General features: G+C 36.8%; 1 long non-coding RNA gene across 2 annotated transcripts; it reads left to right on the plus strand.

The window, feature by feature from the left end:
• The first annotated feature begins 7,922 nt into the window (after nt 1–7,922).
• On the plus strand, nt 7,923–114,793 carry LOC141397668 (uncharacterized). 2 transcript variants are annotated; one of them, XR_012411473.1, is made up of 4 exons: nt 7,923–8,165; nt 8,222–8,953; nt 42,238–43,266; nt 111,110–114,793. It is a non-coding gene; the product is annotated as an uncharacterized lncRNA (long non-coding RNA). The 2 variants fall into 2 exon arrangements; XR_012411474.1 differs by having other exon boundaries at nt 110,550–112,272.
• Nucleotides 114,794–144,179: the final 29,386 nt, after the last annotated feature.

Raw genomic sequence — 144,179 nt, forward strand, 5'->3', positions numbered from 1 at the left:
TTACATGTTTCAAAAGGACAATGACCTCAAAAGTATGGGTTTCCTTCAAGAAATTCCCGTTTTTTTCAAACAGGACAAGCCGAAACTCGATCAAAATCACCCCATATTGAAACTTTAGAGCTTTTCTGAGTATTTTATGGCTTTAGAATCCATAAACAGGACATAATACCCGGAATTTGGTCGCTACAGTTGTTGTATTTGTAGATGACCAATTTTTGTGGATTTTACGACCCAGTGTACGTTGGACTTGTCACTATAAGTACTATAACTGCCATTAAAACCAATTAATATACTCTTTATGATCTTAAGTACAGATTTAGTTTCATTTTGTTCAAAAATATCAAGAATTTTTTACACAGTTCCACGAGGATTCTCCATTGTATACTAACTTTTGCGACATACATTTTGGTATTTTTGGTATTCGAACCGTACATTTGCTAATGTATGCAAATATTGCGCACTTTTAATTGTTATTACGGAAGACAACCTTCTTGTCTATCAAATAAAACTAATTGTTTGTTGTTTTCAATAAGTTATAGTGATATTTATCCCTAATACATTTTGGTTTCAACGGTGTATACTAACTTTTGCGACAGACTGTACATTGAAAATATGTCAACATACATATAGACACAAACATAATCATAACATGATTATGATGAAAATAAGTACAGGGAGACTTCTCTCAATGATGATGAAAATATTCAAATAAAAGTGCACACTTTAATGGGAACCGAGGGCAAGGAAAGAATAGTTTGAAATATTTTAAAATATGACCAGAATAAGATATTTGAATTGGTAATGTAATGATATGTACAGCCATCGAGACAAGGTGAGTGCACAAGGTTCAAGATCATTCACAGCATTGCTAATGATCCGCTCAATATATAATAAAGAATATGATTTAAGAAATCAATTACTTAAAAAATCTATTGTTGAATAAGGCCAAATTTAATTCATCGCAGTTAAATTATTCAATTGCGCATTCCATGATTTTTAAAGCTTCATGCTTATTCATTAGGCTCCTTGTGATTGATGTCGACACTTATAGGCCACAAAATCTGAAGTAAAATAAAGCTAAATTCCCTGAGCATGAGCATGGATTTTATTAATAAGATCAAAACAAAAAACCTACCCGATATACTGACATAATTTGCATCAAGGAAGAAGTCAAGAGTTTTGTTTTCGTAATAGATAATATTCCATGTACATACATATGTTTGTATTTGTTTCGTTTTTCTGTGTTGGGAGCAGCATATCCCGGAATGCCTGCTTCGAATCCTTTTGGTCCGTGCCGGGACGGAGGAAAACCCAGGACCAATATATTTGCGCTCGGTTTGTCACATCCGCATCTTCACCCACATCCAGCCTTCGCGAAGCTTCGGTGAGATTCAATTGATGTCAGGAGTGGGTGCATCTAAGGGGTTGCTATGGACTTGTCCACGTGAGGAACTACGACAGGGACTATGTTGCTGCATGCTGTGTGAATACAGTCCCCAGTGAGTGGTCATCGGATTACGAAACTCCCTCGTCGTCTAATTATTAGACTCCCCCGCAGCCCTCTCAACAAAAACCACACATGCAGCCTTAAACACCAGCCGCTGTTGTCCCAATCCCGGAAAATGCATCCTTTTGCAGTTTAATTGCAATGGACTCCGAGATTAGATCGAAGAAATAGTAGATTTAATGAGGCGGAGGAATTTTAAGGGCGCTGCGGTGCAAGAAACCAAGTTCAACAAAAACTGTAGCTTATAACGTTGCGATGGTTCCTATTGCACCCGTCAGTCCAATACAGACCTATCTCGCTTGAGCCTGTCTCTAATGACCCCTACATGGAATGTATGGGGATAGCAGTCAGGTGTGGAACTGCCGAGATAGAGTTGTTGAACGTTTACATCCCGTCGAGAAATAGCTGTATCTCAGATTACGTGAATAACATTAGTCCGCTTTTGGAAGGTCATAATCGTCCGGTCCGGCGGACTTTAATGCGCATCATGAGATGTGGCATTCGGCCCCCGGAAACGACCAGAGAGGTACAGCGCTGGCTGACAGATTGACAGCTCTACGTTTTGCACGGTCAATCAGGACGCCCCTACCAGAATTAGAGGAGAGTTTCACAGCTCGCCAGACATAACCATAGTGTCAGACATGTCATAGTGGTCTGACAAATGACGTTACCTGGCAACCCGTCATTTCCCTTGGATCAGACCATATCCCCATAATTGTCTTTATTAGCAGACCACCCGACTTCATTACCTCTGAACGCCGCACATTCGTTAATCATAAGAAAGCTGATTGACCGGGTTTCAGAGAGTCCACCCATCACCGCTTCAGAGAATTGTCCAATCCTTCTGATGTTCGGGTAGCGGAAAGGACGTTCCGAGACATCATCACTGCTGCAGCCGCTCGCCATATCCCTGCTGGTCGAATACCCGAAGTATGACCAAACTTCCCAGCAGAGGCGACGGGATTAGCAAATAAGCGTGGTGAGCTTCGCCGAACCAACCCCACAGAGTCATGGAGCTGACACTGGAAGTTAACAGGCTGGTCAGCGAGCGTAAGCGGAACAAGTGGTTAAATCATCTGAAGAGTTGCAACATTGGAGCCGGTGTAGGTGAATTGTGGGCACCGGTTAAGTCACTCTCGAACCCTGGAAGAAGGGAAGATATGACCTCAGTCACGTTTGGCGACGTTACGTTGACTGACCCGAAGAGGTGTACAAGTTATTTCAATCGACAGTTTGTCGAGCACCCCGAGAGTGACAGGGCGAAGAGAAGAGTATTACGTCGCATCAGATCTCTTCCTGCCGAGGAGGAACCACCACAGTTTACAATGGATGAAGTTGCCAATGCTATCAGGAACGCTAAATCATCCAACGCGTTGGGCCCTGATGGAATCTCCATGGTAATGCTGAAGCAGCTGGATGAGCCGGGAGTGGAGTATCTCACTAAAGTTCTCAACTTGTCGCTATCCACCCTCATTGTTCCCGATGTCTGGAAAATAGGCAGGGTGGTCCAACTACGGAAGCCCGGCAAGGATGCCAGCAAAAGTGAATCGTACAGACCGATTTCGCTTTTGTCGCCCGTAGCAAAGACCCTTCAGAATTTAGTCCTCCCCAGTATAAGAAATAGCTATCAAGTTGCCGATCATCAGCATGGAATCCGTAAGCAGCACAGCACGACAACTGTGCTGCACGCCATTACCACACATATTTGTCAAGGACTCAACCAGAGACGGCCGTGCGATAGAACAGTGATGGTGGCGCTTGACTTATTAAAAGCCTTTGATACAGTCAGGAACTCCACGCTGTTTGAGGACATTGAGCAGGCAACCCTCCGGCCAAGCTTGAAACGTTGGATAGTCAATTATATGTGTGGACGCCAGTCGTACGTGGAATTCAGGAACAAGAAGTCCAAACCCCGTAGAGTGAAACAGGCAGTTCCCCAAGGTGGGGTGATATCTCCGGAACTGTTTAAACTCTACCTCTCCTGTATTCCGCCGCTTCCAGACGGCATCGAGATCGTAACGTATGCGGATGATTGCACGATCCTGGCGTCGGGTACCTATCCTGATAACATCTGTGAGTGACTGAACAACTATTTAACCGATCTTACCACCTTTTTCTATTCGAGGAATATTCAGACTTCCGCCACAAAATCAATGGGCACTCTGTTCACCACATGGACAGCGCAGTTTGGAAGAGAATTGAATGTCGTGGTTGACGGTAGCAGAATTCCGACCACAAACTGCCCCAAAATCTTAGAGGTCACATTCGACACTACATTTACGTCGTGCGCACACGGCACAGCTATCTGCGACAAGCTGAAAAGTAGGAACAAGGTCCTCAAGACCCTAGCCGGCAGCACTTGGGGTGCAGATAAAGAAACCTTGTTGACTACATATAACGCGATAGGTCGGTCTGTGGTAAGCTATGCGGCGCCAGTCTGGTCCCCGAAATAATGTGATACGAATTGGAAAAAATATTCAAACTTGCCAGAATGGGTGCCTCAAATGTCAACTTAAATCGCGATTTACTTAAAAAGCGCTCCCGCGATTTTTTTTTTTTATTTTTTAATTTTTCTCATCTACGAATATTGTAATTTCAGAATCCACAAAAACTTCCGAGGTGTAAGCACCTTCCATTTAAAATTGTTTCAAGAGCACCGTGATAAGCAAGTAACATGTGATTATTGGTGTAGATTGTGCCACTTCTTTTGACGTTTGCCACTCGTATAGCCTTTTCCAGCAGGATGTTGTAGAGATCACACGAAAGACTTTCTCCTTGTCTGAAACCTCTTTTGGTACCTATTTTAACTGAGGACCTCGTGACAGTTAAAGTCATTTTACAAAGCCGGATGAGCTTTGCGGGGATACCGAATTCAGGCATGGCTTGGAATACCTTTAAACGCAGCGGGCTGTCGAAGGCTGCTTTATAATCGACAAAACGGTGGTAGGTGTCGATCTGCATCTCTTGGGTCTTGTCCAGGACTTGCCGCAGGGTAAATATCTGGTCAATGGTGGACTTGCCAGGTCTAAAGCTGCATTGGTATGGTCCAATTATCTAGTTCACCATAGGCTTTAGTCGTTCGCACAATATCCCTGACACGATCTTGTAGACAATAGGGAGTAGACTTATGCCCCTATAGTTAGAGCATACAGTCTTATCTCCCTTCTTGTGGACGGGGCGCAGTATACTCAGGTTCCAATCGTCGGGTACTCGTTCTTCCTGCCAAATGGTGCTAACAAGCTGATGAATACACCTTATCAGCGTGTCGCCTCCGGTTTTGAACAGCTCGGCTGGTAAGCCATCGGCTCCTGCTGCCTTATTATTCTTCAGCCGATTTATTGCTGTTTTACCTCATCTTGGCTGGGCGGTATACATTCAATACCATCTTCTGGGACTGGGTCTGTGTTAACTTCGTCGTTTTCGCTGCTGTTGGATACCAACAGTTTTGCAAAATTTTCTTTCCATATCCTGAGCACACTATCTGTATTAGTTACCAAATTACCTTGCTGGTCTCTACAAGAGGATGTGCCTGTACCAAAGCCATCAGTTTGATGCTTGACTCTTTGGTAGAATTTTGGGACCTCATTCTGGTTCCTGTACATCTCGATTTTTTCACACTCGCTCTTTTCGATCTCCCTCTTTTCCTGCGGAAAAGACGTTTCTCCTCTCTCCTTTTCTCCCGATATCTCTCTCGTGCGCTACGCGTTGCTACGGATTGTAAAGTAGCCCTATATTTTTCTCTTCGGTAGCAGCACGACACTCCTTGTCACACCATGGATTCCTTGGTGGATATCTCTGGTATCCAAGTACTGATTTTGCGGCTGTTTGCATGGAGTGGGCAATGTTTTGCCATTGTCCTGATATATTATCGGGACGAGGAGTGCTTTGATTAAGCAGTTGGGCCAGTTGAGTGGAATATGCTGCGGCTATCTGTTGTGATTGCAGCTTACCGATGTCCAACTTCCGTGTTGTGTCTGTTCGCACTTTGTTTGCTACGTTTAATCTGGCACGTACCTTTGCTGCAACAAGGTAGTGGTCCGAGTCTATGTTTTCACCTCGGAACGATGGTACATCCAACACGCTTGATGCATGTCTTTCATCTATCTACACGTGATCAATTCGATTTCTTGTTCTTTGATCTGGCGACAGCTAGGTGCCCTTATGAATATCGAGATGCTTAAATCTGGTACTGCTAACTACCATGTTTCCTGCGGCTGCAAAGTCTATCAGCCTCATGCCATTGTCAGATGTTTCACTGTTCAGACTGAATTTCCCGACTGTTGGGCCAAAGATATTCTCCTTTCCAATTTCGACATTAAAATCGGCATTAAAATTTTAATGTCATAGGCAGCGCAACGGTCATAAGTTTCTTCTAAGCGCTCGCAAAATATATCTTTGGTCTGTTCGTCCTTGTCTTCAGTGGGAGCATGAGCGCAAATAAAGCTGATGTTGAAGAATTTTGCTTTTAATCGAATTGCAGCGAGCCTTTCCTTCACTGGGGTGAAGCTGGAGACCAGATGTTTTAACCTCCGACCAACTACAAATCGGCAACCAAACTCATGCTTTGTGTCATGGCAGCTTTAATGCAGTGCGTCACCTTTAGGTGTTGTTGCGACGCCTTTCCCCTTCCATCGTATTTCCTGTATGGCAGTAATGTCGGCCTTGTACATCTGCCAATGCGTATACTGCACCTTCTCTATAAAGAGTGCGAACATTCCAGGTGCAGATTCGCAGATCATGGTCCTTAAAACGTTTGCGGGGGTCGTCAACTTTTGAGGGATTTGTTTTTCTTTTCTTTCGTTTTTTCATAGTAGGCTGTTTTTTCTAGGGGAGGGTTACTAACCCGACGCCCAAACCCAATTTTTTAACGTTCTTATGGGTGAACACGCGGCACATGTTAGCTCACTACCTTTAACGGGTGTTAAAGGCAGTTCCCCAGGTGACACCACGGGGAGGTCAGTGTCCACTTGAGATGAAAGAGGGACCAAGATAAATCCTGGGCTTAGCCATGTTAAAACCGGTCAGTACCGTTCCTTGGTATCTTCCATCCCCTTCGTCACCTGACTCCCATCGATCCGACATCTAAAACCCGATCACCATCGAGCCGATTACAACAACCCGATTGTTAATGGTTATGAACACACACATCTCATCCATATTTCTCACACATATTGTTCGTATATCCAACACCAAGAGTTTTATAATAAATATTGCAATTGTAAGCTCGAGTTTTTACGTGAGGTTTGTGGGTCCTTAGGCCTGGCAGCGACTGAGCTTACCTCAACCCCAGACAAAACCACTCGTTATATATTCTTTTAAAAATGTACATTCCGAGGATTTTTGGTCCATACTTTTTTTCTAACAAATTTCACCAATGTTATTTGTCAAACTCTGCTTCAAATAAAAGTTAAATCTGTTATCTATTGTCTTTCAGCTCATCACTTATTGCCATGGCTTACTGGACCTGCCTTAAAGACCTCAGACAATGAACCATAACATATGCTTAATTGACTTGACTGCAGCATAATTAAAATATTTTCAGGTATTTCGAAGAAGAGCGAATAAAGTCCACACACACTGCATCTCGGGAAAATTTGTACTAATTTTGGAACAGGCTGTGTGTGGATTTTATTCGCTCTTTTTCGAAATGCCTTAAAATTATTTAAAAGATTTTCAAAAACCTACCTTAGCTTAAATACGGCTTTTTACATTTTTCGACAGCCATACACACAAACATTTTTATGTTTCTTCAATTCAATGAGATTGCAGGGCTATGAGAAATTGAGAGAATGGAATACCTATGATATACCTTTCCCATAGAGTTATGTTAGCTCTCTTACACTCCTAGCCTACTCCACTCTTCTCTCCTTGCTCCATTGACATTGATTCGTTTCTCCTTCGAGAGTGCCACAGAGAATTATAACAGCATTTGTTTAGCACACAATTCAGATAAACATACCAGGACTCGTGGATTCGTTGGATTCGTGTTGCTCCAAATTATGTGTTCGGTTTTGTAAGAGACTTCTGCTTTGCTAAAAAAGAAATAAATAACGAGAGAATACATGGTGTTTGTTGTTACGAACCCCGTTAATTGAGAGCATGCTTGCCCTGTATTTCTCTAAGTCCCAAAATTGAGCATAAAAGAGAATTTTTTTATGCTCTCTGCTCTCCACGCATTAGACCATTGGTGTCCAAAATAAATGAGAGAGAACTGATGGGAGAGTAATGTCCTTTTGTTAAACAATGGCTGACATAGCTCTCATTTGAATTCGTTATTCTCTGTTGTTACGACAACGTGCAGGCGTTGACATCAATGCATTAGACCACTGTGTGTGTTTGCCACTGTGTATTGCTTTCTAACCCTCAACGAAAAAAAGAACAAAACAGCGCCCCAATGCGTAGGACACGATGTGTTGTTAGTCTTGAAATGAACGTCGGACATGGTTCACTTGTGAACTTGCGAAACGGATGTGAAAGTGAAAAACAAGTTATAACACATATGAATCGTATAAACAACAATAACAGCAACAACAGAAAAAAATAAGGTGTGTGTAAAATAATTAAAAATCCACGAATAAATGAAAATAAAATTAAAGTGGGAATTAAAAAAATAAAATATTAAAAAAAAATTATAATAAATTAAGAAAAAATACGATATGTATATACTTAAAAAAATAATTAAATAAAAATTTTTATAAAATAAGTTTCCCCAAGGTGTTGGATTTAGGGATATAAATTAAAAAATATATATAAAGCTTTTTAACAACCATACCCACTCTGCATTAAATTGATGTGCCAATGAAAATTCCCCTTTGTGTGTGTGTAACTGGGCCAAGTGTCTTGTGTCATTTGTTAACGGCTAACTGCATACCTTAAAGGTATCTTATCATAAATGCCAGCTAACAGCACACTTTAATATCCGGTCATAGCAACTACAACTACTAAAGTGCTATAGAAAACTACGAAAGAAAAGATGTGTGTGAAGAAGAAATAACGTCTGTAATGAAAAAGTTAAGCCATAACCATAAAGGATAATAATACTACCAACACTTGGATACATGTACACAACTTCAAAAGAAAGCGGGATATTAAAGAAGAGGAAGATAATGTAAATATTGAAAATATAAAAATAAAAAAAAAAATACTTTAATATCCAACAAGAGAATAAAATAACATAAAAAATTGTGAATCTTAAAAAATTGGATTTATTGAAATGTGAAAGTGCTTCAGTGAAGAGAATAATTGTGAAGTTATTTGGAATCTAAAGTTTCAGTTACGAAGTGTTGAAGGAAATTAAAAGCCATAATTTTCTACATTATTAAAAAAAGGCTAGCTGCAAATTTCAAATCTAGTGCGTACTGCAATAGTGATAAAGGCGACTCATAACTCAATCTTTGTGGAGTAATTTGCAGTTAAAAGTTCCAGTTAAAAAATTTCCGAGGAAATGTAAGCCATTCTTTAATCTATTCAAGAAAAATAGCCAAGGCAATATCATCATATTGCATGTCTATTTAATCAATATCTAGGCGTATAAGTTTTGTCAGTAGTTATACGCCACGAAGTGAAATAGTGATAGAGGTGGTCCATGATTTAATAATTATGGAATTTAGTGCAGTTTAAAGTTCTTGAAATAAAATTTCCGAGAAAATACCAAGAAGAATACCAAAGGATGTAGGACATTCAAATTCTATATCTAGTGCGTATAGGACCTATACTATAGGTGTTGTCACTAGTTATACGCCACCATGAGCCACACACTGAAATAGTGATAAGTACGGTTCATAACTGAACCATTACGGAGTTATTTGGAGTGTAAACTTTCGGTTATTTAGTGATCAAGAAAATGCACGTCAATGTCTTCATAGAACATGCAAATTTCATATCTAGTGCGTATACATATTGTCAGTACTTATACGCCGAACTGAAATAGTGATAAATGTGGTCCAAAACTGAAACATGTAGGAGTTTTTTTTTTTTTGAGTCTGAAGATCTAGTTATAAAGTATCTAAGAAATTTTTAGGCACACTTTCATAATTTATTCACGATGAATAGCAAAGGTGTGAATTCTTAAGTTCCCGAGCCTAAGGGTTCTAAACACATATCAGCTACACCAATGTGTTAACAAAAATCTATTTTTCATGACCATGACATTAGAAAAAGAGGGGAGTTTTCCATTACATCATTAGATTTTTAAGCTCAATGAACATATCGCACCTGTTCAACAAAAGGGTAGTAACTCAAAATTTGGAAATTTTCACTTTTTAATAAAAAACGATAGATAATGATCAACTCCACCCACTGTAAAAATGTAACATTGGTTTGTTGACTCTTTCGTTAAAAAATACCGTTATTTCACTCTTCGTGTCCTCAGAGTTACTAGTTAAGTATGAACAGGTTTTTGTCTCTACTGAAAAGTAAGAAATTTTGAGTTGCTTTCCTTTTGTTGATCAAGTGCGATATGATGTTCTCACGACAGAAATACCTAGGAATCTTACGTTCGTTAAGCTGACACAACGTTGAAATGTTTTCTTCGCGCAATATGTGATTTTTCATCCTATGTGCAAGTATGCCACACCGTGAACTAAGGTAGCGGCCGGTGTTACTATGTAAAAACGTGATCAATACAGGTTTTTGTCTTAAAGGGACTTACAGGGCTCAAATATATTGTTAAATGGATCAAATATATTGTTGAATCAAATATATAATATAAACTTCTAAAAATAAAATAAATAAATTTAACTCTTATCGTAAATAACAACGATTTTGAAAAATTAAATCTATAGGATTCGATTTTTAACCGTTTTTCTTATTCAAGTCACTGAAAATAGAAGCTAACAATCAACCACGAACATGTTCCCAACATGAGCTCAGTAAAGAACTTTGTAGAACATTAGCAGTTTTATAGGCTGCGAATGATTGATGTCGACACTTATACGCCAAAGCACAGCTCAAAAATTATTAACAGCTCAAAAAATAAACATCAAAAACTGTCAAATAAATAAAATCAGCTGAGCCAGGCTGGGGCTTGAACCCACGTCCTTAAAAAACACAAGTGTTGTCACAGCGTGTTTGCGTTCAGAGCCAAACTCATTACTTTCAAAGGCAGCGCTAAGCGTTTGTCATGAAAGCACAACTAAATGGTCAAATATCCATTGTAGCTGTAAAAACAAAAAATGCATTTGAAAGAAGAAAAGTTCGATGACAGAGAAGCCGCTCCACAGCCGATATGTCTGAAGAGCCTCCGGCAAAGGCGAAACATGCATGTCACATACTGGTGGTTGTATGGGTTAGAATCTTCGGCTTTTCTTTTTCATTTCCATTACTGGTTATTAAGATCTAGAAATTAATTTAAAAAAATAAACTTCAATCTCAAAATCTTATTCAGTTACGCGATCCACGTTCTCAATAGCTTCGCAGATAATTTATCAGGATGCGTATGATTGATGATACCAAATATACGCCACAATATCTAAGTTTAAATAAAACGAATTCACTGAAGCAAAGTCGAAGCTATTTTTAAACAAGTAAGATAGAGCTATAGCCGGGCGGGGCCGACCATGTGAAACCCTACAAAACTTCCCCTGTGCAATAGTTTTCCACTGAATTAATTTTATATGATTGCGACATATTTTTGCCGTCCTGTCATACATACATAAGTTGATATACACGATTACATGCCAGAGATATAGCACATACATACACCGTCATTACTGGAAACGTTAGGTTTTATTTTCTTTATTTTATAACACTGTGCAACATTTTTAAGGTGATCTTGTGCAAACAATTCGAACTGAAGATTTTTTGGAAGTACAGACCCAAGCGACAAGAAACTCTAGTTGGGTTTTGTTGTGTCAGATCCAGCTCGGATTTTATGGCCCCATCTAAACATGGTTAAATATTGCGTTTTTAAAGAAATTAGGGGCTATATCTCTGAAACCAATGCGAATCTTCTTCTGACCTCTGAAGCAAATTTGTAGATGAGGACAAGAATTAAATATTTGAAGAAATAATGAACTCGAAAAACTACATTTACTGCCTCAAATTTCAAAATATATGCAAAAATTCCACAATATTTATGCATTTCGCACCGTATCTCCAAAACCGTTAATTTTTTCTGAATATTTTCTTTTGGAAAAATATTCCCCGGAATGTAATACACAACTCTTCAGAACATGTTATTGTTGTAAAATGCCTCTATGTCGTTGTTTTCGGTAAATTTTTCAATAATGTAGTGAAATCCAAAATTATAAGCCAGTGGGTGCCTTCACCTTCACCAAAATTAATATTGCAAAAAAAAAACTTTAAATGTAGCCCCCCCATGCTGCAATATATCGCACCTGTTCGAAAAAAGGTAGAAACTCAAACTTTTCTATTTTTCAGTAGAAACAAAAACTCTTAGTACATAACACTGTGAACACAAATTTTGGGGCAGAGATAATTCCTTTTGGGGATAAAAGCCCTTGGTGAGTATATTGAGAATCCCGAAGGACAGATCCGCCGTGAGTCGAACTTCCGCGTTATGGCGTGATGAAGTTTTTCCTAGAGACCCTGTAAGCCATCAAGAATTAGCGTTATATATTTGTTAACTGTTGCTTTAGCCTATTTTTGAGATGACATGTCTGCAGTCAAATCGAATGAGGATTATTTTCGTAGAGCACTTCGACCTTCTAACTCACTTACTTCAATGTCCTTTTCGTTCTTTATTTTAAGAGCCGCTATAAAAGTACCTCAAGATGACGTTTTTCATCTTCAAAATGTTCTGCAAAAATGTCGCTCAGAAAATTTTAGGTACGGCTCTCATTGACAACTAATCGATTTTGTCGCGTTTTCAAAGTATTTTTTTTACAATTACCCCTGTTTGCTCAGAAAAAACTGTGTTTTGTGTTTTTGTATGTAAACAAGTAAGAAAGTATCAGTCAGCTAAGCCGACAGAGATATACCCTCAGCTACGTACCCGAAGAAAAAAAGTTAACACAATACTTCTGTAGGTTTTTTAGCTGTTGGGAAAATTTTCCAGGATGGAAAGGGCCGCAAAAAACTACATGTTGCAACAAAATTCAGAATGATCCAAGACGAGTGCATTTTTTCCAAACAATGGGTGGAGTGTACCCGTAGGGGTGATCCGATATAGTACATATTCGGACCTAATACAAATCTGTAGGAAATATTTTTTTTTTCTTTATTAGTCTATGGATATTTTCCTTACAGAATATATAATTAACAAGTAAGCAAAGGCTATAGTCGGACAGGGCCGACCATACGATACCCTATACCACTACCCTGCGAGTTAGCTTTCAGCAAATCAAAGTTTCTTTTGGACAAACAAGCTCATTGTATGAAATAAATTTTTGGAGTCTGCAACCTTATCACATTAAGTTTAAATAACAATATAATAATTGTTCCACAAACATCACAGAAGGGACAGGGCGTGCACCACGATTCATATTACAGCAATAGTATGGGGCCTACTGTTTATCGCCGAGTCCGAAAGGCATGTCTTAAAACACCACCTGTAGTTGAGTACATGAGGGGTATTTTGCCATCGTTGGAAATTTGATGTTTCCTGCCCGGGAATCGAACGCCCGACCTTCAGCGTGCAAGGCGGGTGTGCAAACAATTGTACTATGGTGGCGCCAATAAGTAATTTTAGAACGGACATTTAGTCTGGAACTAATTTTTTGCATATTTTGACATATTTGCTAAACCATATGCAAGACTCTGTGCCCTAAATATCCCATCGAATTGGCTGAAAGTTTGTATTAAGTATTAGTTCATCACAATTTTCGACCTGATATTTATCGGTGTAGGTCTGGGCGTTCATATAGCTCCCATACAACGAAAGCTCCCCATTTTCGATATTTTGAATATTGTGGCTCTGGTTACAGATTTCTCTATTTTATTGACTTGTCTGAAGTGAATTTCAAACAGAAAAATGTACAAATAAACATTTTAAAAGATATTATTGAAATATATGTAGCATACGAAAATATGTGAAATACAGAAATTTTCCATATGCAAAAATAATATTTGCATATGCATAATTTATACATTTCATATTTTTGCATATGTGATATATTTCGATTGGAATTTAATTAGAAGCCAAAAATATGCAAATTGTACAAAAATAGGTGTTGCATAAAATTCCGCTGTCTACATATCATTGAGCTGATATTAATCGTGGTGCTCTCATTGATATGAGAGAAGGCTCCCTTGTCCCTACTGGGATGTTTGTGGAACAATTATATACAGTACATTTTAAGAAATATTCTTAAATTTTAAAATTGGCGTTGTTTAGCAATTTCTGCTACATCTTCAAATTTTTAACAATTGGACAGGTAATATGATAGGGTTCCACGCAATTTGTAAGAACCGGGAATTTGTCTGTCATGATAGAGCAAATTTGTAGCATGGGAGGAAGATGTGGTTCTCTTCACAAAACTCATTATATCTTAGGTAGTAGGTCCGTTACCAAGCGCACATATTATTGCAATTTTCGTCAGAGAAAAGATCGGTAGTTAATTTTTCATATATAGGCAACTTTGCCGGTATATGGCATCCAGCGATTCAAATATGGACCAAAAATAAAATGTTTTTATTTAGCATACAAAAGTAATGGTCCATTGCACCCGCTAAATAATATCAGATCATCATCAAAAATTGTAGGCATCTTCTTCGACCTAAACCCCTACCTCGTGCAAAATTTCGTGGCTATTGATCTATAATTGCGACCTCTAGTAAGCTTTTGATTACATTACAAGAAAAACACTGGATATATTAGGCTGTTACTCTGTTATCTGACCACATAAATCAACATAATTGGCATTACTTGAAAGGGCAAGAGTTGTCCTTCCAAATATTATTTATGTGGGCGGAATGTGTGGTCCAGGAATAAAGATATTACCGGTATATTAAAATTTTTCACAATTTTCACACAAAAGTTGTGGTCCATTTAACCCTCTAAATATCATCCGATCACCATCTCAAATTGCAAGCTTCTTCTTTGTCATATAATCTTACATTATTTAAAATTTCGAGGCGATCTGACTATAATTGCGACATACAGAGCCGCTACAAAATCGGATAAAAATTTTGTTTTTGGTCCATTTCACCCGCTTAATATTTCTCGATCATCACCAATAAGAATAGGGATCTATTCTGATCTGAACCCGACCTCCATACAAAATTTCGTGACTATCGGTCCATAATTGCGGCCTGGAGCGTGTTTACAATTTATAATGGACAGACGGACGGACGGACGGACGGACAGACACACATCTCAAAATCGCTTTATCTCGTCGAGATATGAAGATTGGTATACCACATTGGGGGTCTCCGACGAATATTTCGCGGTGTTACATGAATTTTTACCAAAACAAACTTATAATACCCTTTTCCACATTGTGGTATAGGGTATAACAAGTAAGCCAAGGATATAGTCGGACGGGGCCAAGCATGTGATACCCTTCACCTTTATCCCTGGGAATTAGCTTTGCACAAATCAAAACGGCTACTTTGCCGAAATATGTCCTCAAAGAATTAAAATATCGACCAAAAATAAAATTTGTATATTTTTCATACAAAAGTAATGGTCCATTTCACCCGCTAAACAATATCAGATTATCATTCAAAATTGTAGGCATCTTCTTTGACCTAAACTCTTACCCGGTGAAAATTTCCGTGACGATTGGGGTAAAATTGCAAACTCTAACAAGTTTATGATTACACTATATACGAATAACTGAAAATATTGGGATGTAACTCTGTAATCTGATCATGCACATCAACACAATTGGCATCAATTGAAAAGTAAAGCGTTCCATTTCCAAGGGTAGCTTACTTGTCCGGAATGCATCTTCCAGGAATAAAGATATAAGTTGAATATTATAAATTTTCTCAATTTTCACACAAAAGTTGTGGTCCATTTAACCCTCTAAATATTATCTGATCGCCATCTCAAATTGCAAGCTTCTTCTCTGTCATATACTCTTACCTTATATAAAATTTAGCGTTGATCGGACTATTATTGCAACCTACAGAGCCGCTAGAACATTTAATAAATATTATGTTTTTGGTTCATTTCACCCGCTAAATGTTTCTCGATCATCACCAATAAGAATAGGGATCTATTCTGGCCTGAACCCGACCTCCATACAAAATTTCGATGTATGCAATTATGGACGATCGGTCCATAATTGCGGCCTGGAGCGTGTTTACAATTTATAATGGACAGACGGGCGGACGGACGGACACACATCTCAAAATCGCTTTATCTCGTCGAGATATGAAGATTGGTATACCACATTGGGGGTCTCCGACGAATATTTCGCGGTGTTACATGAATTTTTACCAAAACAAACTTATAATACCCTTTCCACATTGTGGTGTAGGGTATAAAAATTTTGTACTTTGTTTTCTTAATTTAAATATATTACAAATCTACTTTTCCATTTACAAAGTTTGAGCTAAATCGATTTCTCTTTTTGGTCATTATCTCAGGAAGTATGGACTAACAGGGGCCGCAAGTGCAACCTGCTGCATCACAAATTAATAAGATCAGAGAGGAGTTGTTAAACTATACTTTTTCAAAATGTTTCTGGGAGGTACCCAAATGAGTGGACCGATATAGTCCATATTAGAACCTGATCTATGCCTGAAAGTAATATTACCAATAGCAAAGTTTGGCTCAATTTGGTTACTTCCTCCTAGAGTTATCATGCCCACAATCTTGGCGAAAAATGTTGAACCTTTGTGGGGGAGGTACCGGAAGGAGTGGACCGACATGGTCTATCTTCGAACTTAAACTAAGTTTGGACAAAATAATGAAAAGACCCAAAATTTGAACCAAATATGTTGATCCGTTCGAGAGTTATCGTGCGCTCCAACTACGACACATGGTATTAAATGGGTTGTTTGCAGTTTTTGTGCTGATTTCTGAGGAAGTATGGACTTGCTCCTAAAAAAATTATATCGTCGTAATGGGGGGTAGTGAATACAAGTGGCTGCAACAAAAATCAAAGCGATTCGAGAGCAGGCCTTAAACTGCACATAAGCAAAATTTGTGTGGGAGGTACCCGAAAGAGTGGACCAATAAGGTCCATATTGGAACCTCATCTATGTCTGGTAGAAATGTCACCATGTGCAAAGTATGAACTAATTCGGTTACTCACTTCAAGAGTTATCGTTCGGGACAATTTTCCGAACATTTTTGAGGGAGGTACCTGAAGAAGTGGACCGAACTTAGATCAAATCTGGACAAAATATTTCGATACCCAAAATTTTAACCGAATCGATTGATCCTTTCGAGAGTCATAGTGCGCGCCAGCCAGCCAGACAGGCAGACAGACAGACAGTGCTAGATCGACACAAAATTGTCTGAAACGGATATCGTACAAAACATACTTGCGGTTAAAGCCCATTATTTCGATGAGGCACAATTTTGGTCGTATCAAAATGTATATACCCTCTTTAGCCTAAAGGGCATAAAAACTCATGTTTGGCTATGTCAACGCATGGTCGAACAAATATCTCAGAAACCAAACATCGACATCAACCAATTTCAATGACAATTCAGCAACTTGTCTCTAAACATATCATATTTTGTTTTTGTAATTTATCACGGCCCTAAAGAAAGCAAAACAAAAATTTGACATTTATGTATGATCCCTTAATGACTTTAAAAACATCTTAAAAGGCAAATGAATAAGAATTTGAAAGACGGATGCAAGTTTTAGCTAAAGGTGAATTTTGAATTCTGAAAAATAAGTAAAAAATTATCAACCACTCACAGAATGTTGTGGCCTTTTTGAACGAACAAAATTGCCAATGAAAGCATTGAAACTTTTGGGATATTTATCTTAACGATTGTGGAAGTTCCGAATGCATACGTTTTGCTAATAATTTAATTTAGATTAAGGCGCAAAAGTTTTAAACTGTTGGAAATTTGAAAGTCACTCCAAAAAATCGCAGGTGGAATTTTTAAATAAATGGCGGTGACAGGTCACAATTTTAGGTTTTCAAGATTTTGCTTGGAAACCGCAAGCCCTATCGAAATGGGACTAAAGAAAATGTTATAGAGAATTTTAACTGCTACCATATTATTCCCATTTCTATAGGGCTTGCAGTTTCAAGCAAAATCAAAACCTAAAAAACCTACAAAGGCGACCTTTGACCGTGATTTTTTAAAAATCCCTCCGAAGATTTCTTTTTTTTTGTTTGTTTGTTTTATTTTTCTCATCTAATTTGTATCGTTTCAAAGTGTATATTATCTCGTAACCCTAAAGACTGAGAGTATAATTGTACTTTGCACCCATTCAGGATAAATTTCCCTAACACTCAGAATTTTCTAGTTCTCTTGCACTTTTGCAGTTGTGTGGAAAAATATGAAGTACAAATAGTTAAACTGCAAAAAACGAGCATTTTCCTAATGTCAAAAATCATAATTGAGCCAGAAAGAGGCTGCAGACTTTGGACACACAGGATTCAAGGTCTCCCTAAAAGGACGACTATAACTTCCGAAGGCAACAAAAACTCCAAAATCTCCAATGACCCATCAAAAAACCTATTGGCTTCATACAGACTGCCCATCTATTACGGAAGGAAGGCACTTAAATGTCTTAAGAGAATTTTCCTTTGTGTAATATGATAAAATTTCTCTCTTATTGTAACGTTTTATGTTGTCGCAATGTATACGCTCCTCTCATCCATAAAATATTATTTTTTTAAATGAACATAAAGATTCATTGAATTATTTCTCTCGTAAAAAAATCTTAATTTATCCGTGATGGTCAAAGCCACAAGAGTATTAAGTATCCCAACTACATAAAATTTTTTCATATCATTGAGCTCTGAGGACTTTGCTGCAGGTGGAACTTTGTCTGGATCATTTGTGGAAGTATTGGTTTTGGCTAGGTAACGTAACGTTTGAGGTAATTATCGTCTAAGGTTCAGTGCCATATGCGTGTTGTCGCAACGTGTACGCTCCTCCATTCCTAAAATATTCCGATCCATATTATCTAAATGATATGGAACTTTTTTGTTTATAACCGAGTCCCAACAGAGTGTGTTAAGAGACCACTTGAAGAGAAATTTTGGGGTCCTGATTACCACCATATAATTTTCTTCGTGGACAAGTCCATGCTTTCTAATAAAGAGGGCCAAAATTTCTTAAAAATACTACGGTGATTAAAGCGAATAGCAGGTGCGCACGATATCTATTTAAAGAGTCACTGACATTGCTCCAACACTTGCACACCGTAATATTTCTGTCAAACGTAAATCAAATTCGAAAATGGACAATGTTTCAAAATTTCATTTAAAAGCAATCGTAGTTCTGTTGGAAAAACCTTGAGGAGTTTTTTAGTGACAAGTCCATGATGGCAAACCACGGTGGACCGAAACGCTTAAAAATTTTACGGTGGCCATTACAGTGACCTAAATGAGCTTCAAGGATGGACTAAAGCGGACAACTTCTTCTAGTTTCTCCCACACAAAAGTTGAAATTTAGCTTAAGAGCCTTTAAGGGTTATTCGAGGACTTTTTCATTTTTTGCTGCTTTTACGGTATTGCACAAATGAAAAAGGTTACTTATGAAAGTATTTAGGAATAGACAAGACCAATTTATTCTTTGTTGATCGTTTTATAATCCATCATTGCCATCGCTCTTTTTGTAAGATATGATAAATTCCCCAGTTCAATTCAAGTTAACCTCAGATTTTTTGAAGATTAAGATGAATAATATCCCACATGTAGATGCAGTAAAAACACTTCCATTAAATGCCAATTACTTAAAATTAAGGCCGAAGTAAGGCCCAAAACATATTTTTATAACGCATAGCAGAGATCTTGCATAGTTCTGAAGCCTTAATTTTACGAATATGTGCCACAGTTCCATATCTAAATAAATGTAAATATTTTTTTTAATGCAGCAGGAAATATTTTTTTAGAGGCTCATGAGGGTCTTGCATTAAAAAAATTCTAAAAGTCAATTGGAGTCGTGAAGTCTGGAAAATATTTTCAAAGCTACGGAAATGTCCTGAATATCTAAACAAATGTCTCCGTTCTAAATAAATAGTTTCTAAAGACTTGGAAGTCTTGGCTTAGGCTTTTTAAAAAAAAAATATTAAATTTTTAATTTCTTTCTTAAGTCCACTAGACTTTTGGATTTGAAAGAAAGCTCTTAATAAAGATGTATCAATATCAAGAAGTTCTAAAAAATTATTTCCTAAAGGTGCTCTGCTTATCACCCTAATACACACGAACATTCTATTATATTTTCAACCTGTATTAGAGCCTTAAAAAGTCTGATAGTTTTTATATAACCTCGTTTCTGTGTATCATATTTTGATGGGTTTGTATTGTAGATTAGATAAAATCTTATATATAAGTTCATAAAAACAGGAAGCACTAAATGATTTAAAAATAAGGAAAATGAGTGCAGCGTTATTAAAGGAATATTTTTTTTTAATAAAACATTGAATTAAATTTCTAAACCCAGGCAGTCTGTACTTATAGTCAGATTGTTACTTCAGCTTAAAAATATGCGTGATAACAAAAGACAACACATTACTTCTGTCAAAACTATTTCTGGTTAAATTCGTAAATTGGGTCGACAACAATCCTATGTTTAAATCATAAATATGTTACAATATCAAGCAAAATATCGGCTAGGGGGCGAATACATGTTGCCACAACGTATACGCTCTCGAATATAAATTTTCCTTTAAATAATAATGAAGCTTATAAGGCCCTACGTTATAAAAAAATTGCTTCATGTTTCCTTAAAAAAAAAAAATTCTTCACAAAAATAGTGAAATTATCTTTTAATTAAAAATATTTTTCTTTTCATATACCTTACAGTTAACATTTTTCTTTCGACATGTGAATACTTGTATTCAAAGGCAGCGAGACACCACTTAATTAAGAGCTCCAAAAATGCCGGGCACGAAATGCATTATAAACCGCTTCAACAAACAAGGCACATATGAAACTTTTTATGTGAAAAGAGTTGAAAGAATGTGCTAACAACAAGCAAATTTGTATGTGACGAAAAGTGCAACAGAGATGCAGATAATATTATAAAGTCAGGTGGGGAATAAAAATATAGTGTGTGTGAAACTTTAGTGCAAAGTAAGTTTATTATCCTTACTATGTTGTAGAGTTGTAAACTCCGAAATATCGTTTACTTAAAAACAAAGTAAAAAAATAATATTTTTTTTGTTTCTTAGCAAAAAGCTACAAAGGTAAATGCAACTTTGTTTAATGTAATATAAAGACAGTAATGTGGGACTTTGTGGAGAGAACTTATTTTGATTGTGGTATTATTAAACAATTAAAACACATAAACTCTGTATTCATACATTCTTCAAGTGGGAAGATCGATAAAAAATATTGTTGCAAAATTTAAAAATATTCTAGAGTTTTTATGGCATATTTATTGTGCAGAAAATTTGTGATGGCTTAAAAAAGCCCACCATTGTTAGCGGAGAGAAAATTCACTCTTAATATAACAATATGCTAAAATTAGAACACGTTATTATGCATGTGGTTCGATCTTGCGTATAACTATTGCCGTTATGTATACGCCATACTCCATACAGAAATGATTTATTTTATTCACTGACCTATAGTGAAAGTGAAATTTGATGTACATTTTTTTTCTAATTAATCAATTCTCTTTCGAGTTGAGCCGTTTTGTTATGTTATTTTTTCCTTTGACGCCAAGTTCGTAAATGAAGTTTTGTTGAATATTTCGGTATAGTTTCGCAAAATATAAGGATTTACGGGAATTTTACGCCGAATATTTCCCAAGTAATACATTCGAACTTTTATATTACTTCCCTTTAGCGAACAATCCTCCCAGAAACGAGTTGTCTTATTGACAAAAATATGAGTTTTTAACAAAAAATTACCTATTTATAACGAAGTTTCTCTATAAAGTATTAAATTCTCGTTCCTAAAGAGATCTAAATTATTATTTTGCAATTGGTTGTTTTCATTGAATTTTGAACGGTTTGATATCACTGTGCAACATTTTTAAGGTGATCTCGTGCAAACAATTCGAACTCAGGATTTTTTGAAAGTACAGACCCAAACGACAAGAAACCCTAGTTTGGTTTTGTTGTGTCAGATCCAGCTCGGATTTTATGGCCCCATCTAAACATGGTTAAATATTGAGTTTTTAAAGAAATTCGGGGCTATATCTCTGAAACCAATGCGAATCTTCTTCTGACCTCTGAAGCAAATTTGTAGATAAGGACAAGAATAAAATATTTGGAGAAATAATAAACTCGAAAAACTACATTTATTGCCTCAAATTTCAAAATATATGCAAAAAATACACAATTTTTATACATTTCGCACCGTATCTCCAAAACCGTTAATTTTTTCTGAATATTTTCTTTTGGAAAAATATTCCCTGGAATGTTATACACAACTCTTCAGAACATGTCATTGTAGTAAAATTCCTCTATGCCGTTGTTTTCAGTACATTTTTCAACGACGATTTAATAAAAATGTCAATAATGTAGTGAAAACCGAAATGCGAGAAAAAACTGTTGATGTGAACTGTGTTTGAAATACGTGTTGTAAAAGATATGATGAAAAATACCGCTTAAACAACAGGAAGTAAGCATTTTAGAGTTTCAGAATGTTCTAAAGAAATGTTGAGAACTTTATTTGGAAGATTTTTGCAAAAGGTTACTTGGTTCAACTCCCAATAGTTTAGCCGATACTGACCAGAATTTCAATAATTATGTAAATTTTTCTATATTTTATAGATTTTGATGCCCTAGATGGAGTTTTTCTTATGTGGTTTTCTCAAAAGATAAGTTCTACTAGTTTATGGCTACAATATTGCTAAAGACAACAAGGCCAAATTCCTATTCGTTTCTGAGATAAAGGCCTGATAAATGCAAAAAAGTGTAGATTTAGCCCGGTTTAGATGAGGCCATAAAATCCGAACTGGATCTGACAGGACAAAACCCTACTAGGGTTTTTATAGCCTAAATATGTACTTTCAAAAAATGTATACGAGAAGTTGTTTGCATTTTCAGTGTTGCATAGTGTATCTATAGACCAAAACTCGAAAACAAAATTATTGAAAACTAGCAGACCACGGTCCGCGTTGCTGGCGCGTCGTAATGAGTTTTAATGACAATTTTTTTATGTTCTTTATGCTTCACAATTCAAAAATTGGTATTTTCTGCCTCACTTCTTCGGTCCATTGTCAAACCGAGGAGGATCATAAATTTATCAACAGATTTTGTCTGTAACCTTTCTTTTCTCCTATGGACTTTGTCGAATTTTTTCGCCCATTGATGCTGTTTAGGATTTATTATCGTCCATGTCCCCTGTCTTTTTACTAAGGCGGTCTAATTATTAGAGTTAAATAACGGTTAAGTCGAATTCTCCCGCTTATTGAGACTTATATGATTCAGTTTTTCATGGCTGATGGACCGTTGAACCACACCATTTAAGGAAATTTGTAAATATATCATTTTTCTTGATCGGAGGCGCAACCACCGTTGTCTCGAAAATTAATTTGTAAGCCGATGCACTCATAAGATTAGGAAATATAGCGATTATAAAACAATAAGTCCCCGAATTTCGTCTACAAATATAGAGCATTTTGGACCACGGGACAATACTGAACATTTTCTGAAATTTGCATTAAATTAGGTTCAGTAGTTTTCAAAAAATAATGTATTGAAAAATATTTAAAAGTTGGCGTGGCCCGGTAATTTGGCTCCAAATATGTACCAAGAGTACACACAACCCCATTGCCTCCGGAAATTTATGCTGAAACTGGTATAATCATTAGAGTTGTGTAGTTCCGGAATGAACTAGTTCCAAGGAACTATTCCGGAAAAGGAACTGTTGGAACTATACCCTGCTCTTGCGTTTATATAGTTCCATTAGTTCATATAATTCCTTTCGCTCTTCTCGTTCCTATAATTTAACGCTTACATCGATCTTTCTTCTTTGCTGGTTATTCGCTGCGATTTATTTTTATGTCAATTCATTCACAAAAGGATTAAACATTTCGGTCTTGGGAATACTACTTAGGAGAACTATTTGAAACGAAAAGAACGATGAAAGAGAAAGATTCGTTGAACTATATCGGTCTCGGAACTATGGAACTATATTAAGGAATAAGTTCCTTGTGGGAAAAGGAACTAGAAATATCAATCCGCTCGGGGAACCAAATTGCCCAACACTAATAATCATAGGTGTGGCTTATGTATATAGTGTTCAAAAGAAAGGGGTTGCGAAGGGCCATCCCCTGACAATTTCAAGCAAATCGGTTCAGTAGTTTTTGTAGAGAACATTTAAATTGAAAATAGAAAAAAGTTAGTGTACTAATATTTTCTTTCTATAAAAACCTTAAGGTAAGTTCACATTAGGCATATATTTGCCTCAGCGACCGGAAGTGTGCGCTTACTGAGAGCAAGTGAGCATAAATAATGCATTGATACTTATGCTCACTTGCTCTCAGTAAGCGCACACTGCCGGTCGCTGGAGCAAATTTTTGCCTAATGTTACCTTAGCATTAGTTGGGTTATGACGGCCTTTGATGTTATTCATAAAGATATGGCGTTTTTTTAAAATATGGCAAAAGGAAGTACCCCGCCCTCTTCGAATTCAAGAAAATATGCATCCTATTTTCACAGGCGGCCATCCCTGTATATTCCTCGAAAATTTCGTTATATTCGTTTCAGTCGTTTTGTAGATGTAATAAATTTTAAAAAGTGGGCGTGTTTAAGATTTTGGGTCCAAATAAGTAGGTAAGGTCGGAGACACAACCGCAATTAACTCGCAAATTAATTTCCAAACCGATACATTTGTACTTATTGCAAATATTGCATCTCTTAAAGAAAAAAGGTATAGGGGAAGTTCCCCGCCCCATTCGAAATTCAACAAAATATGTAGCCTATTTTCACCGGGGGCCATCCCTGTACATTCCATGACAACTTCAGGAAACGTATGTATTGAGAAAATTATTCCTAGACAAGACACTAGGGTGACTTGATATAGGAAAAGACTTCAAAAAAAAAATACTTCATATCTACAAATTTGCAAAAATGGTTGTATAAATAGAAGTGATCAAAATCAGCCTTTGTCTTCTAGCCATTTACATTCAAAATATGCCTGATGAGCTGGCTTAAACCACCAGCGAATCGATTGTTTTTCAATACAAACTCCCTAGGCCATGTTAGCTCGATTAATTCAATTAATTAATCAGGATATTTTGTTCAAGAATTTTTGTAGAAAAGATTAAAATTGAAAATTAAAAAAGTGGGAGTAGTTTAATTTTCTTTGGCTTATGACGAAGATTTCAAAAAAAGAATTATCCAAATCGGTGCAGCCGTTTTCAACTGATGCCATTACCAACAAACGACATTTGATTTTTATGTATATAGATTAGGAACTTAAACATGAAATTTAATGGATTTCATGTTTTAAAAATCTTTGTTTTTTATACATTGTCCTAAAATAATTAGCAACTTATCTCAATTCGTTCGGAAGCTAGAGGGTAACCACAAAAGAAATTCGGACATGGCAAAATCGATATTGAATTTGATGCTAATCAAGAATATGTCCCTGTATACTTACGGGGTCTAAAATGATTATTTCGAGATGTTGCAAAACAGAATTGCAGATATAATAATGTCTTCTTCCCATATATCTTCACACTATTCCTTTCAACGTGTGATGAATACATCTTGTCAGAACGTTGTTACAAAATTCTTTAAAACATCTTCCAAAATTACTCCACATAGCAAGTGAAAAAGTTTAAAAAATAAGTTATGTCAAATTAACTTTTAATTAAAAATAAATGTTTCCAAAAAACATCAAAACTCAAAAAACTTGTATTTTTATTGTTTCCATAAACCTTACCGTTAACATTTCACTTTCGACATGCAAAAACTTTTATTCAAAGGCAATGAGACACCACTTAATTAAATGTTGCAACCAAATACCTGGCACGAAATGCATTATAAACTATTTTAAACAAAATAGTTTATGCGACAAGTGCATCATACACATATGTAGATAATATTGCATAGTCAGGTAGGGAATAAAACAATGTGTGTGTAACTTCACTACAAAGAAAGTTTATTATCCTTACGATGTTGTAAGGAACAAAATAAAAAAATAATAATTTTTGTTTTGGTTTCTTAGCAAAAGCTATAAAGGTAAATACAACTTTGTTTGATGCAATATACAAACATGATTTGCGTATAAAATAACGATAAACTCTGTCAGGAATCATAATTTTAAGTGTGGTATTATGAACCAATTAAAAATTAATATACCAGCTGCATGTATGAATGCCTCAAGGGGAGATAGATAAGAAAAATTGTTGTAAAATGTATAAATGGTGTAGAGTTTTTATGGCATATGAGGTAGAACATGTTTGTATGAAATCTGTGCTAAGTTTGTTTATAACTGAGACCCATCGGAGTGTCTTAAGAGACCACTTGAGAAGAAGATTTGGTGTCCTGATTACAACCATATATTTTTCTTCGTGGGCAAGTCCATGTTTACTGAAAATTTCTTAAAAATACTACGGTGATTAAAGCGAATATTAGGTGGGCACGATATCTTTTTAAAGAGTCACTGGACAATGTTTCAAAATTTCATTTAAAAGCAGTAGTAGTTCTGTTGGAAAAACCTTGAGGACGTTTTTAGTGGCAAGTCCATGATTGCAGACACGATGGACCGAAAGCTCTAGAAAACGCTTAAAAATTGTACGGTGACCATTATCGGAATGTCCTTGGTGTAGGGCGTTCGAATCCGGCCAGAAAACATCAAATTTCCAACGATGGCAAAATACCCCTCAGTAAAGTTGGCGAAATTTTCTGAGTATTTTAGCCACGTAAAACTTCTCTACAGGTGGTGTCTTCAGACGTGCTTTTTGGACTCTGCGATTAACAGTAGGACCCATATCATTGATGTAATACGAATCGTGGTGCACTCCCTGTCCCTTCTTGGATGTTTGTGGAACTATTATTATAAATAATAATATAATAATAGTTCCACAAACATCCAAGAAGGAGACTCAAAAAACTTATTTCTTACAATGATTTTGATTGTCCAAAAGGAATTTTGATTTGCTGAAAGCTTATTCGCAGGGTAGTGGTGTAGGGTATCGTATGGTCGGCCCTGTCCGACTACAGCCTTTGCTTACTTGGTTTTTTTTTAATTTTTTTGTATTTTTATTGTTTGTTTATCAAAAACACTCATATTTTGATGCAAAATATAAAAAAACTCGAATTTTAACATTTGACCTTATATTCCTTCGCAACTGCTGACCGGAAAGCAGAAAGTGTTATCTGTCGAAAAAAAAAGAATTATGAAAATAGAGCTTTGACCAGAGTTTTGACTAGGAAAAAAAAAACGATTCTGAACCACTGTACTCCGGAGATTTTTTGTTTTCATTTTTCTCATCTTTGAACATTGTAGTTTCAGAATCTGCAAAAACTTTCCGGGTGTATGCAGCTTCCATTTAGATTAGTTCCGGAGCCCCGTGTTCGGTACAATTTGCCGAAAGCAGTAATAATGCCTTTTATTTTCCTAATGCAAATTTTAATTTTTCGAAGAAAGCGGTCTGCCTATTATAAAATAAAGAAAATAACACATAAAGTTTGGCAATCACATAAAATAAATTTCATGGAAAAATATTGCCCGGAGGAATTGGTGTAGGGTTTTATATGGTCGACCCCGTCGGACTATAGCCTTTTCTTACTTGTTTTCACAAATCTCTGTGAAACGCTGGTGCGAATACGTGGTGACAATACGTATACGCATTAGTTTACCGTGTATTAAATTTCTTGGGTTTTGTGTTTTTTTTTTCTACTTTATTTTCCTTTTTGCCTTTGTCTGTAATTTGTGATTTTTTGAAATTATACTAATTTCTAATTAAAAGAATATCTTTTTTTCGTGGCAAAATTTCCATTAAATCTTTTATGTAAATTTAAACATTTTTAATAATTGTTTTTATATTTCTGTTATTTTTATATTCTATTAAAATACCTTGTGAATCGCTGGTGCTTGTTGGTAAATTTTCTTGGGATACAAAAAAAATAGTTAAAGTCTTACCTTCTGCAATTCTTTGGAATTTGTTACATTGTAATATTTCCCTTTCCATATTGGAATCTTTTTAACATATTTTAATGAAATGAAATTATTACTTCTTTACAAATATTTCTTCAATTTAATTTTCTGAATAAACAAAATAAATAAAATTATTAATTTTTTGTGTTACAGAATTTCCATAAAACCTTTTATGCAAATTTAAACCCTTTTTATAACTCCTTTATACTGTAATTCTTACGTTTTATTTTATGTCTTGTGAATCACTGGTGCGTATACGTTGCGACAATATGTATACGCACTACTGCACCGTGGGTAAAATCTCTTGGATACAAAGAAAATTAGTTAAAGTATTTCCTTCTACTTTTTATAATTTGTAACATCCTTTGTAAAATTTTTTTGGGCTTTACCCACGAAACCAGCACCACATTTTAATTTATGAAATTATGACTGCTAACGAATTTAAAAGAATTTCTTATGGTTTCTTTGCAAAATTTTCCTAAAACCTTTATAACTTCTTTTTTCTGTTTTTCTTATATTTCTAAGTCTTGAACATCACTGGTGTGTATACTTTGCGACAATACGTATACGCACTGGCTTACAAAAGAAAATTACTTAAAATACTTACTTCTGTTTCAAATTTGTTGCATTGTTTCCTGAAATTTTTATGAAATGATGCCTCCTCCACGAATATTTCAATTTTATTTTGTAATTAAAAGGGTTTCGTTCCCAAAAAATCTTTTATGTTAAATTTAAATACCATTTATAACTCCTTATTTCTGTTATTCTTATATTCTTGTTGTAACTTGCTTTGCATTTATCGCCCGAAATCCTATTTGTGGCCAATTTTTATGCATTGTTTCCTGAAATTTTTATGAAATTATGACTCTTCCACGAATATTTCTTCAATTTTATTTTGTAATTAAAAAGGTTTCATTTCCATTAAATCTTTTATGTAAATTTAAATACCATTTATAACTCCTTATTTCTATTATTCTAATATTCTTATTGTAACTTGCTTTGCATTTATCGCCCGAAATCTTATTTGTGGCAAATTTTTTGTAATTATCTTTTTCATTTAATGTGCTACAACATTAAACCATTACATTATGGTTGAAATGAACATTTTGTTGTTTTGTAATACAATTTACATTTTAAGTTTGTAATTTAATGTTCACCCATTTTTGTGTGTTTCTGTGTATAGCAGCTCGTTGTTTACATTATCCTTTCTTTGTCCGATTTTATGTTGGGTTTTTTTGTGTTTTCGTTTTGTTTTTATTTTCATAACAAATTGTATTTCGTTTTTGTTTGCTGTTGTTGTTGTTATCTCTAGTCTTGTCTGGTTCTATCCGGCTTGTGTTTTGAAAACATTAACATTATTTTACCATTAGTTGTGTTTTTGTTTGGGGGTGAGTGGGTGCTCTCCACAACCATTCATTCGTTACTTTATGTCGTTATTAAATATTAAAACTCCATTATCCTTTTGCCGTTCATAGCTCAGTGTTTGTGCGAAGAAATAAATGGTAAATGGAAATTATATTTATACAAGGAGTGCTTTAAATACATTAAGGACATAAGGGACCAGGGATAGATTTTTTTGGTTAAAAGATATAAAGTTTTATCAACAAATAAGTATAGCTTCCAAGATTTCCTTAGAAAGGACAATGTCTCAATAGTTTTAATACTTGTTGGAACCATTGTGGATTTTTGTTTATTCTCAGAAATAACTTAATTGAACTCATTATATTTGTAATTTAATGTATAAATATAGTTGTTAATAAAAAATCAATTGAATAAATGTTTGGAAAACTTTCAAGGACGTCACGTTTTTATGAGTGCTAATGAAATTAGCAAAATTTTATTTGCAAACCACAGTTGCGTATAAGTAACAACAACACGTATACGCCCTTTGTACACCTAATCGTAATATAACCCCGAGAGGGCAATAATTGCAATGTGAAGTGTGATACGCCACACTAACTTTAGGGCCTTAATAAGCATAAACATGTTTAGAACTAAAAGATGATGATTATGTGTCCTTCCCAAAGTACCTTATATTTTATAGGGAGAGCAATGTCTAAAATGTTGCAACAACTTGTTAGAAAAGCAAAGCTACGGATTTCAACAAAAGTGGTTGTTAACGGTTCAAAAACTTCGTGGAGATTTAACGATTTGTTTAAATATTTTTTATGAAATATTTTTAAAAAGTGTGACGATGTGGTGTTATTCTGAAGAAATATTTATTATAGGATCAGCAGTGCCTTGGAGTTCTGAAAAATATTTATTTAGATCTGGATGCGTGTAGTTATTAAAACATATTTTATAAATCAATTTTCTCCAAGCTTTCACCGATTTCAAGGAAATCAACAGGGGTTCACTAATATAGGCCACCACTGCGTATAACTAGCGGCAATACGTATACGTTCCGAACATTTAAAAGCGATAGATTCATTCACGGATGGCTAACGAAACACGTTAGGTTATTACGATTATTTATTTGGTGTGAAATTTAGAAAAAAAAGTCTAGGGAAAATGCATATTTTTAAGGAAAAACTATTTCAAATTTCCGGCAGGTTTTGTAATTTTTAAGAATGTTTTTTTTTTAATTCCAAAAAAGCTGTGGAGATTTTTAGATTTTTTGCGCAGAATAATGTTAATTTTTAGGTAATATTTTTAGAGGATCTTTATTTATATATTTTTTTTATTTCTTTATTTAATTTAATATTTATTTAAAATCAATCAAAGTTTAAAAGCGAAGCAAAACTCTGCAGTTCAACGGATGTAAATTTGAACTGAGAGCAACTTCGTGGAGATTTTATCTTTTATCTTCCAAGGGAAGTAATTTTATGAAATATTTTTTAAATGTGTGCCAATGTTGTGGAATTGTGAACAAATATTTGTATTTATTTTTTAACGCCCAGCAGTGCCTTTGAGTTCTCAAAAATATTTGTTTAGATCTGGAACCATTGGAAATATTAAACAAGTATTTCATAAATATGTATTCACCAAAGGTGTGCAGTTCTGAATGGTCAGCAGTTCCGTGAAGTTTTTTTAGAAATAAATATTTTCAAAGGTTTTGCAGTGTTTAAGAAACGTTTTGGTAGGCCAAGAAAAGTTGCAACTAAATTTTCCAGTTTTAAAGTAATATTTTTTTGAAAGGTGCAGCAGAGCCATGGAATTTTAAAAAAATATTTTTTTAATGTTGTTGGAAATAAAAAACTACTTGTTATTCAGATAATTTTCAATCATGTCTTCATTGAAAACTTTTGTCAACATATTAGCTTTTGTGTATTATAAGTTTTCATGCATATTCATTCTATATTCGTTTACTTATCAATAAAGACTATTTGTGGTTTTGTAACTTATTTTGGAATTTCTGGGATTCAACATTTGGCTACGAGGATGGGATATTGTCGTGAGAGCTTGATGATCTGTTACTAATTCAAAGTGTCTGCCATAGAGATATTGATGGAATTTAGCGATTCCGAAAATTATGGCAAGAGCTTTCTCTATTTGGAAATAATTAACTTGAGAAGCATTCAATGTTTTCGAAGCAAAACATATTGGTTTTTCAGCGCCATCCGGAAATTTGTGCGACAGCACTGCACCTACTCCGCGGTTTGACGTGTCAGTTGCGAGAATGATTGGATATTTGTCATCATAATGGACTAATTTAGTTGCATTCATTATATCTTCTTTTAATGTTTTGAAAGCCGATTCTTGTCGATCACTCCAAGCAAATTTTGCATTTGTTTTTCGAAGTTCGTTTAATGGCGCTGCTGTTTTTGAATGAATTTGTTGTAATAATTTATTTTCACTATAAATACCTCTAATTCCTTTATATTTGACGGTCTTGGCATAAGCTGAATGGCATCTTATCTTTTTTTCTGAAGGTCGTATACCATCACAATCAATAATATGCCCCACATATTCTACCGAAGATTTCGCAATTTCACATATCTCAGCTTTACATTTAAGTCCATAGTTCTTCAGTTTCTCTAGAACCCTAATCAGGTTTTTTATGTGTTCTTCGTTAGTCTGCCCTGTTACAATTACATCATCGAGGTAAATGGCGCATCCAGGAATATCTCCTAATATTTCCTCCATGAATCTCTGAAAATTGGAGGGGCAATTGAGATCCCAAAAGGCATTCGTTTATACTTATATAGACCAAATGGGGTATTGATAACCATAATCCTTTGAGCTGCTTCGGAAAGTTCAATCTGCAGATATGCTTCACTCAAGTCAATTTTAGAAAAATACTGACCTCCCTGCAGTTTGTGAAAAAGTTCTTCGATTCTTGGTATTGGATATCTTTCAATTTCGATTTGAGGATTCAAAGTAGCCTTAAAGTTCGCGCATATTCTAATGCAACCGTTGGGTTTTTGAACCACGACAGTTGGTGAGGCCCACTCACTTGAATTTATTGGCTCTATAACGCCATTGGACACCAGACGATCGACTTCCTGTTGGACTTTGTCGTGTAATGCGAATGGTATATTATATGATTTCATGAATTTGGAACTGAATTTGGTTTAAGATTAATATCTGCTTTAAAAGTTGAACAATGTTCAAGTCCTTCAGAGAACACTACAAGGAAATCTTTCATTACATTCTCTAATTTACGTCCCAAATCTGTAAGATTATCACTCAAAACTTGCAAGCAGTTTTCTGTCAACAGATTACTGTATGGACATTTCATCTCACATTTCATCGCACCCAAATATACTGGTGACATTTTCCAAATCAACTACGTAAAGCGGCAAATTTCGTATTTGATTGTCAATCTTAACATCGACGTTAATCATTCCTTTCAAAGGCAACGTAGCTCCTCCATAGAATTTTAGAGTTTTATTACTAGGACTACACAAAGGTTGCTTTAATTTTCTATAGACGTCAAGCCCAATCAATGAGCATGAAGCTCCAGTGTCTAATTAAAATGACAATTTCTCATTATTTACCGTGATATTGATCATAAGTTTTCCATTCTTTCCATTGTTGATATTGTCGATTGCTTCAATGTGACTTATTGATGATTCTTCTACTGTCATTGCCTGAATTTAACGAAAGTTTTTCTGGTGACTTACATACTTTCGATATGTGCCCAAACTTTGAACACCTATTGCATTTGGTTTTTTCTTGAAATGATAGCATTATTCTCTTTGGGTGACTCTTTCCACAACCAAGACAAGACTGTAATTTTCTTGAAGTAATATTTCTGTTCGATTTATTATCTGGAATGCTGTAACGCTTTACAGCATGAACTTCATTGGCCGTTGCATCTTCGATTACTTATCAATAAAGACTATTTGTGGTTTTGTAACTTATTTTGGAATTTCTGGGATTCAACAAATGCGATGTGTGGACTTTTTAGTAATATTTTAAGAGGCTTGAACACTAAAGAATTGCGTATCAAAACTCAAATTTGTTAATGATATTTTTAATAAATTAAAAAAATGTGTGTAGAACTTCGCTTGATATCAATTTTTCAATGCAATTCTCCTTAGGTCATATAGCTCGATTAATTTAATTAATTAAAAACCTCACAAATAATGGCCTTCCCCCTAAAAAGGCAAAATTAAAAATAAAAATAAATGTTTTATAAAATTTCAAAGATGCGACGTAAAAAATGAGGATGAGAACTAGTTTCACTTTATACTACTTATTTTTAAGTCCGTTTTAATATTGATTGCTCAGCAATTACTCAGTCAGAGGTGTAGCATCTTAATTCGTCTAAATTATAAACATATTTGTGGGTGTGTTTTGAGATATTAGAATGCGCCACAAGTATTTTAGCATATCCAATCCTGGGCTGGATTCTTGTTCTATGAAAATTTGAAATGAAAAATATTTCCCTTATAATATTTTTTTCATTTGACAGTTTTCTCCTTTATAAAAGTTTTCATTTCACATTTTCATAGAAACAGAATTGAGCCCCTGGACGTATAAGTGTTGTCAACATTCACACGCACCAATAGATCATTGTTTATAACCTCTATAATGATGTTGAATGGTGTAAAACTGGATGTATAAGTGTTGCCAACATTCATACGCCCCTGTATACCACTGTTTATAAACCCTACATGATGGTGGAAACCCTATAAACAAGTAAAATATTTGATAATCGTTAAATTCATCATAACTTCCCAACAAAATTTAAAATTTACAACAAGAAGAAGCATTTTGAGTTGCAGAAAATTTAGCAGAGCCGGAAATTACTCTCAATAGATTAAGGCTTCCCCTTATTTCTTTCATAGAAACATCATCTCGCCTTACTTTACGTATATAACCCTTGCCCATGAACATAAACATTCTATTACATTTTTTCTTTACATAAAATTAAAGAAGTTTTGTTTTATTATCCTTACTTTGTATTAAACGTTTCCAAAAATTATGATTTTTTATTTTTATTTATTTATTTATCTATTTATTTATTTACTTATGAATTTACTTATTTATATTTCGTGACAGAGATTTTACAGCATTTAATTAAGGGGCAATGTTGCTTTAAAGTTAACATTTTCAAAGAGCATGTGTGGGATTTTTACAACTGAGTTTGTATATGGGAAAAGCACTACATAGACATCACTGATGATGCCCCTAGAATGGCAATTCCCATATACGTCTTCCCTCTCCTATTCATTACTGGCAATGCCACATTCTTTCTATTCTCTTTATACCTCTCACGTAGTCACACCACTGTGAATATCAAAGAAAAATAGAATTTAGGAAATAGAAAAGAAATACTCTCTCTTGAATTTGTGAAACATACATAGTTTAACCGGCAAAGAGTACAGAACTCTCATATCATTGTAAAAAATCATCTGTCATAGAATTAATATAAAAAAAGGTGTTGAAATAAAAGTCACATTAATTTAGTTCCATAAACAGTGCGGTTTTAATTAAACAAAAGATAAATTCGAAGCCTTGCCCTTGTAGCAACCAATTTCTTGCCCAATAAAGTGACGAACTGGAAGATTTGTCAGCATCAAATCGCAGTTAAATAAACAGTGTCGTTTTGCTTAAACAAAAGGAAGCCCAGAAAGACAAACTCGAAACCTTGCCCTTGCCGCAGCTAATTCCTTGCCCTATAGAGCGACGAAGTGGGAGATCTACCAGTTTCAAAGCACAGGTAAAAGTTGGCCAGGGATAACACCGTGGTGGTCAACTCTCGTAGTGTTGGAAAAGCCCGTCAACAGAGTTTGATTAAATAGTGCTTAAAATATCTCCATACAATCTAGTAAAATCCCTATCAAAATTTTACGTATAACTGTGAAAAGTCATAACAATATACTAAAGCATTAGCTGCACTTTAAATTACATTGACCATAACATTAAATATTGTATTGCCAATAGCAATTTGGATATGCTTACCACTGCGTCAGTGTGGCTCCCAAACAAGAGTAATTAACATAACTATTGGAATTAAAGTCGATCGGAGCTATTTCCGACAAAATCCTGTAATTGTTTTATGAAATACCATGGCTTTGATTCATTGATTCCTTAGAAAAATGCTGAATTATGCTAACCTTAAATAATTTCACATGAATACTAGTTTTATGAATCATTATCCCGTATAAGTTACGCCAATACTCATACGCCCTAATATCCCACAGCAGTATTTTCTATAGTTACATAAGAAATTTTGCGGAAGCAGATATTTTCTTTCAAATTCTAATACATTTATTAGCCAATCCACATATTGTTATTCTTGTTCTATGAAAATGAGGAATGAAAGCGATTATAAAGGAAATAAATGCCACATCAAAATGTTTATAAAGAAAATATTTCTTCTTTAAAATTTTCGTAGAACAACAAATCCTAAATTCGAACCTACATTCTTACTTTTGACACAACCTCTCTTCCCCTTTGCTATTTACAAAAATCATTTCACAACGATAATCCCTTCCTTTCCGCTTCCACATATCACATTTTAAAATAATTAAACTAAAAAATTTTTATATTTTAGAGGTCAGGAAAATAAATGCCAAAAACAAATGAATAAAAGGTATGCCCCTCATTAACCGTGAGGCCAGCTGACCTTTCTGTCAACTCTTTTGCATGACAAAGCAAGCAAAAAGGCAATTAAATTATTTATCTCTTGTCTAATTTGTCAAAGTTGTTTATAATTTTTGTCTATTTTTATGTTACTGGCCCTTATCTGTGATATCCTTTTTCTCATAACATTTCCATGTAAAAATTCATGGCACATGCCAATTTTCCTACGCTAGACAAAATTTTCTTTCGGTGGTATGTGACAAATAATTGTCAGAGATTACAAAATTCAAATTTGATTTTTTTTCTCTCTATCCTTTCATGCGTATAAGTACTGTCGTAACTTATACGCCCAAACACACGTTTATTTTCCTATGTGTGATATTTTTAAATCTCTAAATGTTAGTAATCACTTTTCATGTTGAAAATGTTACAATATATTAATTATGAATACTACGTGGACATATTGACAAGAGTTCATTCTGTATTTAGCATCATTAAATATTCTAGAACTCACAACCCCTCAACCAAACTTACTCTTTCATCAAAAACATAAAACTACATTAATAATTCACATTGCATATCCAGCTTAAGCTTATAAAGTGATTAACAAGAAATTTTTAATTTAACCCAAAGTTTGTCTATTAACAAGAAAGGTTTGTGATTCGTTACATCTTAAGCCATCATGTCAAGAACTATAGACAAAGTAAAGAAAAATATTTTATTAATAGCTAAAAGTTTAAATGTCTTGTCTAGCCTAACTTATTTATCAATGTTGGATGTTCAGTAGAGCTACTTATCTTTCTTGTTTTCATTTCCCAGCAATCCTTTCTTTAATCCTTTTCTTTTCTTGTATATCAAGGATAACAAGTAAGGCCATTGACTTGCCTTACCATCATGAAATAATAAAATATAATACTTTCACTGTGGAACACTTGAGGTGATGGCCACGATGTTTATTTTTGGCAAATAAAATGTTGAATGTTGAATATCTAAATATGATAATTCAAGCTGAAATCAAAGTCTACAATTCTGTATGGTTAATTAATAGGAAAGGCGAAAAGGGAGAACCTTCATACTTGAATAGAGAGAAACACAATGAAACTGTTGTTTTAAGGGGCTCATTCAAACTCATTTGTTTAGATAATGGTGTGGAAACCATTTGGCCACATAATCAAGACCCAAAAAGCCGCTTCAATTTCACTTTAACTTTCAAGGGAAACGACAAATCATATCTGCTAAAAATTATAAATTCACCCCATTTCCCACGTTTACAAGACAAACCAAATATTTAATAACATTTAAATTTCTTTCATTTTCCATCCTTCCTTTTCTGAGAAAGAAAGAAGGCGTAAGTCTATCTTCCCTTTTGTAATTGAATTGTCTGTTTGAAAGACGCTTCTACTGTACTTTACCTTAAAAACCTCTGCCTTGGAGAACATTGCTAAAATTTTAAATTCACAATATTCCAAACTAATAATGTGGTAATAATGTTATTAAGACACCCGTTATCCTTCGGGCGGTATTAAGTTGTCTTTCATTTTTGACAGGAAAATTATGAAGTAAAATAATTTCTTGGCAGTAATCACTTCAGATTGTGGGAAAGGGTTGCCAACATTTGAGTAAAATGGGATTTTACACTATAACTATGAGATTGTTTAATTCCCTAAGAGTCAAGGTGGCGTATATATGTATGTGACTTTCAAATATTAAAGATTATGGTGTATTTCTACAGCGGGTAGAATCGCGGAATTTTATTAGACCTTCTAGAGAGGATTGAGGTTCTTAATTTTTGTACAGGTCAACATTTCTTATAACTATAATTTATTCGATTATTTTGTCTACAGGGTAGGTCCGACTATTGTGAAATCCTTTTGAAGTAAATTATACACGGTTTAAAGATTTTAATTCATATATAAATAAAGTTTCTAAAATCTCCTATAGATAGAATGTCCCAATGTAAATTTTTGGATCTAAAAGTTTGAATATGAAATGATTTAATTCTCTGTGGGTCAAGGTGTCGTATACATAGTGATATAAGTTATATGCCACAGTTTGTGACATTGAAATATTAAAGATTGTTTTCTATTCCTATAGCTGGAAAAATAGTTCAATGCTATTAGACTTTTAGAGGGGTTAAATGTTCTTAATTCTTTTACGGGTCGTCCTTTTTTATAATTTGTCTACTATTTTCTACAGGGTATGCTCGAATATTAGCTGTAAAATCCTGTTGAAGTAAATTCTACGTGGTTCAAGGTGGCGTATACTTAGCATCAATAATTATACGCCACAGAGTGACACATTAAAATATTAAAGATGTTACTGTCACATATATAAATAAAGTTTGTAAGATCTCCTATAGATAGAATATACTTATAGACACTGTAGGAAAAAGACTGTTGGGCTTTCTTTAGGACATATTCGCTAAAAAGCAAAGCTTGAAATGCTGTTAAACTTTACATATATTGATAGAGGATAATTACAATTTTTTTAGGTACAAGTTCGACTTTTGTTTTTCAAAAGATATTATTCACCCCTTTAAAAGAAAAAGGATCAATAGAAATACGAAGTGAAAAAGTTATGCCCGTTTAAATTTTCACCACTTTTACCGTTATAAAACTATAAAACGAGGCGACCCAAACGAATATATTTCACTGTCTCCAGGCCAAACCTGCCTGAAGGAGCGTTCCAGTGCTTTTGCGATGTACCAGGGAGTTCTTAACTATTATCTTGGCTACAATTGTTGCCTTTGTGTTGGATCGAAAATCTCAATGGTTTGCTTACTATATACAAAAATATCAAAAAAAAAAAACGTGGATAAAAAACTTCAAGTCGAAACCCGGGTATCTCGATTTTCACTTTGGGCATATGCTCTAGTAGACTTTTATGCTCAGTACAATCCGGGTCAGTACAATCCGCGAAGAGTCCCATATACTGCTCAAATCGCCCCACCCTAGTATTAGGCCTTCTGTTAATTAAAAACCTTTAGTGCATATAACTAAAATTTTTAGGAATATATTTAGGCTTTCCAAAGATTGGCATAAGTTTATTACAATTTTAAGTATAAAAATCTGAAATTTTATTGATTTAAGATTTACAATTTACCAATTATAAAAATTAAGTTGTAGGTGGTTCAAGGTTGCGTACACACAGTGACAATAGTAATACGCCTCTGCATATAAACTTAAATATTAAATAATACAAAATATCAAATTATTAAGATTCAATTGTATTTCAAACTTGGAATGCTATAAGGCCTTCTAGAGATTTAAGGCTTTTAATTCATATATAGGTCCTTAGTAATTCTAATTGTTTTATTAATATACATATCGGCATGGTAGGTACGTTATATGAGCAAAAAAATATGTTTAACTTAATCTTTTCTAGTTCTACTAGAATCTAAAAACTTGAATTGTTTATAGTTTTAAGATTCACAATTTTCCATTTATAACAATTAAGTTCTAGGTTGGTCATGGTGGCGTATACATGGTGACAATAGTTATACGCCTCTGTTACAGTCAATATTAAATGAAATTTAAATAAAGTCAACCCAAATTCAATTATAATTATGCTTAAATCAAAGCAAAATAAAACAAGATTAATTTTAAATTAACTCAAATAAAAGTTAAAATTAAATAACAATAAAATTATTACCTTTAAATATTAATTTAATTTAAACAAAATCCAATAAGATTTAAATAAAAATTTAATTGAATTGAAGTGAAAATTTAAACTAAAATCAAATTAAATAAAAAGAAAAATTAAATAAAAAATAATAAATACTTACTTAGCTGGCCCATTACATAACATTTGTTCCATAGACCGAACTAAGAAAAGATCTCCATTCCTCTCTGTTTTTCGCTTCGCTTTTTGGAATACCGCGCCTTTTCATTTCTTCATCCACTTGTATGCTCCATCGAAGCTTAGGCCTGCCGATTCTGTGTGCACCGGCATGTGGCAAGCATTCATACGCCTTTTAAGCGGGTTCATCATCGCTCATTCTTATGATATGGCCTAGCCAACGCAATCGTTGCATCTCGATACGTTTAACTATATTCATGTCTTTGTATAGCTTATATAGCTCGTGGTTCATACGACGTCGATATTCACCGTCAACGCAAATCGGCCCGTAGATCTTTCGAAGAATTTTCCTCTCAAACACACCAAGCACTGCCTTATCTGCTTGCGCAAGTACCCATGCTTGTGGACGGGACACCGAATGCTCAGGTTCCAATCGTCGGGTATTCCTGCCAGATGGTGCTAACTAACTGATGCATACACCTTATCAGCGCGTCACCTCCGGTTTTAAACAGCTCGGCTGGTAAGCCATCGGCTCCTGCTGCTTTATTATTCTTCAGCCGGTTGATTGCTGTTTTTACCTCATCTTGCCCGGGCGGTATACATTCTATACCATCTTCTGGGATTGGATATGTGGTATCATCGTCTTCGCTACTATTGGATACCAGCAGACTGGGGAAATGTTCCTTCCATATCCTGAGCACGTTATCTGTATCTGTTACCAGATTACCTTGCTGGTCTCTACAGGAGGATGTGCCTGTACCAAAGCCATCTGTTTGATGTTTCACTCTTTGGTAGAATTTTCGGACTTCATTCTGGCTCCTGTACATCTAGATTTTTTCACACTCCCGCTTTTCCATTTCTCTCTTTTTCTTGCGGAAAAGACGTTTCTCTTCTCTCCCTTTCTCCCTGTTTGCATGGAGTAGGCAATATTTTGCCATTGTGTTGTTATGTTATCGGGAAAAGGAGTGCTCTCATTAAGCAATTGGTCTAGTTGAGTGGAATATGCTCTGGATATCTGTTGTGTCTGCAGCCTATCGATGTCCAACTTCCGCGTTGTTTTTGTTCGTGCTTTGTTTGCTACGTTTAATCTGGTACGTACCTTTGCTGCAACAAGTTAGTGGTCCGAGTCTATGTTTGCACCTCGAACGATCCAACACGCTTGAGGCATGTCTTCCATCTATCACAACGTGATCAATTTGATTTCTTGTTCTTTGATCTGGCGACAGCCAGGTGCCCCTATGAATATCCAGATTCTTAAATCTGGTACTGCTAACTACAATGTTTCTTGCAGCTGCAAAGTCTGTTCGCCTCATGCCATTGTCAGATGTTCACTGTAGAGACGGAATTTCCCGACTGTTGGGCCAAAGATATTCTACTTTCCAATTTTGGCATTAAACATACATTAAACATATTTCCTGTATGGCAGTAATGTTGGCCTTATACTTTTCAAGTATATCTGCCAATGCGTAAACTGCACCTTCTTTATAAAGAGTGCTAACATTCCAGGTGCAGATTCGCAGATCATGGTCCTTAAAACGTTTGTGGGGGTCGTCAACTTTTGAGGGATTTGTTTTTCTTTTCTTTTGTTTTTTCATAGTAGGCTGTTTTTTCTAGGGGAGGGTTACTAACCCGACGCCCAAACCCAAGTTTTTAACGTTCTTATGGGTGAGCGCGCGGCACATGTTAGCTCACTACCTTTAACGGGTGTTAAAGGCAGTTCCCCAGGTGACACGGGGTCAGTGTCCACTTGAGGTGAAAGAGGGACCAAGATAAATCCTGGGCTTTGCCATGTTAAAGCCGGTCAGGACCGTTCCTTGGTATCTTCCATCCACTACGTCATCCCGCAACCATTATAGAAAGGTATTAAAACCACGATAGTGGAATTCCAAGTTTTTTTTTTAATTGATGCAATATACGATGCTGTTTAAAGTTTTTATGCTACCTTTGATTAGAAGTAATGTAATACCTCGAAAAACTGATTTCTTTCATTAATCGAATCGGATAATGTCAACAAAAACTATTTCTAAACACGTTTGGTATTTTTTCCTTCTTAATGACAATTTTTAATTTTTTGAAGAAATAGATGTATGTCTATGTAACCAAAATGGTTCATCTGTCCACTACGAAATATTGAAAATAATATATAACGTATCGCAAGCATACGTACATCTTTCCCCACAACATCTCCGAAGAAAAAAGGGAGACTTCGCAATCATATAAATAAATTCCGCGGGAACTAGTGCCCAGGAGAAGCGATGTAGGGTATCACATGGTCGGCCCCTTCCGACAATAGCCCTCTTAACTTGATTTTTCTAGTTCTACTAGAATTCAAAAACTAAAATTTAAAAAAAATTGTGTCTCTGTCCTGTAGTGCGTATAAGTGTTGTCGTAAATTATACGCCTCAACACATATTAATTTTTCAATTTCTCGTCTTCTGTTTTGAGCCATAGTAAAAATATATTTTAAAACCCCAAATGGTATTGTTATTGTTAATGAAAAAGGAAGGCTTCGAAATAATATAAATAAATTCCGCGGAAAACTAGTGCCCAGGGGAAGCGGTGTAGGGTATCGCATGGTCGGCCCCGTCATACTATAGTCCTCTTTACTTGATTTTTTCTAGTTCTAATAGAATTCAAAAGCTTAAATTTAAAAAAAAAAAATATTTGTCTCTGGCCTGTAGTGCGTATAAGTGTTGTCATAAATTATATGCCTCAACACATATTAATTTTTCAATTTCTCGTATTCTGTTTTGAGCCATAGTAAAAATTTATTTTAAAAATAAAATTATATTATTAAAGCTACTTAAATAATATTTAATTTTTTCTTCTCTTCTCAACAGGTTGTCACATCACGAACTTGGTATATGAAAGACAGCTGAGTACGGAGAGAAATAAACATCTTAGAGGACAATTCAAACATAATTAAATAAACAAACAATTAATCTTAAAAAAATAATAATTCCTAAAGAAAACCAAGTGGCAAAGTTTAAGATATTTCCAATCAGGATGTTGACATAAATATTCCATGCGAATTTTATAAATCAAAATGTACTCCATAAAATGTGATTTGAGAAAAGTTGCAAATAAAAAACTTTAATACTTGAGGGGGAAGCACATGTTGTGAATATAAACAAAAAATTCAAACGTATATATATCTTTAAATCTTCATAAAAGTGATGAAAATATATGAATAATTTAAATTTTAATTCGTAACCAATGACACTCGCAATTGACATATAAAAGTACATTTTTGATAACGTAGCAGAAACATGAGTGAGTTAATGCTTAACATAAAAAAATTATCAAAAACATTAATATAAAAAACTAACGATAATACCTTTACACATTAAATTAAAAAAAAACGAAAAAATATTAACAACGTATTTACAAATTATTGAAAAAAAAATCCAATAAAAATAAGAGAAAATTTTTATGTGAACGTGATGAAATGTTTTCATCAAATATTTGTTGAAAATAACAGAGGAAACGTCATTCATTGAAGATCATATAATAGAAAAGCATAAAACGTTATATACTATAGTGCGTATTATTGTTGATGGTAGTTATACGCCACAACTTCTAAAACCCACAGCACTGAAATAAATAAAAAGAAAGATCAAGTGTAGAAAACGCTTTTAAATGCAAAGAAATATTTAACAGCAAGGAATATTGCTGGAATCGAAGTGATTGAAAGTGAAGAAAAATCTTCTAACTTACAAAAACACATAAAAGTGCTTACCTTAATTAAACAAAAAAGTAATGTTGTTCTTGCGAGAATATCTGTTGAATTCCGAACTATTGAATTCCCATAAAAAGAAGACAAATTACACAACAAACCATCATCTTTAAAAGAACCAGGGAATTATAAGGTAAGTTTATTATTACATATTATATTTACCTTTACATGCAAAAGCTTTTGTAAACGTGGTGTATGGCCCACAACACTACATTATGGAAATAACCATGGATATTTTTAAAAGTTATTTTCTTTTATTTTGCAAATAATTGTTAGTGAATATTTTTGAAGAATTGAACAGGCAATTTCGTGAACTTTCTTCTCCAATTACCAAAGAAAATATAACGCCTAAGGCAACTGATAAATAATCCACAATTTACGCCAATGATATTTTTATTAGATAATTTCAAAAAAATGGTAAAACATATGCTCTGTTCCAGAACCTGCCAGAAGCTACTACTTTTTACTACGATATCACTTTTCCCTTTATGTTATCGAAAAAAAATAATTTTGAATTTTTACTGAAAACTTGATAGAATTGTCATAGCAATAAAACTGAATTTCTCAATAGCAATAATCCTAGACAGAAAGTTCAAATTTCCAAAAGAATTTGTAATTCTATCCTTCAATGCGTATAAGATGTGCTACAACGTATACGACTCAAAGCGCACCTTAAAGTACACCCTAAAGGCACTAATAAAAAACATGCACATGATGGCTTATACGTAATAATATGTATACGCCATGGCATACCTAAATTCAATTGACATACAGGGTGTTTTTTTTAAGCCCGATAGAACTTGGAATTGTAAAAAATAACACAAAAAATTAAATTGTAATCAAATTTTTTTTTTATTCGAAAGATCAACACCTGACATTAACATTTGAAAATGATGTCGAGCATATGGGCACCGCGGCTGTTCTTGACGAAGTGCATTCTGGACGTCCAATTTTTGGCCACTTTTTCGAGCACTGCTGGCCGTATGTCACGAATAACACGAACAATGCTGGCCTCCAAGGCATCAATTGTTGCTGGTTTATCAGCATGAACCAGTGTCTTCACATAGCCCCACAGGAAATAATCGAGAGGTGTCAAATCGCACGACCTTGGAGGCCAATTGACAGGTCCACTTCTCGAAATCAAGTTATCGCCAAATTTTGATTTCAATAAGTCGATGGTTGCGTTCGCCGTATGGCACGTAGCGCCATCCTGTTGAAACCACATCTCCTCCGGATCAATGTCATCCATATTTGCAAACAAAAAATCATTGATCATGGTGCGGTAACGATCTCCATTGACCGCAACGCGAGCTCCGGCCTCATTTTTGAAGAAATAAGGTCCGATGATGCCACCAGCGTGAAAACCACACCATACGGTGCATTTTTCTGGATGTAATGGAGTCTGTAGGGTCTCTTGTGGATTGGTCTCACTCCATATGCGGCAATTTTGCTTATTAACAAACCCGTTAAGCCAAAAATGCGCTTGTTCAGATGGACGATTATGTACGCCATACAAATGACGAAGTCGTCTATAAGTTGCGCGAATCGACGACTGATTTTCAAAGTAAATTTGGATAATTTCGTAGCGTTGTTCAAGCGTGATGATTTGTCAGAGTATACTGAAACAAATAAAAAAAAGTTTCATCAAAATTTAATTTTTTGTGTTACTTTTTACAATTTAAAGTTCTATCTAGCTTAAAAAAACGCCCTATACATATTTAAACAAATATACAAAGAGACTAAATTCTGCCGCAATTGCTTGTGACATAAATAACAATTAAACACTACATGACAACCGATAGCTTTCAGCAAAAATTTAATTATTAAAACAATCCAGAAGACAAATTTTAGTTTTTATTTAAAATTACAATGACCTTTTATTGCCCAAAGGAAAACCCTATTAAAACAATGTTAAGAATTTCTTTGCAATTTGTAAACATAAAATTGTCGTACAACAAAAAATAACAATAAATTGCAAAATTTCTTTAAAAGATTAAATAAATTTGGCATAAATTGTTAGAAAAAGTTAAGTGACACAAATAGGTATAAGGAGGCCTTTGTCTTAAGGACTTTTAAGAACAAAATATTTTTTCTTGCCTAGGAAACCTCAACAACAATATTTGACATTCCTTAACAATGTGGAAATTATTTAGTTTGAAATTCCATAGCAAAATTCTTAAAATTGTTGAAAATATTTTCCAAGTGCTTCTTGGCCACAATGCCTTTCAAAGGACAACACAACCAGATCATCACAATTCTCTCAATTTGTTAACAGACAAACTGCTGTGAAAACTTCAATTTCTCGGCATTTTTGTGACACTTAAAATGGGATTTTAATGAAAGAATTTTTGAAATTTCTCAAGAATTTTAAGTTCTAAATAAATAACAAATAATTTGGTTGCAAATGCTATGTCTTTATAAGTGGTTGAAATAATATACAAAGTTTTTTTTTTGTTAATTTATAACAGGAGAAAGAAAGAAAGTGTTTTGAAATGAGAATGCCCAACGAATATTAATTTGGATATCATTAAGTAAACATTTAATAATCTTTATCATTGAAGAAATAAAAACTATCATTGAATCAATTTAACATGAAAGACATTGAGGCGTATAATTAACGACAGCATGTATACGTTACACGCTGTCGTTAGTTATACACCTCAATGTCTTTCATGTTAAATTGATTTTCAATTTCTTGTTATGAAATATCTACAGAATATCTGTAGGTAGAAATTATATAGCTTGAAGTTTCATAACAAAACTTTTGTTATTGTTGAAAATATTTTACAAACGTTTATTGCCTAAAATGACCACACAAAACATTTTCTTTTTGTAAACCACAATTTTGTTAATTTGCTGAAATTCAATTTCATTTTTGAGAAACTTAATATGTGATACTAATAAATAAATTTAGAATTTCTAAAGAATTTTAAGTTCTATATAAATACGAAATAATTTATTTCGATTTGCTACGTCTCGGTAAGTGGTTTAAACAATATGAACAAATTTTTTGCGAACGGATAATTCTCAACAAATATTCATCTCGATATCATCATTAAATAGAGATTAAATAATTCCTATCATTGTCGAAATAATAACAAAACTATGATGGCACTCTGAATGTATACACAATGTCAATGTCTTTCATATTAAATTGATTTTCAGTTGCTTCCAATAATGTGCCTACAGAAGAGTACCTGTAGATGGAAATTATTTACCTCGAAATTCCATAACAAGATTTTTGAAATTGTTGAAAATAATTTCCAAGTGTTTCTTGGTCACAATGTCCACACAACAACTGTTCATAAACCACAATTCTTTCATTTTGTTAAGAGACAAATTGTTGAAAATGTCAGTTTCTTGGCATTCTTGTGACACTTGAAATGATATTCTAATGAAATTTGAAAAGAATTTTAAGTTCTAAATAAATACCAAATAATTTATTTGGAATGGCTATGTCTTTTGTGAACGGATAACAGGAGAAGCAAGGTGAAGGAAATGGGTTAGACTGAGAATTCTCAACGAATATTTCTCTTGATATCATAGACATTTAATAATCCGAATAATAACAAAACTATGATGGAACTCTGAACGTATACATCCTGTCGTTAATTATACGTCTCAATTTTCAATTGATTTTCAATTGCTTACAATGTTGTGCCTACAGAAGAGTATCTGTAGATGGAAATTATTTACCTTGAAATTCCATAACTAGTTTTTTGAAATTGCTAAAAATAATTTCCGTGTGCTTCTTATTCACAATGTCCACACAACAACTTTTCTTTATAAACCACAATGCTTTCATTTTGTTAAGCGACAATTTTTTTGAAAATTTCAATTTCTTGGCACTTTTGCGACACTTAAAATGAGATTGTTGTGAAATTAGGAATTTTCTACAGAATTGTAAGTTCTAAATAAATACTAAATTAATGTGTGCAACTGAGAATTCTCAACAAATATTCATCTCGATATCATCATTAAATAGACATTTAATAATCCCCTGCACTGCGAAATAAATACAAAGCTATGATGGAACTGTGAACGTATATATGATGTCGTTAATTATACACGTCAATGTATTTTATGTTAAATTGATGTTCAATTACCTGTTATGGTGTGTATAGAAAAGTATCTGTAGATGTCAATTATTTCTGAAATTGTTAAAAATAATTTCCAAGTGTTTCTTTGTCGCAATGTCCACACAACAACTTTTCTTCGTAAACCACAACTCTTTCATTTTATTGAGAGACAAATTGTTGAAAATTTCAATTTCTTGGCATTCTTGTGACACTTTACATGAGATTCTAATTAAATTTAAAAAAATTCTCAAGAATTTTAAGATCTAAATAAATAACAAATAATTTATTTGGAATTGCAATGTCTTTCCAAGAGGTTGAAATAATATACACAGATTTTTTGTGAACGGATAACAGGAGAAGCAAGGTGAAGGAAATGTGTTCAACTGAAAATCTTTATAAATAAAAATCAAATGTCGTTCGTTGGTAATGGCATCAGTTGAGAACGGCTGGACCGATTTGGATAATTATTTTTGATGAATGTTTGCCATATCCCGAATTTTATGTTTTTATGCAAAGAAAATTTGACCACGCCCACTTTTACTCCGACTTTTTTCAATTTTCAATTTGTATCTTTTTACAAAACTACTACTGAACTGATTTTCCTGAAATTGTCAGGGAATGTACAGTGATGGCTGCAATTAAAAAATGAGTTGAAATGGGCTACAAATTGAGTTGAATTTCGGAGAGGGCATGGTACTTCCCCCATACCATATTTCTTTAAAAATGCTATATCTTTATAAATAAAAATCAAATGTCGTTCGTTTGTAATGGCATCAGTTGAGAACGGCTAGACCGATTTGGACAATTCTTTTTGTGAAATGTTCGTCAAAACTTAACATAGGCAGGCTTTTACGCAAAGAAAATTTGACCACGCTTACTTTTTTCAATTTTAAATTTTAATAATTTCTACAAAAACTAATGAACTGATTTTCCTGAAATTGTCAGGGAATGTTCAGGGATGCTCCCCGGTGAAAATAGGGTACATATTTTGTTTAATTTCGGAAGCGGCGGTGTACTTCCCATATACCCTATTTCTTTAAAAATGATATATCTTTATAAATAAAAATCAAATGTCCTTCCTTGGTAATGGTATCAGTTGAGAACGGCTAGACCGATTTGGATAATCCTTTTTTCTTAAATGTTGAAATTTGACCACGCCCACTTTTACAATTTTTATCTTTTCTACACAAACTACTGAACCGATTTTCCTAAAATTGTCAGGGAATGTACAGGGACGGCCACAGGTTAAAATAAAAAACAAAATTTAGTTGAATTTCGAGGGGGTGGGGAACTTCCCCTACACCCTATTTTTTAAAAATGTTATATTTACAATAATTTCGAATGTATCGGTTTGGAAATTAATTTGCCAGATAATTGTGGTTGTGTCTCCGATCTTATCTACTTTTTAGGACCCTGAGACTTGCCACGCCCACTTTTTAACATATCATACATCTACAAAACTACTGAACAGATTTTCTTGAAATTTTCAGGGAATGTACAGGGATGGCTATAGCCCAACTTAGGTTTTTTCAATTTTAATCTTTTCTACAAAAACTACTGAACTGATTTTCCAGACATTGTCTGGGAATGTACAGCGATGGCCCCCGGTGTAAATAGGCTCATATTTTGTTGAATACCGAAGGCCCTATTTTTTTAAAAATGCTATATTTACAATAATTACGAATGTATAGGTTTGGAAATTAATTTGCGAGATAATTGTGGTTGTGTCTCCGATCTTACCTACTTTTTTAGGACCCTAAGGCTTTACCACGCCCACTTTTTAAAATATGTTACATCTACAAAACTACTGAATCGATTTTCCTGATATTTTCTGGGAATTTACAGGAATACCCCCGGTGAAAAAAGGATGCACATTTTCTTGAATATTAAAAAAAACGCCATATCTTTATAAATAAAAATCAAATCCCGCCATAAGCCAACTTTATGGAAAGAAAATTTTACCACACCCACTTTTTTCAATTTAATTTTTTTCTGCAAAAACTACTGAACCGATTTTCCTGAAATTGTCAGGGAATGTACAGGGATGGCCCCTAAAACAGGCTACAGATTACGCAAGTGTCGGTTTAAAAATTTACGGATTAATCTACAATCTAGGTACTTGTTTTGGGCCTAAAGACCCGACCACACCTGTTTTTAAATTTGTTATATCTCCAATACTAACGACCCGATTTCCATCAAACTTGCTTGGAATTTCTTTATAATGACAGAGACACATTGTAGCCTGGGAGGAAATTTGTGTATTCTATACAAAACCCATTATATATTAGGCAGTAGGCCCGTTAGTTACCCAGCAAACACATTATTGCAATTTGCATTAGGGGAAAGGTCAGTAGTTCTTTTTCCATATGTTGGCCACTTTGCTGGTATATGCCTTCCAGGAAGCAAAATATGGGCCACATTTTAAATTTTTATATTTTTCATACAAAAGTGATGGTCCATTTAACCGACTAGATAATATGAGATCATCATCCAAAATTGTAGGCATGTTCTTCGACCTAAATTCTTACATCGTGAAAAATCTCGTGACTACTGATCTATAATTGCGACCTCTAGCATGCTTCTGATCACACTACAAACAAATATGTAACACTGTTATCTGAGTACGTAAATCAACATAATTGGCATCAATGGAAAGGTCAAGAATGTTATTTACGTGGGCGGAATGTATCTTCCAGGAATACATGTATAAGGTGTATATTTAAAATTTTCACAATTTTCACACAAAAGTTGTGGTCCATTTAACCCTCTTAATATTATCTGATCACTATCTCAAATTGCAAACTTCTTCTTTGTCATATACTCTTATTGCGACCTACAGAGCAGCTACAAAATCGGATAAAAATCTCCCGCTAAATATTTCACGATCATCACCAATAACAATAGGTGTCTATTCTGGTATCGTGTCGATCGGTCCGTAATTGCGGCCTGGAGTTTGATTACAATTTATAATGGACACACATCTCAAATCACTCTATATCGTCGAGATATGAAGATTGGTATAGCACATTAGGGGTCTAGGACCGATATTTCTCAATAAATTCAATACAAATTCACCATTTTTATAGAAAACAGGTGATTTTTACGTCACAGTAGACCAGGTCCTTCATATGTTGTCTGCAGAGAATCTATTTGGTCTTGTATTTGAAACTGTAAACGCCAAGTTGTGACGGCAGTCATAAATGGAACTCATGCAGGGGAAATCAAAGCACTATACGCTTGTTCTTAATTATGTTGTGCTAAGATCAATTTGTCCGCAAAATAGTTGTTGGTCCTCAGATCAAGCAAACATTTTCCTTACCGAATATCTGTGCTATAATGCCAAAAAATCTTGGAACAAAATAATTATGAACTTTCCTACAGAGCTTTGATTTTTTTCTCCTGAGTTCCACGTATGACTGTCATGCAACATGGCTTGGAAAGTTTCAAAAACAAGACCAAAATGTCCTACCATGCAAAATATTGGTAAGACCAGTACAACTATTTCTGTTACTTCTTTCCTACCGACTTCTGAGACCGTTTTTATAGTAGAATTGGGTGACGTATCAGTGATATCGTCAGTCATACGTACCAATTACCTGAATAAAAATGTTTGTTTTTTTCTATGCATTATAACAAATGGTTATACAAAAGGAAATTCCAGGCTAGAAAAACTAAAGATTTTCTACCAAGAATGCCTTTCGCTGATCTTAAAGTATTAAAATATTTCGATGTGAAATCTTGCGAATATTTTCTGAACTTAACAAGATCTAAAATCTCGCTTCTTGAGATTTTTTAATGTGTTTAACCATTTTTTATAACTTCTGACCATGGCACAATTACCAAGGTAGTGGTATCACACCGGCTGTTCGAATATGAAGTGTCAAAACCCTATATGAAAAAAATTTTTTTGTAATCTCCTCAACAACATTAAGAAAATTTCGACATAACATATTCAACATTTTACGTTACAACTACCTTGGTAATTGTGCCATGCTTCTGACTAAGTTTTTTCCTTGCGACCTCTTACAAGCATCCGACCTCTGATATGTTTCAATCGTATTTTATAGAGGAAAATTGGGTGACGTAGCAGTGTTGTCGTTACTTATATACAACACAAATCCGAGTATAAATTTTCTTCAAAGGTCATAACACAAATGAGGAGTAAAAGGGATTTTCGAGACATGAAAATCTATCGATTCTCTATACGAAACACTTTTAGACTGCTCTATGGGTAATGCAATACTGTCATCTGAGGTCTTGCGAAAATTTATAGAATTTATTGAAAACCAAGATCTTGGTATTGAATATTTTATTTCCTACTCAAAGACAGTAGAAAGATCTGTAATAAAGGGAAACATCTTGTTTCACCTTTTTCTATTAACAGAAATTATTTCATTAATCTCTCCGACCCTTAGTGTTTTCAAATTTCATTAACCTTAAAAATTATTAAATTAAAAGATTGAGAATTTTTTTTAATTTATGCAAAGGTCAGGTAATAAGTAACATAAAAGGTATGACATTTTATTAGCCCTAAGGCTATCTGACCTTTCTGTCAACTAATTCGCATGACAACACAAGAAAAAACATTTAAAATTTGTTTTCTTCTGTTTAATTTGTCAAAATTGCTTCTTATTTTGTATATTATTATTTGGTTGACCCTTTTAACAGACTTTGCCACTTATCAGTGATGTCCTTTTTCCCATACCCTTTCTATAAAATAATTCACAATGACACTTGTCTAATTTTCTATGCTTGACAAAGGTTTTTCTCGCAGGTATATGTGACAAATAATTGTCAGACATTGCAAAGGAATTGTTTTTAATGACGTTTGTTTAGAAATATCTTTTCATTTTTTTCTTGTGAAATTGGAAATTGTCGATTTTCTTGGAAAAATATTCAACGTATTTTTATGCTGTCTTTAAATGCACCACCACGTGCGCAAAGGGATAGTTTCTGGAGATAACAATTTACAATTGTCCATATTTCAGAAATGTCAGAGTAAAACAAAAAAAATTATGTTTGGCCTTCAGTGCGTATAAGTAGCGACACAACGTATTCGCCTTACGTCTACTGAGAACTGTGTTTTTTGGGAATACAATGTCGAAACCTCGACCTGATTTATTTCGTGAGTTCCACGCCACAGTTTTCCACATCCAGAATCGGTTGGAACTGTTCTCCTGGGGTTTTAAAAGTTTAATTATTGAAAGTATTGAGACATGAGCAAAGATTTATGATGTTGATACCACAACCATGGGAAATAGCTGAGTAGCTTCCTTATTTCTAACCTCTGTGTTTTTGGGGGATACAGTGTCGAAAACGTAAATTTATATTTTTAGACCCCCCACCATACTATGGGGGTATATTAAGTTTGTCATTCCATTTGTAACTACTCGAAATAATAATTTTAGACCCTACAAACTATACATATTCTCGATCAGCGTACACTTCTATATCGATATAGCCATGTCCGTCCGTCTGTGGAAATCGCTCTAGTATCCGAACGGATTCAAGTAGGTTGATGAAATTTTGGTAAAATCTATTGTATGTACGTAGGACTTTTGGTATTGAAAACGGCCTATGTAGGTCCACGTTTTCGTATAGCACCCATACAAAGTGACGCGTGAAGCATCGACGTTTTAATTAATTGTCCCATTTGACCATCGAATTGGTTGTAATTTGGTACTTTGTGTCTCCAGAGGATAAAAAACATTTCTACCAAAATTTTTTAATATAGGTCCACTTTTTAGTATTGCCCCCACGTTTTAGTATTGCCCCCATCCTCCGTTGGGATGCAAAACTTTCTCCCGGAACTTTGTCGGTATCGGTCCACGTTTCGATGTACTCCCAATAGAACGGTACATCCTGATTTTCGGTATTTCGAACGTTTTAGCCTTGGTGTCACACCGAAGTGGCTGAAATTTGTATCCATTTTTCGGGATTACAAAACTTCCCCTCAGAAATTTATCGGTATCGGTACACGTTTTGATATAGGCCACATAGGACGATACCTTCCGATTTTTGATATTTTGAAGGCTTTAGCGTCATTACAACACCGAAATGAGTGAAATTAGGTACTTCATCTTTAATCTTTGTACAGGTTCGCGCCTTCATATAGCCCCCATAGAACGGCACATCCGGATTTTCTGTATTTTGAAGGTTGTGGCCTCAATATCCCACCGAAATTGCAGAAATTTGGTACTTAGTCTTCGTTGAAGGTATAAAACTTTCCACCTAGGTCAACGCCTTCATATTATTGTGAAGGTTTTGTCCTCAATATCCCAACGAAATGGTTGAAATTAGGTATTTAGTGTTAGCTGCGGTGAAAAACTTTCAACCTTAAATTTAACGGTATAGGTCCACGTCTTCATATAAACGATTTTCGGTATGTTGAAGGTTGTGTTCTCAATAGCCCACGGAAATGACTGACATTTGGTAGTTAGTCTCCGTTGATGGTATAAAACTTTCCACTTTAATTTTTTCCACTTTATAGGTCTACGCCTTCATATAGCCCCCTGAGAAAGGTACTTCCCGACTTTCGGTATGTGAAGGTTGTTGCCTCACTATCCCAACGAAATGTCTGAAATTTGAAAATTTAGTCTTCGTTGGTGGTATAAAACTTTCCACCTGAAATTTGTCGGTATAGGTCCATGCCTTCATAAAGCCCCCATGAACCGTACCTCCCGATTTTCGGCATTTTGAAGGTTGTGGCCTTTATTACTTACTTACTAAGCTGGCCCATTACAGAACATTTGTTCCATAGACCGAACTAAGAAAATATCTCCAATTTTCTCTGTTTAGTGCTTCGCTTTTTGGAATACCGCGCCTTGTCATTTCTTCATCCACTTGTTTGCGCCATTTATTCTTTGGCCTGCCAATTCTGCGTGTACCGCCATGTGGCGCGAATTTATACGCCTTTTTAGCGGGATCATCATCGCTCATTCTTATTATATGGCCTAGCCAACGCAATCGCTGCATCTCGATACGTTTAACTATGTTGATGTCGTTGTATAGCAGATACAGCTCGTGGGTCATACGACGTCGATATTCAGCGTCAACGCAGATCGGTCCGTAGTTCTCTCGAAGAATTTTTCTCTCAAACATGCCAAGCATTCTCTTATCTGCTTGCGAAAATACCAAGGTTTCGGAACCATACATCAGCACGGGTAGTGTCCGTGTTTTGTAAAGCGTTATTTTTGTTTGACGAGTTGTGGCTTTGTTTTTAAAGTGCTTACTTAAGCCAAAGTTGCATCTGTTGGCCAATACAATTCTTCTTTTTATTTCACAACTGATGTCGTTTGTTGAGTTTATGGCGGTGCTGAGGTATACGAAGTCTTTTACTACCTCAAAATTATAGGAACCAACTTAAACAGTTGGTCCGATCTCAATGGACGCATTGCGCGTCGACTTGGTCTTCGCGCCGTTTACCGCCAGACCCACTTTAGCAGATTCTCCTTCGACCTTCATAAAGGTATAGGTCACTTCTTTTACTGATCGTCCCATGCTGTCTGTATCATCAGCATAAGCAAGTAACATGTGGCTATTGGTGTAGATTGTGCCACATCTGTTGATGTTGAAAAGATCACACGAAAGGCTGTCTCCTTGCCTGAAACCTCTTTTGGTACAAAACTATTCGGAGAGCTTCTTTCTAACTTTAACTGAAGATCTTGTGTCAGCTAGAGGCATTTTACAAGGCCGAATGAGTTTTGCGGGGATACCAAATTCAGACATTGCTTGGATTACCTTTGAACATAGCGGGCTGTCGAAGACTGCTTTATAATCGACAAAAAGGGGGTAGGTGTCGATCTGCATCTCTTGGGTCTTCTCCAGGATTTGCGCAGGGCAAATATCTGGTCAATGGTGGACTCTCCAGGTCCAAAGCCGCATTGGTGATGAACAATTTGGAAAAATACTCTTTCCATATCCTTAGCACACTACCTGTATCAGTTACCAGATTACCTTGCTGGTCTCTACAGGAGGATGTTCCAGTTCCAAAGCCATCAGTTTGACGTTTGACTATTTGGTAGAGTTGGGCAATCTCGTTCAATTTAACGATCCGGATCACTGACCTCGTTCAAAGACGAATGAGTAACATCATAAAAACCAAGTGTGAAATTAAGTATACGCAGTTTTGTCAAAGAAATTACCGGTGTCCGTTGAACGAGATAGTGATCCGGATCGTTCAGTTGAACGATTTTGCCCAACTCTACTATTTGGTAGAACTTTCGGACTTCATTCTGGCTCCTGTACATCTCGATTTTTTCACATTACCGCATATCCTTTTTTCTCTCTTTTTTCTGCTGAAAAGACTTTCTCTTCTCTCCTCTTCTCCCTATACCACTCTCGTGCGCTACGCGTTGCTGCTGATTGTAGAGTAGCCCTATATGCCGCATTTTTGTATTCGGTAGCAGTACGACACTCCTGGTCATACCATGGATTCTTTGGTCTTTGGTATCCAAGTATGGATTTTGCGGCTGTTTGCATGGAGTGAGAAATATTTTGCCATTGTGCTGATATATTATCGGGAGTGCTTTCATTAAGCAATTGGGTTAGTTGAGTGGAATATGCTGTGGCTATATGTTGTGTTTGCAGCCAACCGATGTCCAACTTCCGCGTTGTATCAGTCCGTGATTTATTTGCAAAGTTTAGACAGGTACGTACCTTTGCTGCAACAAGGAAGTGGTCCGAATCTATGTTTGTTCTCCGGAACGATCTTACATCCAACACGCTCGATGAATATCTTCCATCTATCACAACTTTATCAATTTGATTACTTTTTCTTTGATCTGGAGGCAGCCAGGTGCCCTTATGAATATCGAGATGCCTTAATATGGTACTGCTAACTACCATGTCTTTTGCAGCTGCAAAGTCTATCAGCCTCATACCATTGTCAGATGTTTCACTGTGGAGACTGAATTTGCCGACTGTTGGGCCAAAGATATTCTCCTTTCCAATTTTGGCATTCAAATCGGCAAGGATAATTTTAATGTCTTGGGCAGGGCAACGGTCATAAGTTTCTTTAAAGCGCTCGTAAAATATATCTTTGGTCTGTTAGTCCTTGTCTTCAGTGGGAGCATGAGCGCAAATAAGGCTGATGTTGAAGACTTTTGCTTTTAATCGAATTGTAGCGAATCTTTCATTCACTGGGGTGAAGCTGGATACCAGATAATTTAACCTCCGGCCAACTACAAATCCGCAACCAAACTCATGATTTGTGTCATGGCAGCTATAATACAGTGCGTCACCTTTAGGTGTTGTTGTAATGCCTTTCCCAATCCATCGTATTTCTTGTATGGCAGTAATGTCGGCCTTGTACTTTTCAAGTACATCTGCCAATGCGTAAACTGCACCTTCTCTATAATGAGTGCGAACATTCCAGGTGCAGATTCGCAGATCATGGTCCTTAAAAGGTTTGCGGGGTTCGTCAACGTTAGAGGGATTTGTTTTGGGGAGGGTTACTAACCAGGCGCTCAAACCCAAGTTTTTAACGTTCTTATGGGCGGCACGTTTTAGCTCACTACCTTTAACTGGTGTTAAAGGCAGCTACACCAGGTGACACCACGGGGAGGTCAGTGTCCACTTGAGATGAGAGAGGGACCAAGATAAATTCTGGACTTTGCCATGTTAAAGCCGCCAGGACCGTTCCTTGGTATCTTTCATTCCCTGCGTCAATATCAGAGTTAGAAAACTTAAATTTCTAAAAGAAACTATTCTTGTCCAACCCCCAATATAAATGTTGCCACAACGTATACGCCACAAGGTAACAGAGAAGAAAATCCGCACTTTCTGTCTTAAGGTTAATAATAAGTTTTCATGTTTAAAGTTTCATAATATTCACTACTACGACTACTCAGACTTATTAACCAAAGTTTGTTCAGTATCTTAGCTACATTTCTTTTTCTAAAATTCCTAGCCAAACTTTCTTTTACATCAAAAACACAGAACGACATTATTAATTCACATTGCAAGTCAAGTCTTAACTTTCTAAGAGATTAACAAGAAATTTTTAATTTAACCCAAAGTTTGTATATTAACAAGAAATATTGAGCTACTTTACATCTTAAGCCATCATCTCAAGGTCTATAAACAAAGTAAACAAAATATTTTATTAATCGTTACAAGTTTAAATGCCTTGTCTAGCCTACCTTATTTATCATGGCTGGATGTTCAGTTAAGCTATTTATCTTTTTCTGCTTTCTTTTCACAGCAATCCCTTCTTTAATCCTTTTCTTTTCTTGTATATCAAGGATAACAAGTAAGTCTATTGACATTTGCCTTACCATCATGATATAATAAAATATAATACTTTCACAATGGAACATTTAAGGTGGTGGCCATGACGTTTACCTTTGGCAAATAAAATGCTGAATAAATTGAATATTTAAATATGATAATTCCAGCTAAGAGCAACATACACAATTCTGTAAGGTTAATTATATAGGAGAGGCAAAGACGTGGAACCCATATACTTGAATAGAGAGAAACACAATGAAACTGTTGTCTTAAGGGGTTCATTCAACCTCATTTGTTTAGGTAGTGGTATGAAAACCTTGTGGCCAAGAAAAAACCGTTTCAATTTCACCTTAACTTTCAAGGGAAACGTTAAATCATATTTGCTACGATTTATAAATTCCCCCCAAACAACCTCCATTTCCCACGTTCCTGTTTAGAAGACAACGCAAATATTTAATAATATTTAAATTTCTTTTATTTTCCATCCTTTCTTTTTCGAGAATGCAAAAGGTGTAAGTCTGTCTACCCTTTTGTAATTGAATTGTCAGTTTGAAACTCACTCAAAGAAGCTTCTACTGAATTTTATCTTAAAAATCTCTGCCTTTAAGAGCTTTGCGAAAAGTTTAAATTAACAATATTCCAACCTAATAATGTGGTAATAATATCATTAAGACACCTGTTATCCTTCGGGTGGTATTAAGTTGTCTTTCATTTTTGACAGGAAAATTATGAAGTGAAATGATTTCTTTGCAGTAATCACTTCAGATTGTGCGAAAGGGTAGCCAAAATTGGTGTAAATTGGGATGTAAAAATTTGGTAATGAAATTATTTAATTCTCAAGGTGGCGTATACATAGTGACATCAGTTATACGCCACAGTATGTGAAACGGAGATATTAAATATTATAGCTGGCAGAATTGTGGAATACTATTAGACCGTCTAGAGATTAAATATTCTTAGTTCTACGTGGTTCAAGGTGGAAAGACCACTGTAAGTGCCTTTTCTATAGAATAGAATACCGCCGAAGGGGACTTCAATAGGATAGAAAGCCATCGTAGGGGTCTTCCAAGAGAAAGAATAACTCTGTAGGAGACCTCTATATGATAGAAGACCACCATATGTGTCTTCTCTAGGATAGAAGGCCACGTTAGGTGTCATCTGCAGGACAGAAGATCAAAGTAGGTATTTTCTATAAGATGTAAGATCACCGTAGGTGTCTTCTATAGGATAGAAGACCACTGTAGGTGTCTTCTATAGGATAGAAGACCACCGTAGGTGTCTTCTTTAGGATAGAAGACCACCGTAGGTGTTTTCTAAAGGATAGAAGACCACCGTAGGTTTCTTCTATAGGATAGAAGACCACCGTAGGTGTCTTCTATGGGATAGAAGACCACCGTAGGTGTCTTCTTTAGGATAGAAGACCACCGTAGGTGTTTTCTAAAGGATAGAAGACCACCGTAGGTTTCTTCTATAGGATAGAAGACCACCGTAGGTGTCTTCTATAGGATAGAAGACCACCGTAGGTGTCATCTATAGGACAGAAGACCACTGTAGGTATTTTCTATAACATGTAAGATCACCGTAGGTGTCTTCTATAGGATAGAAGACAACCATAGGTGGCTTCTATAGGATAGAAGACTACCGTAGGTGGCTTCTATAGGATAGAAGACCACCGTAGGTGTCTTCTATAGGATGGAAGACCTCCGTAGGTGTCTTCTATAGGATAGAAGACCATTGTAGGTGTCTTCTATAGGATAGAAGACCATCGTAGGTGTCTTCTATAGGATAGAAGACCACCGTAGGTGTCTTCTATAGGATAGAAGACCATCGTAGGTGTCTTCTATAGGATAGAAGACCATCGTAGGTGTCTTCTAGAGGATAGAAGACCACCGTAGGTGTCTTCTATAGGATAGAAGACCACCGTAGGTGTCTTCTATAGGATAGAAGACCATCGTAGGTGTCTTCTATAGGATAGAAGACCACCGTAGGCGTCTTCTTTAGGATAGAAGACCACCGTAGGTGTCTTCTATAGGATAGAAGACCATCGTAGGTGTCTTCTAGAGGATAGAAGACCACCGTAGGTGTCTTCTATAAGATAGAAGACCACCGTAGGTGTCTTCTATAGGATAGAAGACCACCGAAGTTGTTTTCTTTGGGATTGAAGACCACCGTGGGTGCCTTCTATAGGATAGAGGACCACCGTAGGTGTCTTTTATAGGATAGAAGACCACCGTAGGTGTCTTCATAGGATAGAAGACCATCGTAGGTGTCTTCTATAGGATAGAAGATCACCGTAGGTGTCTTCTATAGGATAGAAGACAACCGTAGGTGGCTTCTATAGAATAGAAGACAACCGTAGGTGGCTTCTATAGGATAGAAGACTGCCGCAGGTGGCTTCTATGGGATAGAAGACTGCCGCAGGTGGCTTCTATGGGATAGAAGAACACCGTAGGTGTCTTCTATGGGATAGAAGAACACCGTAGGTGTCTTTTATAGGATAGAAGACCACCGTAGGTGTCTTCTATAGGATAGAAGACCACCGTAGGTGTCCTCTATAGGATAGAAGACCACCGTAGGTGTCTTCTATAGGATAGAAGACCACCGTAGGTGTCTTCTATAGGATAGAAGACCACCGTAGGTCTCTTCTATAGGATAGAAGACCACCGTAGGTATCTTCTATAAGATAGAAGATCACCGTAGGTATCTTCTATAAGATAGAAGATCACCGTAGGTGTCTTCTATAGTATAGAAGACCACCGTAGGTGTCTTCTATAGGATAGAAGACCATCGTAGGTGTCTTCTATAGGATAGAAGACCACCGTAGGCGTCTTCTATAGGATAGAAGACCACCGTAGGTGTCTTCTATAGGATAGAAGACCATCGTAGGTGTCTTCTAGAGGATAGAAGACCACCGTAGGTGTCTTCTATAAGATAGAAGACCACCGTAGGTGTCTTCTATAGGATAGAAGACCACCGAAGTTGTTTTCTTTGGGATTGAAGACCACCGTGGGTGCCTTCTATAGGATAGAGGACCACCGTAGGTGTCTTTTATAGGATAGAAGACCACCGTAGGTGTCTTCATAGGATAGAAGACCATCGTAGGTGGCTTCTATAGGATAGAAGACAACCGTAGGTGGCTTCTATAGGATAGAAGACAACCGTAGGTGGCTTCTATAGGATAGAAGACAACCGTAGGTGGCTTCTATAGGATAGAAGACAACCGTAGGTGGCTTCTATAGAATAGAAGACAACCGTAGGTGGCTTCTATGGGATAGAAGAACACCGTAGGTGTCTTCTATGGGATAGAAGAACACCGTAGGTGTCTTTTATAGGATAGAAGACCACCGTAGGTGTCTTCTATAGGATAGAAGACCACCGTAGGTGTCCTCTATAGGATAGAAGACCACCGTAGGTGTCTTCTATAGGATAGAAGACCACCGTAGGTGTCTTCTATAGGATAGAAGACCACCGTAGGTGTCTTCTATAGGATAGAAGACCACCGTAGGTCTCTTCTTTTTTTTTTTTTTTTTTTTTTATTTAATTCAAATTCTTTATTGGTGCATATAAAAAGTTACAAATTCATATGTCCCGCGAAGCTTTTCGCTTGTCTGCAGGATTATTACAATGTAAGTGTATACGTTTTATTATACAATATTGTTCAGTTGTAATGTTATGATTGAGGGAAAATTAAAAAAACAAGAGTTATTGCGAATTTATGAAGTGGATTTTATACAATTTCTTTCTTTTAACTTTATTTCTTATATTAAGCAATTCTAGTGGCAGCTCGTTTAGTGTTGTCGGCAGACTCACTGCTAGGGCTCGTCTGCCATATTCATTTCTAAATTTTGGGATATAGTATCTTCCTTCAGCTCGTCTTCTTGTATTTTGGGTGTGGTGAATGTGTTGTAGTAAATTAGTATCGTCAGAAAATTCGTGTAATATTGTGGTTTTGTAAAGATTTGTGATGTTTAAAATGTGTAGGTTCCTGTAATGTGCGTTATCGTTATCAGATTGGTGTTGTTGTGTTATTGCCGATTGTATGTCATTATCTCGAGTGATTGTTAGTTGATTTGCAGGTTGGTCAATTCCGATTTGGGGTTGGTACAAGTCTCGTTTTCGTAATAATTTGTGTAGGATTTTCACCACTCTGTTTTGTGCGGTTTGCAATATTCTGCGATTTGAAGCATTACCCCATGCGGTTATACCATGTCTTAAGTACGATTCAACAAGCGAGAAATAAGCTTGCCTTACGACCTGGTAAGGGGCACAATTACTCAAATGGTAGATTGCGTATGAAGACTTTCGTAATTTCTTCCTAACATTTTCAATGTGTGGTTTCCATGTGAAATGACTATCAAGAAGGATTCCAAGATATTTATATTGGCTTACCACTTCTATCTTAGTTGTGCACGTTTCAATGTCTTCGTTGAAGTTGGGATTTGTGTGTAGACAGTTGTAATTGTGGAAAGTTATGGATAGGTTTTTTTGAGAAATATGTTTAGGTCTGAAGTGCATTAATTTTGTCTTGTTGGCGTTGATAACCAAACCATTATCATGACACCATTTAGTCACCACATTTACCTCACTTTGCATTCTTAATTCGGCCAATTGGATGGATTTATCAGTCACTATTAACGTTGTATCGTCGGCATATGTAAATGTTGTGCTGTCTTTCAGATATTTTACCATGTCGTTGGCATAAATGATGAACAGTATGGGTCCAAGTTTTGAGCCCTGTGGAACTCCATACTCAGACCTGTAGGCATTACTTGTATGGTTACCTACCCTTACTTTGAAACTACGGCAACTTAAGTAGTTTTCGAACCATTTTAGGCTATGTCCTCGTATTCCATACACAAGAAGTCGACGATATTGCTGCGTTACATTTGTTACAAACAACCGTAGGCACTTGTAACAACTCCATTTTTGTTTTTGTTTTTTTTTTGATTTTGCAGTCAAAAATTATGAAAACAAAAAAAATTTAACTCCAAAAATGAAAAATATTGATGCGATGCGCGAATTTTGAAACACTTCTGTTGGCTTTGATAGTCACAACTGAACTATAGGATAGAAGACCACCGTAGGTATCTTCTATAAGATAGAAGATCACCGTAGGTATCTTCTATAAGATAGAAGATCACCGTAGGTGTCTTCTATAGTATAGAAGACCACCGTAGGTGTCATCTATAGGGACAGAAGATCACAGTAGGTATCTTTATAAGATGTAAGATCACCGTAGATGTCTTCTACAGGGTAGAAGGCCACCGTAGGTGTCTTCTATAGGATAGAAGACCACCGTAGGTGTCTTCTATAGGATAGAATCCCACCGTAGGTGTCTTCTATGGGATAGAAGACCACCGTAGGTGCCTTCTATGGGTAGAAGACCACCGTAGGTGTCTTCTATAGGATAGAAGACCATCGTAGGTGTCTTCTATAGGATAGAATCCCACCGTAGGTGTCTTCTATAGGATAGAATCCCACCGTAGGTGTCCTCTATGGGATAGAAGACCACCGTAGGTGTCTTCTATACAATAGAAGACCACCGTAGGTGTCTTCTATACAATAGAAGACCACCGTAGGTGCCTTCTATAGGATAGAAGACCACCGTAGGTGGCTTCTATAGGATAGAAGACCACCGTAGTTGTCTTCTATAGGATAGAAGACCACCGTAGGTGTCTTCTATAGGATAGAAGAACCGTAGGTGGCTTCTATAGGATAGAAGACAACCGTAGGTGGCTTCTATAGGATAGAAGACAACCGTAGGTGGCTTCTATAGGATAGAAGACTACCGCAGGTGGCTTCTATAGGATAGAAGACCATCGTAGGTGTCTTCTATAGGATAGAAGACCATCGTAGGTGTCTTCTATAGGATAGAAGACTATCGTAGGTGTCTTCCTATCCTATAGAAGACACCTACGGTGGTCTTCTATCCTATAGAAGGCACTTACGGTGGTCTTCTATCCCATAGAAGACACCTACGGTGGTCTTCTATCCTATAGAAGACACCTACGGTGCTCTTCTATCCTATAGAAGACACATACGGTGGTCTTCTATCCTATAGAAGACACCTACGGTGCTCTTCTATCCTATAGAAGACAACCGTAGGTGTCTTCTATAGGCTGGAAGACCACCGTAGGTGTCTTCTATAGGATAGAAGAGCACCGTAGGTGTCTTCTATAGGATAGAAGACCACCGTATGTGTCTTCTATAGGATAGAAGAGCACCGTAGGTGTCTTCTATAGGATAGAAGACCACCGTAGGTGTCTTCTATGGGATAGAAGACCACCGTAAGTGCCTTCTATAGGATAGAAGACCACCGTAGGTGTCTTCTATAGGATAGAAGACCACCGTAGGTGTCTTCTATAAAATAGAAGACAACCGTAGGTGGCTTCTATAGAATAGAAGACAACCGTAGGTGGCTTCTATAGGATAGAAGACAACCGTAGGTGGCTTCTTTAGGATAGAAGACCACCGTAGATGTCTACCAGGCATAGATGAAGTTCAGATATGGACTCTGTCGGTCCCCTTCTTCTGGTACCTTCCACACAAAATTTCGGAAGTTGGTACAAATTTTTTTCATGGGCAAATCCATGCTTCCAGACAAAATTTCCCAAAAGCTGTAAAAATCCCCTATGGCAGCATGTGTAGTGGCTGGAGTGAACTATTGCTCTCAAACGGATCAGCCAATTCGGTCCAAACTTTGGCCTTCCTACTATTTTGTCCAAACTAGTTTAGGTTTGAGGATGAGCCATATCGGTCCACATTTTGGTACCTCCCCCACAAAAGTTGAGCACTTTGCGCTGAAATGAGGAGCACGATAACTCTCGAAGGCAGCAACCGAGTTGGTCCACCGAGTTAGGTCCACTACTTGGGTACCTCCCACACACAATTTCGGAAAAATTCAGTTTAAGACCTCCTCTTCAATCTGTTTGATTTTCTGTCGTAATAATTTGTATTTGCTGCTCCCGTTACGATGGTAAAAGTTTTTGCAGGGGCAAGTCCATTCTTTCTGAGAAAATGGCCAGAAAGCTGTAAAACCCCTACGACATCCTGTGTAGTGGATGTAGCTCACAATAACTCTAGAACAGAGTTCGATCCAAAATTTTGCCTTCGTAATATTTTGTCCAAATTTAATTTAACATCAAAAATTGTCAATATTCGCCTTCTCCTCAGGGTACCTCACCCAAAAAAGTTCAACTTTTTTGTTTAATTACAGTCTAGGATCTAGGATAGAATACCACCGTGGGTGTCCTATATAGGATAGAAGACCACCGTAGGTGTCTTCTATAGGATAGAAGACCACCGTAGGTGTCTTTTATAGGATAGAAGACCACCGTAGGTGTCTTTTATAAGATAGAAGACCATCGTAGGTGTCTACCAGGCATAGGTGAAGTTCAGATATGGACTCTGTCGGTCCCCTCCTTCTGGTACCTTCCACACAAAATTTCGGAAGTTGGTACAAATTTTTTTCATGGGCAAATCCATGCTTCCAGACAAAATTTCCCAAAGCTGTAAAAATCCCCTATGGCAGCATGTGTAGTGGCTGGAGTGAACTATTGCTCTCTAACGGATCAGCCAATTCGGTCCAAACTTTGGCCTTCGTACTATTTTGTCCAAACTAGTTTAGGTTTGAGGATGAGACGTATCGGTCCACATTTTGGTACCTCCCCCACAAAAGTTGAGCACTTTGCGCTGAAATGAGGAGCACGATAACTCTCGAAGGCAGCAACCGAGTTGGTCCACCGAGTAAGGTCCACTACTTGGGTACCTCCCACACACAATTTCGGAAAAATTCAGTTTAAGACCTCCTCTCCAATCTGTTTGATTTTCTGTCGTAATAATTTGTATTTGCTGCTCCCGTTACGATGGTAAAAGTTTTTGCAGGGGCAAGTCCATTCTTTCTGAGAAAATGGCCAGAAAGCTGTAAAACCCCTACGACATCCTGTGTAGTGGATGTAGCTCACGATAACTCTAGAACAGAGTTCGATCCAAAATTTTGCCTTCGTAATATTTTGTCCAAATTTAATTTAACATCAAAATCTGTCAATATTCGCCTTCTCCTCAGGGTACCTCACCCAAAAAAGTTCAACTTTTTTGTTTAATTACAGTCTAGGATCTAGGATAGAATACCACCGTGGGTGTCCTATATAGGATAGAAGACCACCGTAGGTGTCGTCTATAGGATAGAAGACCACCGTAGGTGTCTTTTATAGGATAGAAGACCACCGTAGGTGTCTACCAGGCATAGATGAAGTTCAGATATGGACTCTGTCGGTCCCCTCCTTCTGGTATCTTCCACACAAAATTTCGGAAGTTGGTACACATTTTTTTCATGGGCAAATCCATGCTTCCATGCAAAATTTCCCAAAAGCTGCAAAAATCCCCTATGGCAGCATGTGTAGTGGCTGGAGTGAACTATTGCTCTCAAAAGGATCAGCCAATTCGGTCCAAACTTTGGGCCAATTTTGTCCAAACTAGTTTAGGCTTGAGGATGAGACGTATCGGTCCACATTTTGGTACCTCCCCCACAAAAGTTGAGCACTTTGCGCTGAAATGAGGAGCACGATAACTCTCGAAGGCAGCAACCGAGTTGGTCCACCGAGTAAGGTCCACTACTTGGGTACCTCCCACACACAATTTCGGAAAAATTCAGTTTAAGACCTCCTCTCCAATCTGTTTGATTTTCTGTCGTAATAATTTGTATTTGCTGCTCCCGTTACGATGGTAAAAGTTTTTGCAGGGGCAAGTCCATTCTTTCTGAGAAAATGGCCAGAAAGCTGTAAAACCCCTACGACATCCTGTGTAGTGGATGTAGCTCACGATAACTCTAGAACAGAGTTCGATCCAAAATTTTGCCTTCGTAATATTTTGTCCAAGTTTAATTTAACATCAAAATCTGTCAATATTCGCCTTCTCCTCAGGGTACCTCACCCACAAAAGTACAGTTTTTTTGTTAAGGAGTAGTTTATGATCTTTTCAAAAATCCTTGGTCAATATCCTCCTTCTCCCCAGGGTACCTCACCCACAAAAGCTCAACTTTTTTTGTTTAAGAGCAGTTTAGGATCCGTTCAAAGATCCTTTGGAAATTTATACCGAAGTTATTCTTTGTGGTCCCGTTTACAGCAATATTATGTTTTTCGTGCAAATTCCCTGCATCCTGACCTAGTGGTGCAAACCAACGATATTTATCGAAAAAATGGCTCCCAAAAATAAGATCCTCTTCCCATATGCTACTTCCTCCGCAATACTTTTGATTTTTAATTCAAATCCATAACTATGTCGGCAATTTCATATGTTTTGGTTGCGTAGTCGGTATTTGATTCGATTTTCTCAATAGATGAAGGTTTCAATTCACACAGGCTGGAGTATACCTGACAAATACTGTTTTACTTGTTTAAGGTACCTTTTAAGGAAAAGTTCAACACTTTTATACGCGAATACAATTTAAGACCCCATTTCGGGTGGCGCTGAAATTTTAATTGTGGGTAGCCTTTGTGAAGATTACTACATGTTTTCTTTTTGTAAGCTAAGCTTCGAAATATCGCATGCTATAATTTTATGTTCCATACTTCGATCGTCAATGGCCCGAATGTTGAGGGTACTTAGATGTCAGTGAAGCCGACTGATATTTTTTCCTTGTTTTGATTAAAATAATTTTTTAATCGGTTTTAAGATTGAAGAAAGATTCTAAAGTTCTGTTTGTCGTTTACTTCCTGATCATTTGCTACGGATTCTTTCGCAATTTTAAGTGCTCGGCCAAGTGGCTTTCCAATGTTTTCTACCAATTTTTTCATCAATTTCGATAGAATACCAAATTCAGTTATGAACATGGGCATCACCAGGTAGAAGTTTACTAAAAAATAACACTTAGGAACAACTCCTGACAATTCGATATTTTTGGTCCTGACAACCTTTCCAAAAGATTATTTTAACAACTTATCTTCCTTATATTCGTCCACGAAAAATACGTAATAATCCAAACATAATTCTCTCATAACACTGCAAATATTCGTTAAAATCCAGGTTTTTTCGTTTTGAAAATATCTCAGACAAGGGTGCGTATACGTGACGACACAATGTATACGCCCTTGTGATGCTTCAAAACAATATTCCACAACATTCCATGTGAATCCATTTAAGGCTCTTCGAAAAATTCTTTTTAAACTAAAGTTTAAATTATTGCACATATTTCATATTTACTCGGTCTCTGTAATTTCACGTAGACATCTTTATTTTCCCAAAAGGTGTTCTTCTTCCTCGTCGTGTTCTAAAGTCAATTTATTACCTTTTTTTCTCTTAAGACTCTTGCACTTAAAAACGAACTGGCTTAGACCGAAAATAAAAGTAAAATATTTTTAAAATGTATTGCCTACTTTTACGGGAGGGCTCTGTGAATTTAAACAAAGCTGTATTTTTATTGTATTGCCTGGCTTATGCCAACAACCTTTTGCTAAGAAGGATATGGCTTTCAAAGTTCTTGTTTTTTGTTGTGCACAACTCCATAAAACAGGATATGCCATGATATTTATGTGGTTATTGTGCTAAATTTATTTTTTTCTTCTTTTTTTTGGTAAAGCATGAAATTGTTTATACATGACACAGATAACAACAAGAGGAGAATGCAAAAAACACAATCGTTAACAATTCAAAACAAAAGTACATTTATCATAACATACTTTAAGGGGTGGGGTGGATCACACACAAAAAAGTTAAGTATATTGTTATGTGTTTGTCACAAATATGTTTTAATGGAAAAAACAGGGAGAAATTAAAGGAGAGAGCAAAAGGTGGGTTAATATTTTTTTCGAGGCGGCATATAATGCTCCTGGCATAACTTATTAATCATGGTCCACATTAAGAAGAAACACACTGTTTGTGGTTACCTTTTTGAGCTTTAATTTGTGTTTCTTTTAACCCCCGTCCCCACCTTTAACCTGAACTTGTTAACCAACAATAAAAACACCAAAAAAAAAAAAAACACAATATTTTTTATACGTTTGCGGTTCGTTCCGGACGTGCATGTCGGCTATTTGTTATTTGTTGCCCCTTTTGCTGTTAACATTAAATCATAAATCACAGCTTAAATCCAATGAAAACGGAAAAAGTAAGGCACAGATATTGAACGAATTTTTTTATTGTTGGTAGAATGTTTTTCTCTTTTTCCATTTTTTGGTTTGTATATTTTCCGCGACATAAAATCTTGGCTTTCGCATATTTTTTACCATTCACTCATATTGTTTGGTGACAAAGTGTATGCAATTTTTTGTGTTAGCCATGTGAGTGTATGATTTGGTAATAAATCAAGCTTATATGATTCCCTGTATGCAGGCACAGTTGGCAGGATAGCGCATGGAGTAGAAGTCCAATGACCAATAAAAGAAATGCGTTCAGTAAAATAACGTCTTACTCGGAATAGGAACCAACAAATGGGTAATCTGCGGATTTGGTTTGGATATTCTATCGAATAGAAGATCACCATAGGAATCTTCCATAGAATAGAAGACCACGGTAGGGGTATTCTATAGAATATTAGACCACCGTAGGGGTCTTCTATAGAATATTAGACCACCGTAGGGGTCTTCTATAAAATATTAGACCACCGTAGGGGTCTTCTTCTATAGGGGTCTTCTGTAGAATAGAAGACCTCGGTAGAGGCCTTCTATAGAATAAAATACCTCGGAAGGGGTCATCTACAGAATAGCATAACCTGGTAGGGGTCTTTTATAGAACAAAAGACCTCGGTATTGACCTTCTATAGAACAGAAGGTATGAGATTTATAGAATAGAAGACCTCGGTAAGAGGAATAGAAGATTTCGGTAGGGGTAGAATAGAATACCTGTGTAGGGGTTTTCTATAGAACAGAAGACCTCGATAGGAGTTTTCTATAGAACAGAAGACCTCGGTAGGGGTTTTCTATAGAATAGAAGACCTCGGTAGGGGTCTTCCATAGAATAAAAGACATCGGTATGGTCTTCTATAGAATAGAAAACCTCTGAAGGGATCTTCTATAGAATAAAAGACCTCAGGAAAAGCCTTCTATAGAATAGAAAACTTTGGTAGTTATCTTCTGTAGAATAGAAGGCCTAGGTAGAATGCTTCTATAGTATAAAAGACTTCGGTTGGGGTCTTCTATAGAATAAAAGACTTCGGTAAGGTTATACTATAGAATAAAAGACCCCGGTAGGGGTCTTCTATAGCATAGCAATGTCTCGATAGGGGTCTTCTATAGAATAAAAGACTTAGTTAGGGGTCTTCTATAGAATAAAAAACCTCGTTACGGGTCTTCTATAGAATATAAGACCTCGTTAGGGCTTTTCGATAGAAAGAAGACTTCGTTAGGGGTTTTCTATAGAATAGAAGACCTCTTTAGGGGTCTTCTATAGAATAGAAGACCTCTTTAGGGGTCTTCTATAGAATAGAAGACCTCTTTAGGGGTCTTCTATAGAATAGAAGACCTCTTTAGGGGTCTTCTATAGAATAGAAGACCTCTTTAGGGGTCTTCTATAGAATAAAAGACCTCTTTAAAGGTCTTCTATAGAATGGAAAACCTCGGTAGGGGTCTTCTACAGAATGGAAGACCTCGGTAGGAGTCTTCTAAAGAATAGAAGACCTCGGTAGGGGTCTTCTATAGAAGACCTCTGTAGGGGTCTTCTATAGAATGGAAAACCTCGGTAGGACTCTTCTATAGAATAGAAGACCTCGGTAGGGGTCTTCTATAGAATGGAAGACCTCGCTAGGAGTCTTCTATAGAATAGAAGACCTCGGTAGGGGTCTTCTATAGAATAGAAGACCTCGGTAGGAGTCTTCTATAGAATAGAAGGCCTCGGTAGGGGTCTTCTATAGAAGGCCTCGATAAGGATCTTGTATCCTGTAGAAGGCCTCGGTGAGGGTCTTCTATAGTATAGAAGTCCTCGGTAGGGGTCTTCTATAGAATAAAAGTCTTCGGTTGGGGTCTTCTATAGAATAGAAGTCCTCGGTAGGGGTCTTCTATGGAATAGAAGTCTTCGGTTGGGGTCTTCTATAGAATAGAAGACCTCGGTTGGGGTCTTCTATAGAATAGAACACCTCGGTTGGGGTCTTCTTTAGAATAGAAGACCTCGGTAGGGGTTTTCTATAGAATAGAAGGCCTCGATAAGGATCTTGTATGGAGTAGAAGGCCTCGATAGGGGTCTTCTATAGAATAGAAGACCTCGGTAGGATCTTGTATGGAGTAGAAGACATCGGTAGGGGCCTTCTATAGAATAGAAGACTTCGGTAGGGTCTTCTATAAAATAGAAGACATCGGTAGGGGCCTTCTATAGAATATAGACTTCGGTAGGGGTCTTCTATAGAATATAAGACATCGCTAGGGGCCTTCTATAGAATAGAAGACTTCGGTAGGGTCTTCTATAGAATAGAAGACATCGGTAGGGGCCTTCTATAGAATAGAAGACTTTGGTAGGGTCTTCTATAGAATAGAAGACCTCGGTAGGGTCTTCTATAGAATAGAAGGCCTCGGTAGGGGTCTTCTATAGAATAGAAGACCTCGGTAGGGGTCTTCTATAGAATAGAAGACCTCGGTAGGGGTCTTCTATAGAATGAAGACCTCGGTAGGGGTCTTCTATAGAATAGAAGACCTCGGTAGGGGTCTTCTATAGAATAGAAGACCTCGGTAGGGGTCTTCTATAGAATAGAAGACCTCGGTAGGGGTCTTCTATAGAATAGAAGACCTCGGTAGGGGTCTTCTATAGAATAGAAGACCTCGGTAGGGGTCTTCTATAGAATAGAAGACCTCGGTAGGGGTCTTCTATAGAATAGAAGACCTCGGTAGGGGTCTTCTATAGAATAGAAGACCTCGGTAGGGGTCTTCTATAGAATAGAAGACCTCGGTAGGGGTCTTCTATAGAATAGAAGACCTCGGTAGGGGTTTTCTATAGAATATAAAACGTCGGTAGGGGTCTTCTATAGAATAGAAGACCTCGGTAGGGGTCTTCTATAGAATAGAAGACCTCGGTAGGAGTCTTCTATAGAATAGAAGACTTCGTTAGGATTCTTCTATAGAACAGAAGACTTCGTTAGGGGTCTTCTATAAAATAAAAAACCTCGTTACGGGTCTTCTATATAATAGAATAGAAGACCTCGGTAGGGGTCTTCTATAGAATAGAAGACCTCGGTAGGGGTTTTCTATAGAATATAAAACGTCGGTAGGGGTCTTCTATAGAATAGAAGACCTCGGTAGGGGTCTTCTATAGAATAGAACACCTCGGCAGGAGTCTTCTATGGAATAGAAGACTTCCTTAGGATTCTTCTATAGAACAGAAGACTTCGTTAGGGGTCTTCTATGAAATAAAAAACCTCGTTACGGGTCTTCTATATAATAGAAAAGAAGACCTCGGTAGGGGTCTTCTATAGAATAGAAGACCTCGGTAGGTGTCTTCTATAGAATAGAAGACCTCGGTAGGGGTCTTCTATAGAATAGAAGACCTCGGTAGGGGTCTTCTATGGAATAGAAGACCTCGGTAGGGGTCTTCTATGGAATAGAAGACCTCGGTAGGGGTCTTCTATAGAATAGATAACCTCGGTAGGGGTATTCTATAGAATAGAAAACCTCGGTAGGAGTCTTCTATAGAAGAGAAGACTTCGGTAGGGGTCTTCTATAGAATAGAAAATCTTGGTAGTTATCTTCTGTAGAATAGAAGGCCTAGGTAGAATACTTCTATAGTATAAAAGACCTCGGTAGGGATATTCTAGAGAATAGCAGACCTCGGTACTGTCTTCTATAGAATAGGACACCTCAGTAGGGGTCTTCTATAGGATAGCATAACCCGGTAGGGGTCCTCTATAGAACAAAATACCTCGGTATTGGCCTTCTATGGAACAGAACTCCTTGGTAGGAGGTCTACAGAATAAAAGACCTCGGGAGGAAGTCTATAGAGTTGAAGACCTCGGTAGGAGGTCTATAGAATAGAAGACATCGGTAGGGGTAGAATAGAATACCTCGGTAGGGGTCTTCTATAGTATAGAAGACCTCTATAGGTGTTTTCTATAGAATAGAAGACCTTGGTTGGGGCCTTCTATAGAATGGAATACCTCGGTAGGGGCCTTCTATAGAATAGAAGACTTCGTTAGGGGTCTTCTATAGAATAGAAGACCTCGGTAGGGTCTTCTATTGAATAGAAGACCTCGGTAGGGGTCTTCTATTGAATAGAAGACCTCGGTAGGGGTCTTCTATAGAATAAAAGACCTCGGTAAAAGCCTTCTACAGAATAGAAAACCTTGGTAGTTATCTTCTCTAGAATAGAAGGCTTAGATAAAATACTTCTGTAGTATAAAAGACCTCGTTAGGGGTCTTCTATGGAATAGAAGACTTCGTTAGGGGTCTGCTATTGCATCGGTAGGGTCTTCTATAGAATAGAAAACCTCGGTAGGGGTCTTCTATAAAATAGAAGACCTCGGTAGGGGTCTTCTATAGAATAGAAGACCTCGGTAGGGGTCTTCTATAGATTAGAAGACCTCGGTAGGGTCTTCTATAGAATAGAAGACCTCGGTAGGGGTCTTCTATGGAATAGAAGACCTCGGTAGGGGTCTTCTATGGAATAGAAGACCTCGGTAGGGGTCTTCTATAGAATAGATAACCTCGGTAGGGGGATTCTATAGAATAGAAAACCTCGGTAGGAGTCTTCTATAGAAGAGAAGACTTCGGTAGGGGTCTTCTATAGAATAGAAAATCTTGGTAGTTATCTTCTGTAGAATAGAAGGCCTAGGTAGAATACTTCTATAGTATAAAAGACCTCGGTAGGGATATTCTAGAGAATAGCAGACCTCGGTACTGTCTTCTATAGAATAGGAGACCTCAGTAGGGGTCTTCTATAGGATAGCATAACCCGGTAGGGGTCCTCTATAGAACAAAATACCTCGGCATTGGCCTTCTATATAACAGAAGTCCTCGGTAGGAGGTCTACAGAATAAAAGACATCGGTAGGAAGTCTATAGAGTTGAAGACCTCGGTAGGAGGTCTATAGAACAGAAGACTTCGGTAGGGGTAGAATAGAATACCTCGGTAGGGGTCTTCTATAGTATAGAAGACCTCGATAGGTGTTTTCTATAGAATAGAAGACCTTGGTTGGGGCCTTCTATAGAATAGAATACCTCGGTAGGGGCCTTCTATAGAATAGAAGATCTCGGTTGGGGTCTTCTATAGTATAGAAGACCTCGATAGGTGTTTTCTATAGAATAGATAACCTCGGTAGGGGTCTTCTATAGAATAGAAGACCTCGGTAAAAGCCTTCTACAGAATAGAAAACCTTGGTAGTTATCTTCTCTAGAATAGAAGGCCTAGGTAAAATACTTCTGTAGTATAAAAGACCTCGTTAGGGGTCTTCTATGGAATAGAAGACTTCGTTAGGGGTCTGCTATTGCATCGGTAGGGTCTTCTATAGAATAGAAAACCTCGGTAGGGGTCTTCTATAGAATAGAAGACCTCGGTAGGGGTCTTCTATAGAATAGAAGACCTCGGTAGGGGTCTTCTATAGAATAGAAGACCTCGGTAGGGGTCTTCTATAGAATAGAAGACCTCGGTAGGGGTCTTCTATAGAATAGAAGACCTCGGTAGGGGTCTTCTATAGAATAGAAGACCTCGGTAGGGGTCTTCTATAGAATAGAAGACCTCGGCAGGGGTCTTCTATAGAATAGAAGACCTCGGTAGGGGTCTTCTATAGAATAGAAGACCTCGGTAGGGGTCTTCTATAGAATAGAAGACCTCGGTAGGGGTCTTCTATAGAATAGAAGACCTCGGTAGGGGTCTTCTATAGAATAGAAGACCTCGGTAGGGGTCTTCTAGAGAATAGAAGACCTCGGTAGGGGTCTTCTATAGAACAGAAAACCATGGTAGTTATCTTCTCTAGAATAGAAGGCCTAGGTAGAATAGTTCTAAAGTATAAAAGACCTCATTAGGAGTCTTCTGTAGAATATAAGACTTCGTTAGTGTTCTTCTATAGAATAGAAGACCTTGGTAAGGGCCTTCTACAGCATAGAAGAGCTCGGTAGGTGTCTTCTATAGAATGAAGGGTTTCGGTAGCGGTCTTCTACGAGTATAAAAAATACCTCACTACGGGTATTTTATCGAAGATAGTACATCGCATAGTTTTTCCTATTCTCCCCTTTTAATCATATGTATGCTTCCAAAATCTCTTGAATGAAAATAATAGCTAAAAGGTTTAGCTTTGTGATTGAAAACGCTTAACTTTTATCAACAAAATATTACGAAAACGCGTACATACATATGTTTTAAGTTTTCACACAGCAAAGCTGAAAGATGCTTCCGGGTTATTTCAAAAAAATCATTCTTGTACATACTTTTCACCATATACTAATGGACGCCCCTAACCCTACAACCATTGAACAAAAAATCAAAAAGTCCACTGGCTTATCATGGGAATATCTCACGTTTAGAAACCGTAACATGATGAAAGTAATGTCGGCAGATATTAACTTTTGGAATCTTCTCCAGCCCCTGAAATTTTCTTCAAGCTATTAATGTGTGCATCCTTCTCAATTATCCTTTGAAAATAAAGGAAACAAAAACAGTATACAACTTTCACTAGCTATCCCCACCTTAGGGCTAATGGTATTACATTTTACATGCAATGGTAAGTAGCCTATGTCAGGAAAATGAAACGGATGTTATAAAGGGACATTAAGCAAAACACCCAAAGGATAATAGTTTAAGGCATAATTCTACATTGAATAGATGATGAAACTTCATGCGTAGCATTTGCTGTATTGTTTTATTAAAACAACAACAGGAGCAATCCGATTTAATACATACCTCATACATGCATGTCCAATTGGTCAGTTGTTGGGTGGAGGGGGTAGAGCGTGTCCATTTTAATATTCTCTTTAGGTTGTTTGGGTATATGTACATTTCTGTTTTCTTTTGATGAGAATCTAGTGAAAAATGACCATCAGTATCAAGCACAAAAACAACAAAATTTCTAAGAATAGCACACAAGTTAATCTTCTTCTAATCCTTTGTGTATAATAAAGTAAAGATTTGATTTCCTTCCTTTCTCTCGCTTGTGTGCCTGTGTGATATGTTAACAGAGAACATTTTTGTTTCCTTTCCCTACTAGAGGCTATTATCACAAATTTATTGATGTAAATGGAACTGAAGGCAATCCCCTTTTGGCCCTCAAGGCCAAAAAGGATTAAATTCACATTTTCTTTTTTTTCGTTTTTGTAGCACATATCAAGGCTTAAGATCTCAACCAATGCTACTTAATGGGATTTCCTGTTAAGAGAAGGAATTTAAGTTTTTTTTTGCTAAAGGGAAATGAAAATATTTGTAAAAAATAGAAAAGATAAAATATGTTTAGCTTCTCTTGGCAATTAAATTTTTTTAAGAAAAAAAAAACATGTTCGAAAATACATACCTTAAGTCGTATACTTATTGTCATCACGCATACGCTTAATATGTCACAACGAAATCACTCATAGACCTCAGAAAAAAATGTTGAAAATTAAAAAGCTATTCCCCTCAAAAATTATTGAAGTGTCAAGGACGATCTTCTCTAATTCCAAATTGTGCTGCTCTTTTCAGTTTTTGACTTAATGCTATTGACTTAATTCTTGTCACTGAGTCCGATACTATTTCAAATGATAATATATCCATATTTTCATATTTCTTTTGTCTTTCATTTTATATTACATCACGGAAAACAATTCCTCAATCCCTTCGAATAATATTTTAATTAGATGAAGAACCCCACGCCGTGTACATATTGTCACAATGTATACGCCTCTGTGTACTTCCTTGCCATTACTCTGCACGAAACGAGAACAGATATTTTTTAACGCTGCAGCTTGATAGAATTTTAAAATAGAATACACGTTTCTTGGTATCAAATTTTCAACGTTGGCAAAACACCCGCAGTAATGTTGGCAACATATCCTGAGTATTTCAGAAATGTAATACTACTCTAAAGGTAGAGTCTTAGGACACGCCGTTCAGACTCGGCGATAAACAGTAGGTCCCATGAATCGGTGTGCACTGATTGATATGAGAGAAGGCTCTCTTGTCCCTATTGGGATGTTTATGGAACAATTATATTTTATATATTTCTAATAAATATTACTAAATTGGAAAATTTGCATTGTTTAGTCCTTTCTGCTACATATTTAAATTTTCTTTGAATATCAGACTTCTTTTTGGAATACACCTAATAAAAATAAATATTAAAGCCCGACATAAGACAACACGCACATTTTGAAAAAAAGGTGGCGAAGCTAACCGATGCTGCAATTTATGTATAGAAAATCCAATTGGAAAATTAATTCGCTAGGACTCCACGTAATTAGCATGATGTAGACAATTTGTAGAATGATAGGAAGATGTGGTTCTCTACACAAAACCCATTATATAATAGGCAGTAGGCCCGTTATCTAGCAGACACATTATTGCAATTTTCATCAGGGGAAAGGTCAGTAGTTCTTTTTCCATATGTTGTTGTAGCAGCTTCTACAAGTACATGTAAATCTTTATTTTATTGTTTCGGCTCTGCATCCAGCTCCAATTTCAGAAAGGGCGCCACCTGAATAGGAATAGTCCAAAGAGAGAGAGGAGTTAATTAATTGGGTTAGCTGGGCAGTTAAACAGGTGCTGCGTAGTATGCGGACCGGTGCCACATGCTGGGCAGATATTCCGCGTGCCATCAATCCTGGCCCAATAAGAATTGAGGCGGCTGCACCAACCAGATCTAAGTTGTGCCAACACGACTCTTGTTTGTCTTGGCAGCTGTTGTTCTTCCGCTGCCACGGGTGGTGGATGATCTTTGAGGACAATATTCACACTTTAGGCTGCCAGAGCCTCTGTAACCGCATCAGTATGAATGTCTCTTAAACCTGCCTGGTATGCACTTTGATCTAGAGGTTCTCTTTTATATCTTTGGACCTCTCTCTCTAGATCTCTATAATCCTCCCTAACTCGCCTGGGGGGTTCAGGCATAACCACCACGTATGACTGGCGACCACACAAATAGTTGCTGACCCAGCCTTTCAGACAAGGCCAGATGGTAGTATTCTCGATATCCTCGAACAGCCTAGCATGGCTTACCGTATCAAACGCTTTGGTCAGATCCATTGCTACCATCACTGTTCTGTGACATGGTTTGTCCTGGTTGAGTCCTCGTCCAATATATGTGGAAATGGCGTGCAGTGCTGTTGTGGTACTGTGCTGCTTCCGGAACCCGTGTTGATGATTTGCAACTGTATAACACGTTCTGATGCTGGGGAGGAGTAATCTTTGTTACTGGTGATAGAAGTGAAATCGGCCTGTACGACTCACCTTTACTGGCATCTTTGCCAGGTTTTAGCAGCGGGACCACCCTGCCTATCTTCCAGGCATCGGGAACAATTAGGGTGGCTAGCGATAAGTTGAGGACCTTACTTAAACACTTATCTCCTGGTTCATCCAGCTGTTTTAGCATCACCATAGAAATTCCGTCAGGTCCAAGCGCTTTGGTTGACTTAGAGCCTCGGATAACATCTGCAACATCATCCATCGTAAATTGTGGCGGTTCTTCCTCGGCTGGAAGAGATCGCAAACGACGCAAAACACTTCTCTTCGCCCGGTCGCTATCGGGGTGCTCGATAAATTGTCGGCAGAAATAGCCAGAGCACGTCTTCGGATCTGTCACAGCCACGCGTTAAACGTGATCGTCTCTCCTACCAGGGTTCGTTAGCGCCTTAACCGTTGTCCACAATTTATTATAGCCGGATCCAATGTTGCAGTACTTTAGATGTTCTAGCCACTTTTTCCGCTTGTGTTCACTGACTAATCTATTGACTTCCATTGTCAGTTCCCTGACTCTGGGGTCGTTAGGGTTCGTGCGGCGAAGCTCATCACGCTCATTAGCTAATCCCATCGCCTCTGCTGGGAAATTGGGTCTTATTTCAGGTATTCGACCAGCAGGGATAAAGCGAGTGGCTGCAGCAGTGATGAGGGACTGGGCAGTTCTCTGAAGCGTTGAATTTAAAATTTTGAATAAAATTTTTCTATTTTTCATATAAAAGTAATGGTCCATTTCACGCGCTCAATAATATCAGATTATCATCCAAAATTGTAGGCATCTTCTTTGACCTGAACTATTTATTACCTCGTTCAAAATTTTGTGACTATTGCGCCACAAGTGCGACCTCTAGCGTGTTTGTGACTACACTACAAACAAATAACTCGATATATTAGGCTCGAACTCTGTTAACTGATCATGTACCCCAACACAATTGGCAGCAAGCTACATCAAACATTTTTCAACGGTGGCAAAATACCCCTCAGTAATGTTGGCGATATTTCCTGAGTATTTCAGCCTTGAAAAACTTCTCCACAAGTGGTGTCTTAAGGCACGCCGTTCGGACTCGGCGATAAACAGTAGGTCCCATATCATTGAGCTAATATGAATCGGGGTGCACTCATTGATATGAGAGAAGTCTCCCTTGTCCCGTATGGGATGTTGTGGAACAATGTTTTTTTACCCTTTCCACATAGTGGTGTATGGTATTAATACCGAATTGGATTTTTTTTATACCCTACACCACTATGTGGGGAGGGTATTATAAGTTGGTTTTGGCCAAAAAGTTTGTAACGCATCGAAATAATGGTCGTAGACCCATACTTATATATACCAAAATGAATGTCTCGACGAGCTGAGTCGATCTGGCTATGTGTGTCCGTCCGTCAGTCCGTCCGTCCGTCCGTCTGTCCATCTAAACCTTGCAATCACGCTACAGGTCGCAATTTTGATCGGATCGTCACGAAATTTTGGATGTTGATGGGGGTCCCGGAGGGGAAGAAGCCTATTGATTTTGGTGATGTTCGAATAATATTTAGGGGTCGGAATGGGCAAACACTTATTTTGAGAAAAGTCAACATTTTATTTCAAAGCCAATATCTCTGTTTCTTTAAGAGGTACATCAAAAGCAAAACTTGGCAAGGAAAGTAGAAAATATCACCTTTACAATGATGTAAAGAAGGTTGTCGTAGGTGGTCAAAAAGCAGACATATGGCAATAGTAGATAATGCATCCCATTTTCCGATTTTTTTGTAATCACGCTACAGGTCGCAATTTTGATCAGATCGTCACGAAATTTTGGGGGTTAATGGGGGTCCCACAGAGAAAGAAGCCTATTGATTTTAATGATGGTCGGATAATATTCAGGTGTCGGAATGGGCGAAGGTCAACGTTTTATTTCAAAGCCAATATCTCTGGTTCTTTAAGAGGTATATCTAAAGCAAAACCTGGCAAAGAAAGAAGAAAATATCACCTTTACAACGATTAAAGTAGGTTGTCGTAGCTGCTCAAACAACAGAGATATCGCAATAGTCGGTAATGCATCCCATTTTCTGATTTGTTTGTAATCACGCTACAGGTCGCAATTTTGATCGGATCGTCACGAATTTTTTGGGAGTGGATGCGGGTCCCACAGAGGAAGAAGCCTATTTAGTTTGGTGATGGTCGGATAATATTCAGGAGTCGGAATAAGTGAAAATCCTATGTGGAGAAAAGTCAACGTTTTTTTCTTATGCGAATATCTCCGCTTCTGGTTGGAGTATTCCAAAAGGAATACCCGTCAATTGAAGAAGAAAAGATCTCGTTTATATTGATGCAACGTATGTTGCAAACCGAGCAAACCGAGATATTGCAAAATTCAGTAATAAACCCAATTTTTCCATTTTTTGTAATCACGCTACAAGTTGGAATTTTGATCGGATAGTGACGAAATTTTGGGGATATATGGGGGCCCCACAGAGGAAGAAGCCTATTGATTTTGGTGAGAGTCGGATAATATTTAGGGGTCGGAATGGGGAAAAACTCATTAGGAGACAAATTCAAAGTTTTATTCTTTGTGAATATATCGGCTTCTAGTAGGGGTATTCCATCGGCAAGACCTGTCAATGGAAGAAGAACATATTACCTTTACATTGGTGTAAAGCAGGTTGACGAAGGTGGTCATACAAGAGAGATACCACAATAGTCGCTAATGCATCCAATTCTTCCATTTTTTGCAATCAAGCTACAGGTCGTAATTTTGATCGGATGGTCACGAAATTTTTGTTGCTTATGGGGGTCCCAGGGAGAAAGAGGCATATTATTTTTGGTGGTAGTCGGATTATATTCCCTAAAAGAAATGTTTACCAGTGAAAAGCTTATGCACAGGGGTAGTGGTGTAGGGTATCACATGGTCGGCCCCATCCCGACTATAGCCTTTGCTCACTTGTTAAATACCTTGAAATGTTGGAATGTCTAAAACTTAGAAGAAGTTTACGAGTATGTATGTAATATAATTTTATAAAATAAAAATATGTGTGTATTATCCAAAAAAAAAAAACTGAAAATAAAGATGATAAGAAAATCATTATGAAATCTACAGGTTCTTCTTTTAAGTAATAAGCCAATGAGTGCAATATCAATGAGTGCACACCGATTCATATTAGTTCAGTGATATAGGACCTAGTGTTTATGGCAGAGTCCGAACGGCGTGTCCTATGATACCACTTTGTAGAGAAGTTTTACATGGCTGAAATACTCAGGGAATGTCGCCAACATTACTGAGGGGTATTTTGCCACCGTTGAAAATTTTGTTGTTAACTGGCCGGGGAATCGAACCCATGACCTTCAGCGTGTACCACGGTGGTACCCAGACTCTTTTACAGCATAATAAACGTATATATTACCCTGAAATATGTTAGTAGGAAATGTCACATGTAAAATGGAATGTCAAATATGTGTCGAATAAATTTCAATAATATTTTATTCTTTTTTATTGATGACTGAGTGCCTGTCACTAAAAAAAATTTTAAACAAACGGTACTGAAACAATGTGAAACGTCTCCGAACTTACTATAGCCTAATAATACGGCCTAAGCTTCAGAAATTCTTTTGAAATCTGCCGATTTACCATAATAATGGAAAATATTTTTTTTATTAATCTATTAAAATTGAAATAAATAACAACTCCCTTGTGTACCTCTGTAGCGTATACGTATTAACGCAAACTATACGCCTCGTTAGTCTTTACAACTTTTATTTGTTTTTAGTTCAACTCGATCTCGATGGAAATGGGATTGAATTTAAGAACAGTGTCCATTAGGGCTATAACAAAAAATACCACGCCAGTACCATATGCGAAACATTGTCCTGATAGTTCGTGACGATCGGTCCATAATTGCGGCCTGTAGTTTGATTACAATTTAAAATGGACGGACGGACACACATCTCAAAATTGGTTTATCTCGTCGAGATAAGAATATTGGTAAACCATATTGGGGGTTTAGCACCAATATTTCGCGGTGGTGTAGGGTATAAAAATTCGCGGAACCTTTGGATTCCAAGTTTTTTCAATAGAAAAAAATGCGAGGAACATTTGCTTCCAAGTTTTTTTCTATAGAAAAAATTCGAGGAACCTTTGGTTCCAAGTTTTCGCGGAACCTATCAGTCCTACTTTTTTCTATAGAAAAAAATTCGCGGAACCTTTGATCCGTACCATTTTTCCATATTTTTCTATCATTAAAGACAATAATAAGCATTCCTCCATCTTTGCTTATTTGTTTTGGAGTTATGAGAAAACTCCATACTGCGTATAAGTATTGCCGCCACGTATACGCTATGGTATAATTTGCCGAGAACGAAATAAGGCACGTGTATTTTTTTAATTAATTTTTCGTTAGAATCGAGCTTAATGACCAATGATGCAAGTGAAAAAGCAAAGCCGAAGATTCGAACCCACACAACCATCACTATGTGACATGTTTCGCCTTTGGTAGAGGCTCTTCAGACATATTGGCTGTGCATCGGCTTCGCTGTCATCTAACTTTTCCTCTTTCAAATGCAATTTGTTTTTACAACACTGAATATTTCTTCAATCATTGCATGGCTTTCATGACAAACGCTCAGCGTAGTCTTTGAAAGTTATGAGTTCGGCTCTGAACGCTTACACGCCGGGAAAACACTTTTTTCGTGTGTTTTTCAGGGTCATTTGGCCAAAAATTACTTTTTCTGACTTCGTTTTTTGTGTCTTTTGTTTGGTATTGTTTTCTGTTACGAGCTTTTGATATCAGCTATCATTCTTTACATTGTCATTGAGCAACCAGACACTCATGTCTTCAAAAATAATGGAAAATATTTTACCAATAACAACACGTGACGCATTGTATAAATATACAATTTTTTATAATTTTCCAAATTCTTGATTTGTGTCAACATCCATTCCGATGTCTTAAGTACACACACACCTATTATAGCGATCTAAAAAGACAATTTATTAATTCACAGCATTTGTCTGCACTATCCTGATAGGTAATGTGACATGTTAAGTGAAATGTGGAACATGTATTGAATAAATTTCATTGGTATTTATTTTTACGCAGTATGACTGAATGCCTGTCATCAATAAAAATTGGCTAAAAATACTTTAAAAGTACAAAAGAATTCAAAGACATGAGAAATCTTAAACACACTCTATACAGGTAGAAAATGAAAAAGGCATTGAATGCATTTGAAGGTAGCTAATAATCTCTAAATGTCTAAAAATTTAGAAAATATATTTAAGGAAGTCTCCTTGAAAACTTCTAGTTTGCCTCTAAGCTAGGAAAATCTTTGAAATAAATTTTAATGAACTGTCTCAATTAATATAAATAGTTTTATTTCTCATGTATATATACCACAACACGTATACGAATTGTCACAATGTATACGCCACAATGTTATATTCAATATATTTTGGAATACTTTTACTTGTCAAGATAAAAACCCTTCCGTAAGAGGAAATACATATTTATTACGAAATGACGACTTAATAATTGAAATTTGTTTCTTTTTTGACATCAAACTATAAAACTTCATTATTTCTAAATGGAAATTGATATTTAATTTAAGCACAAGTTATTGCAAGATACTTAATACCACAGGACTCACATCATAACATGAATTTCCTCTTTACTCTTGACTACTGCCTCCCAAAATCCATAATGAACTTACAAAAATTGACTCTGACTTCAAAGTATTTTCTTTCAATAAAGCAACAAATTCCTTCTTTTTCAAAAAACAAAAAAATATAATTTCCCAATAAAAAAGCAATAACAATATTTTATTTTCAAAGGCTAATTTAATTTTATTTACCACCACAAAAAAAATCCATAGCCAAGACTTTGTAGCTTGTCGGTGGGAGGAGAGTGATGAAAGTATATATTTTTAAGCAAATATTTTCATATTGTATAACCATAAAGGTTATTGGTTTCAATTATGCAAGCTTCATTTAGTATATTAGCCATATCCTTTAGAATATGATGACGACAAGGATGATGATGATGACGATGGTGCTACTGGTGATGGTATTGATGACTACACCTCTCTTGGGGGAGGGTAATATTGCTATAAACGAAAAGTGTACGAACAGTAAGCTTTAAGGGTTAAAACTTTCATAAAATTATAATAAAATCAAATTGTTTATGCATGACTTAAATTAAATGGACTATAGTAAGTAAAGAAAATATATAACATTTTTGGAAATTTTTGCAAAATGTTTGTGTGAGCATAACAAATGGGGAAAATTGCTTTCAAATGAATTTATATTAAGTGGATTTTTCATTTCTTATGAGCATAGCAAAACGTATGCAAATATTTTGTTGCTTATGAATAATATTTCGAGATATTTTCTATGGCAAAACAATCAAGTCCAATGACCTCTGAAGCTAAAAATATATAAGAATGTCTATATTTTCTTAAGCAGTATTGAGCAATTTGTTTGGTGATATAAGAAATTTTGTATTCAAATGTTTCATATCACAGAAAAAAAATAATATAAATGTTAATGTTTGATTAAAAGGTGCAATTGTCAAAAGCGAGGAACAAATTCTAAAAATAGTACGAGCCTTGTAGCATTATATGCTATGCAATCTGTACATTAGGGTTATAAATTTTTTGGAATTTTTGCAAATATCAAAAAATATCACCGCATAGCCGTGTGGAGCACGCATATTATATGAAATACGGTGAGATTTTTCTCTCGCGAAAAAAGTTTCCACACCAAATGCATTGAAGTTCAGTTATGCATTATTTAATTTTATTCGTTATAATGGCATAGACGCTTTTCGTAATAACCTTTTAATAATTCTAATCTAATTTAAAATCAACTGAAATAAAAGAAATATCAAAATAGAAGACATATCAAAGGGGCTTAAGTAATCGCAGTCAGTGCGGAAACTTGTTTTCACTTCCACTTTCCTCTTGTGATCTAGCGTTTAATGGGTTCTTCATTAGTTTTATTCCATACTAAATCCCTTAGGTTTAAAAATTAGCAAAAGAACGAATTGCAAAAGAACGGTAGACGCCGGCTTATTCAGTCGACGACCAGCAAAAAACCTTCCGCCTCCATATTTTACAGCGTCTTTGCAATATTTAGGATTTAACGGTTGCCCATTTGGTCCAAGCCTTTTACCATCTGAATACTTTAAATTAAACATAGATTCATCGGAAAACAGTTCAAATGGGTCTTGGCGAATGCCAGTCTGGCTCCTTCATTTTTAGTCGATATGAAAGGTTTTTTTTGCTGGGCGTCGACTGAATAAGCCGGCGTCTATCGTTCTTCTGCAATTCGTTCTTTTGCTAAATTTTGAACCTAAGGGATTTAGTATTTGCCCAGAGAATGCTGTAGCATCATTTTTGGATGAATACGAACAATATCGGCTAATGTTTTGGTATAGCCCCCTTATAGCGGTACCTTCCGATCTTCGGTATTTCGGATATTTAAGCCACATTTTAATACTAAATTAGCTGTAATTTGGTGCTTAGGGTTCCTAGTGGTCACAAAACATATCCAACAAAAATCGTGGACCTGGGTCCACGTTTGGGTATAGCCTCCATATAACGTTACCTTCCGATTTTCAGTATTTTGAGGATTTAAGCTAAATTTTCCGAAAATCAATTATTTCGCCTGCAGTAATTAATAATTTAGTATCCTTTATGCCTAAAAGATGTGATTGTGTCATCCAGAATAGAGGATAAGCAACGAAATATTGATTTCAATAGTTTTTGCTGTACCTCAAATGGGGGGGTGCTTTAGTTTTGTCCGCTTATATTTGCGACCTAAAATGTTTTTTGAATTTTAACTTTTGTTTATTAAATTCTGATCTCCTTACTTTTGCATTTTTTAATTATAAAGATATGAATCAATAAAAAGAAAAATAAAAAATAAATTTATAATTTAGTTTTCATAAAAAAATTATCATTTCAAAAAAATTTACTGAGGGGGTGCTTTAGTTTTGGCCGATACTGTACATGGGCGAAGATCAATATAAGTGGACAAGCACATTAATGACGTAATTACAACAACAAACAAATGCAAGAAATACAAGGGTTGCACACTAAACGATAATGACATGATTATGGTAAAACAAACAAAAGCACATTAATAAACGGTAAAGTAAGAACTAGAATGATGAAGAGAATTCTACATGGTAGTTGTTGTTGCTTAAATAAAGTAACTACGTAATAAAAACTTTACGTTACAATTCAAATTTTTAAATTAACGGAAATTAAACCAAATTAACTTAAACATATCAGTTACATTCGTAACAATACTAAACCGTTTAAAATTCAAGAAAAGAATAAAACACAATAATGTAGCAAAAATATTAGTTAACAACTTTCTGGAACATACGAACTGTCAATGAACGCTCCTTAATGGGGAAAATAGCGAAAAACTTTTGAAAATATTCGATTTTTGTACTTTTTTCTCAGACTCTGCTCTATTTCTATTTGGTCACTTTTGATTTTGCCATTGAATAAATCAGTTGCTCTATAAAAGAATTTCAAAAAGTGCCAATAAAAGATTCAACAGCAAACGGATTTTTCTTATTGGATTAAACCATTACTCGTAAAACTAGTAACAGAGAGAACTGCTAAAAAAAATCTCACAAACAAAATTTTAAAGGATACCGGGAAGGGAAATATTAAAAAAAAAGTAAAAACAATGGAACAGCGGTCAAAGTCGGCGTATCAGCCAATCAGACGCCGGCAACCATGTTACTATTTTTTACCCGCCCACATTTGTCGTGTAAATAGTATTTAAAGAGAGTGTCATTCAGCGTCATTTATGTTTAAAGAGAAGTGAACATTTTACAACTGTTTTGTGTACGGCAACGGCTTTTGGGGTAAAATGTGTCAAAGTGGTAAAATTTGTAAAAACTTTTTAGTTCTGGAACAATGCAATCAAGATCAAAATATTTTAAATTAAAACTAATTATTTCAAATTTTAGGTTTTCAAAGACGTTCGTGGATTGGACCATTTTTCATACCACTGAACAAGTTATACAGACCACTGGGGTGCAATTGAGACACGCAAGGAGAATTATTTCAAATTAAAATTATTTTTTCCAATTATAACAATTTAAATGGACCTCTGAAATTTAATGAAAAAAGTTGTTCAATTTTCTTCAAATTTTAGACCTTTTCTTTATGTTTTTATATATAGCTCCGACGTATACAGCTATAGAAATACAAATAAATACCCTTGAAGTTTATTTAATACATGTTCGATATTTCACTTAATATGTCACACCAAAAAAAAAACAGTTCAGAGTGAAATATAAGTTCATTATAGTGTAAAAGAGGCCGTAGAAAACAGGCATGCAGTTATTTCTCATTAGTTTAATTAAAAAATAAATTGAATATACCAATGTGGCGTATACATTGTGACAATACGTATACACAATATGGGTATATGATGAATAAATTTTTTTATATTAAATTAAATAAACCAATAAAATTTAATGTGAAACTTTTCCCAATTAACGAACAATGAAGCGAATTAAGAAGTCATTCTTACATTGATAACAATTGTATGTTTAATTTATATTTATTTTATACAGTGGTTAATATTTCAGTTACTTTGGTAATTTTTTTTACTATTACCGTTCATATTAAAATAAAATGACTTAAAACTACAACGATCTTCGATTAAACAATTATAATAACTAACTAAATAAATTAATTCTTTCCGTAGTAAATCCCGCCGATTTAAATGCTAAAGTTATTCGTAGCCCATATCTGCTATCACATTTCATGACTAGCCAGACATTGATAAGCTTTGAACTTAATTCTAGTCTAGCCTATTTGCAAATTTTTCATGTCTTTGACTTTACTGTCATCAGCGTCTTTTGAACTAATTGTTATTACAGACGACAGCAGCCACTTATACATTCAATCTTAAAAGCAAAATACCTTTGATATTTATTCAATACATGTTCAACATTCAACTAAAACGTGTCACATTATCTAAACGAAAATATAATACAGACAATTTATATGGATTAATAACAAGTTGATTACTTATATTTTTGTTATACACATTTGTGTCATAACACAAATTTTGTTAATCACAACAAAATTGTGTATTTATCCATGGCGGCACGTGTATTCAATTGTCAAACATATATTTGATTGGCAAGATACTAATACCGGGATATTTAATAAGAATTTTTAATTGGGCTAATGTTAAGAACGTAGCAGAATATGATGCATTCAAAATGAAAGGTGCTGGGAAATTTCTTTTTTTTTTTAATACAACTGACACGTGTCCGGTTTTGTTTGTGACAAATAACACAGTGGGGTATACATTGTGACAACAGGTATACGCAGTGGGTGGTCTTACTATTATTACTACACCATTAGAAGAATTTCATTGTAATTGGATTATATCATTTGAAATTCGAAGCATTTCAAGTGTAATATGAGATTACCAATTGAATTTCAAATTATTATATTTTTAATTTTTAAATTTCAAATGAAAAATGTAAATTACAAAATCGACAAATTCGAATTATGAATAGAGAAAAATCAAATTACAAACGGAAAAAATCAAATTCCAAATTACCTAATTTAAATTAAAAATAAAAAAATTTAAATTACAAATTAAATAATCCGAAATTCAAGAGGAATATCTCTATTTATAAGTGAAAAGTTTCGAAAACAACTGAAATTTTTTTCAAGTATATTTAAAAATGGTAGAATGGGTTCAGTTATTTAATTATTTTTACCAATGATTCCACAGAATTTAAAAAAGTTTTTTTTCGCTAATATCTAATTTCTTTTCAGATTTTTATAATTATTTTGCTAAGGACAAAAGGAGAGGATTTATATTTTTTTATTTAATGGTTAACAGACTTTATCATTTTTCCAGACTAAATTTTAAACATCCATTGGATAGATGAAAGACGATGTCAAGTTTGCCATGATCTGAACATTGTTTAATGCCACTGTGACAATATTTCCAAATACATATTTTAAAAATGGCTAGCCATCGTTTGTTTGAACAGCTTTATAATTTGGAGAGGAAGAAAATAAAACTCTAGCTTGATGCTACAAAAATATTTACGCTGGAAATATAAGTTAATTATATTGTAACAGAGGCAGTAGCCCACACGAAAAAAGAGTGAATTCATTTTTATTAACATTAATATTTATTTTCCTTTACACGAAACAATTTTGTTATCATTTCAAGTAGAACAAGTAAGAAAAGCGTTAAGTTCGGTCGGGCCGAACTTTATATACCCTCCACCACAAATTTCAGCCATTTCGGTGGATTAATGTGCCCACAACCTTCAAAATACCGAAATTCGGAATATACCGTTCTATGGGGGCTATATGATGGCGTGGACCTATACCTACAAATTTCTGGGGGAAAGTTTTATACGCCTAAAGAAGACTAAATACCAAATTTCAGCCATATCGGTGTGATAATGAGGCTAAAACGTTCAAAATATCGAAAATCGGAAGATATTGTATTATGGGGGCTATATCAACACGTGGACCTATATAAACATTTTATGGTAGAAATGTTTCTTAGCCTCTGGAAACACAAAATACAAAATTGCAACCGATTCTTTGGTCAAATGGGTCTAATACATTCAAAATATATTAAAAAATGACGCGTACTTTATAAGGGGCCTTATGTGGGGCCTATACCAAAACGTGGACCTATATAACCCAACTTTGGTAGGAATCTTTTCTGCCCTCTGAAGACACAGCATACCAAATTACAACCAATTCTGTGGTCAAATGGGTCTAATACATTCAAAAGGGGCCTTATGTGGGGGCTATACCAAAACGTGGACCTATATTACCCAACTTTGGTAGGAATCTTTTCTGCCCTCTGAAGACACAGCATACCAAATTACAACCAATTCTGTGGTCAAATGGGTCTAATACATTCAAAATATATTAAAATGACGCGTACTTTATATGGGGCCTTATATGGGGGCTATACCAAAACGTGGACCTATATAACCCAACTTTGGTAGGAATATTTTTTGGCCTCTGGAGACACAAAGTACCAAATTACAATCAATTCGGTGGTAAAATGGGCCAAATATCTTAAAAATTCCTTAAAACGACGACGCGTCACGCGTCATTTTGTATGGGGGCTATACGAAAGCGTGGACCTACATAGCCCACTTTCAATACCAAAAGTCCTACGTAAATATAACATATTTTCCCAAAATTTCATCAACCTACGTCAATCCGTTCGGACGCTAGAGTGATTTCCACAGACGGACAGACGGACGGACATGGCTATATCGATGTAGAATTGCACGCGGATCAAGAATATATATACTTTGTGGGGTCTACAATGATTATTTCGAGTAGTTACAAACGTAGTGACTAACTTAATATACGACGCAATTTTTAACCGAACTAGCTGTAACTTACCATTTGAGGTTCTCAGTGGTCATAAAACATCTCCACCAAACATCGTCAACATAGGTCCATGTTTTGGTATAGCTCCCATATATCGGTGCCTCCCAATTTTTGGTATTTTGAGAATTTTAGCTGCAATTTTTAACCGAACTAGCTGTAATTTGCCATTTGAGGTTCTCAGTTGTCATGAAATATCTCCACCAAACATCGTCAACATAGGTCCATGTTTTGGTGTAGCCCCCATTTTTAACCGAACTAGCTGTGATTTGACATTTGAGCTTCTCAGTGGTCATGAAACATCGCCACGAAACATCGTCAACATAGGTCCATGTTTTGGTATAGTCCCCATATATCGGTACCTCCCGATTTTCGGTATTTTGAGAATTTTAGCTAAAATTTTTAACCGAGCTAGCTGTAATTTGACATTTGAAGTTCTCAGTGGTCATAAAACATCTCCAACGAAACATCGTCAACATGGGTCCATGTTTTGGTATAGCCCCCATATAACGGTATCTCCCGATTTTTGGGATTTTGAGAATTTTAGCTGCAATTTTTAACCGATCTAGCTGTAATTTGACATTTAAGGTTCTCAGTGGTTAAGAAACATCTCCACGAAACACCGTCAACATAGGTCCATGTTTTGGTATAGCCCCCATATATCGGTTCCTCCCGATCTTCGGTATTTTGAGAATTTTAGCTGCAATTTTTAACCGAACTAGCTGTAATTTGCCGTTTGAGGTTCTCAGTGGTCATCAAACATCTCCACCGAACATCGTCAACATAGGCCCATGTTTTGGCATAGCCCCCATATAACGGTACCTCCCGATTTTCGGTAGTTTGAGAATTTTAGCTACTGTTTTTAACCGAAATAGCTGTAATTTGACATTTGAAGTTCTCAGTGGTCATAAAACATCTCCAAAGAAACATCGTCAACATAGGTCCATGTTTTGGTATAGCCCACACATAACGGTATCTCCCGATTTTCGGTATTTTGAGAATTTTAGCTGCAATTTTTAAGCGTACTAGCTGTAATGATCGGTATTTTGAGAATTTTAGCTACAATTTTGTCTATTCAAAAATAATCGTCAATATAGGTCCATGTTTTGGTATATCCCCCCATATAACTGTACCTCCCGATTTTTGGGAATTTTCAGTGGTCACGAAATTTCTTCACTAAACTTTGTCAACATGGGTCCATTTTTGAGGGTCTACATTGTTTTGATGAAACCACCCTCAATTTGACTCTTGAAGTTCCCTGCAGCTATAAAACTTTTCCGCGAAAAAATTTAAAGATAGGTTGACTCTTTGATATAGCCCCGTAGGTGGTACCTTTCACCTAGCTGAACACATTTTTTTAGATTAGATTAGATAACACTGTGCAACAGTATGGAGGTGAAAGTCTGGGGCACGGAAAATTCCTCTTGGGGAAGAAAGGCCTTGGTGAGTATATTATGAACCCCGAAGGACAGATCCGCCGTGAGTTGAACTTCCGCGTTATGGCGTGATGAAATTTTTGTTAGAGACGCTGTGGGCCATCAGAAATTAGCGTTATATATTTGTTCACTGTTGCTTAAGTGCTCTACAAAAACAACAAACAAAGATATGATGCTAATTCATGATGGCTTACAGGGTCTCTTGCAAAAACTTCATCAAGCCATAACGCGGAAGTTCGACTCACGGCGCATCTGTCCTGCGGGGTTTTTAATATACAAACACCAACGTCGTTCATCTCCAAAAGGAATTATCTCTGCCCCAACATTTGTGTTCACAGTGTAATTTAAGCAATAGTAGACTATTTTATGGTGGAGGGTATACAAAGTTCGGCCCGGCCGAACTTAACGACTTGTTACTTGTTTGTATTAGGTTGCTTTACGCCTGAGGCAGGATAGCACATTTCAAAAATACAAACATCAAACTAAAAATTAAAACAGTACCAGTGAACTATATTATATAAAGTATCCTATTATTTCCTATTTATTTCCCTTTAAATGGTGAGTTCTAGGATGGCATTTAAAATGGCCTTTAAAATTCTTTAAAAATCCACGTTTTGTGAATTCTAGGATGGCCTTTAAAATTCTTTAAAAATCCACGTTTTGTGAATTCTAGGATGGCCTTTAAAATTCTTTAAAAATCCACGTTTTGTGAATTCTAGGATGGCCTTTAAAATTCTTTAAAAATCCACGTTTTGTGAATTCTAGGATGGCCTTTAAAATTCTTTAAAAAAAATCCACGTTTTGTGGGTTTTAGGATGGCCTTTAAAATTCTTCAAAAAATCCACGTTTTGTGAATTCTAAGATGGCCTTTAAAATTCTTTCAAAAATCCACGTTTTGAATGTTCTAGGATGGCCTTTAAAATTCTTTAAAAAATCCACGTTTTGTGACTTCTTGGATGGCCATTAAAATTCTTTAAAAAATCGAGGTTTTGTTAGTACGAGGATGGTTGTTAGAATTCTTTAAAAAAATCCATGTTTCGTGAGGTCAAGGATGACATTTTAAATTATTTAAAAAAAATCTACGAGTTCTAGGATGTCCTTTAAAATTCTTTAAAAAAAATCCACGTTTTGTGAGTACGAGGATGGTCTTAAAAATTCTTTAAAAAAAATCCATGATTTGTGAGTTCTTGAATGGCATTTTACGTTTTGTGGGTTCTAGGAAGGCCTTTAAAATTCTTTATAAAATCAACGTTTTGTGAGATCATAGATGGCCCTTAAAATTCTTAAAAAATAAACGTTTTGTGAGTTCTAGGATGACCTTTAAAATTCTTTGTCATCCAGAACCTTGTGAACTTCTTTCGCATTTTCTTCGCTTCTTATCTCCCTTTTTTTAACAACCAAAGAAAATCTCATTGGAAATCCTTGCAATGGCAGATTAAAATTTACAATCTACAAGAAGAAAAAAACGCATCACTGCTACTTGGCCAGCAGTTATTCCACTTTATCCTTCCACTCCACTTTGATATACAAAATAAACTTAATTAATGGCCACAGATGTTTTATTGTTCCAATGTTTTGTGTTGTCTTTTTTTCTGCCTCATTGTGCTTGCCAATTTCCTTTTGCAAGCAATTTCCTTTTATATTACACCGGTGACCTCTATGCAGTGCTTGGCTTGGCCGAATGCCCTCCATCCTCCTCTTACACCAAGTAACTACTTATTGGCCTGGCCCAGTATCAACATTTCTTCCTCTCATTTTGGATTTTATGGCCTTTATCATCATTGCATATTTAAATGATTTCAACCCAGTCTCGAATTATGCAAGCAAAGGATTTTATTTCTGCTTAAAAGAACACATTGCAACTTCTACAAATGAACATTTGCAGATAAGCATGAAATTGCAGCAAATTATTGGGTGTAAGTAGCTTGAAATCGAAGCTATTCGATGTTCGATTGTTTAAGAAATACCATCAAATAATCGTTTATTATTGATGCCATGCCATGGACATTTGCCACCACTGATATCCTTAATGACTTTTCGTTTTCTTATTGGTTTCCACAGTGTATCGACTTTCTTGGGTTTTTATCTGAAGTGTTTGGTTTTGTATTGACAGGAGGGCCACAAAGAACAAAAGAAACAAAGAAAAGCACAACAACAAAAACACTCATTGCTGGCCAAGTAAATCTGTTTAATGTCTGTTTAAAATTACAAATGATTGCGCATTCCATTGTTCAAAAGGGTAGCATTTGTTGTTGGCCATGCTGTTAATTTATTTATAATGATATTCTGAAGTACTGAAGTACAACAACTACAACAAAAGACCCATTTGCTAACTGCTGCAGTATTGTAATTATTATCAAACAAACGGGACAACAGAAACATTTCATTACGCTCAGCAAATTGGATGCTTAATTAACAACAGTTGTGGGTGCATGGAATGGATGAACAATTGATGAACGTTTTTCAACGACTTGACTATAGATTTTAATTATAAATTAATTATTCTTCTTTATTCTCATTTATTAACAGAAAAACGAAATTAATGAAATTTCAATTAATTGCAAAAAGGGAATACAGCGTTTGAGTGTAATTTATTAAAGGTTGTAATTTCTTATTTTTGTAAACCACAAAAAAACAGATCATTTTATAAATCGAAACAAGAATATTTGTGCATTTCTCATAAGAATGTTAAATGTGGCCCATGGTGTCGTATACGTGGTGACAACATGTATACGTCACGTATACTGATGAAATTAGGGGTATTTCAAAGAATAAAAGACCACCGTAAGGTTCTCCTATAAGATAGAAGACAACCGTAGGGGTCCTTTAGAGGATAGGAGACAACAGTAGCAACAGTACCACTGAAGTGGTCTTCAATAGAATAGGAGACCAGCGCAGGGTCTTCTTTAAGATAGGAGACCATAAGAGAATATGGGACCACCGTAGTGGTCTACAATAGGATAGGAGACCACTTTAGTGTCTTCTATAGGAAAGGAGACCACCTTACAGTCTTCTATAGGGTAAGAAACCAGCGTAGGGGTCTTATACAGGATAAGAAAGATCTTCTATAGGATATGAGACCACCGTGGGTTTTCCTATAGAATAGGACACCACAGTAGGTTTTTCTAAAAGATAGAAGGTCAAGGTAGGGGTCTTCTAGAGAATATGAGACCACCGCAAGGGTCTTCTACAGAATAGAAAACCAACGTAAGGGTCTTCTGTAGAATAGGAAACACTGGTATGGGTTCTCTATAGGATAGAAGACGACCGAAGATGACTTCTATAGGACACAAGACCTCAGTAGGGGTCTTCTATAGGAGAGGAAACATTCGTAGGGATTTTTTATAGGGCAGAAGACCAACGTATGTGTTACGTGGGGCCTTCTATAGACCAGATGACCAACGATGGGTTTCTCTGTAGGACACACAACCACCGTGGGGTCAGTAGGGGTCTTCTATAGGAGAGGAAACATTCGTAGGGATTTTTTATAGGGCAGAAGACCAACGTATGTGTTACGTGGGGCCTACTATAGACCAGATGACGAACGAAGGGTTTTTCTGTAGGACACACAACCACCGTGGGTTTCTGTATAGAAATGAAAATCATGGTAGGGTTCTATTGTACACGACCGTAGATGTATTCTATAAGACAGAATACAACCGTTAGTGTCTTCTATAGGATAGAACACCACCGTAGATGTCTTATATAGGACATAAAACCTCGGTAGGGGTCTTATATAGGACAGAAACTAGCTTAAAGGTATTCTATAGGATAGAAGGGGAGTCCATCATGGGAGCCCCTATAGGACAGGAATCTGTGCAGGGGTCGTCTATAGAAAACATGATCACGTAGGGGTCTTCTATAAAACAGAAGACCGCCCTTGGGGTCTTTCATGGAATAAAAGACCACCGTAGACGTCTTATATAAAAAAATAGAAAATCGTAGTAGTGGTCTTATTTAGAATAGAAGACCGCCCTAGGGCTTTTCGTCAGGAAAGAAGACCGACCTTAGGTAGGTGTCTCCTATAGAGTAGAAGACCACCGTAGGTGTCTTCTATAGAAAAGAAGACCACCGTAGGGTCTTCCATGGAATAAAAGACCACCGTAGACGTCTTATATAAAAAAATAGAAAATCGTAGTAGTGGTCTTATTTAGAAAAGAAGACCGCCCTAGGGCTTTTCGTCAGGAAAGAAGACCGACCTTTAGGTCTTCTTTAGGAAAAAAGACTATCGTAGGGGTCTTCCAAAGGTCAGAAGAATGCCGTCGGTGGTTTATATAAAGTAAAAGACCACCGTAGGTGTCTACTGTAGAGTAGAAGACAACCGAAGGTGTCTACTATAGAGCAGAATACCACCGTAGGTGTCTTCTATAGTGTAGAAGACCACCGTAGGTGTCTTCTATAGAGTAGAACACCACCGTAGGTGTCTTCTATAGAGTAGAACACCACCGTAGGTGTCTTCTATAGAGTAGAAGACAACCGTAGTTGTCTTCTGTAGAGTAGAAGACCACCGTAGTTGTCTTCTGTAGAGTAGAAGACCACCGTAGGTGTCTACTAAGGAGTAGAAAACCACCGTAGATGTCTCCTATAGAGTAGAAGACCACCGTAGGTGTCTTCTATAGAGTAGAAGACCACCGTAGGTGTCTTCTATAGAGTAGAAGACCACCGTAGGTGTCTTCCATAGAGTAGAAGACCACCGTAGGTGTCTTCTATAGAGTAGAAGACCACCGTAGATATCTTCTATAGAGTGAAAAACCACCGTAGATATCTTCTATAGAGTAGAAGACAACCGTAGTTGTCTTCTATACAGTAGAAGACCACCGTAGGTGTCTTCTTTAGAGTAGAAGACCACCGTAGGTGTCTTCTATAGAGTAGAAGACCACCGTAGATGTCTTCTATAGAGTGAAAAACCACCGTAGATATCTTTTATAGAGTAGAAGACCACCGTAGGTGTCTTCTATAGAGTAGAAGCCCACCGTAGGTGTCTTCTATAGAGTAGAAGACCACCGTAGTTGTCCTATATAGAGTAGAAGTAGAAGAACAACGTATGTGTCTTCTATAGAGTAGAAGACCACCGTAGGTGTCCTATATAGAGTAGAAAACCACCGTAGATGTCTTCTATAGAGTAGAAGACCACCGTATGTGTCTTCTATAGAGTAGAAGACCACCGTAGGTGTCTTCTGTAGAGTAAAATACCACCGTAGGTGTCTTCTTTAGAGTAGAAGACCACCGTAGGTGTCTTCTATAGAGTAGAAGACCACCGTAGGTGTCTTCTATAGAGTAGAATACCACCGTAGGTGTCTTCTATAGAGTGGAATACCACCGTAGGTGGCTTCTATAGAGTAGAAGACCACCGTAGGTGTCTCCTATAGAGTAGAAGACCACCGTAGATGTCTTCTATAGAGTAGAAGACCACCGTAGGTGTCTTCTACAAAGTAGAAGACCACCGTAGGTGTCTTCTATAGAGTAGAAGACCACCGTAGGTGTCTTCTATAGAGTAGAAGACCACCGTAGGTGTCTTCTATAGACTAGAAGACCACCGTAGGTGTCTTCTATAGAGTAGAAGACCTCCGTAGGTGTCTTCTATAGAGTAGAAGACCACCGTAGGTGTCTTGTATAGAGTAGAAGATAACCGTTGGTGTCTTCTATAGAGTAGAAGACAACCGTAGTTGTCTTCTATAGAGTAGAAGACCACTGTAGGTGTCTTCTGTAGAGTAGAAGACCACCCTATGTGTCTACTAAAGAGTAGAAAACAACCGTAGTTGTCTTCTATAGAGTAGAAGACGACCGTAGTTGTTTTCTGTAGAGTAGAAGACTACCGTAGGTGTCTTCTATAGAGTAGAAGACAACCGTAGGTGTATACTAAAGAGTAGAAAACCACCGTAGATGTCTCCTATAGAGTAGAAGACAACGGCAGGTGTCTTGTATAGAGTAGAAGGCCACCGTAGGTGTTCTCTTTAGAGTAGAAGACCAAATAAATAACTGCATTTACCACATGCTAGAAAATGTCGCAATCATTATGGAAAAGTTTTCAAATCATGATAAAGAAATTCCCAGTTTTTTTTTTTAATTGATGCAAATTACAAATCTGTACTTGGTCTGAAGTGTGTGTGCCATTTTTTTGTAAAAAACATTGCAATACCTCGAAATATTAGTCGTTTTCTACCTCAGCCTTTAGGCTAACGATGGATTATACACTTTGATACGACCAAATATATGTATGTCTAATCGAAATAATGGTTTTAAACTCCAAGTATATTTGGCGGAAATTCGTTTCAGACAATGTGGACTCGATTTAGCACTGCCTGTCCGTCTGCCTGGCTGGTGCAATCAAATTTTGAAGTTCGCAATATTTTTCTCGATATTAGTTTAAGTTCGAAACTGGGCCATATGAACCCACTCCTTCTTCCCACTCAAAAGTTCATAAATTTTCTGTAAAATAGTGCGAATGATAACCCTTGAAGGGAGCAATCGATTTGGTCCCAACTTTGCACATCATATTATTTGTTCTAGACATACTTAGGGTTCGAATATGGACTTTATCGGTCCCTAACTGCAGGTACCTCACACACAAAATTTGTGAAATGTGCAGTGTGAGGAGTCATCTCGGATCTATTTGAAGCAAACTCATGATACAAAACAATAAATTTTTTTGGTCAAAATCTGAGGTAATGTCTTCGTCAGCACAGCGGTAAAAGTCGTCTAATGCTATTTTTTAATTATTATAGTTTCATTATTAATGCAAATTTTAAAACAAAATATAACGTGTCGCAATAATATAAAATAAATTCCGTGTAAAACTAATGATCAGGGCAAGTGGTGTAGGGTATCACATGGTCAGCCTGTCCGACTATAGCCCTCTCTTACTTGTTTATTTATTTATTGATATTTTTGCTTCATATACTTTTGACGATTTTTAAGATCTTACATATTTTATGACTGTTAAAATTTGTTGCTGTATTAATATTTTTTTATATTTACTATTATTATAACTTTTTTCCATATGCTGTAACCAATTGTTGCCGATTTTTAAACATCTAACTTATTTTATTTCTATTAAAACATTTAATTCCCAGTGACCTAATTCAGTTGCTTTTTCATATGTACATTTTTTATTTTCCCTACCATTATTTAAACATGTGTTCTATTTTACGTTCAAATGCTCCCACATGACTGTTTATTGCAAAAGAAAAAAAAAAGAATACAAAATAATACAAAAACTGTAACCGGATGCCCGAATGCTGCCACTGCTATGCTATGCAACAAAACCAACCATAAATTACCCAAAAGCTGTACTTAATTAAAATTTAATATTATTTTCACAAGTTTGCTATGTGTTTTTCTCTATTCTATTTGCTTTACTTTTTTTTCAACATTTTTTGTTTTGTTTTTTTTTTTTCACCCACATCAGTCTCTAAATAATTTATGAACACATTCAACACTCCTGCACCTCTCTACAACATCTCACGTATACAATGAGGTTATCTGTGTTGTTTTTATTCAAACATTTATAAATATGTATGTATGGAGATGTGTATGGCGATGATCACATGTATATGAATAACTTGGAATACAGAATAAGCTTATAAGCACGTTTCATATATAAATTAAAGTCAGACAATGGTTTTTGTATTTTGCTATTGGCGAAAGCACGGATTTCGCAGAATTATGACGGTGAGGAAAATAACAGAAACAAAAAATTACACCTAAAAATAAGCGAAAAGTTTTCATACAAAATGTTTGTTGTTCCAATCTTGAATAAAACACAACAGCAGCAACAACAACAACAAATTGCAATATTGTGAATATTTTTATTTATTTATCATACCCTACACCATAATGTGGCTCAAAACTTTTTAACACATCGCAATAATGGTCGTAGATCCACCTTTGTATATACCAAACTGAATGTCGCGACTAACTGAGTCGATCTGGCTATTTGTAAAGTCTGTAATGCTACCAACCCTGAAGGAATGGACCGGAATAGCCCATCTTAGAACTGAATACAATTTTGGGAGTCATTCCTTCGGTGATTTTACATCCTATAGAAGACCCCTTCGGTTGTCTTCTATTTTATAGTAGTTTTCTGTCTAATTTAAAACACCTTACTTACTTACTTAGCTGGCCCATTACAGAACATTTGTTCCATAGACCGAACTAAGAAAAGATCTCCAATCCTCTCTGTTTTTCGCTTTTCTTTTTGGAATACCGCGCCTTTTCATTTCTTCATCCACTTGTATGCTCCATCGAAGCTTAGGCCTGCCGATTCTGCGTGCACCGCCATGTGGCATGTATTCATACGCCTTTTTAGCGGTTTCATCGTTGCTCTTTTTTATGATATGGCCTAGCCAACGCAATCGTTGCATCTTCATACGTTTAACTATATTCATATCTTTTCATAGCTGATATAGCTCGTGGTTCATACGACGTCGATATTCACCGCCAACGCAAATCGGCCCGTAGATCTTTCGAAAAATTTTCCTCTCAAACACACCAAGCACTGCCTTACCTGCTTGCGCAAGTACCCATGCTTCGGAGCCATACATTAGCACGGGCAGTATCAGCGTTTTGTATAGTGTTCTTTTTGTTTGACGAGATGTGGCTTTGTTTTTAATTTGCTTACTTAAACCATAGTAGCATCTGTTGGCCAATACAATTTTTCTTATTTCACAACTGATGTTGTTTGTTGTGTTTATGGCAGTGCCGAGGTAGACGAAGTCTTTAACTACCTCAAAATTATAGGTACCAACTTCCACAGTTGGTCCGAGCTCTATGGACGCTTTGCGCGTCGACACCATCAATTTGGTCTTTTCGCCGTTTACCGCCAGACCCACTTTCGCAGATTCTGCTTCGACCTTCCTAAAGGTATCAGTTACTTCCTTTACTGATCGTCCCATGATGTCTATGTCATCAGCACAAGCAAGTAACATGTGGCTATTGGTGTAAATTGTGCCATTTCTTTTGACATTTGCATCTCGTATTACCTTTTCCAGCAAAATGTTGAATAGGTCACACGAAAGGCTGTCTCCTTGTCTGAAACCTCTTTTGGTACTGAACTGTTCGGAGAGGTTCTTTCCACTTTTAACTGAGGATCTAGTGTCAGTTAAAGTCATCTTACAAAGCCGGATGAGCTTTGCGGGGATACCAAATTCAGACATTGCATGGAATACCTTTGATCGGAGGGGACTGTCGAATGCTGCTTTATAATCGACAAAAAGGTGAAATGTGTCGATCTGCATCTCTTGGGTCTTCTCTAGGATTTGCCGCAGGGTAAATATCTGGTCAGTGGTGGACTTGCCAGGTCTAAAGCCACATTGGTATGGTCCAATTATTTCGTTGACCATTGGCTTTAGTCGTTCGCACAATATCCCTGACACTATCTTGTAGGCAATAGGGAGTAGACTTATGCCCCTATAGTTAGAGCATACAGTCTTATCTCCCTTCTTGTGGACGGGGCACAGGATACTCAGGTTCCAATCGTCGGGTACTCGTTCTTCCTGCCAGATGGTGCTAACTAGCTGATGAATACACCTTATCAGCATGTCGCCTCCGGTTTTGAACAGCTCGGCTGGTAAGCCATCGGCCCCTGCTGCCTTATTATTCTTCAGCCGATTTATTGCTGTCTTTACCTAATCTTGGCTGGGCGGTATACATTCAATACCATCTTCTGGGACAGGGTCTGTGGTAACTTCGTCGTTTTCGCTGCTGCTGGATACCAACAGTTTTGCAAAATTTTCTTTCCATATCCTGAGCACACTATCTGTATTAGTTACCAAATAAACTTGCTGGTCTCTACAAGAGGATGTGCCTGTACCAAAGCCATCAGTTTGATGCTTGACTCTTTGGTAGAATTTTGGGACTTCATTCTGGTTCCTGTACATCTCGATTTTTTCGCACTCGCGCTTTTCGATCTCCCTCTTTTCCTGCGGAAAAGACGTTTCTCTTCTCTCCTTTTCTCGCGATGTCTCTATCGTGCGTTACGAGTTGCTACTGATTGCAAAGTAGCTCTATATGCCGCATTTTTCTCTTCGGTAGCAGCACGACACTCCTGATCATACCATGGATTCCTTGGTTGAGGTCATTGGTATCCAAATATGGATTTTGCCGCTGTTTGCATGGAGTGGGCATTGCTTTGCCATTGCGCTGATATGTTATCGGGATGAGGAGTGCTTTGATTAAGCAATTGGGCTAGTTCAGTGGAATACGCCGATGTCTAACTTTCGTGTTGTGTCTGTTCGTACTTTGTCTGATAAGTTTAACCGGGTGCTTACCTTTGCTGCAACAAGGTAGCGGTCCGAATCAATGTTTGCGCCTCGGAACGATCGTACATCCAACACGCTCGATGAATGTCTTCCATCTATCACAACGTGATCAATTTCATTTCTTGTTTTCTGATCTGGAGATAGCCAGGTGCCCTTATGGATGTCGAGATGTTTAAATCTGGTGCTGCTAACTACCATGTTTTTTGAAGTCTATCAGCCTCATACCATTGTAAGATGTTTCATTGTGGAGACTGAATTTTCCGACGGTTGGGCCAAACATACTTTCCTTTCCAATTTTGGCGTTAAAATCGCCTAGAATTATTTTAATGTCATGGGCAGGGCAACGGTCATAAGTTTCTTCTAAGCGCTCGTAAAATATATCTTTGGTCTGTTCGTCCTTGCCTTCAGTGGGAGCATGAGCGCAAATAAAGCTGATGTTGAAGAATTTAGCTTTTATTCGAATTGCAGCGCTGGGGTGAAGCTGGAGACCAGATGTTTTAACCTCCTACCAACTACAACTCCCCAACCAAACTCATGCTTTGTGTCACGACAGCTATAATACAGTGCCTCACCTTTAGGTGTTGTTGTGACGCCTTTCCCAATCCATCGTATTTCCTGTATGGCAGTAATATCGGCCTTGCACCTTCTCTATAAAGAGTGCGAACATTCCAGGTGCAGATTCGCAGATCATGGTCCTTAAAACGTTTGCGGGGTTCGTCAACTTTAGAGAGGTTTGTTTTTCTTTTCATAGTATGCTGTTTTTTCTGAACCACTGTGCGGTGTAGTTTTCGATCCTATAGAAGGTCTCTACGGTGATCTTCTATCCCATAAAATACCCCTTGGGTGGTTCTTCTATCCTAGAGAAAAAACTTACGGTGGTTTTCTGTTCTACTGAAAACCACTACGATGGTTTTCTTTCCTATAGAAGACACCCACAGTGGCCTTCTATCATAGAAAAGACCCCTACGACGATCTTCTATTCTATAAATCACTCTACGGTGCTCTTATATCCAAGAAAATAACCCTACAGTGTTCTTCGGTCCCATAGAAGACCCCTACTTTGGTCTTCTATTCTATAGAAAACCCCTAAGGTTGTTGTTGTTGTCACAGTGTTTATTATTATGTTTGTATGTTCGTTCTTCTTTGCAATCTGACTCTGGGTCTATCTCCAGTTCCAGGAAAGTGGCTGATTCGATGGGATGGAGCCACAAATCCACTGGAGTTAGATGAGTAGTTTTGGTGGGGCAGTTAAAAAAAGGTGTTTTGTGTCGTACGGGCCCATGCCGCATACTGGGCAGATGTCTTGCACAGCGCGATCGATTTCCGCCCAATATGAATTTAGGCGACTGCAATATGCCGAGCGTATCTGATTCAAAACTACACTGGTTTGTCGTGGCAGCTGACGCTCCTCAGCTGCGATAGATAGAGGATGTACTCCGAGGACTTTATTCACACTATATGTATTTGCTTATAGCCTTAGCAAACGCATCCCTGTGAATGCTATTTAAACCTGCTTGATATGCATGTTGATCTAGGGGTTCTCTCCTGTATCGTTAGACATCTCCCTCCAGAGCATGGATATCTTTCCTGATCTGCCTTAATGTGTCGGGCCTACCCACCAGATGGTGATTGGGATGGCTCTCACGGTAACATCCAAGCAGGTACTGCAACGAAAGCATCTCATTGTGGTGCTTTACTGCAAGAATCCTTGCCTCCTCATGTAGATGGTCCAATGAAGATTTGAGGAGGCACCCTGTTGCTGTTCTCAGGGCGGCATTTTAGCAAGTTTGAATCTTTTTCCAATTCGTATCACATAATCTCGGGGACCAGACTGGCGCCGCATAGCTTACAACAGACCGACCTATCGCGTTATATGTGGTCAACAAGGTTTCTTTATCTGCACCTCAAGTGCTGCGGCTAGGGACTTGAGGACCTTGTTCCTACTTTTCAGTTTGTCGCATATAGCATTGGCGTGCGCGCACGACGTGAAAGTAGTGTCGCCCTAAAATTTTGGGGCAGTTTGTGGTCGGAATTCCGCTATTGTCGACCACGACATTCAATTCTCTTCCAAACTGCGCTTTCCACGTGGTGAACAGAGTGGCTGTTGATTTTGTGGCGGAGATCTGCATATTCCTCGAATGGAAAAAGGTGATAAGATCGATTAAATAGTTGTTCAGTCTCTCACAGATGTCATCAGGATAGGTAACCGACGCCAGGATCGTGCAATCATCCGCAAACGTTACGATCTCGATGCAGTCTGGAGGGGGCGAAATACAGTTGAGGTAGAGGTTAAACAGTTCCGGAGATATCACCCCACCTTGGGGAACTCCCTATTTCACTCTACGGGGTTTAGACTTCTTGTTCCTGAATTCAACGTACGACTGGCGTCCACACATATAATTGACTATCCAACGTTTCAAGCTTGGCCGGAGGGTTGTCTGCTCAATGTCCTCAAACAGCGTGGAGTGCCTGACTGTATCAAAGGCTTTTAATAAGGCAAGCGCCACCATCACTGTCCTATCGCACGGCCGTCTCTGGTTGAGTCTTTGACAAAAATATGTGTGGCAATGGCGTGCAGCGCAGTTGTCGTGCTGTGCTACTTACGGAATTCATGCTGATTATCGGCAACTTGATAGCTATTTCTGATACTGGGAAGGACTAAGGCCTCAAGGGTCTTTGATATGGGCGACAAAAACGAAATCGGCCTGTATTATTCACTTTTGCTGGCATCCTTGCCGGGCTTCCGTAATGGGACCACCCTGCCCATTTTCCAGACTTCGAGAACAATGAGGGTGGATAGCGAGAAGTTGAGAACTTTTGTGAAATACTCCACTCCCGGCTCATCCAGCTGCTTCAGCATTACCATGGAGATTCCATCAGGGCCCAACGCTTTGGATGATTTAGCGTACCTGATGGCATTGGCAACATCATCCCTTGTAAACTGTGGTGGTTCCTCCTCGGCAGGAAGAGATCTGATTCGACGTAATACTCTTCTCTTCGCCCTGTCACTCTCGGGGTGCTCGAAATTGAAATAACTTGCGCACCTCTTCGGATCAGTCAACGTAACGTCGCCAAACGTGACTGAGGTCCTATCTTCCCATCTTCCAGGGTTCGAGAGTGACTTAACCGTTGCCCACAATTCACCTATACCGACTCCAATTTTGCAACTCTTCAAATGATTTAACCACTTGTTCCGCTTGTGCCCGCCGACCAGCATGTTAACTTAGAGTGTCAGCTCCCTGACTCTGGGGTCATTGGGGTTGGTAAGGCAAAGCTCATCACACTCATTTGCCCGTCGCCTCTGCTGGGAAGTTTGGTCTTACTTCGGGTATTTGCCCAGCAGGGATATGGCGAGCGGCTGCAGCGGTGATGATGTCTCGGAACGTCCTTTCCGCTACCCGAACATCAAAAGGATTGGGCAGTTCTCTAAAGCGGTAATTGGTAAACCCTCTGAAGCTCGGGCAATCAGCTTTCTTATGATTGACGAATGTGCGGCGTTCAGAGGTAATGAAATCTGGTGGTTTGCTAATGGAGACAATTATGGGGGATGGTCTGATCCAAGGGAAATTACGGGTTGCCAAGTAACGTCATTTGTCAGACCAGGTGACACGATGGTTATGTCTGGCGAGCTGTGACACTCTCCTCTAATTCTGGTAGGGGCGTCCTCATTGAAGGATTGGGCAGTTCTCAAAAGCGGTGATTGGTGAACTCTCTGAAACCCGGCCAATCAGTTTTCTTATGATTGGCGAATGTGCGGCGTTCAGATGTAATGAAACCGGGTGGTCTGCTAATGGAGACAATTATGGGGAGATGGTCTGATCCAAGGGAAATGACGGGTTGCCAGGTAACGTCATTTGTCAGACCAGGTGACACGATGGTTATGTCTGGCGAACTATTCAACTGCCCCGCTAAGCCTACTCATCTGACTCCAGTGGATCTGTGGTTACATCCCATCGAAGTAGCCAACTTCCTGGAACTGGAGATAGACCCAGAGCCAGATTGAACAGGAGAACGAACATACAAACATAATAATAAAAAAACTGTTACAAAAACAACAACGAAAATGGGGGTTTGTTGTAACAGTGCTCATTATTATGTTTGTATGTCCATTCTTCTGTGCCATCTGGCTCTGGGTCTATATCCAGTTCCAGGAAAGTGGCTGCTTCGATGGGATGTAGCCACTGATCCACTGGAGTTAGATGAGTAGGTTTGGTGGGGCAGTTGAAAGGGTGTTTTGTGTCGTACGGGCGCATGACGCATACTTGGCAGATGTCTTGCGCGGCGCGTTCGATTTCCGCCCAATAAGAATTTAGGCGACTGCAATATCCCGAGCGTAGTTGAGCCAAAACTACTCTGTTTTGTCGTTGCAGCTGACGCTCCTCAGCTGCGATAGATGGAGGATGTACTCCGAGGACTTTATTCACACTATATGTATGTGCTTATAGCCTTAGCAACCGCATCCCTGTGAATGCTATTTAAACCTGCTTGATATGCATGTTGATCTAGGGGTTCTCTCCTGTATTGTTGGACCTCTCCCTCTAGAACGTGGATATCCTGATGTACCTGAATGTGTCAGTCCTACCCACAAGATGGTGATTGGGATGGCTCACACGGTAACATCCAAGCAGGTACTGCAACGAAAGCATCTCATTGTGGTGCTTTACTGCAAGAATCCTTGCCTCCTCATGTAGATGGTCCAATGAAGATTTGAGGAGGCACCCTGTTGCTGTTCTCAGGGCGGCATTTTAGCAAGTTTGAATCTTTTTCCAATTCGTATCACATAATCTCGGGGACCAGACTGGCGCCGCATAGCTTACAACAGACCGACCTATCGCGTTATATGTGGTCAACAAGGTTTCTTTATCTGCACCTCAAGTGCTGCGGCTAGGGACTTGAGGACCTTGTTCCTACTTTTCAGTTTGTCGCATATAGCATTGGCGTGTGCGCACGACGTGAAAGTAGTGTCGCCCTAAAATTTTGGGGCAGTTTGTGGTCGGAATTCCGCTATTGTCGACCACGACATTCAATTCTCTTCCAAACTGCGCTGTCCATGTGGTGAACAGAGTAGCTGTAGATTTTGTGGCGGAAATCTGCATATTCCTCGAATGGAAAAAGTTGGTAAGATCGGTTAAATAGTTGTTCAGTCTCTCACAGATGTCATCAGGATCGTGTCACCAGAATCGTGCAATCATCCGCATACGTTACGATCTCGATGCCGTCTGGAGGGGGCGGAATACGGGAGAGGTAGAGGTTAAACAGTTCCGGAGGTAACACCCCACCTTGGGGAACTCCCTGTTTCACTCTACGGGGTTTGAACTTCTTGTACCTGAATTCCACTTACGACTGGCGTCCACAATTATAATTGACTATCCAACTCTTCAGGCTTGGCCGGAGGGTTGTCTGCTCAATGTCCTCAAACAGCGTGTAGTGCCTGACTGTATCAAAGGCTTTTGATAAGTCAAGTGGCACCATCACTGCTCTATCGCACGGCCGTCTCTGGTTGAATCCTTGACAAATATGTGTGGTAATGGCGTGCAGCGCAGTTGTCGTGCTGTGCTGCTTACGGAATCCATGCTGATGATCGGCAACTTGATAGCTATTTCTGATACTGGGGAGGACTAAGGCCTCAAGGGTCTTTGCTACGGGCGACAAAAGTGAAATTGGCCTGTACTATTCACTTTTGCTGGCATCCTTGCCGGGCTTCCGTAGTGGGACCACCATGCCCATTTTCCAGACTTCGGAAACAATGAGGGTGGATAGCGAGAAGTTGAGAACTTTTGTGAGATATTCCACTCCCGGCCCATCCAGCTGCTTCAGCATTACCATGGAGATTCCATCAGGGCCCAACGGTTTGGATGATTTAGCGTTCCTGATGGCAATGGCAACATCATCCATTGTAAACTGTGGTGTTTCCTCCTCGGCAGGAAGAGATCTGATGCGACGTAATACTCTTCTCTTCGCCCTGTCACTCTCGGGGTGCTCGACAAACTGTCGATTGAAATAACTTGCGCACCTCTTCGGGTCAGTCAACGTAACGTCGCCAAACGTGACTGAGGTCCTATCTTCCCTACTTCCAGGGTTCGAGAGTGACTTAACCGTTGCCCACAATTCACCTATACCGGCTCCAATGTTGCAACTCTTCAGATGATTTAACCACTTGTTCCGCTTGTGCTCGCCGACCAGCCTGTTAACTTCCAGTGTCAGCTCCCTGACTCTGGGGTCATTGGGGTTGGTTCAGCGAAGCTCATCACACTCATTTGCTAATCCCGTCGCCTCTGCTGGGAAGTTAAGTCTTACTTCGGGTATTTGACCAGCAGGGATATGGCGAGCGGCTGCAGCAGTGATGATGTCTCGGAACGTTCTTTCCGCTACCCGAACATCAGAAGGATTGGGCTGTTCTCTGAAGCGGTGATTGGTGAACTCTCTGAAACCCGGCCAATCAGCTTTCTTATGATTGACGAATGTGCGGCGTTCAGAGGTAATGAAATCGGGTGGTCTGTTAATGGAGACAATTATGGGGAGATGGTCTGATCCAAGGGAAATTACGGGTTGCCAAGTAACGTCATTTGTCAGACCAGGTGACACTATGGTTATGTCTGGCGAGCTGTGACACTCTCCTCTAATTCTAGTAGGGGCGTCCTCATTGAAGGATTGGGCAGTTCTCTAAAGCGGTGATTGGTGAACTCTCTGAAACCCGGCCAATCAGCTTTCTTATGATTGACGAATGTGCGGCGTTCAGATGTTATGAAATCGGGTGGTCTGCTAATGGAGACAATTATGGGGAGATGGTCTGATCCAAGGGAAATGACGGGTTGCCAGGTAACGTCATTTGTCAGACCAGGTGACACGATGGTTATGTCTGGCGAACTGTGACACTCTCCTCTAATTGTGGTAGGGGCGTCCTCATTGAAGGATTGGGCAGTCCTCTAAAGCGGTGATTGGTGAACTCTCTGAAACCCGGCCAAGAGATGGTCTGATCCAAGGGAAATGACGGGTTGCCAGGTAACGTCATTTCGAGCTGTGACACTGTCTGGCGAGCTGTGACACTCTCCTCTAATTCTGATAGGGGCGTCCTCATTGACCATGCAAAACGTAGAGCTGTCAATCTGCTCAGCCAGCGCTGTACCTCTCTGGTCGTTTCCGAGGGCCGAATGCCACATCTCATGATGCGCATTAAAGTCCCCCAGAACCAGACGATTATGACCTTCCAAAAGCGGGCTAATGTTAGGCACGTAATCTGAGATACAGGTATTTCTCGGTGGGATGTATACGTTCAGCAACTCTATCTCGGTAGTTCCACACCTGACTGCTGCCCCCATGCATTCCATGTACGGGTCATTAGAGACAGGCTCAAGTGAGATAGGTCTGTACTGGACAGACTGATGCAATAGGAAAGATAATCCCCCACCTCCACTTCTGGTGCGACCCTTCCTTAGCACATTGTACCCATCGCAACGTTGTAAGCTACAGTTGTTGTTGAGCTTGGTTTCTTGTACCGCAGCGACCTTGATATTCCTCCGACTCAAGAAATCTACTATTTCCTCGATCTTACCTCGGAGTCCATTACAATTAAATTGCAAAAAGGATGCATTTTCGGGGAAAGGCTGCGTGTGCGGTTGTTGTTGAGGGGACGGCGGGGGAGTCTCATAATCGGACTACGAGGGAGTTTCGTAATCCAATTACGATTCACTGGGGACTGTACTCACACAGCATGCAGCAACATAGTCCCTGTCGTGGTCCCTCACGTGGACAAGTCCAGAGCAACCCCTTAGATGCACCCACTCCTGACATCTATTGCATCTCACCGAAGGCTGGATGTGGGTGAAGATGCGGATGTGACAAACCGAGCACAAATATATTAGTCATGGGTTTTCCTCCGTCCCGGCACGGAACAAAAGGGTTCGGAGCAGGCATTCCGGGATATGCTGCTCCCAACACAGAAAAACGAAACAAATACAAACATATGTACCCTGAGGTGGCAGCCGCTGGGCGAAACGACGATGTTGTGTAGTTCCTGGTCAATCCGGTACAAAGAACCCGCTGCCGTGAGATTGGTCCCAATTTAAACTTATATATCTCAAAAATGATAAAACCTACGAAAATATCATGAAGGTCACTCTTGTAGAGAATTTTGATAGCTACAACATTTTCTTTATAACTATTTTGGTAGGATTTGCGGTTTCCAAGCAAAATCGCAAAAACCTAAACAACCCCTAAAAATGTCAACTTGAATCTCGATTTATTTAAAAAGCGCTCCGGCTTTTTTGATTTTTCTCATCTATGAACATTGTAGTTTCAGAATTTGCAAAAACTTCCCAGGTTCAAGCACCTTCCATTTAAATTTGCTTCAAGAGCACCGAGGTAATGAATTATAAAAAATCGAAAAAATTAATAGGACTATTTTGGGGATTTTCGAACATTTAGGCCTGTGGTTTGGTATATTTATAGATATAGATATATCAACTCATTATCTCAGAGATAATGGACTTGCCACCAACTTAACTCTGATCTAAAGGTTCGGACGACTCGTTACTTTAACTTAGCTTTAAGTTTGCTTCTCAGCATGCGTATGACTAACGACATCTGTTATACGCCCCACGCTGATTCATAATAGTTCTACTGGCACAAATTTATATAACTTTAAAGGAAAGACTATATTTAATTTAATTAATTTTTTCTAATTTTCAGGTAACATCTTCAACATTTTATTCAATTAAAATCGGTCAAGTGGTTGCTGAGTAATTTGAATTCAGGTTTGAAGTTTTTTTTTAAATTTTATTATATCGTGGTTTTTATTTTTATTTTTTTTTTTTTTGCAAAAATTATCTCCATTATCATCTATGAACATTGTAGTTTCAGAATTTGCAAAAACTTCCCAGGTTCAAGCACCTTCCATTTAAATTTGCTTCAAGAGCACCGAGGTAATGAATTATAAAAAATCGAAAAAATTAATAGGACTATTTTGGGGATTTTCGAACATTTAGGCCTGTGGTTTGGTATATTTATAGATATAGATATATCAACTCATTATCTCAGAGATAATGGACTTGCCACCAACTTAACTCTGATCTAAAGGTTCGGACGACTCGTTACTTTAACTTAGCTTTAAGTTTGCTTCTCAGCATGCGTATGACTAACGACATCTGTTATACGCCCCACGCTGATTCATAATAGTTCTACTGGCACAAATTTATATAACTTTAAAGGAAAGACTATATTTAATTTAATTAATTTTTTCTAATTTTCAGGTAACATCTTCAACATTTTATTCAATTAAAATCGGTCAAGTGGTTGCTGAGTAATTTGAATTCAGGTTTGAAGTTTTTTTTTAAATTTTATTATATCGTGGTTTTTATTTTTATTTTTTTTTTTTTTGCAAAAATTATCTCCATTATCTCCAGATCAACCTCCATCGGAGCGAAACGGCAACTCATGCGCTGATGGAGAAAATTAACAAAGGTAATACATATAGGTCTAATCCAGGCACCTTGGACAGTGAAGAACAAGGTCTCTGGATTGAACCATATAAATTATCATATTTTCTACGCTAGTACAGGTACCCGCCCGAGGACCTGTATTATAGTCCATAAAAATGTATGCTTTCTTTTCTCTCCAGAGTTGTCATCGTCGGACGCCACGGTATTGAAGCAAGGGAATGGTAATATATACCTAGCGTCTATATACCTACCGTTCGACTCCCCGACATTACCACCTACGTCGGAATTGCAGCAGCTGGTGAGGAAAATCAAGCAAACAGGTAACGAAGTACTAGTAGGTAGCGATGCTAACTCACACCACATTTCTGTTAGTACTACACTAACGAAAGGGGTCAAGCCCTTCTAGATTATTTGAATACTAACGACCTAATAACTCTTAACGTAGGAAATAAACCTACTTTTGTTAACAGAATTAGGGAGGAAGTACTAGATATAACAATATGTTCAGAAAACCTAATAAACGAGGTACATGACTGAAGGGTCTCAGATGAACACTCCTTCTCTGACCACAGGTATATTAGGTTCAAAATATCAAGGCCACCGCCAAACCCGATAACATTCCGTAACAAATCCAAAACAAACTGGACCATGTTCGGAATTAAATTAAGGTACAGACTAGGGCAAGGAGAAGATGACGAATGCCTAAGTAAAGAGGACATTGACAGTAAAGTCAACAAATTAGCCGAAGCCCTGGTAAAGTCTTTCGAGGATAGTTGTCCCCTACGAGAAAGGAAGTCTGCCTACGAAAAACCCTGGATGACAGGGGAAATTCGTAACAAAGGCAAAGAGGTCCATAGACTTTACAATAGGGCAAAACGAAAAAAAAATAGCTGTATTCTGGGACAACTACAAATCAAAACTAAAAGTATACAACAAACTGACAAAGAACGCCAAACGCAACTCCTGGAAACTTTTCTGCGAACAGGTAGAAAGCGTAAACGACGTATCAAAAATTAAAAAGTTTCTATCCAAAACCCATACACAAGCCGAGCTAATGGTTGATGAAATGGGAAGGAAGATGGAAACAAGCGAAGAAACCGTAGGCCTTCTGATGAGAACACACTTTCCTTCAAGCACTGCGGCCCAAACAGTGCTTTTGACGGAAAATGTCCACACATCAGAAGAAATACAAAAAATAGACAGCTCTATGGTTAAGCAAGCCATAATGAGCTTCTCACCAAACAAAGCCGCAGGACCTGACCAGATCTTCCCGGCCTTACTTCAAAGGGAAGTGGACTACATTTCGTCCAAGCTGGTCAAAATTTTCAACGCGTGCTTAAAATTTGCGTATACTCCCATAGCCTGGCAGGAGGCACGGGTGGTTTTTATACCCAAACCAGGTAAGGCAAGTTACGCAGTACCAAAATCTTATCGCCCGATAAGTTTAACATCTTTTTTACTCAAGACAATGGAACGGACAGTCGATACCATGATCAAGAGCAAAATCCCCAACGACATGTTGAAATATAAACAACATGCATACGTGAAAGGTAGATCAGTGGAAACCGCATTACATGAGGTAGTACACCACACAGAGAGGACCTTCGAAATGAAGATGTACACACTCGCAGTTTGCATCGACATAGAAGGTGCTTTCAACAACGTCAGCACGGAAACGCTGATCCACTCCTTAGACGAATTTCGTGTAGACAGAACGCTGAGTACCTGGATAGACGACATGCTAAGGAACAAATGGATAAGCTGCGCGCTACATGACGTAACAAGAAGTGACAAAGTAGGGCAGGGAACGCCACAGGGGGGGGGGATTTTACCGCCGCTTCTGTGGGTCACTACCATAAATAGTCTACTAAGGTCCTTAACCAAGGAAGTATTTGAACCAGTCTGTTATGCAGACGACGTTATAATACTTCTAAGGGGAAATAATCCAAATCTACTTTGCAGGAGAGCCGAAGAGGCTCTAAATATAGCTTACAACTGGGCTAGACCAAGAGGTATTAATGTTAACCCGAAAAAAACAGAGTTATGTCTTTTCACTAGGAAAACGAAATTGGGCTCCGTCGAGGAACCAGTTTTCCTGAATAAGACATTAACTATATCTCCAACAGTTAAATATCTGGGGGTAATCCTAGATAGGAAACTCAAATGGAAAGACCATATTCAGGAAAGGGCTGCCAAAGCATACAGATGTTGGTCAACTTGTAGAAGGACTATAGGCTCAAAATGGGGTTTTAATCCTAGAATGATACACTGGCTATACAGAAGCGTAATAAGACCGATTCTTACTTACGCATCTATTGTATGGTGGACAGCTATGGACAAAAAGTACAATGTGGAAACATTGCAAAAAGTCCAAAGAATGTGTTGCCTAGGCATTTGCGGGGCGACGAGGACTACACCAACTAGGGCTTTAGAGACAATTCTATTTGTCCACCCGATAGAAATACAGGTAAAGTATGAAGCAGCCATCGCGGCTATAAGATTGAAAGCGATGAGCGAGTGGATCGAAAGAGACCACCAAACATACCACCAATGCATATTACGGTTCGTAACGGGTGAATCCAGGGAGCTACCTACAGTAAGTCTAGACAATGCCAAACCTTTAAAGGAGGCGCGTATAGAACTAAAAGCTTGGACAAAGAATGCTCATGTATCCCTATGGAATAACCAGGAAAAGGGAAAAACTACAAAAATCCTATGGGGAAACCCAGAGAAGGACAAAACAAGTGACCTCCTAGTGATGTGCATCTGCACAGGATAGGCTGTGCAGAGAATAGTGAATGCAGGGCATGTGGCGAGGACAACGAAACGTTGGAACACTATCTCTGGCACTGCCAGGCTTTCACAAACTTGAGAACTCAACTAACGGGAAACGACATAATTACAGGACTCGACCATATCAAGGACATCGCGTTCAAAAACTTGAGGGACTACGTCAATGGGACGGAACTCCTAAACTAACAACAACTTCCAGGACACATAAAATTAGGGCGCACAACAGGCCTCTTCTGGCTTAAGTGTATGCCCTTTCTTTTTAAGGACATGTGGTGATCTTGAATCACCTCTCTTCTCAACCTAACCTAACCTAACCATCTCCATTAAAAAATATTTTTAGAAAACTCTGAATAACCCTACAGAAAAATATTCAAACCACCGTTGCGTATACATATTGTCAAGGTGTATACAACCCCTTGATCAATGACTATAATCTCCGTTGGCCTTCGATACGAAGCATATTTTTTACATTTTTAATTTAACATTTTACCACCATTCCAGCTACGTTTGTTCCCTTTGGTCACATACTTCAATTTTAGTAACTTTTTGAGGTTGTTGTTGTTTTATTAATTAATATCGGATATACATTCAATATTCAAACCACACGCTGAGTAATGGAAAAAACACAAGTCCTTTGACACACAATGTAACAAATAAACTTGAAACTTTTGTAAAGTGTAGCAGCAAAAAAAAAAAAAGAAACAATTTTTTCCTATTTCACAATATTGTGTGAATTTGTTACAACGTTTATTTTTCTAGAAGTTTAAACACAGATTTCCATTAAACTTAACATGAAAAAAAAGAAATTTCAGTTTCACTTTTTCTAAAGAAAATTTTGTAGCTGTGAAAATTCTCTACAAGTTTGGCTGATTTATTTTTTCTTAGGTTGTCTTCTCTTGTCTAATGACATTGCTGTTCTTCTTCGTATCCCATAACCAATTCCAGAAAGTGAAAGCCAAAGCCATGGTGGCTAGCTAAAGTTTACAAAGAAAGTCAAATTTCTAAAAGCATTTATACGCCTGTAGTATGGATTAACGTTGTTTGTTTTATGGCGGTAGTATTTTCCTTTCCCTTCTATCATGGATTTTCCCTGAAGCCATAAAAGCTGGTTGCCAGCTTGCATTACAATTACCGTAGAAATGGAAAACCAACAACAAAGACAACATTTCCATGTTCGTTTTTCTAGTTTTTCGTTTCTTTTTTCGTGTTCTTTTCACAAATGTTATTGGAAATGCTTGTCAATTCCATGTCATCGTCATTTGCCATTATCGTTTTACTAGAGGGCGTGGAGACAAGGAAACGTAATGAACACACACACAAATCACAAGAATAACAAAAACATTCTGCTTGTCGTGAAATACCATCAATAATTTCATTTTCTGTTCCCAAAGTAAAGTGAAAAGTGTGAGAGCGAGTGACAGCGAGCAAGTGGAAAAAGTTTGCAATCAAATATGTAGATAAGTTCAAATAAATGAATTATTTATTATTAAACAACATCAGCTTTCAAATGAGGGCGAACTGTCATCAAAGTATGTTTTATGGAGTCCTGTAAGCCAAGCAGGAAGGGGGAGCTGAAGGTATTCGAGTGGAAAAAAAAATACTTAACAAGAATTGTGTTAATGGGAAACGATGCAGGAAATTCAATCAATAAAATTAAAATCATAAGATTTTGTTGTTACTTTTTTCGATTTCGCAGGAGGAGTGCAAAGGGGACTTATGCTTCGACAATATAGCACTTTAAAGATTTTAACAAACTCCTTCCAATCCCGTTTTAGACGTAATGAGGAATATTGCCGTGAGCCGAAAAGATGACAGGAGTAGAGGTGAATGTCCAAATCTCCTGTGGGCTCAAGAACTCGTAGATATTGACCCTGGCTTTTTATTATTTCCAGTTGTCGATAACAACTTTTCTATAACGTAAAGTTGTCGCTAACAACATTTCAATAACGAAAAATTGTCGATTATACAACGAAAAGTTGTCGATAACAACTTTTCTATAACGAAATGTTGTCGATAACATCTTGGTCCTGACGTCTCAGAGATAATGGTCCTGACGGCTCATTATCGCAGATATAATGGGCATTAGGGCTCACTGTCTTAGGAAATGGCGCTAATGACCCATTATCCCGTAGAGAACGGCTCATTATCTCAGAGATAATGGTCCTGACGGCTCATTATATCAGAGATAATGGTCCTGACGGCTCATTATATCAGAGATAATTGTCCTGACGGCTTATTATCTCATAGATAATAGTCCTGACGGTTCATTACCATAGAGATAACGGTTCTGACGGCTCATTACCATAGAGATAACCGTTCTGACGGCTCATTATCTTAGAGATAATTGTCCTGACGTCCCACTATCTTAAAGATAATGGTCCTGACGGCCCACTATCTTAAAGATAATGGTCCTAACGGCTCATTATCTCAGAGATAATGGTCCTAACGGCTCATCATCTCAGAGATAATGGTCCTAACGGCTCATTATCTCAGAGATAACGGTCCTGACGGCTCATTATCTCAAAGATAATGGTTCTGACGGCTCATTATCTCAAAGATAATGGTCCTGACGGTTCATTATCTCAGAGATAATGGTCCTGACGGCTCAATATCTCAGAGATAATGGTCCTTACGGCTCATTATCTCAGAGATAAAGTCCTGACGGCTCATTATATCAGAGATAATGGTCCTGACGGCTCATTATCTCAGAGATAATTGTCCTGACGGCTCATTATCTCAGAGATAATTGTCCTACCGGCTCATTATCTCAGAGATAATTGTCCTACCGGCACATTATCTCAGAGATAACGGTCCTAACGGCCCATTATCTCAAAGATAATGGTCCTGACGGCTCTTTATCTTGGAAATAACGGTCCTAATGGCTTATTATCTCAGAGATAATAGTCCAGACAGATCGTTATCGTAGGGACAGCTCATTATCTCAGAAATAAATTATCTATAACGAAAAGTTGTCGACAACTTTTCTATAACGAAAAGTTGTCGATAAGAACCTTTCTATAACGAAAAGTTGTCGATAACAACTTTTCTATAACGGAAAGTTGTCGATAACAACATTTCATCTCTGAGATAATTGTCCTGAAGGCTTATTATTTCAGAGATAAAGGTCACGACTGCACATTATCCTAGGAAATAGCACTGATGACCCATTATCTCAAGGATAATGGTCTTGACGGCTAATTATATCCGAGAAATTTGTCCCGACGGCTTATTATCTCTGAGATAATGGTCCTGACGGCTTATTATCTCAGAGATAAAGGACCTGACGGCTCATTATCTCAGAGATAATGGTCCTGACGGCTCACTATATCAGAGATAATGGTCCTGACGGCTCATTATCTCAGAGATAATGGTACTGACGGTTCATTGTCCCAGATATAATGGTCGTGATGACTCCTTATCTCAGAGATAATGGACCTGACGGCTTATTATCTCAGAGATAAAGGACCTGACGGCTCATTATCTCAGATATAATGGTCCTGACGGCTCACTATATCAGAGATAATGGTCCTGACGGCTCATTATCTCAGAGATAATGGTCCTGTCGGTTCATTGTCCCAGATATAATGGTCGTGATGACTCCTTATCTAAGAGATAATGGATCTAACGGCACACTATCTCAGAGATAATGGACCTGACGTCTCATTATCTCAGAGATAATAGACCTGGCGGCTCATTATCTCAGAGATAATGGTCATGACGGCTCATTATATCAGAAATAATGGTCCTGACGGCTCATTATCTCAGAGATAATGGTGCTGACGGCTCATTATCTCAGAGATAATGGTCCTGACGGCTCATTATATCAGAGATAATGGACCTGACGGCTCATTATCTCAGAGATAATTGTCCTGACGGTTCATTACAATAGAGATAACGGTTCTGACGGCTCATTACCATAGAGATAACCGTCCTGACGGCCCACTATCTTAAAGATAATGGTCCTAACGGCTCATTATCTCAGAGATCACGGTCCTGACGGCTCATTATCTCAAAGATAATGGTTCTGACGGCTCATTATCTCAAAGATAATGTTCATGACGGCTCATTATCTCAGAGATAATGGTCCTTACGGCCCATTATCTCAGAGATAACGTCCTGACGGCTCATTATATCAGAGATAATGGTCCTTACGGCTCATTATCTCAAAGATAGTGGTCCTGACGGCTCATTATCTCAGAGATAATTGTCCTGACGGCTCATTATCTCAGAGATAATTGTCCTACCGGCTCATTATCTCAGAGATAATTGTCCTACCGGCTCATTATCGCAGAGACAATTGTCCTGACGGCTCATTATCTCAGAGATAATGGTCCCGGTGGCTCATTATCTCAAAGATAATGATCCTGACGGCTCTTTATCTCGGAAATAACGGTCCTAACGGCTTATTATCTCAGAGATAATAGTCCAGACAGATCACTATCGTAGGGACAGCTCATTATCTCAGAAATAAATTATCTATAACGAAAAGTTGTCGACAACTTTTCTATAACGAAAAGTTGTCGATAAGAACCTTTCTATAACGAAAAGTCGTCGATAACAGTTTTTCTATAATGAAAAGTTGTCGATAACAATTTCTATTACGAAAAGTTGTCGATAACAACTTTTCTATAACGGAAACTTGTCGATAACAACTTTTATATAATGAAAAGTTGTCGATAACAACATTTCATCTCTGAGATAATTGTCCTGAAGGCTTATTATCTTAGAGATATAGGTCATGACTGCACATTATCTTAGGAAATGGCACTGATGACCCATTATCTCAAGGATAATGGTCTTGACGGCTAATTATCTCCGAGAAATTTGTCCCGACGGCTTATTATCTCTGAGATAGTGGTCCTAATGACTCCTTATCTCAGAGATAATGGACCTGACGGCTCATTATCTCAGAGATAATGGTCCTAAGGGCTCATTATCTCAGAATGGTCCTCACGGCTCATTATCTCAGAGATAATGGTCCTGACGGCTCATTATATCAGAGATAATGGTCCTGACGGTTCATTATCTAAGAGATAATGGTCCTAATGGCTCATTATCTCAGAGATAATGGTCCAGACGGTTCTTTATCTCGGAAATAATGGTCCTCATTATCTCAGAGATAATGGTCCTGACGGCTCATTATCTCAAAGATAATGGTCCTGACGGCTCATTATCTCAGAGATAATGATCTTGACGTCTCATTATCTCAAAGATAATGGTCCTGACGGTTCATTATCTCGGAGATAATGGTCCTGACGGCTCATTATCTCAGAGATAATGGTCCTGACGGCCCATAATCTCAGAAATAAAAATCGTGACGGCTCATCTTTTCAGACATGGTTCCTTATCTCAGATATAAACGTCCGGACACTTTTCTATTTCAACGATAGTAGACCAGATAAACTCATGTGCATGGTTTCTTTTAAAAAAATCTACGTTAAAAAATCATGATTAGAAAACAAGACTGATTGACTTTCCCGTTATTCTTTGGTGATGCAATTTTTCTTTTCAAAGCAATTTCAACCACCACATTCTCTTTGCATCCCATTTTTCTTATCTCCAGCAATGCATTTACGCCCATTTGGCCTTATGCCCACCTAAGGCCCATTATGCCAACTGCAAATCTTGCGAGAATTCCACACATATACTTTGGCAAATAAAACCAATTTAAAGTTTTGCTTTCTAGCAAAGACCAGCAGCTGAAATGGCATTTGTTAACATATCACCAGCAGTTTTCACCCGACAAAGTCTTGAACAGAAGTTTTCTTCATTTTCTGCAGGATAGAAAGACAAAAAAAAACAAAACAAAATGAAATGGAAAACTTGGGGAAAACTCATAAATTTTGTTGCCATAGCTAGCTAGCGCGACCACTAGAAAATATTTCCAGGGAAAACTTTTACATGGCAAAAGCCAAAAAAATGTGGAACAAAATATATAAAAAATTGGCTTTGAAAGCCAAAACTCCCACACATATGGATGGGCGTTTCTTACCTCCGCTAAACACTTTCTAAGAGAATAAAACCACTCACTCACACACACACAAAAATACTAAATCAAGAAAAATACGAAAATATTTTTCTTTACCATGTAACCAAGCTAAAAAAGTTTTGAATATATTTTTTCCATTATGCAAAAAGGGAATGCTTTTCCCTAATGCTCACACCATGGCTGGTGGTCCAAAAAAAAAAAAAAAGATTTGTGTTCGAAAAATGTTGGGGTTTTCTGCAAAAGAAAAATTTGTTTTTCTGCAGTTTATATGGCAATTTGAGTGAGATGTATCTGCTTCTTATTCTCCCATACGAATGGTGGACAATAAAACATGCGGTGTTTTCGTTTTCGAAATGTTCCAAATGTGGCAAATTAGCGTGTTAGACATGCAAGTACATATGTGTGTGTGTGCATAGATGCTAAGTAAGATGTATGTCTTTGAATTTATGCATATGGGTTGCTTGTTTTTTGGAGTCCTTTAGGGAGGGCAAAGCAAGATATATTTGAAGCAACATTACGAGATTTATTCGGATATTTTTAGAAAAAAAAAACCATAAGAAATTTAAATAAAGGTAATCTTGGCCTTTCCTTAAAAACACCTTTAAAAAGAAGATTTTCCCCACATTAGTCAAGGCTCTGTAAATCACTTTAAATATTTTCCCTTGAACTAACTTCATTTTTTTAATTTTGATTTTCCATTTACAAAGAAATCAAAATATGTATAAAAATATTCATTTGAAATTATTATTAGCAATACATATATGAGCATATTATGAGCTATAAAAATATATTTTTATTTGATTTGTTTACTGATTTATTCAATCAATTCGGTGATGCATTTTAAAATTTGATTATTTTTCCATGTGACTGAACATAACACACACACACAGACACAAAGGCAAAAAATCAAACACACTTACATGCACACCTTTACAACAAATTGGCATATTTTCAAATTGTATTAATAAATACAAACAAAAAACAAAATGTTTTTTGTATTTACTCAGAGAAACTGATTTATTTGCCAGAAAAACAAATTATGGATTGCAGGTAAATAACAGTAGAAACCTTATATGATAAAACAACTGTGATACCCTAAAACACAACACTACTTATATGTACATATATTGCCTATAACTGCGGCCAGTGGAACACGAAACATAAGCTAAAAATCATATGTTCTATTCTTAGAAGAGTTGAGGTGAATTTGCGTTCAGTTTCAACTCATTCCACTTTTTATTTTGCTCTCTGCTGGATTTAATCTTGGGAACTTCTGATTAGTAGCCAAAAATACTACACACTGTTGTATTAAAAGCAAAAAATATTCTTAAGAACTAAGTATTACAATATGACATATTCAACTTAGACTAGTGTGTAACAGAGAGAGAGAGAGAGAGTGCACAAATATGTACGTCGTTATCTCACATGTGGCAAGCAAACATACTACACACGTTTAGATTACATTGAGCAATCTAACTCCGACATAACAAAAAGTTTGCGATAACACCTTTCTATAACGAAAAGTTGTCGATACCAACTTTTCTATAACGAAAAGTTATCGATAACAACTTTTCTATAACGAAAAGTTGGCGATAACAACTTTTCTTTAACGAAAAGATATCTATAGCAAATTATCTATAACGAAAAGTTGTCGATAACAACTTTTCTATATCAAAAAGTTTTCGATAAAAACTTTTCTATACTGAGAAGTTGAACATATGTCGATAACAACTTTTCTATAGCGAAAGTTTGTCTACAACAACTTTTCTATAACGAAAAGTTGTCCATAACAACTTTCCTATAAATTTTATAACGAAAAGTTTTCGATAACAACCAATAACAACTTTTTTATAACGAAACGTTGTCGATAACAACTATTCTATAACGAAAAGTTATCGATAAAAACAATTATGTATGAGGGATCTGTGTTAACCCACGTATAGAGAATTTAAATGGTATTATCCTGTGATCCGAAAAGGAGCACTTTCCTGATACCTTCCAATTCTCTACATCGGAGTCGTCCATGTTGGTCAGGGTTATGTCAATGACTTCCCCCCTTAATCTATTTTGAAACGTGGGAGTGTTACCCCTATTACAGATTCTTAGATTATTTTTTTAAAATAAAATTGAAAATGCACTCACCTCTGGCGTTTGTGTCACTGCTTTCCCAGTGGAAGTTGTTGTTGTTGTAGCAACGCATATATGTTCGTTCGTGTATTATTTCAGTTATCAAGTTTTAGGGTAGTTAGTGGTCGGAATCAGTGCACCATCGACCAATATGTTCAGTGGGAGCCTCATCTCAGCCGTCCATGTGGTGAACAGCGTGGCTGTGGATTTAGCGGCGGATATTTTCATATTCCTCAGATGGAAGAACTGCACTAGCTCAGCTATGTAGACATTTAACCTATCACATATATCATCTACGATAGGACCCGACGTCAAGATCGTACAATCATCCGCATACATCACGATCTCTATGCCGTCTGGAGGGTGTGGAATTTCAGAAAGGTAGAGGTTAAACAGTTCCGGAGATATCACCCCTCCTTGGGGAACTCCCTGTTTCACTCAACGGATTTTGTTTCTGAATTCTACAAACGACTGGCGTCCACACATATATTTGATTACCCAACGTTTCAAACTTGGCTGGAGATTAGTTTTCTCTATATCCTCGAACAGCTTGGCATGGTTGACGGTATCGAAGGCCTTCGATAGGTCAAGAGCCACCATGACTGTTCGGTCGCACGGCCTTTTCTGGTTCAGTCCTCTACTGATATGTGTGGATATGGCGTCTAATGCTGTTGTAGTACTATGCATTTTCCGAAATCCATGTTGATGTTGGGCAACTGGAAAACACCTTCTCATCGTGGGTAGGAGTAGCGCCTCTAGGATCTTTGCTACAGGCGACAGGAGTGAAATCGGCCTGTACGATTCACTTCTGCTGGCATCCTTGCCAGGCTTCAGTTGCCGGACCACCCTGCCAACTTTCCAGGCATCCGGTACAACATGGGTGGCTAACGATAGGTTGAGAACACTTGTTAAATACTCAACTCCAGGTTCATCCAGCTGCTTAAGCATTACCATCGATATTCGGTGCGGGCCCAATGCTTTGGATGATTTAGCGTTTCGGATGGCATCTGCAACATCGCTCATCGTAAATTGTGGTGGTACTTCCTCGGCTGGAAGAGTTCTTCTTATACGGCGTAGCACACTTCTCTTCGCCCGGTTAAAATAACACGCGCACCTCTTTGGGTCAGTTACTGTCACGCCGTTGAAAGTAACAGCCGTTCTGTCATCCTTCTTTTCCCGACTCGAGAGTGATTTAACCGTTGCCCACAATTTACTTATTCCTGCACCAATGTTGCATTGCTTCAGATGGTCTAGCCACTTTTTCCGCTTATGTTCGCCCACTAGCCTGTTGACTTCAAGAGTAAGTTCTCTAACTCTTGGGTCTTCGGGGTTCGTACGACGAAGCTTATCACGTTCATTTGCTAGTCCCATCGCCTCTGCTGGGAAATTTGGTCTTATTTTGGGTATTCGACCAGCAGGTATATAGCGAGCGGCTGCTTTAGTGATGATGTCTCGGAAAGTTCTCTCAGCTACCCGAGGATCTGAGGGGGTGGGCAATTGACTGAAGCGGTGATTGGTAAATTCGCTGAAACCTTGCCAATCAGCTTTCCCATGGTTCAGGAAAGTTCGGCGTTCAGAGGTTATGAAGTCGGGTGGTCTGTTTACGGAGACGATGATAGGGAGGTGGTTCGAACTAAGGGAAATGACGGATTGCCAGGATACGTCATTTACCATTGGTGCCACAATGGTGATATCTGGCGAGCTGTGGCAGTTTCCTCTAATCCTCGTAGGAGCGTCTTCATTCACCGTGCAAAACGTGGACCTATCGATTTGCTCTGCCAGCGCTGTACCCCGCTGGTCATTACCTAGGACGGAGTGCCAAAGCTCATGATGAGCATTGAAGTCCCCTAGCACCAGACGGTTATCGCCCTCTAACAGCAAACTAATATTGGGCATATAACGTCGGGCACAGCTATTCATCGGCGGTATGTACACATTAAGCAGCTCTACCTCGGCAGTACCACACTTTACTGCTACCCCCATACACTCCATGTATGGGTCACTAGAGCCAAGTTCAAGCGAGATAGGTCTGTACTGGACAGAATGGTGTATTAGGAAGGCAAGTCCTCCTCCTCCGCTTCTTGTGCGATCCTTCCGCAAAACGTTGTAACCATCACAACGTAAGCTACAGGTGGCGGTGAGCTTTGTTTCCTGGATCGCGGCGACCATGATGTTTTTCCGACTCATAAAGTCCACAATTTCACTGACCTTATTGCGGAGACCGTTGCAATTGAATTGCAGGAATGATGCATTTCCGGGCCGTTGAACAACAACATGTGGTGTTAGATGCTGCATTTGTTGTTGTTGTTCGGGAGACTGCGGGGGCGTCTCGTATTCCGACGACGACGAAGAGTCAGACGACGACGTAGAAGACGCACTGGGTGATGCGCTGACGCAGCAAGCAGCAACATACCTGTCGCGGGATTGCCCAGTGGAAGTGGTGGGCATTGGCATCACAGCCAAGGACGACCCAGCCTATGCTCCCTATTTCATCCACTAGATCCTGAATGACCTTGCCTGGTGGTTCGGGGTCTTCGTAAGGCAGGTAAAGCGAAGACAAAACTAGGGGTTTGCTCCGACCTTCTTCCATCCGTACCGTGGTTATATCACTTCTACTGTAATTGGACAGAAGGATTAGGCTAAGATTCTTTTTAGCAACTATTCATGTCCTCACCTTGTCCCCATTTAAGGCAGCGAAAACAGAATAGTTCTTGCTGCTAAGCCCACTCACCTTATTTTATATAAATAAGGTTCCTGGACTAGGGCGATATCGATGTTTAGAGGGTTTTCAGTAGTTCAGCAGCAACAGCAGCTTTGCAATGATGCAGGTTTATCAGCACAAAGTTAAGCTTTTGCCGCTTCCTACCTACTGGTGCTTTGGTGGGATTCGGAAACATAATCGTCCTAATCCAAAATTCAGCACCCCTCCTCGACTCCTTAGAAAGTCCTCTCCGGACTTGTCAGTGGCGAATTTTATGACCAGTCCGTCGTTTTTCTTAATGGAATCGAGAATCCTCCAATTTTGCATCTGAAGACCGACGTTCTGTTTCTCAACCAACTTCAGTATTCATCCTAGCTCCATTGAGGTTATCATCCCACATGGTATCTCAGACAAAGGTACAACCGCCAGTTTGCTACCTTCCCAGAGAGAGCCAATGTCATTAACTGTTTTAACAAGGAAATCTGCCGATTCCTTGTTTTCACAGCTAATTACATTGACTCCCATGTAAAGAGCAGACTGGCCCAGCCGCACATATGCTGTTCAACCACGTCCGAGATGAGGATGTCCCGAAGACGACCCTCAACCAGCAACCAATGACTGTCACTGATACGACCATTGGGATCAGCCCTGTCTATGATTGTCAGCCGGATCTCACCTGGGACAATCCGTCGAGCAGCGATGTCATCCTGCTTCGGGTTTGACGAGCAAGGAGTCTGCAGAGCTGTAGGCTTCGAGTTGTCCTTACTCACCTTCGCGGACTAGCAGGGAATCTCCAGATCACTAGGTCCTGAATTTTCCTTACTCGCTTTCACAGACGAGCTTGGATTCTGCATAACACCAGTTTCCGCGTTGTCCCTACTCGCCTTTGTGTATGAGCAGGGAGTCTGCAGATCACTAGGTTTTACCTTATCCTCACTCGCCTTTACAGATGAGCATGGAGTCTGCAGAGCACTATGTTCCGTGGTATCCTTACTCGCCTCTTCAGAGGTACAAGGCTTCAGAGAAGAAGCACTTGATGAAGAGGCTTTAACCTTTTCATTAGTGATCCTCTCACTAGCCTACCTCGTCACCGAAGCAAACGATGCCGACGTATAGACCTGCTGTGACAACGTAGACTTCTTCGCAAAAGGAGGTTGTTCCTCAGACGACCTCATCCTCTTCACAACCACTGGTTGTGATTTTGGATCGGTCGAACGAGGTCCGTTATACTTTGAGGAAGTCAATGCAGTCACTGACCCATCACTGTTCCGCCCGCTCGTGTTCCCACTTGTGTCAGTTTCCACGTTGTCCCTACTCGCCTTTGTGGACGAGCAGGGAGTCTGCAGAGCACTATGTTTTACCTTATCCTCACTCGCCTTTACAGATGAGCATGGAGTCTGCAGAGCACTGTGTTCCGCGGTATCCTTACTCGCCTCTTCAGAGGTACAAGGGTTCAAAGAAGAAGCACTTGTTGAAGAGGCTTTAACCTTTTCATTAGTGATCCTCTCACTAGCCTACCTCGTCACCGAAGCAAACGATGCCGACGTATAGACCTGCTGTGACAACGTAGACTTCTTCGCAAAAGGAGGTTGTTCCTCAGATGACCTCATCCTCTTCACAACCACTGGTTGTGCTTTTGGATCGGTCGAACGAGGTCCGTTATCCTTTGAGGAAGTCAATGCAGTCACTGACTCATCACTGTTCCGCCCGCTCGTGTTCCCACTTGTGTCGGATGGTATCTTCTTTTTCATCAGCCGTCTTACCTCTATCATCCTTTGTTGGGTTTTAGGCCAGCTGCAGAATCAGTCGAAGGTATCGAGGATTTGGATCCCTTCTTCTTCCTTTTTGACTTCTTCTCAGCCTTCTTTGAGGGCTGCGACTTTGCCGCCTTGCAAGAAGGGGTGTCCTTATCAGAGCTGAAGTCTCCTCCCTTCGTCACCTCCTCGGAGGTTTCGATGGGGGTTACTCCCGCTCTTGACGTAGGGATTTCACTGACACGCACTTCCCTCTTTGTTACGTGAGGATATTGTCTTTCAAATCTCCTCACGAACTTGAGGTTAGACCGTATCATTTGAAATTCCCTTACGCTGATGGTGTTGGGGTCCTTATTGGCATACCGATTGCAATAGTTAATTGCCCTTCGGTATGATTTTTGTCTCATGCTTCCTTGGCTTTGGCAGAGTTGGAGGTCTGTGGATTCAGCGAATCATCCATCGCTCGCGCCACTCTCCCCCTCTACTGCATTTTCCCTTAGAAGCAGAGATTTGTCGTGACTATCCGACACCAAAGCATCACTGGATGGGGGGTCATTAGCTAAACTAGAGGTAGGGACATGGATCACTATCGTGTCCATATCTTCCTCCTCCTCAGTCAGCGATAATTTTTCCCAAATTTCATCCGGGATGCTTTCCTCCTTGAGTGTCAAGGGGACGCTTTCCTCAATTAAATTGAGGAGTACTAGGCTCTGTCTATTCAAACTGTCATTTATATGGTCCAGTTCCGGAGTGTCGTAGCAGAGTTCAGTTCGCTTTGTAGCAGAGCTAGAGCTGATGGCCGTAACATTAGGGGAATCGTTGTCAATGTCCATATTCGTAATTGTCAGGGATAGTGAGGAGGTTGCACTTGTGAGTGTAAAGACTGAGGATGCCAAGGCATCCACACTTACATCAGTCGGAGGTTCATCTTCAGGTTTTTGAGTTTTTTTTTTTTTTTTTTAATTTTAAATGTCCATGGGATATTGCGTTGTGGAGGAGTTGATGTCTACCGCGGCATAGCCTCCTTACCACAGCAAGGGCATGATAATTACTCGTTGAGTCGCCTAGTTATCAATGCAGTTGGTACCCTAACTGCAAACCTTGAGAACACCGATGGGCACGTGGTCGCTTAACACCCCGGTGTTAGGGTAGGTTGGTAGGAGATCGCTACCAAATATGTGTCATACATTCCAAAGATACACTATGGGTTGTCAGTGCACTGTATTGGTTTGTGACAGTAGAGATGGATAACCTTTGGTCGGTCACAACCCCCAAATCAACACTCTAAGAAGCTGAGTGGAAGATTGTGGCGTCTAGCCCCCGCAACGCGTCAAGATCGTTATCCCCTGCGGGGGAAATTTGCACATAAACTATCAAACTTCAAAAAAATTTCGAGACGTTTTCTTATCTGAAAAGTTGTTGACAACATTTTTTCCATAACGATACACACGATCAGTTTTAACTGCCAGTTTTGTTCAAATAATCGGTTGCTTGCAGTGTGGCCGTTCATTTGTGTCAGTCATCAGGCAACCACAAAATATTGTGATGTTGCTGGACAATGTGACAGTTATCGATATTTCCGAAAAATCCTCAGTCCAAACTGACGTGTGGAGCCCGCTTTAAAGTTGTCCATAACAAACTTTTCTGATATGAAAACTTGTCCATAACAACCTTACTACAAGAAAGACATTGTTAATAAAACCACTGTAGAACAATTGGTGAAAAAGTGAAACTTGGCTAACGATGTTCCACTGTCCATATTCGGCATGCACCAAAAAAAAAATAACAAAATTAATGCATACAACAAACAGAACTTGACAATACAATAACAACATTTCATATAAGAAACAAATGACTGATTCGAAAAGTGGCAGTGAAAAGCATCAATCAGATTTGCAAAATGAACAACAACTACACAAACATTAAAAATTAATAAATAAAAAAATATTTAATTGGGTTTTAGGGCAAAAATGAACAACAACTCTACACAAACATTAAAAATTAATAAAAAAATTTAATTGGATTTATGGAGAAATGTAAAATATGCCAATCATTTACCTCAATTAGGTCAGCAATCAATTGAAAATATTAAATGATTTAATTTGCTATGGCTTTAAAAATTAATGCATTCCACCAAAACCGTATTTTCCACATTTTGGATTTTTCCTTATTTCACCCCAAAAATGTCTTGTTTTTTGGAGGGTGTTGTAAATGTCACTCTATGTGGCAAATGGCGTGGCGGCAAACAGCGTGTTTCAAGGGAATGCCACAGCTCAGTTGTTTTCTGAACCCAAAACAAGAACAGAAAAAAACTTTAGCCATCTGAATCAAGGCTGTGGCTAAAAGATTAATGGCACCCATTCTTAAATGCAGGCCAGATTCACACACACATATTCAGTCGTGAATCGTAAAAAGGAAACAAATCACATTTGATAGTAGCGTCAGGCAGCAAGGCGTAAAGACAACAAGGATAGACACCAAAAATCTTTTTCAGAACATGGCCACTTTATTTTCAAACACCAAGCACGCACACACTACTCATACCCGCACGCACACACACTTGTATAGCACCAAAAAGGATACTCTTATGATGACTGCCTGATTGACCTTCATATGACGCCGAGGAAATACAATAGATAAGAGTATGGCAATCACCATTCTCCTTCCCTCCCTCCCTCCCTCTTTATCACTATCTCTCCGTTTGAAAGCCAATAACAAATGATGAGCCACAGTCCTAGAAAATATTCAATAATCATCAGCTGCCAGCCAACAAAAGCTCCATATAAAGCGTTACAATTCTTTTGAAAAAAAACTGCTAGGCATTGTGTGAAATAAAAATGGCCACAATAGATAAAGGAAAACACTTAAGATAAACTATAAACTAAGAAAAGAACAACAGTACTTAGAATCTCAAAAAGAAAAAAACAAAGAACGATGTGACAATGGTAGAGAATTGTATTGACGGCTATTCACGCACAACACTTAAAAATATAAGTATTTATATATAAGAACAACAGAAAGAGGCTTATATTTTAAGCCTAAAGCTGGGTACACATTGTCAGTTTTGAATGACAGCCTTGTTGTTGGTTGATAGTATGGCCGTTCATTTTTGTCATTCATCATGCAATCACAAAATATTTTGTGGTTGTTGGGATGTTGGACAGTTATCGATAATTGCAAAAAATCGTCATTCAAAACTGACAATGTGTACTGTACTTAATGCGGGGTACACACGATCAGTTTTGACTGTCGATTTTTCCGAAATATCGATAAATGTCAAATTGTCCAGCAACATCACAATATTTTGTGGTTGCCTGATGACTGACAAAAACTAACAGCCACACTGGCAAGCAACCGATTATTTGAGCAAAAGTGGTTTTTTCGATAACTTTTCTTTGTAAAAAAATAATTATCAACAACTTTTCGTTACAGAAAAGTTGTTATCGGCAACTTTTCGTTATAGCAATTGTATTGTCGACAACTTTTTAATACAGGAAAATTGTTATCAACAACTTTTCATTACAGACAAGTTATTATCGACAAATTTTCGGCACAGAAAAGTTGTTATCGATAACTTTTCCTGATAGAATAGTTGTTATCGAAAATTTTTCATTATAGAAAACTGTTACTGATAGCTTTTCGTTATAGAAAAGATGTTACCGACTCATTTTCTTTACAGAAGAGTTGTTATCGGCAACTTTTTGTTATAGAAAAGTTGTTATTGGCAAATTTTCGTTATAGAAAATTTGTTATCGAAAACATTTCGATATAGGAAAGTTGTTAGAAAAGTTATTATAGATAACTTTTCGGTACAGAAGAGTTATTTCTTTTTTCATAGAAGAGTTGTTATCGACATTTTTTCTTTATAGAAGAATTGTTATCGAAATTTTTATAGAATTATTGATACGGAAAAATATTCATAAAAAAAGAGTTGTTACAGGTATCTCTACGTTATGCAAACAAATTATTTACAACTTTTCTTCATAGAAGAGTTGTTATCGGCATCTTTTCTTTATAGAAATGCTGTTATCGACAACATTTCGCTATAGGAAAGTTATTAGAAAAGTTATTATAGATAACTTTTCGGTACAGAAGATTTGTTTCTTTTTCATAGAAGAGTTGTTATCGACATTTTTTTCTTTATAGAAGAATTGTTATCGACATTTTTATAGAATTATTGATACGGAAAAATATTCATAAAAAAAGAGTTGTTACAGGTATCTCTCTACGTTATGCAAACAAATTATTTACAACTTTTCTTCATAGAAGAGTTGTTATCGGCATCTTTTCTTTATAGAAAAATTGTTATCGACAACATTTCACTATAGGAAAGTTGTTAGAAAAGTTATTATAGATAACATTTCGTTACAGAAGATTTGTTTCTTTTTTCATAGAAGAGTTGTTATCGACATATTTTTTCTTTATAGAAGAATTGTTATCGACATTTTTTTTATAGAATTATTGATAAGTATTCTTAAAAGAAGAGTTGTTATCGGCATCTCTACATTACGCAAGCAAATCATTTACAACTTTTCTTCATAGAAGGGTTGTTATCGAAAACTTTTCTTTATAGAAATGCTGTTATCGACAACATTTCGCTATAGGAAAGTTGTTAGAAAAGTTATTATGGATAACTTTTCGGTACAGAAGATTTGTTTCTTTTTTTTCATAGAAGAGTTGTTATAGACACATTTTTCTTTATAGAAGAATTGTTATCGCAATTTTTTATAGAATCATTGATATGGACAAGTATTCTTAATAGAAGAGTTGTTATCGGTATCTCTACATTATGCAAACAAATTATTTACAACTTTTTTCATAGAAGGGTTGTTATCGAAAACTTTTCTTTATAGAAATGTTGTTATGGACAAATTTTTGGTATATAAAACTCGATATCGATAACTTTTCTTGATAACAAGTTTGTTATCGACACATTTTCTTTACAGAAGAGTTGTTATCAACAACATTTCTTTTTGATAGATCTATTATCGAAAATTTTCCTCTATAGAAAAGTAATTATAGATATTTTTACAGAAAGGTTTTTATTGGCTACTTTTCTTAACAGAAAAGTTTTTAGCGGTTACGTTGAGTTGTTATAGAAAAATTTTCTTTATGGAAGAGTTGTTATCGTTAACTATTCTTTATAGAAGTGTTGTTATCGGCAACTGTGCTTTATTGAAAAATTTTTATCGACAACTTTTTTTCTAAATTTTCTTTACTGGAGAGTTCTTATCGGAAAAATTTGTCATCTTTTTGTTATAGACGAATTATTATAAAAAACCCTTCTTTATAAAAGCATTGTTGTCGACAACTTTCCTTTATAGAAAATTCGTTGTCGATACATTTTCTTTATAGAAAATATGATATTGACACATTTTCTTTATAGAAAAATAGTTATCGACAACTTTCGATTTATCGATGTTATTGGCAACTTTTTGTTATCGGCGGCTTATATATAAAATTCGCTATCGACAACATTTCTTTATACCAAAGTTGTTATCGACAAAACTTCTTTATAAAAAAGTTATTATCGGCAACATTTCTTTATTGAGGAGTTATAATCGATAACATTTTGATATAGAAAAATAAATTTCAGCAACTTTTTTATTGAAAAGACATTGTCGAAATTTTTTTGTTATAGAAAAATTATTATCGATAACTTCTGCTCATTAAACAGTTGTCATCGTTAACTATTCCTTATAAAAGTGTCGACTACATCTTTTCTAAATTTTCTTTACAGGAGAGTTCTAATCGACAACTTTTCTTTATAAAGTAATTTTTATCGACAATTTTTCTTATGAAAAGTATTGTTATCGATATTTTGTCTCTATGGAAGAGCTATTATCGAAAAATTTTCTTTATAGAAAAATTTTTATTGGCTCATTCTTTCATAGAAGAGTGGACATCGACAACTTTTCTTTATAGAATAGTTGTTATCGCCATCTCTTCTTACTGGAGAAATTCTTATTTACAACTTTTCTTCATAGAAGTTTTGGTAACGATAATTGATCTTTATAGAAAGGTTGTTATCGAAAACTTTTCTTTAAAGAAGAGTTGCTATCCACATAATTTCTTTAGAAGAGAGTTATTAACGACAGCTTTCTTTTGCCAAAAAGACGTTATCGGCAATTTATTTATGAGAGAACCGTTATCGGCAACTTTTTTTGCAGAAAGTTTTTGTTGTCCGCTTTTCTTCACAGAAGATATGTTAGTTAGATTTTTTTCTTTATAGAAGAGTTGTTATCGACAACTTTGCTTTATAGAAAGCTAATAATCGAACACTTTTTATTATATAATATTGTTATCGACACAGTTTCTTTACAGAAAAGTTGTCATCGGAAAATTTTCTTTATAGAAAAGCAGTTGTCGAAAATATTCATTCATTGTCCATAAAATTTTTTAGAGAGGATTTGTTATCTTATGCTTGTTGTTATCGACAATTTTTTTTCTTTATATAAAATTTGCTGTCGACATTATTGCTCTGTTCCAGAACCTGCAAGAAGCAACTATTTTTACTACGATAAAATTTTTTCTTTTATGTTATCGAAAAAAATAGTAAAAATTAGTAGATTCTTGCAGTACTGGAACAGACCATATATTACACGAAAGTTGTTATCAAAAAAATGTCTATAAAAAGTTTTTATCGACAACTTTTCTTTATAAAAGAGTTACCATAGACAACTTTTCCTTATAGAAGCGTTGTTATCGACAAGTTTTCTTAATAGAAGTGTTATTATCGACCATTTTCCTTATAGTAAATTTGTTATCGACACATTTTCTTTTTAGAAAAGTTGTTATCGATAACTTTTCTGTACAGTTGGTATTAACAACAATCTTTATAGAAAAGATCGATCAAGAAAACTTTTCATTATGGAGGTGTTGTTATCGATAACATTTTCTTATAAAAAAATAAATTTCAACTTTTTTATATTGAAAAGTAATTATCGACAATTTTCCGTTATAGTAAAATTGTTATCGATAACTTTCTCGTATTAAAAAATTTTCATCGACATCTTTTTGTTATAGACGAATTGTTATAAAAACACCTTCCTTATAAAAGCATTGTTATCGACAACTTTTCTTTATAGAAAATTTGTCGTCGATACATTTTCTTTATAGAAAATATGATATTGACATATTTTTTATAGCAAAATAGTTATCGATGTTATTTCAACTCTTTGTTATGGAAAAGTTGTTCTCAACAACTCTTTGTTATAGAAAAGTTTTTATCGACAACTTTGTGTTAAAGTAGAGTTGTTATCGACAACTTTGCGCTTTAGAAAATTCGTTCTAGACAACTTTTTGATAGATAAAGTTATTGTCGACAACTAATTGTTACAGACAATTTAGTATCGATAAATTTGTGTTATAGAAAAGTCATTATCGACAAGTAATCATTATAGAAACGTTGTTATCAATAAATTTTCGTTATAAAAATAGCTATCCACAATTTTTGTTATCGATACATTTTCGTTATAGAAAAGTTGTTGTCGACAACTATTCGTTATAGACAAATTTTTATCGACAACTTTTCATCATAGAAAGGTTATTTTCGTTATCGACAACATTCCTTTATAGAAAGTAATTATCGACACGTTCCTTTGTAGAAAAATTGTTGTCGAAATTTTTTTTAAAGAATTGATTATCGGCTGCTTATATATAAAATTCGCTATCGACAAAATTTTTTTTATACCAAAGTTGTTATCGACAAAATTTCTTTTTAAAAAAGTTATTATCGGCAACATTTCTTTATTGAGGAGTTGTAATCGATAACATTTTGATATAGAAAAATAAATTTCACCAACTTTTTATTGAAAAGAAATTATCGAACATTTTTCGTTATAGAAAAATTGTTATCGATAACTTTTGCTCAATAAAAAGTTGTCATCGACTTCTTCTTGTTATAGACAAATTGTTAAAGACAATCCATCTTTATAGAAGATGTTATCTACTACATTTCTTTATATAAAATTTTTTATTGACACATTTTTTATAGAAAAATCGTTATCGAAAACCTTCGATTTATCGACTTCTTTCCGAACTTTTTTTGTAGAAGACTTTTTTATCGAAAAAAACTTTTTTTTCTTTTAACGACAACATTTATTTACGAAAGAGTTGTTATCGACAACTTTTCTTATTAGAAAAGTTTTTATTTCTTTTTTATCAACATCCCCTTTCTCAGGAAAGCTATCAAAAACATGAAAAAGTTTTGGATAATACACTTTTTCTTTTTTAATATTTTTAATTTCATTTAAAATTTCAACAATGTATTTCTTTTTATTAAATATAATTTTAATAAAGCCCCGAGAACTCGTTATACCCTTTTGTTGTTTGCTTTTTAATCCTTTTCTTTCTTTATTTATGAATTATTCTTCTAAGGGTTCTGGGACTGGTTGTTAATTTCCGTTTCCTTTAGTATATCAATGTTCAGTGGTTATGGAGTCTGTTGTTGTGTGCACTCTTTGATATGATTTCTGTTGGAAATTTCCCTCCCCCCTGTAGTCCTTCATCATTTCATTTCTTTAATATCCTCCTCTTGCGGCTTAATGAAATTCCATTTAACAGATATTCATGGTTATTTTACGAATATTTCTTTTTCCAAATATCCCTTTTTCACATTTGTTTATGGATATGTTATTGTATGCATATACACACATACATACATATCGTCACCATAAATGCCCGAAGACGTAACCGACATGAAAATCGAAATTCGTTTTTTGACGTAATCTGATACATATAGCTAAAACAGATTCTCTGGCAAAATTTCAAGCTTCTACGTTCAAAAACAACGATGCTATTCAAGAAATGGCATTTCGGAAAATGTTATAATATTGCAGATTTTGTTGCAATGGAGGATCTCAAAACTAAGCACTTCAGCGGTTTTGGTTTCACTACTAATTCCCCTTCGTATATGATCGATAATATCCCATATACTCGCCTTCATAAGATTAATATTCCATAAAACAGTTTTTAATTTTATACCGTTTTTTGCTTCTCCTGTAAAGTTTTGGTTTTGTGGGTTACGTCTTTGGGCATTTATGGTGACGATATGTATATTAACTTGTAAATATTTATATTTAAATAAATCTGTTGGTTTATGAGAGAAAGGAAGAGTATTAAAAATAAAAAAGCGGAAAAGTCAACCAAACCACTTCACTTCGCAGAATTCTGTCAAATTGTTTGTCCTTGTGTTGGCTGTTTTTCCGCTGATTTTTTGCCTCTGCCCTGTATTGATTTAATAAAGTGGAAGAAATTAATGGCAAGCCTTTAAAAGCCAGCGCCGTGCATGATTTTTTGCTTGTGAATGTGAAAATGTGTAAAAGATAAATTTTTAAGTACATAAATCGAAACGTAAAACAAATTCTCCAAAACCAACAAAAGACCTACAAGCTCATGCTACAAATATTATGTGCAAGGCTTTAAGTGGATTCACTTGAAACGATCGCGAAAAATGTGTCAGGGACCAAGTTTATTAACGATAATAACAAGCTGAAATGAACAGCAAGCTGGCGATTGCTGACTTTTTTTGTTAAAATTAATTCAATTGGCAACCGTAGATAAAAGGAATGGGGTTTATTTATTTCAGGCTATTGGACATTTTTTATAGAAGGGTTGGTTTACAAAAGCTATGTATCATATCATTTTCAAGGATATTGCTCATTTACTCAAAGACTGACACATCTCAAAAAATCAAGTTTCGAGCAAAACGCTTTTAAGTTGGCGATCGAAAGTTGACTTCAAACTTAAAAAATTAAATAACCACTTGGACCCTATTTTGCAAACAACTAGTCAGAAATCGGTTAAAAATTTCTGGGCAGGATCAAGCATGATTGGAGGTTTTTAGTGCTTTATAAACTAAAAAAAAACCTTTTTGTTGAATTGTACAAAACTCGTAGTAAACGTTAGAGAAACAACTCGATGACTTTTAGAGGTATATGGAAAACAATTTGACACAAGTAAAGTAAAGTTCTGTTCCAGAACCTGCAAGAAGCTACTATTTTTTACTATGATAACATTTTTTCCTTTATGTTATCGAAAAATAAAATAGAAATTGCTAGCTCAGATAACACATAAAACTTCTTATAAAAAAGGTGTTATCGAAAACTCTTCGGAGATGACTTTTCCTATACAAAAGTTTACCGGAGATGACTTTTCCTATACAAAAGTTCACCGGAGATGCCTTTTCCAATGCAAAAGTTCACCGGAGATGACTTTTCCTATACAAAAGTTCACCGGAGATGCATTTTCCAATACAAAAGTTCACCGGAGATGACTTTTCCTATACGTTATACAAAAGTTGTTATCGAACACATTCCGTTATACAAAATTTGTTATCGACAACTTTTCGTTATAGAAAAGTTGATATTAAAGAGTTTTCGTTATACAAAAGTTGTTATCCCAAACTTATAAAAGAGTTATTATCGAAATCTCTTCGTTATAAAAAGTTATTATCAACTCATCCTGTTGGACAACAGTTTTAATCGACAACTTTTCATAATAGAAAAGCTGATATCGAAGAGGTCTGGTTATATGTAATTTGATATCGATAACGTTTCATAATAGAAAAGTTGTTACCACCAAACTTTTTGTTATAAAAAACTTCGTTATATAGAACCTGTTATCGACACTTTTCTTAAACAGTTGTTGTCGACAACTTTTTGTTATAGAAAAATTGTTATCGCCAAATGTTCGTTATAGAAAAAGATGTGTGTTTGCTACCATTTCCTTATATATAGTAGTTATTGGTAGCTTGTCGTTAACGAATAGTTGTAATCGAAAACTTTTCATTATAGAGAAGTTGCTGTCGAAACCTTTACCTTATATAAAAGTTGTTATCGAAAACTTCTAATTTTAGAAAAGTTGTTATCGACAACTTTTGTTAGAGACGATTCCTATTAAGTTTATAGAAGCGTTTCATTATAGAAAAGCTGTTATCAGGAGTTATCGATTATAGAAAAATTGTTATCGAAATGTTTTTCTCTTTACAAAAGTAATAAGCGACAACTATTCCTTATAGAAATGTTATTATCGACAATAATTCGTTACAGAAAAATGGTTATCGGAACCTTTTCGTTGTAGCAAACAACTTTTCGTTATGTAAAATTGTTATCGACTATATTTCTTTATAGAAAAGTTGTAATCTACACCACTTCGTGATAGAAAAGAAGTAATTGCCAACCTTTCGCCATCGAAAAGTTGTAATCGACAACTTTTCCTCATGGAAAATTTGTTATCGAGAATTTTTCATTGTAGAAAAGTTTCAACCGACAACTTTTCGCTATAAAAACGATGTTATCGGCGATTTTCTTTTATAAAAAAGTTGTTATCGACTATTTTTTTTATAGAAAACTTGCTATTGACTACTTTTCACCACAGAAAATTTGTTGTTTCTTTATAAAAAAGCTGTTATCGACAACTTGTCGTTATAGGAAATTTAATATCGACAAATTTTAGTTATAGAAAAGTTGTTATTGACAACAACTTTTTGTTAGCGACAACTTTTCGTTATTGAAAGGTTCTTATCGACAACTTGTCATTATAGAACCGTTGTAATCGACAACTTTTCGTATTAGGAAAGTTGTAATCAACAACTTTTAGTTACAGAAAAATAGTAATCGTTATATAAAAGGCTGCTATCGAAACTTTTCTTTATAGAAAATTTTTTTATCGACAACTTTTCGTTATAGAAAAATTGCGGCCGCCAACTTTTCCTGTTAGAAAAGTATACACCGGTAGCTTGTTTTTAAAGAAAATTTGTAATCGAAAACTTTTCATTACAGAAAAGTTGGTTATAGATAAGTTGTCATCGACAACGTTTCGTTATAGAAAAGTTGTCATCCACAACTTTTCGTTATAGAAAATATGTTATCGACAAACTTTCTTTAAATTGAAATCGAAAACTTTTCTTCATAAAGAAGTTGTACTCGACATCTTTTCTTTATAGAAAATTTGTTATCGACAACTTGTCGTTATAAAAAGGTTGTTACCGACAAATTGTCGTTAAAGAAAATTTATTATCGACTAATGTTCGTTATGAAAATGTTCTTATCGACAACTTTTCACTATAGAAAAGTTGTTATCGACAACTTCGAAAACTGTTTCTTATAAGAAAGTTGTTCTCGATAACTTTTCGTTATAGAAAAATTGTTATGGACAACTTTTCGTTATAGAAAAGTTGTTGTCGATAACTTTTCGTTTTGAAAAAGTTGTTATCGATAAATTTTCGTTAAAGAAAAATTGTTATCTAAACTTTTCGTTATAGAAAAGTTGTTATCGACAACATTTCATTATAGAAAAGTTGTTATCGACAACATTTCACTATAGAAAAGTTGTTATCGACAACATTTCATTATAGAAAAGTTGATATCGACAAACTTTCTTTATAGAGAAGTTGTAATCGACAACTTTTCTTTATAAAGAAGTTGTACTTGACAACATTTCGATATAGAAAATTTGTTATCTAAAATTTTTGTTATAGAAAAGTTGTTATCGATAATTTTTTTTATAGAAAAATTGTGGTCGCCAACTTTTCCTTATAGAAATATATTTATCGGTAGCTAGTTGTTAAAGAAAATTTATTGAAAAGTTGGTCGATACCTTTCCCTTATATAATAATTATTATCGATAACTTCTGTCAAAGAATATTTCTTTTAACATTATAGAAACTTTTTATTATAGAAAATTTGTTATCGGTAGTTTTCGATTATAGAAATATTGTTATCGACAATTTTTCTCTTTACAACAGTTGTAGCCGTTGTAGTCCTTGTAGCAAAGTTACTATCGACAAATTTTAGTTATGGAATATTGTTATCGGCAACCTTTCTTTATTGAAGCTTCATTATCGACGTCTTTTCGTTATAAAAAGTTGTTATCGAAAACTTTTCGTTATAGAAAAGTTGTTATCGAAAACTTTTCGTTATAGAAAAGTTGTTATCGAAAACTTTTCGTTATAGAAAAGTTGTTATCGACAACATTTCGTTATAGAATAGTTGTTATCGACAACTTTTCGTTATAGAAAAGTTTTTATCGACATCTTTTCATTATAGAAAAGTTGTTATCGACCACTTTTCCTAGTAGAAAAGTTGTTATCGACAACATTTCGTTACAGAAAAGTTATTATCGCCAGCATTTTATTACAGAAAAGTTACTTTCCACAACTTTTCGTTATAGAAAACTTCTTATCGACAACTTTAAGCTTTATTATCGACGTCTTTTCGTTATAAAGAAGTTGTTATCGTAAACTTTTCGTTATAGAAAAGTAGTTATCGACAACTTTTCGTTATAGAATAGTTGTTATCGACCACTTTCCGTTATAGAATAGTTGGTATCGAAAACTTGTTTTCGACAGCTTTTCGTTATAGAAAAGTTGTTGTCGACAGCTTTTCGTTATAGAAATTTTGTTATCGACAACTTTTCGTTATAGAAAAGTTGTTATCGACAACTTCTCGTTATAGAAAAGTTGTTTTCGGCAACTTTTCGTTATAGAAAAGTTGTTATCTACAACTTTTCGTTATAGAAAAGTTGTTATCGTCAACTTTTCGTTATAGAAAAGTAGCTATCGACAACTTTGGGTTATAGAAAAGTTTTTTATCGACAACTTTGCGTTATAGAAAAGTTATTATCGCCAGCATTGTATTACAGAAAAGTTATTTTCCACAAATTTTCGTTATTTCTTATCGACAACTTTAAATTATAAAAAAGTTGCTAATGACAGTTTTTCGTTATATACATTTTATTATCGACAACATTTTATACACAATTTTGCTTTAGAAAATCTGTTATCAGTCAGCTACGAGTAGATCCATACATACCATGCAACCGACAATTTTTCTTAAGAATTGTAATTTTTTTCTTTTTAAAAGTTTGCTGAGGTAAATAAAAGCGATACTTTCTTTATTTCTTTCATAATAATTACTTTAAAATCTCATATTATTTTGTAAATACTTCTTCTCTTTCCATTATCTGTTCCAATTTATTTAATTTTTCCCCTGTTCTTCCGTCCAGGTGTCATTCTTTGTAACAAACTCATCAAAAGTTTTCCAATAATATGAACAATGAAGCAAACAAGAAATTCCGACAAATAAGAATATCACACCACAAGAAATTCCAACAATATTCAATGAAATCAAAAAGAAAAATTATTATTGCCTCTGCTTTTGGTGGCAGATTCTTCGATGAATTTCTTTCACCGTTTCAATGAAGAACATAAAGAAAAATATTAATAATTACCTTGGTAACAATAATAGCAATTTAAAAAGAACTACTCACCCTTGTGGTGAAAAACTGGGTGTGAGTACAAAAAAAAATATTGTTCCCTTTTGATTGGAAAGGTTTCCTGTTTATGGCCTTGTTTATCGACAACAGGCCAAATGGAAAAACTCATTAAAATTACTTCATATAAACAATGAAATCCCCAAAGGAATTACATTTTGCCACTCGTGCTCTTAAGAAAAGAAATTCTTATAAAGCCTCTTTAGAAATGTCCTTGAAGTTGGGAATTGCCAGTTCTGTGAAATTTTTTTTAATTTATTGGTCATTTTAAAGAATTTTGTAAAATTGGAAAATAAGACATAAGAAGGTTAAAAAAATATAAATAAATTTGGAATTTTTTATATAAAAATCAGAAAATGAAAAAAATTATTCTGTTAAAACTGGGTCGCAAAACGTAACTTGTAAGAAAATAAAAAATGACATTTTTGCGAATTTCCTGTGGTTTATTAAAACAACCTTGGAAACATTGTTGCCTAGATATTTGTATCCTTTTTTCTATCTATGTCCTTCCTGTTTATACAAAGTTTTATGCAACTATGTCATAGTTTGTTATAACAATCTTTTTTTTTTGTCCCTTACCAATTATAACCCATAAATGTCTATTGTCCGGTTTTTTATAGTTTTTATTTTAAATTTTTTTATTTGATTTTCCTTCACATTTTGCTTCTCAATTTTATCGTATTATTCAACATAATACAATTTATTTTTTATTTCAATAGAGCAAAAAATTATTGTACAAAATTTACATAGAAATGTAATTTGGTTGCTTTGTGTTTTTTGTACTGCTGCTGTTAATCTTGTTGTTGTTGTTTCAGTTGTCTGGGTGTGTCAAATTAAATTGATTCGATTTTGTATATTGTAACGGCAAAAAGGCAATTTATTTTTGTCACCTAATTCATTACGAAAATTGTTTAACAATTTCATGCATGAATTGTTTTAGGGGTTACAATGCTACTGTATAAATGTATTTGTTTTATAATATGATTTAGGAATTTTGCTAATCAATTAAAATTTTTCTTAAATACAAATACAAACATCAAATGAAATAAATGAAACGTTAAATACAAGGTCCAAAATTGGCAAATTGTGAAGTGTTTCTATTAAAAAATTAACTATAAAGAGTAGTAGATAATAACTGTTCTAAAAACTAAAGTTCGTCAATAACAGCTTTTATATAAGGTGGGGTACACACGATCAGTTTTGACTGTCAGTTTTGTTCACATAATCGGTTACTTGCCAGTGTGGCCGTTCATTTTTGTCAGTCATCAGGCAACCACAAAATATTTTCTGGTTGCTGGACAGTTTGACATTTATCGATATTTCCGAAAAATCGACAGTCAAAACTGATCGTGTGTACCCCGCTTTACGAACAATTGTCGACAAAAGATATTCTGAAACGAAAAGTTATCGATAATAGTATTTCTATTCCGAAAAGTTGTCAAGAAGATTTTTTCTATAAAAAAATATAATAGATACCAATTTTTCTATTCGAAAAGTTGTAGATAATGAATTATTTAATAACGATAAGTTGTCGATAATGTTTTTTTATAACAATAAGTGGTCGATATCAGATTTTCTAAAAACTCATCTCGTAAACACATTTTCCTTCAAGAAAAGATTCCGATATCTATATTTCTATAACAAAATATTGTCGATATCCATTTTTATACCCTCCACCATAGGATGGGGGTATATTAAGTTTGTCACTACGTTTGTAACTACTCGAAATAATCATTGTAGACCCCACAAAGTATATATATTCTTGATCAGCGTGCAATTCTACATCGATATAGCCATGTCCGTCCGTCTGTCCGTCTGTGGAAATCACTCTAGCGTCCGAACGGATTGACGTAGGTTGATGAAATTTTGGGAAAATATGTTATATTTACGTAGGACTTTTGGTATTGAAAGCGGGCTATGTAGGTCCACGCTTTCGTATAGCCCCCATACAAAATGACGCGTGACGCGTCGTCGTTTTAAGGAATTTTTAAGATATTTGGCCGATTTTACCACCGAATTGGGTGTAATTTGGTACTTTGTGTCTCCAGAGGCCAAAAAATATTCCTACCAAAGTTGGGTTATATAGGTCCACGTTTTGGTATAGCCCCCATATAAGGCCCCATATAAAGTATGCGTCGTTTTAATATATTTTGAATATATTAGACCCATTTGACCACAGAATTGGTTGTAATTTGGTATTTTGTGTCTTCAGAGGCCAGAAAACATTCCTACCAAAGTTGGGTTATATAGGTCCACGGTTTGGCATAGCCCCTACATAAGGCCCCTTATAAAGTACGCGTCATTTTAATATATTTTGAACGTATTAGACCCATTTGACCGCGGAATTGGTTGTAATTTAGTACTTTGTGTCTTCAGAGGCCAGAAAACATTCCTACCAAAGTTGGGTTATATAGGTCCACGTTTTGGTATAGCCCCTACATAAGGCCCCTTATAAAGTACGCGTCATTTTAATATATTTTGAATGTATCCGACCCATTTGACCCAAGAATCGCTTGTAACTTTGTATTTGTGTTTCCAGAGCCTAAGAAATATTTCTACCATAAAATTTTTATATAGGTCCACGTGTTGATATAACCCCCATAATACGATATCTCCCGATTTTCGATATTTTAAAGGTTTTAGCCTCATTATCACACCGAGATGCCTGAAATTTGGTATTTAGTCTTCTTTAGGCTTATAAAACTTTCCCCCAGAAATTTTTAGGTATAGGTCCACGCCATCATATAGCCCCCATAGAACGGTACCTTCCGGATTTCGGTTTTTTGAAGGTTGTGGTCACATTAATCCACCGAAATGGCTGAAATTTGTGGTGGAGGGTATAAAAAGTTCGCCCCGGCCGAACTTAACGCTTTTCTTACTTGTTATATTTCGAAAATTTATCGACTACAAAATTTTTATGTCGATAATAACTTTACTATTTACCATACCACTGAGCTAATATGAATCGGGATACACTCATTGATATGAAAGAAGTCTCCCTTGTCCCGCCTGGGATGTTTGTGGAACAATTATTAATAACTTTACTATTGCGAAATGCGGTCGATAGCAATTCCTCTATTGCACATTTTTGTCGATAAGAACTTTCCTGAAACGAATGTTTGCCGATAATAACTTTTCTAAAACGGAGAGTTTTCGATAACAAATTTTTTATAAGGAAAAGTTGCTGGTAACAACTTTTTTTAAGGAAAAATTGTCTATAACAATTTTTTATAGGAAAAAGTT

The sequence above is a fragment of the Musca autumnalis genome, unplaced genomic scaffold, assembly GCF_047663935.1.
Source record: "Musca autumnalis isolate F117 unplaced genomic scaffold, ASM4766393v1 scaffold_3, whole genome shotgun sequence".
Lineage (NCBI taxonomy): Eukaryota > Metazoa > Arthropoda > Insecta > Diptera > Muscidae > Musca > Musca autumnalis.